The following is a 103,139-nucleotide window of genomic DNA, read 5'->3' as shown; positions in this document are numbered from 1 at the left end:
AATAAGGCAACAATGAAGTTTGCCTCACTGATTGACTCTTTTTTTGAGTTGAACATTTAAAAGGTAATTCAACTGGCCTAATTTCAATATAGTTGTGTCTCAGGAAATAGGGAGGCTCAAGCAGAGGGAGAGAGATGGAGAATATCCAATTGTGGGTGGAGCCATCAGGGCCTACACAATATTTATTGATGGTTTACCACCTTATATGGAGGTGGTTCATGGCACTCCAAAACAATCACAATAGTAATATCAAAAATTACTGATCACAGAATTCCATAACATACATAATAATGGAAAATTTTGAAATATTGTGAGAAGTACCAAAATGCGACACCAAGGTATAATGTGAGCACATGCTATTGGAAAAAATGGTGCCAAAAGACTTGCTTGATGCAAGATTGCCAAAAAACCTTTAATTTGTGAAAAATACAATATCTGGGAAATAGAATAAAGTAAAATACACTAAAATGAGGTATGCCTGTACCATGATTTCAGGGCAATGGAAGGACACATAGTGGATTTGAGAAGGCTTAAGTACATTATCCATGATGACCTGAAAATAAGAGTGGCTCTAAAGAAATTATCAAGGAAATGCATAATTGGAAAAAGAAGTTTGTCTGATAATTAAATGAGAACAAGGAATGACAAGAAGATGGAGCAACTTTTGCACTAGTATCGACAAAGTATTAGAAGATCTAGAGGAAGGCATCCATTTAACACATTGGCTATCTTCTCTACGTGGGTGAACATAGAAAAAAATTGTACCAAATAAAATTGGGCCCCCAAATGATGAGATCATGAACCCATAACTGAAGCAAGGAAGCAATCCCAATGGTAAGATGGTAGCAAAGTATCAATAGGTAATTATGACTTTAGGACAAACTTGACATATTTGAGTGCTGGAGAGATGATGCCTCAGAGAACCATTGTAGCAAATATGGAATCACAAATAAGTTCCAGATCAATGATGCCCAAAATGGGACAACAAATTGCCCTTGGATAATGACAGACCAAAACCCAACAGCATCTAATTAGCTTTTTCTTCATAGAGAAAGTGTTCCTCCTTAACCCAATCATCTCAATATCTAGTGATGGTCCTTTAGTGTGAATTAATTATCCATTTCTTTCCTAGGATAACAAGTCTTGATTGAATGAAAGCAGTTATTGATCAAAGTTGAGGCAAGAAGAGATAGGTCTATGGCAGGAAAAGTATCCAGTTATGGGTGCCATCTTTTAAGAACACACCAGAAAGGAGACAGCTAGGTGGCTCAGTGAATTGAGAACCAAGTCTATAGTTGGGAGGTCTTAAGTTCAAATCTAGCATCAGACACTTCCTAGCTGTGTGACCCTGGGCAAGTCACTTAGCCCCCATTGCCTAGCCCTTACCACTCTTCTGCTTTGGAACCAAGACACAGTGTTGATTCTAAGATGGAAGGTAATGGGTTAAAAAATGCATCAAAAAATTGGAGGACAACCAAATAAAGACAGCCCACTGGAGTAAAGAACTTGAAAGAGAAAACTTAAACAAAACAAAACAACTAAAAGGCTTCTCCATTGGAAATCAGTTGAAGGAATTAATCATTGTCTTCAGATAACTAAAATATTTATTTTTAGAATTGGGGGCCAATAGTACAAATTAAAGGAATAAATTATAGTCTAAGGATTAGATAAGGAAGAACTTGCTAATAATTCAAATTTTCTTATTTTGCAATTGGCTGTCATAAAGTAGTGACCACACCATCACTAGACATCACTATACTAAAGATCTCAAGCTGAAAGGGACCCTCAGAGGCAGCTAGTCCAACTCTCTAATTTCCTAGATGAAGAAACAGGTCCAGAGAGATCAAGAGACTTTCCCAAGGTCACTTTAGGATTAAAATCTTAAGGAAAAGTTAACTGACATAGCCAGAATGGGAACTTAGAAGCCATCAAAGCCAGCCACTTCATTTTATGGCTGAAGGAACTAGAGAAGTTAAATTACTTGCCTAGTGTCACAAGGTAAATGTCTAAATCTAAATTTAAACCCAAGTCTTTCTGATTCCATGTCCCGTACGCAATCCACTACACCACCATACCACTTCCTTTATAGTAGAGATTCATATTTCAAGTTGGGCTAAATGTCTGTTGGGATTCCTTCTAATATACTTAGCTCAGTCTGGATAGAGCCTGGTCACTTGGGGAAGGAATGAATGGAGGCCACTGGGCACTTGGGGAAGGAATGAATGGAGGTCATGGGGCATTTGGGGAAGGAATGAATGGAGGCCAGGGCACTTGGGGAAGGAATGAATGGAGGCCATGGGGCATTTGGGGAAGGAATGAATGGAGGCCAGGGCACTTGGGAAAGAAATGAATGGAGGCCATGGGGCATTTGGGGATGGAATGAATGGCGGCCATGGGGCCCTTGGGGAAGGAATGAATGGAGGCCAGGGCACTTGGGAAAGAAATGAATGGAGGCCATGGGGCATTTGGGGATGGAATGAATGGAGGCCATGGGGCCCTTGGGGAAGGAATAAATGGAGGCCATGGGGCCCTTGGGGAAGGAATAAATGGAGGCCAGGGGGCACCTGAGGGAAAGGTAGAGGGGAGAACAAAGGGAGCAGGAAAACACCCAAAGGAGAAGTGATGGTTAGACAAGAAGATTCACAGTTTAAATTTTAGCATGAGCCACTGGCCACATCTGCCATGGCCCACTGAGAGTCCCGTTGCCAATGTGACACATTATTACGTACTTTGCATTTGAAGAAAAGTGCCAGGACAGTCTGGGCGTAGTGTCCCCAGCAGTATGATTCATTGTGTTTTCTGAAACTTAATGTTGCACATTTGGCGGACTTATGGCTTCTAACAACAAATTAATCTGGCTTGGGTAAATTGAGTTCACGTTGAAATACCAGGTTTCTTGACCTCAGCCATGGTGCACAGAAAATGGGGAGATTCTTACTCATGATATAAGATGACCTTTGTTACTAAACTACCGTTGCAATCTGGTATTTTTTATGTAGTAAGTTATTAAACCAGAACATCAAATAGAAAAATTTATAAACTATTAGAGCTGAACATAGAATATAAAAATGTCAAAGCTAAAGGGTACTGTAGAATAAAATGCAAGCCCTGGAAGAGTACTTGGTTTATTGCAAATATCTTAGAAAAGAAGTTTGAGTTGGAAGGATCTTGAGAACATAAAACACAGTATGTTATTGGAAGAGACCTTAATGGTATTTTCATCATTTTACAAATGAGAAAATTGAGACTCCTAGTGGGAGAAAAGACTTGCTCAAAAACACACAGGTGCTGAAGTAATCAATCAATCAATGGATCAAATACTAAATGCTTGCCATTATATGCCAGGTATAGTGGCTGGTACCACATTCAAATAAAATGAAGTAATCCTTGCTTGCAAAAAGTTTGTTGAATATTTGAGGTAGCTCCTTTCTGTTTCTCTGAAAAGATTCTAGAGGAATACTTGATTTTAGTATATGTACAACTGAAGTAAGCACTTAGAGGAATACCTGAAAAGATTGTGTCATTGCTTTTCTATAGAATGAAAATGATTTTTCAAATTACCTGTCAAAAGCTTTAACATAAGTATATCAGTCTGAGATACCCTCTGTCTAAGATCCTAAAAGAAGGTAAAGTTTTAGGATATGAAAAGTTAGTAATCTTTTGTCACCAACCTTTCAAATACTCATGAACTTTACAGATATTTATATTTCTAGAAATAGTTTCTTATTTTGCATGGTTTTCAAGAACAGTATGGCTGCTTTAAAATTTTTTTTAATAAAGGGTTTGTTGTTTTCCCCCCTCGCTTATTTCTAACTGTTGGAGCCTTAAAGATGTTTGACAGTTTATGTAACTATCACTTTCAAAGGTAAAAGTTATCTGACTGTTCTCTGAGAGAGTAGGTGTACTTCTTTTCTAAATACCTCCAAGTTTCATCTGGAACCAGAAAATATGTTATTGTTCCAAGCCTTCCCTTCTGCTGCATTTTCTAGCTTGCATTAAATTGCTAATGAATGGAAGAAAGAATTGGAAAAATTCATCAGTAAGATAATTATATGGGGGCAGCTGGGTAGCTAAGTGGATTGAGAGCTAGTCCTAGAGATGGGAGGTCCTAGGTTCAAATCTAGCCTCAGACCCTTCCCAGTTGTGTGACCCTGGGCAAGTCACTTGACCCCCATTGCCTAGCCCTTACCACTCTTCTGCCAATACACAGTATTGACTCCAAGACAGAAGGTAAGGGTTTTAAAATTTTTTAAAAAGATAATTATATTATTTTCAAGCTTATAAAATATTTTCACATCCATGATCTCATTTGAATTTTGCAATAGTCCTAAGAAGCAAAGAAGAATGCATTATTATCCCCAGTATATAGATAAGCAAACTGTACCTGAGATGATAGGTCCAAGGTAACTAGGGCAACTTGAAGGTGACAGATCTAAAGAGGTATCAAGCTATCTAGTTGCAGGGTCAGGATTTGATTGCAGAACTTGTGACTCCTAGTACTTTAACTATATAATTTCAGAATTCCCTTTTGCCCCTAAATAATTCTCTCAAAGTGGGGGAAATTACTCCAGCAAATTCTGAAAGCTAAAATCTTTCAGGGAAAGTGATCTAGTGAAGCTGGCATTTGGGAGGGTGGTCAAAGGGTTGTATGCTAAATAAGTCCATTTATTTGGCAGAAAAACAAATAATCAACTAATGTATGGCACAGGACTCAAATGTGGCCTCTCCTCCAAATAATGATCATCCGGTGTCATCCTACAGTTGGTGCTTTTAAATTGAGAGCACATGTTTAATATTATTTGCATAAGGGACTGACTGGGTTTGGCTTGGAATTGAAACCCGAGGAACATCATAAAATGTAGTAATAAACTCCCCTGTATTTATCTGATTGTCTGCTTTTCATTTCCAGGATGGAACAGTTTCAGTCTTTGTGCACTCCGGACTCTGCTGTGGATCTTATAAGCTTCTCCAAGTCCCCATCTGCTGGTTTGTTTTCCAGTCTAAGGGGCAGATGTGGGATTGGAGGTGGGGAGCACCGTCATTCATCCCAGTGGGGTGAGGGTGCCTCCTTCCCTGCCATGGGCAGAGGAATTGGATATCACAGCAGACCTTTTGGCTCTCCCTGCAAATTTGGAGAGACTCTTCCAAAACAATAAAAGACGACAGACTTCAGATTCAAGGCAAAAACTCCTGAAGGGAATTAATCTACTCCACTGAGTCCCTGAAGTGTCAAAAGGCCAAGGAGAAGGCTGGGAGGAGAGAAGCAAACACTGAATTCCCAGGACCCATGCCTAGGAAGGGACTTAGACAAGCCAAGCTGGATGGTCCAATGGAAATCAACCAAGATGGTTGTCTGAGCAGAACAGGACGGACTGTCCAGGAAATGAAGAAACAACTCTTGTTCCAGGATTCTCATTCTTGCTTTCCTGTGGGCTCCTCCTAGGAAGAGCTTTTGCTTGCAATGTCTGATTCTAGTTAATTTAAAATACATTTATTAAGTGCATAGTGTGTGCAAGTCACTCATGTATTAGGATGATGCAAAGACCAACAAAAAACAAAAGAGAAATGTATAATTCTATGCTGAGTTATGGCAGGAAGGGGGACTCAATGTCTATACATCTAAGAACAGAAGGAAAACAGAGGTAGCAAAGAGTATTAGCAAGTAGGGATATGAGGGAAAGCCTCACTGAAGATCATAGATTTAGAGGTAGAAGGAAATGGAGACGACACCCTCTAAATTAACTCCCTCATTTTACAGCTGAGGAAAATGAGACCCAGGAAGGTTAGGTGACTTGTCCTAGGGGAAGAAAGTGGTTGAGAAAGGATTCAAACTCAAGTCTTCTGACACCAAATCTAGCCCTCCTTCTATGCATTTCTGGGCTAAAAGCCTGGTGGTACCTGAATTGAACCTGAAATCTTTCCAGAGGTAGAGAGAGAGAAGACAGAGAACATCTCCAACATGGGGGACTTGTGCAAATGCAGACAAGCCTAAAGACAATCAGGTTAGAGAAGCAGTTTTTAGTGCAGTTTGGCAGAACATAGAATGTAGGGAGGGGAGCATTATGAAACACAGTTGGAAAGATAGATGAGAAAGAGTGTGGAGAGAGAGAGAGTCTTAAATACCAAACTCTTAAGACTTTGAGTTGCCTCCTCCAGGCAAATGAGAGCCATTAAAGTTTGTAGCAAGAAAATTATAGCCTATTACATGTACGTTATTTTCTTATATAGCCAGCAAAAGATGAAATGACTGAGGAAACAAAGTTTAATCTTTTGAGCATATTGATTTATTAAGCAATGCATGCCAATTGCCTGGCAAATCAGGAACAAGCCTCTTCCTCAGTCTGGGGCTGGATGCTAAATGTCAATTACTCTTATCCTTTATATATATCAAAACCACAAATTTGCTATATATTTCATATTCATTCATTTGGGCATATGCTGTAGCTCCCCAGTCCCTTCCTAGTATCATATAAGCCCAAGGGGAAAAGACTGCTGCTTTTTCCTTTCTACAATACCTGAGTAGAATATCTTCAACTCAGATAACTGAGGGGTGAAGATATTTTTGTAATTTTCTATGTATTTGTATTTTAAATGGACTTGAATTATTCAGATTATTATTTCACTTGACCTCAGTTACTTATCTAAAAAATGAGGATAATAATCCCTGCCTACCCACTTCACAGAGTTATCCTTTAAAAAGCAGTTTGTAAAAGCTCAAAGAACTTTCCAATATGGTTTTACCTGGAGAAGACTTTAGAAAATGTATCTACCAGCCTCCTTTATAGAGGTATGAGTGGGGGGAGGGATTGGGAACATGGGGTGGAGAGGCATATGGATATGAAATATTTAAAGTACTGTGAGACTCAATGTGTTGCTTGGTATCGCTGAGCTGGTTTTTTTTCCTCTTTATTTTTATTCTTTGTTAGAAGGGATGGCTCTTTTGGGGAAGGGAGAGACATTCAGAAATGAAAGTGATATAAAAAGCTATTGATAAAAGTACAAAGCAAAATTAAATGAATTTTTAAAGAAATCTTTACCTTCTGTCTTAGAATATTAGTTTCAAGGCACAAGAACTATAAGGGCTAGGCAATAAGGATTACATGATTTGCCCAGGGTCACACAGCTAGGAAGTATATGAGATCAGATTTGAACCCAGGACCTCTCATCTCCAGGACTGGCTTTCTAACCACTGGGTCACCTAGCTGCCCACTAAGTGAATGTATTATGAATGCATTTTTGTATTATGCTAAGAACCTACAACCTTGTCCCACTCCATCTAAAAGATATTAATTTGCTTTTATGTTTTACTTTTTTTTCTTGTTTTGTCTTTTTTGGATGTCTACACAGTCATAATGGGCAGAATATGCAAAGAGCTTTTGCCTGGGTTATGATCCAACCTTTATCAGTGTTGGGAGCCATCAAACCCCCACTAGCTGACAAAGTCACAGCTGGAGAAATGGGGGCTGCTTTGCAGCCCCCAGAAAATGAGGCCCCCACTGATCCCTTTCTGTGACTTCTCTCTCTTTAACTTCCCTTACTAATAGATGATTACTGTTCTCTCTTCAATACAAAACTAACCTCAAGATCACCCTGTTTATGTCATTCATCTATAGCAACAATGTTTCATTGATTATTTCCTTAAGCTATGTATCTGTTGTTAAGTTCTATGGAAACATATATATAGAAAATTGATTGTGTGCCAAAGAAGTATGTACTCACTAAGCTGATATAATAAACAAACCTCCGTGCTATGGCAGAACACTGTGTGATGCTATACACATGGAATTGAGCATACAGTGTTTCATACTCCATTATTCAACTGGACTGTCACACTTAGGCAGAGGACCCTCATCCTCTGAGAGACCACTGGCTCGGCTCTCAAAGTACCACTAACTTGTGACCTTAGTCAAATTACCTTCTCTGAACTCTATTTTTTAATATGTAAATTGCAAGAAATTGGGGCAGCTGGGTCACTCAGTGGATTCAGAGCCAGACCTAGAGACTGGAGGTCCTGGGTTCAAATACAATCTCAGACACTTCCTAGCTGTGTGAACCTGGGCAAGTGATTTAATCCCCACTGCCTATCCCTTATTGCTCTTCTGCCTTGGAAAAAATACACAGTTTAGATGCTAGATGGAAGGTAAGGGTTTGTAAACAAAAAATTACAGGGAGTCAACAGAAGAGATAGATCTCTTCTAGCTCAAAATGTGCCCCTAAATCCAATCAAAAGACTTTTTTTTTAAACTTTCACAAACCCCAATATTTCCATACCTATAGAACCATCCTTGTCATAATGTGGGCAGGAAATGTAAATAGTATCACCTTCATACATAGAGAAATGGGCTCAGGAAGGAAATGTCAGAAAGAAGGAGAGGATATCAGAAACATGGAGATCATCTGATTCTGTCTGGAACTAAAGATGAAGCACTGGCACCACCAGTCCATCTGTTCTTTGTCTATGGGCACATTTCACACATTTCATGCTCCTAAGACAGTAGTTTCCAACTGGTTTTGCAATTCCCCAGAGAATTTCTTGTTATTGAAGGAGTCTTGTGAAATGCTCTCCACTTCCACCAAACACAATTAATGTTATCTTATTTCAATAGTATAAAAAAGGCATTTATGCAAGATAGTTAGAACCTGACCTTAATCCAAGTGTGAAGTTATCAGTGGGTTTTGTTCTTTGTTAAAGAAATTTTGGGTATCAGGAAAGAAATCCAGTTTCCCAGAATCTCAGAGACCTCAGCCCATATCTAAATAGGAATTTCTAATCAAGAGTTCTTAGCCACTGGATTGTAAGCTCTTTGACTTTTTTTTATATCCCCAATGTTTGGCAGAGTGATTGGCACATTTATATTTTGATTAATGTTTATTGATTGATTGGAATCCATATATCCCTTAGGGGTTTATGAACTTGGATGGGAACAAAAAATTACATCTTTATTTTCACTACCCTCTACCTGAAATTTAGCATTTCATTCAATTATTTAAAAACATTATTCCCAGAGTTCACCTAACTGTGAAAGAGGTCAATGACTCCCCAAAAAGTTAAGATCACCTGCTGAAACATGCCCAAACAGTTATTAAGCCTCTACTAATATACTTTATTTTTATTCATTTATTCGTTTTAAAAAACCCTAACCTTCCATCTTAGAATCAATATTGTGTATTGGTTCCAAGGCAGAAGAATGGGAAGGACTAGGTGATTGTGGTTAATGCCTTGCCCAGGGTCATACCGTTAGGAAGTTTCTGTATCCAAATTTGAACCCAGGACCTCCCATCTCTAGGTCTGGTTCTCTATCCATTGAGGCACCTACCTACTTTTTACTTCTAATTATAGGCAAACCACTATCTACCAAAGTAATTCATTCATTTTTTAAACTGCTGTGATTATTGCAAAGTTTTTCTTTACATTGAAATGAACTTTTTACCATTGTTTTCTAGACCAGGGCCAAAAAGAATACGTTTAATTGCTTTTTTCACACCAAAAGCCTTCAAATATTGGAATATAGTTACCAAGGTTGTTCCCTCTCCTTCCCTATGTCCCCACAAGCTTCTTTTCTCCCATTAAATATGCTTATTTTCTTCAACAAATAATCCTCCAAAAGCATAACCTTAAGGCTTTTGACCATCTTGGTTGCTGTCTTCTGGACTCCTCCACAGCTTATCGATATTCTTCAGGATCTCAGAAACCAACTATAATACTCCAGATGTTCCCTGATCCAGTAAGTGTTCGGAAGAAACAATTACTAGTTTCCTAGCCCTGGATACTACGGCTCTCTTGATGCACCCTAAGATTGAATGAATTTTCTTGGATGATGAATCACAGTATTCATGCATGGTAAACTTGCAGGCTACTTTATTTGAAGTAATTTTGGGCTGTTTAAAAAAATAATAATTCTTGCCTTAATCAAAAATTTCTCACCTCTACAGAAAGGAAAAACCTTTGGCACTGAAGATAGAAGATATTGGTTTGAATCTCTACTTTTAATATAGATTACTTTTTTAAAAATAGACAGACTATCATTATGAGCAAATTGTTTAGTCTTTCTGACTCTTAATTTCTCCATTTGTTAATTGAGTAAAAAAATACTAGAAATCTCCTTCAAATTGGGCTGTTATCCCCAAAATGTCATAGAAATGTATCAGAGGCTTATTTGATATTTACATTTTTATTATGCTTTAACATTTATAAAGGACTTTGGGAACAGAAGCCCTATGAAAAAGATCATACAAGGATTTTTTTACTTAACATAATAACATTTCTAGAGAGCATTAAGATTTCCACTGTACTTCTCTTTCAATAGGCCTATGAGGTAAGCACCAAAAGTAATATTATTCTCTTTTTACATGGAAGATTACATGTGTACACTCCGTGTCAGAGGCAAGATTTGAACTCATAAGACTCTTTAGGCCAGCCCTCTTTCCACTATTCCAGGCTGCTTCTCTATCACCATTTTATAGATGGCTTAATGGGAAGATTCACAGAGGATGTTATTTGCTTAAGGTCAAAAAGCTATTAAGAATCAGAACCAAGGTTCAAGCCCAGATCTCTGGATTCCAGGTCTTTTGTCTTTCCCAGTGCACTCCTCTAAGCTGGTTCAGACAAACTTAGAATCTTATGGAGGCAAAGAGATATTTTAGCGAAACCTGACTTTACCGAAATGGCCTATGGAAATCATTTCCTATGCCTGAGACCTTGGATTTGAGATCTCTCCAGAAAAGAAGGAACGTAAACAGTTAGTTTAACAACAGCTCATTTAACAACAGCTCATTTGCTTTTCCTTCCTGGCTAAATTTTGCCAAGAGTATGATAACCAGGATTCTTACTAAGACTGGACCACTGGTGACATTTTCTTTCCATCTATCCTTGTTCTTTGGTATCGGTGACTCCTTTGGGTAAGTGGGAGGGAGACAGACAGACAGACAGAATCAGAGACAGAGAGAGAACATGTCCACTCTTTCAATGACTCTCTAATCCCTTCTCCATTTGCCTGGCTTGGGAAAATGTCCAGCATACACCTTTGTTTAGAGCAGGAGATACTATGCTGGATTTGAAGTGAAGAAAACTTTAAATGGAATATAGTCTTTGACATTTACTCTGGCTATATGATGTTATAATTAAAATAGTGAAGCCATAAATTGTGGCATTTATAAGAGTGGATGCCATAAACTGTAAGAGTTAAAATAGTTGAAGGTCATAAACTGTGATAATTAAAATGGTTGAGGTTGTAAACTATAGTGAGTAAAGTAGTAGAAGATATAAATTATAGTAGATATAAGAGTGGGTGAGTAAATTTGACCGCAGAAAATATGTTTTCACTACAGTGTTTGTTTTAAGTCAAAATATAAGGTGGTCGCCAGGGAAATATTCCCAATTATGAATATACCCAAGTCAACTGGGTTTATAGAGATTTTAATTAATAATACAATGAGGAATCAAAGAAAGAGAGAAAGAGAGAAAAAGGAAATAATGAGAAAAGGATAGACTGGCCCCGGGTAGCCCTGGCCAACCCAGGCCTAAGTCCTAAAAGAAAAGATCAGTCAGTCAGTTATCACTCACCATAAGATCTGTTCAAGCGAGGATTCTGGGGGACAGAGTCTCCCCAGAGGGAGTTCCAGTCAGAGTCAGCCTCCCTTGAGAAACTTCCTTAGAGATTATCCTTCAAGAGATTCTTCTCAAGAGACCCTCCTTAGAGCCTGTCTCTCAAGAGCTCCTTCTCAAGAGATCATCTTCTCAAGAGATTCCTTTTTCTTATATAGGGGGTTTTCTCCTATGTCACCTCCCCTAAGTTCTTCCATCTACCAATCACAGTAGACGTTTTCCAAAGGACAGCCCATTCTGAATTCACAGCTGAGTCGACTAATCCTTTTAGTAAGTTTGAACCAGAAAAAACTTCTGAATAAGTTTTCACCTCTTTGCTCCTTGTAAATTCACAAGTTGCCTGACCTTTATAGGTACTTAGCACCCTATTGTATTAATTCTAAAAATAGGCATGGCTTAAGTATGGGTGTAAGCATTTCTCATTGTTCAGCAAGGAGTTTTCTCCCCTAAAGCAGTCCTAAGTAGGGTGGAGTAGAGGTCCTCCCATTTCTGACCCAAGTAGAGTTCTCACATTTTAGATCTAAGTAGCTTCACTGTTTAAAATGGGGAATGGTCTTAACCAAATGTTCTAAGGTAGAGTCTAAGAAATTTCAAGATTCACAATGACTATTGGCTTACTAGTCTGAGATAATTTCCTCAGAAGGGATAATAATCCCTATACTATATACCTGCTTATTAGAGTATAAAATATATAAATATATCTTATATTAATATATATTAGATAAATAACCTATTTGTAAACTTTAAAGCCAAATTGTTATAATTACCATTATTTCTGTTGAAGACAAGGAAAATACTCTCAGTAGGGTCTGAGCTTCAAGTCCAAGCACTTTTTTTTTCTTTTTAAAATTCTTACCTTCTATCTTAGAATATCTGATTCCCATGCAAAAGAGCAGAACTTATATACAGCAAGTTGGAAGACTAACTTGCGTATGTCTACCTTCAGAGAAGGAACTGATAAATAGAAACAAGCCAGACATGATTTTATATATATATATATATATATATATATATATATATATATATATATATCCATCCATATATCTTTTTTATTTTTAAATTCTTACCTTCCATCTTAGGTTCCAAGGTAAAGGAGCATTAAGGGCTAGGCAATGAGGGTTAATTGTCCAGGATCACACAGCTAGGAGATCTGAGGCCAGATCGAACCCAGGACTTCCCATCTCTAGGTCTGGTCCTCAATACACCAAGCCACATGGCTGTCCCTAGTCCAAGCACTTTGAACAGTTATCTTCTGCATACCACTGAGCCTCAAAATCCCATTTATAAGAGATATAAGAGAGAGCCTAACTGAAATCTTAGCTGAACACAAATCCCTTCTTCAACATAGGAGTTTTTTATTTTTGTAACATTCTTGTGAGCTAGGTACTATTATTATTCTAATTTTAAAGATGAGGAAACTATAGACTGAAAGAGTTAAATAACTTGCCCAGTGTCACACAGCTGATGAGCATCTAGTTAAGAATTTTAATTCGGGTCTTCTTGACACCAGCTTCAGTTCAGTGTCTATTATATGCCACCTAGAAACATTTGTTTGTTGTTATTCAGTTGTTACTACTCTACATAACCCTATTTTGGGGTTTTCTTTGCAAAGATATTGGAGTGGTTTGTCATTTCCTTCTCTAACACATTTTACAGATGATAAAACTGAGGCCAACTGGGTTAAGTGACTTGCCCAATGTCACACAGCTAAGAAGTATCTGCGGCTAGATTTGAACTCAGGAAGATGAGTCTTTCTAACTCTGAGCCCTAGACTCTACTGTACCACTGAGCTTCCCCAAGATGCTTTTATAATAGCCTATAAAAGAGGTCACCAAATACTTTACTGGATACTGTCCACGGGTACAGAGAAAAAAGGCGGGAAAGGGGGAGAGATTTATGATATTAGAAATTGGTCACTAAGGTAGCCAGTAAAATGAAATACAGTTTTAATTTGGTAAATCTGTTTACAAGTTCTATTCCTAACCCCATCACTACCCCAGTTACCAAGGCAAAATGATTCATGTTGTTTCTCCCACTTCCAAATTCATAGGCTCTCGGACCACTCATTTTAGTCGGAGGAAGCTTACAAAATAATCCCCTAATGGCTCTTGGCCCTGTTCTCTCCAGGAACACTCCTGCCTGTTTGAAATATTACCCCATAGCAAAGTTTCTTGCCTGATTCTTTTTATAAAAATAGATCAAATATTTATTTTCTTAAAGGCTTCCCAGAGAAATTACACAAATATAAGAGCATCTCAAAGTTGTACAGCATTGTCCCCAAGCATCTTTGCCTACTGGAAGCTGGGAAGAGCAAAAGGAGGAGGAGGGGGAGGAAGAGAAGGGGAAATGAACTTTTTAAAATTTACTTCAGAGCTCTTCAGGCAAATAAGTATAAAAGATGCCCCTGAAACAAATTGTAATGATCATCTGTCAACTGCACAATCTTAGAGCTGAAAAGGATCTAGTATAATGGTACCTGGCTGAGAATCCCCACTAAAACATACCCAACAGTGGTCATCTCTTGAAGATCATGAGTGAGGAAGACTATTACTTCCTAAGACAAATTAATTCACCCTAGGCCAGAGCTAACTGTTAGGAACTTTTCCACATCAGAGTAGAAATGTCTTTGCAAACTTCTACTCATTGCTTCTAGCAAACAAATCGAATCCATTTTTCATGACAGCCCTGTAAATATTAGAAGACAGCTAATGTTCCTTCCCTAAGTCTTCTCTCTACTAGGCTAAATTTCCCACAGTCTTTGAACCATCCTCAGATGGCATGGTTTCAATGGTATGCTCAATTTTATTGATGCCATTTCAATTTGATAAGTATTTGTTGATTTTAAACCTGCTCTCACTAAAACATATCATTTCTAAGGTGGTGGAATGGAAAGAGCACTGAACCTAAAGTCAAAAAGACCCGAGTTCAGATCTAGATCCATAGACTTACTAGCTGTGTAAGGCTAACCTCTCAGCCTCAATTTCCTCATCTGTAAAAAGAAGATAACAGACCCTACTTTCCCAGGGATGTGGTAAGGATAAAATATGTGTAAATGTCTTTGTAAACTTAAAACTATTTAAATGACAGTGATTCTTTTTATTTCTAGGGGTCAGTCCTACTCTAAATCCAAGAATCCTTACATTTCCTTATTCCTTGCCCCGGTAACATTTTATTTACAAAATTGTAATTTTTATGTGGACTACTTCTTATTCATATCTACTTTCAGTGCCCAGCACAACTTACACAGGGTCCATGTTGGCTGTCCTACTCCAATGCCAGAGGAGATGGGTGTGGAGCTTGGAGGATGAAGTAAAATAAGGGTAGAGAATGGGATTGGGGAAGACTAAGACAAAGAAGAGGGGGGGGGGGCGGAAAGAGGAAGAAAATGGAGGGGGAAAGGGAGAACCAAGACAGTTTTAGGAGGTCAGAAGGGGAAAGAAGGGGTAAGATGAATAGGAGAGCAAGAGATGGAGGGAGAAGAAGAGGATAGATGGAGAACAGAGGTACAGACTAAGTGGGGAGAAGATGAAGCAGAAAGCGGAAAGCTGAAGGCAAAGGAATGGGAGAAGAATAGTAGTTTGGAGAGAAAAGAGGAGGAGGGAGAAAAACTGGAGTGGGGGAAGAGGAGCTTGCCGAGGAGGTGGGGTCTGGCCCGGGGGCTGGGCGAGCAGCTGGCCCCAGACACCGCCTACTAGACAGCTGCAACTGGCCCAAAGGCACAGCCCACATACATACCTCTTTGCCCCAGAACTCAGGCTCCCGCAAGGCTGCCTCCTCCTGCCTCAAGACTACTGCTCCTCCTTGGTTAATCCCTGGCTGCCTCAGCCATACTTGTCTCTCCACCCCCTCCCACAAACTCCCCCTCGTCCCGCCCCTTCTCTTCTCCAGGGTGTGTATTAAGGGGTGGGGCATCGGATGCCTGGCTCAGCTTTAAAATCAGGCTCTGCTCCACTGCCAGCAGAGCCTGAGTAGAAGCCTGTGTTTGCTTATTCTGAAGCCTAAGGGGCTCTCTGCGCATCTTGCATGTTCCTGGATAACTCTCTTGCCTGGGTCTCATTTGAACTGAGCTTTTGATACCTGCAGCTCCAAACTTTAGGGGCTTACTTCCTCCCACCCACCCTTGTTTGGCTGCCTAGAGGCTAGGGCTCCATACATTCTGGGTCCCAGAACCCTCTGGGGGGAGAGAGAACTAAGCCCAGTTTCTCAGGGCAACTTTCCTTGGCTTTGGCTCAACAGGGTTTTCAGTAAGGCCCATTTGCCTTCTTCCCTCTGGCCTGTCTGCGCTTCTTCAGTACCCCTGGTGTGGGTGACTGGGGTCTGCTTTTGTTTCTCAGCTATCCCACCACCCGGTCTGTAAGGACCTTTTAAAACCTTAGTTCCAGCTGCAGCATTTGAGCCTGAGGCCAAGTGGAGAGGGGTGGACCATGCTCCCCAGTACCTTTCTGTTGTGCGCCCTGGGGTTGTTGGCACTATTGAACCCCTGCCAGGCAGAGCCTCTGGCATGTCCCCCGCGCTGTGATGTCTCCAAATGCCCCAGTCCCAGCTGCCCGGGAGGCTATGTGCCCGACCGCTGTAACTGCTGCCTGGTGTGCGCAGCGGCCGAGGGTGATGCTTGTGGACGAAAGGACGACCCCCCGTGTGGAGACAGCTTGGAGTGTGGCCACCCGGCCGGCAAGCGCTTCGCCAAGGGGGTCTGCCAGTGCAAACTGACCTACCAGGTGTGTGGCAGCGATGGGCGGACCTACGACAATGTGTGCCGGCTGAAGGCTGCCAGTCGCAAAGCCCTGCAACAAGGGCTGCCCGCTGTCATTCAGATCCAGAAGGGTGCCTGTGAATCGGGTAAGAGGAGCATGGGCCAGCTGTGCGCAGCTGTCGGGGAGGTGGGGGGGAAGTCAGGAATCAGAGAGGTCTAGCCTGAAAGAGCTGGTACATAGAATGGCAGAGCTTGAAAGGACCTTAGAAGAAAGCAGGAAATTGGCCCCAGCATTTTCTCTGACTGTCCCCATGCCTAGAAAGCTCTCCCTCCTCTTTACCTATGGACCTCTCTGGCTTTTTTTTTTTTTTTAATCCCAGCTAAAATCCCATCTTCTACAGAAAGCTTTCCCCAGCCACTTAATTCTACTGCCCGCCCTCCCCGTTTTCCCTTTTTACTCTGTATATTACTTCTTTGTATATTTTTTGTCTCCTCGTTTAAATTGTGAGTTCCTTGAGGATGTTTGTTGTTGCTCAGTACTTTTTTCAGTCATACTGGATGACTTTTAGTAACTGCATTTGGGGTTTTCTTGGCAAAGATACTGGTGCAGTTTGTGGTTTCCTCCTCCAGCTCATTTTACAGATGAGTATACTGAGGCAAACAGAATTAAGTGATTTGTCCAGGGTCACATAGCTCCTAAGTGTCTAAGTCCAGCTTTATCTTAGGATGATGAATCTTCCCGACTCTGCACTCTATCCACTGTGCCACCTAGTTGTCCATGGTGCCCTCTATGTGCCTGGCATTTAGTTTCTTGAATGACATAGATCACTAATTCTAGAAAGGAACTTAGAATTGAAAAGTATCATATCTGAGAAGAGCCCTGGAATGTCATCGTGAGAATGGAATTTAGAATTTAGAAGTCAAAATACCAGAGCTGAAAGAGATCTTAGAATTTAGAACCTAGAATGTCAGATCTGGGAGGAACTTTATGACTTAGAATGTCAGAGAGAGAATTTTTAAAAATCTCAGAAGTATCAGACTTAGAAAGACTTCAAAGGGTATCTAGTCCAATCCACTCATAAATCAGAATTCCCCTTACTAGATCCTCAAAAGTGGAATCTAATTTTTGCTTGAAGGTTTCTAAGAAGTAAGAAGAAATCTACTACTTGTCCTGTGCTGCCCATTCTGCTTTTAGATAGCTTTAAGTTGCTCAGTCATATCTGTCCATGTCTGATTCTATGACCCATTTGGGATTTGCTTGGCTATGACCCTGGAATGGTTTCCCATTTCCTTCTTCAGTGAGTTAGGCAAACAGAAGTTAAGCCCAGGGTCATACTGCTATTAAGTGTCTGATGTCATATTTGAACTCAGGTCTTCCTAACTCTAGACTCAGGGATTCATCCACTGAATCACCTAGTTGCCTCCAGATAGCTCTAAAGGGGATCTCAAAATATAAAATGTTAGAGTTAGAACATGGACCCAAATAAAAATAGGACTAGAAGGGACCTTTGAGATAACCATTTTAAAGATGAGGGAACTGAGGCTGAAAGTGGAGGGGTGACCCCATTACATAAATTTCCACCAGTAGAAATCCTACCCATATTTTAGGATCCAGAGAGCTAGTAGGGAAGCAGGGATTGGAACGCTATGACCTGGTTCCTTGTCCAGGGATGTTTTTGACACCACTTCTCAGTTTAGAAATGTGCTCTGGTTAGGAAGCTGACAACAAAGAGGAATGGACTAGAGTAGGCTGCTCCAGAACTGGGAAGAGAGCCAAGGACTCAGTGATGGCAAGCCAGGAACTCTCAACTGCAGTGTTCAATAGCCTAGGAAAAGCTTAACAAAAGGACCATTAAGATTACAGTTACAGAGTTATATGTGTATATATATATATATATATGTATATATATATATATATATATCTGGAAGGAACATTAGGGGTTCTCTAAGGATGACATCTCAGTTTACACATGAGGAAACTGACTTTCAGAGGAGTTAAATGACTTGCTCAAGGTCATGCCATCAGTGCAGTAGAAAGTACAATTGAATGAGATTTTAAAAACCAGATCTTATCTCTGCCCCTAATTTGTTGTGTGACCTAAGATGAGTTTAGATCCTACTTTCCAAATTCTAGTTTTTTTCTGTAAAATGGAAAATTATACTTAATATATTATTAAGCCTGCTCTTTCAAATCCACCATTCACTGATTCACCTCCCTTTCCCCTTTGCTCCTCTCAAATTTTTTCCTAAGCTTACCTTCTCTCACTTACATTCCCCCTTTGACAGTGTTAATAAAATAAGCTCTAATAACCTCTGAAGTGTTGGGGAGAAAATGTATTAACTTTCCTAAATAGCCCAGTTAACATCTTCTACCATTTACAGAATATGTTTGCATGACCAAATTTCTTTAGCTTTCTGAACCTCAGCTTCCCTATCTGTAAAATGAGAATAATGAGCCTTCATAATCTACTTTCCAGGTTCTTTGTGAGGAAAGTATTTTAAAAACTGCAAAGCACTATAGGAAAATGAAATTATTATCATAATTTTATCATGAAAGGCAAGAGTATTATAATGGATAGAGTGCTGAACTTGAATTTGATGAGACCTGAGCTTAAATCTCACCTCTGTTATTTGGGTGACCCTAAGTAAGTCACTTAACTTCTCAGTGTTCTAGGCTATTCTCTGACACTCTCAAATGATAGATTTTGATTTGCTCTAATGGAGGGAGCTCATCCCCAGGGAGTTCTCTGTAAGCTTGTATTTAATCACAACTTTCATTTTTATTTTTCTTTAAAAAATAAAACAAACCCAAACCCAAACTCTGATCTAATAGTTCAGTGCTCCAAACATTTAACTTTTTAAATCCTTGCTTTGTAACATCTTTCCCCATTCATATTTTTCTATATCAGTTTGATTTTGTCCTCCCCTCTGATTTGTATGGGGAGACATTTTATGGGCTGAAAGATTTCAGCATGATTCAGTCATATAGCATATATAAAGGGCTGCTCTTTCAGCTTTTAAATTATTTAATTGAATTGAACTGAATTATGAATGGAGCTGGTTCTAAGTGAAACCTACCCAGTAGGTTGTCTGGAATACTCATCATGACTCCCAGTGAGGAAATATATGAGTAGGGAGAAAAGCATCACCTGGGGAATCAGAGGAGACCTGAGTTCTAGACCTGGCTCAATTTCTTCTGTTTGACTTTGGGCAAGTAACTTTGGTTCTCAGTTTCCCAAATTGTACAATGAAGGGAGCATACTAGAAAATTTCTAAACTTTCTTTCAGCTATAACTTCTGTGACACTATGAAATGTTTGTTTTTCAATTGATCACTGATGCTATGTCGTGGGATCATAGATTTTTTTTTGAACCAGAAGGGAACTTAGAGATTATTAATCCAATTCCTTCACTTTACAGATCAGGAAACAGGCTTGGGGTGGTGAATTCACTTGCCTAATGTCACATGGGACCTGAGTAAAGGAGTTGGGACTTAAACCCAGGTCCTCTTATCTCAATCCAGGGCTCTTTTCATGGTGCCACATTGTTTCCCTTTCCATTCATCATAAATTATCCCATTTTTCTCTGATGCTGAATTAGATGTTCTCAGTGAGGACTAAAATGCATTGATGGTTCCAGTTTCATATTCAATAGGAAATTACTTTAAAGATCATCATAATTTCTTTATGAAGTCTTTAGTAGCTCACAGTGACATCATACTTTGCAATTCAATTTCATCCATAGACTCAGGGGATCCTCGTAAAAACCACAAGAGTTAGGTCTACAAGGAGGATTTCTCCTATGGTATTATAAAGAGGGCTTCTCCTAATTTTCAGAGGACAAAACAAATGATTGGATTGGTTAAAGTGACTTGTTCAAAAGTAACAAAACCTGGACTCCAGACCAGGTGTTCTGAGCTCAGGTCTAGCTAATGTTATTTCTGAGACACAAGAGATCAGTTATGGAATCTGGTACAAGGTGAGTCCATCCTGAATCCTATACAATGAAGTTTGATTATTGGAGTTATCAGAACGATATTAACATTGTTGGGAGCCATAGTGGCATAGTGGAAAGAATCGTGGCTTTGGAATCAGGGGAGACACTTGGACTTTAATCAGGGTTCTGCTAAATTGGCTATGTGACCTTGGATAATCTCTTGACCTCTCTGGGCTGGTATCCTTTTCTTTAAAATAAGAATAACAACTCCATTCTACAACAGTATTGTTATAAGAATCAAGTGAGGTCATGCACAAAAAGCTCTTGGAGAAGTGTTATATAAATATAAACTTTTCTCATTGCTTCCTGTTTTATTAATGAGTCAATAGATATTCATTAAGCACTTACTATGTGCCAGATATTGCACTAAGCACTAAGGATATAAAAAGAGTGAAAAGAAAGTCCCTGCCCTCAAGGAGCTTCCAATCTAACAGAGGAGAGGACAAACGAACAAAGCTAGCCAAAACAAACTACATACAGGATAAAACATTAACAGAGGGAAGGTACTGAAATAAGAGAAGCTGGGGAAGACTTCCTGGAGAAGGAAGGATTTTAGTTGAGACTTAAAGGAAGCCAGGGAGGTCAGTAGTCAGAGCAAAGGAGGGAGAATACTCTGGGCATGGAGACAGACATAAGGAATGCCCAGAGCCAAGAAATGGAGGGTCTTATTCACAGAATGGCCGGAGGACAATATCACTGGACTGAAGAACATGGATCCTCAGTTGGATTAGATGATCTCCATCCTAGATGTGATTTACAGTGGGAATGGAGTCCCTTGTTCTTACAACTCAGGATGTTGTGGAGAAATCTTCTGCAATTACTTTCCCTGGGTATTCTTGGCACAACTAGGTAGGTAGCTCTTTCAGACTGGGGAGCAGGGGGAGAGCTGACACCAGAAAACAAAACTGACTGTTCTGATCTCCCCAAACCACAGAGTAGAGATCACCTAGGTCTTTCAACAGGTATCTAATTGTATATCCCACATACTTATCAGGTATCATCTAAAATGAGATTGCATATAGCCCCCCTTCAATATATGCTTATCTTTCCATACTACTCTCTGTCACAATTCCTAACTACATCCTTCAACTTCTTCTCTCAAAGCCCTTCACACTAAATGAACAACACAAGCAACAACAATCATCTTCTCCCCTTCAAATACACATACACACACACACACACACACACACACACACACATGCCAAATCCGAACTATGAAGGTCAGTTTGGTCAAACCCAGATAACAGAGTGCTGGACTTGGAATTAGGGAGACCCAAATTCAAATCCTGCCTCAAGACATTTACTTAGCTGGGTAAAGCTGAGGAAGTCATTGGGTAAGTCAAAAAAGGATCAAATGAGACAATATAGGTCAAATGTTTTGCGAAACTTACAGCACTGTATTAATGCCAATTATTATTATTTTTATTATCAATTCTTACAGTTCTCCATGTTGGAATGAAATCCTACCTATACTTTAGGGACAAGCTCAAGTACCTTTTCTGCTACGAAGTCTTTGAAGATTACTAGATTACTTATTACCACCCCCAAACACCTACTACTCCCAAGCTTCTTTAGAATTTTGTTTATATCTTCCTTTTTATCTTCGTATCCTACGGGAAAGTCAGTTTGCTATGATGGAATGAACAAAGGACCTGGAGTCAGAAATCACCTGCCAACCATAGGCCTCAGTTTCCTCATCTGCAAAATGAGAGGATTGGTCCAGATGACCTCTGATATTCTCCTAGATCCTTTGATGCAAGTACCTGTCATGGTAAAATACCAGTCTAGCCCATTCATTGCCATCATTCCTTCTTATAGGTTAACCTGTGACCAATGATTACTTCCTTAGAGTTGTGTGGCTATTTTAGTCACCAGTCTCAAAGGATGTGACTGAATATGATAAAAGGCCTTTTCAGGGACGCAATTTACCTCTCAGGGCACTTGGTTTTGCTCCTAGCTTGGGCCTAATTAGAAAGGATTTCTAACCAAATCCTTTGCCACACTTTATAAAGTGTTCAGGGAGAAATAGCAACTATAACTGCATTCATGAAGACAGGCCAAAAGTTCCCAGGGTGCTTTCCAGCTCACAAAAGGCAACTGATTTGTGGGTGTTTTTAATGTCTTTTTCATATCGAATGGCATGAGCACCTAATCTTGCAATTATGATATATTCTGGACATCTCAATCAAATTGAGGCCAGAGTATGCCAATAATTCAGCATTACACACTTAAGGAATCTTAAAATGAAAAAATTCTCTATCCAGTATTAGCATGCCTATGACAAGCAGGATTTGACAGCTCTTTCAGCTTTATTTAAATGTTTGGAGTGTCTTTTTTAAAAATCCTTTTTGCAGCTTTCTGGGTTGTCTGAAGCCTGGAATTTAGCATCTTGAATAATCATACAGACTGTGCATGCATGAGTGTGAGTGTGAATATGTGTGTGTGTGCATGTGTTTCTTCTTTCTCCAGAAAACCATAGTTCAGATGTAACATCTGGTTTTCACAGAGGACTCATATTTGCTGCAGTCTCACAGCTGGGTTGACAAGCATAGGGAAGCCAAGAGTCTTGGCCAAAGTGGAATGAGCCAGGAACTCCACCATTTAGGATGTTTAAAGACCAGAATATTTGACATCTGTAGCTATTGCTTCCTAAACACAACCTTTTCAATACTCTCCTGGCCTCTGCTATTTCCGACCAAAGGCCATATGGTTGTTAGAAAGTTGACTCTCTGAGCTCCAACAAAGAATGCAAGTTGAAAGGAGTAAATAAGCATGTGTTCCAGTGAATCAGGTGGGAGTTTATAGCAGATGAACTTATGAGTGATCCTTAGAGGAACTTCTCTTCCTTTTGGCCAAAGATACAGCACTTAAAGGGAAGAAAATTTGGCTTTTGATTTGTCAGTAACATGAGTGTTAAGATTCATAGAATTTTGGAGCTGGAAAGAATCTCAGAAGCCATCTAATCCAACCTTTTAATTTACAGATGGGCTAACTCTGTCCCAGGGAGGATAGATAACTTGCTCAAGGTTACATAAGAAGTAAGCTTCAAGGGACCTCATAAACCACCCTCTTCTCCCCAACCCTTACATGTAGATCTTCCCTATATCCACAGACATCTCTAAAGGCTTGAGAAATACAGAATAAGTCTAACCCTTAATTACATGGCAGCCCTTCAGATATTTGAAGGTAGAGAACACATCACTGCTAAGTCTTCTCCTCTACAGGTTGAAACATCCTCAGTTCCTTTAAATGGTGTTCAAAAGGGTAAGGTTTTAGGTATATGATCTGCCCTGGTCACACACCTCTGAACATAATTGAGCTTGTCAGTGCCACTTCTGAAATGTGGGACCTGAAACTGGACACTGTACTCCAGATAGGGTGATGTGGTCTAGACAGATCAAAAGACCAAAGTATTTTCTGGCCATTCTTAGTCACGATGTTGTTCAAGCAATCTAGTTATATTTTCCTCATACAGAACTTTTCTCCTGACTTTGTGGTCCAACTGCAGTATCATACCTTCATTAAAATTAGTATGCTTATATTATATAATTATAACTAGTATGCTAATAGTAACTCACATTCTAAAATCGTCATGAGACTTGAAGGGTACTTTCCTCATAATCTATTTGTGAGGTAGATAGTATGGGGTATGATTATTCATTTTACATTTTACAAATTTTTTTCATTTTACAAAGAAGAAAACAGGTTAAATGACTTGCCTAGTGTCACACATCTAGGAGATAACAGAGAAAGGAAATAATTTATCTCAACTTGAAATTTATTCTCCTTTCCATTATATCATGCTATCGCTCTGTGTTCCATTGACAAATAGTTTCATCTTGCTAATATACTTTTAGATTTTGCCTGTTTCCAAGTACTGTTACTCATTGCCCTTCCTAACTTCATGTCAGCTGCAGAAGAGGCAAGGCATGTCATTTATGGTTTCCTCTGTGCCACCGATAAAAATACTGGAGGAAACAGGACCAAGGACAGAGCTTCACTGTACTTATAGACTTTCTGCCCCTTACCCCTTTTTCCATCTTCCTGGGTTAATTTATCTCTTCAAAATCAGACTATTATAGGAATAAAAGTGAGCAGATGGATAGTGGACAGCTAGAAGGGACTTTAAAATTTATCCAGGTCAATTCTTCCCCTTCTTTTTTCAGATGAGAAAACCAAGACCTAGGAGTTTGTCCAAGGGGCATGTATATTTTACTTAGCACAATCAATATTTGAACTGAGATCCTCAGACTCCAAAACCAGTCAGTTTTGTTTCCCACTCTATAACATTGTATAGCTTGATGATTACAAAATATGAGCTCATAAAAGGTAAGCTTTTGGTGTTAAATTTCCCATTTCAAAAATAAAAAATAAATGATGGCCAGCCTTCTTTTTTATTTAATTAAGCTCGAATGACCCTTAAGCACTACTTTAGAGATTTAGAGACAAGGGAGGGAGGAAGTGTTCCTATTGGGCTGCTGCGGGTGATGTGAGAAATGTCCTCGGCCACACTTGGAGAGGGGGAAGGGAACAGCCCCTCCCCCCCGGCATGTGTGTCATAGATTTGCCATCATGGTTCTAGAATGAGGTAATTAATGATGGTCTTCTGGCCCAAGGATCCCTTTAGCCAAACGCAGAGAAGCTCTTTCCCAAGTTTGCTACAAGGTAATTCTCTTTTAGCTTTTTTTGCTCACAGCAACATTCTAACAACAACTATGCACATATACACATGTAATATATGTGTGTTTTATATACATAAATATGTTATATATACTCACATTTGTATATATTTAGATGTTAGGTGCATAAATGGCCAAATTTACATATGAGGAAACTCAGGCACACAGAGAGTTTAAATGAATTGTAGAATCTTAAAGCTAAAGGATACATTGGAAATGAGTCAAGCCATAGAGTACAGTATCAATTCTTTCTGTGGTACCCCAGAAAAAAATTGTCTTATGAAACAAGAATCATTAATGATTCAAAGCAATTGGAGGATAAAGTTGTTGAGAAGTTTAGCAAACTAAAATGTTAAGTTGAAAAACGTATTCACTTTACAACAAAACTAATTGTAATAGAAATATGAAGTCTCTAATGACTCATGATACACTCTTAAATAGGATTCTCTTATAAACATCTGAATTTCTAGAACCGTCAGGAATGACTCCTCCAATTTTTATGAGGACTTTTACAGAGATCCCGAGAGGTTAAGGGAACTTGCCCAATGATGCACAGTGGCAGAACCAGGACTTCTGGGCAGGTCTCCTGTTTCTTGACCCAGTGCTCTTTGTACTAAATAGCATTCTCTCTTACTGTTCTCAATAAGGGAAATCCCTGAGCATGACTCCAACTCCCATAATTGCTCTAGATGCTGGAGCAATGCCATGTGGTAGGTTCGTGATTTCTTTGGGAGGGATGTTGACCTAGACCAGCTGGGGGACTTCGGTGGGGATGGGAGTGGGTGAAATGAGTATCATGAGGTTCTTTGGAACAATGGGATCTGAAGAGAGTTGGAGAGAAATGGTTTTTGTTTCTTTTCATTAGCTTGGAGTAAAGAACTTTTAAGGGAAATATGATCACTCCCTTCAAGTCTAGGAACAGTTAGGCCTGTTCTGCATGGCCCCAGGGGTAGAAGTTAGAGGGGAAACCGATTGGCCATCATTCTTTAAAGAAGTTTCTCACAACTCCAGGTGTCTGACAAATGGTATAATTACAACTGCTATGTATGTAGTGTTTGTTAACTTTTCAAAGTATTTTGCACATACTTTGATAGAATAATTCTATGTGGTAATAAAAATAATAATAGTAGTAGTTATAGTTATTAAGCATTTATATAAGGGGCAACTAGGTAGCACAAGGGATAGAATACCAGGTCTGGAGTTGGAAGGATCTGGGTTCAAATGTAATCCCAAACACTCCTAATAAGTCACTTAACTCCAATTGCCTAGCCCTTGACACTCTTCTGTCTTAGAACAGATGGAAGGCAAGGGTTTTAAAAAAATGTGTATGGTGCTTTAAGGTGTTCAAAGCACATTACAAATATTCTACTATTTGATCCTCACAATAATCATAGGAGGTATGTGTTATTATAACTCCATTTTATAGATGGAGAAACTGAGCCAGACAGAGGTGAAGTGACTTGCCCAGAGACTAAGTATCTGAAGTCAGATTTGACTTGGGACCTTCTGATTCCAGGTCCAGCACTCTATCCACTGTACTCCTAGCTGCCTGTAAGTACTCTGGGTGCTATAATCCTCATGGTAACACATCTAGTAGGTACCAGAAGTAGGATTCAAACCAATGACTTCCCTACCTGAAGTCAAATACTCCATCCCCTACTCTACACTGACTCTCCTGCAACAAAGAAATAGTTTTCAGTCATCCGAAGTCCTCAAATGGATGTTGAATGACTCATTGGGGGTACTTGTTCATTTTTCAGGTAAGGCATTGAACCAAATAGTCCCTAAGGTCCACATATAAGCTGTTCTAAATATCAGCAAGAAAGCAAACTGAGAGTTGAGTCATCAAATGAAATAGTTTTTGTAAAGTACAATGTATGGTGCTTAATAAATGCTTATCTACTCCCCTTCTTTTCCTGCTTCAAAGCTGATGACTTTTAAAAAAATTATGATATTAACTTTAGATTCCCCTAAATCTCAAGACTCAAGAGAAAATAGTCAGATATCTTCTCTCCCTTTTCCCTCTACACAAAGAAGAATGTTAGATGAATAATGTTGGAATGAAGGCCCACTGAGCCAAGATTTTTTTTAAATTAGGACTTAAGTCAGAAAACAATCTGCCTTGATGAGACAACTTCTGTCTGTCTGACCTAAGACCTGCTTAACACAATTCCACAGTAGGAATGCTCTGTTCCTATGCTGGTTCATAATATGGGACTTATTCAGCTGGTGCTTGAGTGGATGAGCCAAAAAGCTATTTGTTTTTCTGATCATGCTCTGAGAGTAACTTGGCATTCATCAAGAAAACTTGGTATTTAATTAAAGTGGGATGCAGAACTCATCAGAGAAGTTGCCAGGCCAATAGATTTAGGCAAAGATAAAAGGACTCAGTTTTCTTCCCACCCTTTCCTTCCTTTAAAAACAAAAGCAAACCCTTACCTTCCATTTTAGAATTAGCAGGAAGGATTAGGTGATGGGGGAAGAGGCTCATAAACCTAGGAAGTGTCTGAGGTCAGCTTTGAACCCAGGACCTCCTGACTCCAGGCTTAGTGATTTCTCCACTAAACCATCTAATTGTCCACCACCACTCCACTCCTTCCTTCCTTCCTTCCTTTAAAATGTGAAAGCACTGAAGGGAAGATCTACTCATGTTTACCCAGGTTCTAATCCCAGCTCTGCTATTGACCAGCTTGATTATCTTGAAAAGGTCCATTTCTCTTTCTGGGCCTCAGTTTCCTCATCTGTAATATGAGAAGGTAGAGTCCTGATGTCTCTTCTAGTTTTGAGCTTCTTTGAGTTTAGGAGGCTACAAGAAACTCAGTCTTGAAATGTCATGTAAGATACTGGAGACATCCCCATTGACTCTTGGTTAGCTGACTTTTTGATATAAAGTGACAGAACAATTTTACAAATTAAGTACTTTGATCTGTTCTCAGACACTTATTGACTGTGTGAACTTGGCCAAGTCATTTAACTCTGTTTGCCTCAGTTTCCTCCTCTGTAAAATAAGGTGGAGAAGGAAATGACATGTTATTCTAATATCTTTGCCAAGAAAACCCCATATGAACTAATGAAGATTCGGACACAACTGAAAATGGCTGAACAACAAATGCATATATATTTATATGTTTAGTATCATTATATTAATATTACATATTAATAATTAGTATTATTATACATATTGTTAAAAACAAAAACAATTTTAAAAAGCAAAATCCTACTTTATATATATATATGCATATATATATATATATAGTATTAAATACATAAAGTAGGGTTTTTCATTGGTAGAAAGCCCATAAGTCTAACAACACTATAGAGTCAAGGTGGAATATATACAATTAAGATTTCAATGTGGCGTAGCAGAAAAGGTATTAGATGTCAAATCTGAAAAGGTAGGTTCAAATTCTGGCTGTGTTTCTTACTAGCTCTACCAAAACAATTTTTAAATGAAAAATATTACTTTTGGACTATCTACTAGGATAACATAGTTATTTACCAAATCTCTCTTCCCTGGGTTTCCTCATATTTTTAACAAGGGTGGGGGATTAGACCAGAAGGTCTCTAAGCCTATTCCAATTTTGGAATCCAATAATCCTAGGTGGGGTCAGTCAGGGAAAGAGTCCCAGAAGACAAGAGGAAAACTAGACTGTCCAAGAGCTTCAATTTCTTGAGCTTAGGAGGTAAGACTTGACCATTGCCCTCTTCTCAGAAGAAAAAAATAAGTAGCCTTTCATCTATATTTTCAGCATTGGATCATTTCTACTGACTCAGGGTTTGGAATGCAAGTGAAGCAATGCCCCGCTGACCTGTGCTATGAGGAGAATTGAAATCACTCCTCCCTTCCCTTTAGGGTTCTAGGCTACTCTGACATTTTAGAGTATCACAGGATTGCAAGGTGACCTAGGAGTCTCCAACATTTTTGTTCCCCAAACCTTCCCATATTCCCTATTAAGAATGAAAGGGAATAAATTCTAGAGGTTTGAGAGAATATACTTAAACATAATAAATAAAAATAAAGATATTAATTTTTCACGAAGAAAATAATTTAGTATATAACATGTTAGTATCAAAGTTATCAACATATTTTCTTTCACTAACACAATTATACTTTTGGAATAATTCAATAGGATAATAGTAATTTACCTAATTTTTTTCATACTGGGGAGAGTTTCTGATTAAGGTCAAACCCTTCATTTTATAGGTGGAAAAACTGAGGTACAGCGAGAAGAGCTTTTTTCCAAGGGTACCACAGATAGTAAGTAATGGAGCCAGTATTTGAACCCAAATCTTTGGACTCCAGTCACAGTTCTTTCTGCAATACTACTGCAGCCTCCTGTTTAGTTGAGGACCAATTCTGGCTGTACAAAAATGACTCAAAAAGGAGGAGGAGCTTCCTGTCTTTTTTTTAGAAAGGGACGTAAGTCAAAATCTAGGACAATTTGCCCGAGTGTCTGAGTTCTCTGGAATTTTCAGTTAAATCCTTTCTCTCAATCACCATCCCCCACACCAGTGACATAGGGGCTGAATTTTAGCTGTTGCCACTCCAGCTCAGGCCTGCGGGACATTGGTCAAACCCCACAGAAACCATTACACAGAAGCTGCTGAGGTTATTCTTGGCCCTGTGATGCTATTCAGCAAGAGGCAGTAAGGATGCAGAAGAAAGGAAGGCATTAAGAGTCTCATTCCCTGATATAATTTAAAAACCACTGCAGGGTAATTGTCAGGGTTTCAAAGAACCCATTTTGGAAAATGAAATGGGAACTTTGAGACAGTGGAATGGTGGCTGATGTTGCGGTCCTTCTCAGAGGGGTTTCTTCAGGGGCATCGCTTAACCACTGGATGGCCCAGACTCTGTCTATTGGGAAGGCATTCATACAGACTAGAGATTTAAGTTGGAAAGAATTATAACAGCCTAGCATTTAGAGACCACTTTAACAAAGTTTTCAAAACACTTTCTAAGTTATCTCCTTTGATCCTCACGGCAATCCTGGGAGGTAGGTGCTTTTATTATTCCCATTTCATAGTTGAGGAAACTGAGGCAAATTTTTGCATTATACCTCACTGCCTCCTAAACCACTACTGATTTCAAGGATGTCAGTTATTGGTGTCTGCCAAAGAAAATATTTTCCTCCTTCTGGTCAGGAAATTCTGACTCCCTTTTTTACCATCTGAAGATATAGGAGTTGCCTTTCCTTACAAATGAATGCAAATTCAGTCTCTCCCCATCCCTCCTACCCAAAAGCAGTCACAGGAATGTTTTGAGCTAAGGGGTTAAGCCACAAATTCCTAACTCGTGTGACTTTTAGGCTCTCTCCAGCCAAAAGAGACCACCACCACCCCCAATAAGGTTTCCTTTATTGTTCTAGGGAACCAAAGTTTTTTGGGAGTTATAGATCATTTTTGTGAGAAGAGAAATGAGATAATTGGAGAATTCCATTGAAATTAAGAGCTGACTTCAGAATGCTGGCCTGAGGACAGGAGCTGCCCAGAGGGGGAGTTGTTTTCATTTTTTGTTTTTAGATGTATGCCTTTTGGGGCTAATGTAGTATATGTAGGAAGCCTGGCTTGAGGGAAGCTGAATTTCTTTTCTTCCATCTCATCTGGAGGATTCATCTGTACAGATGGGAAGCATATTAAAAGCTCTGACTTTTCCTTTCCCTACTACCCTACTGTCCCTTGATATCCTCCCAGGATTGCAGAATTTCAAAACTGAGAGGAACCCAAGAGAATGTAAATTGAGACTAGAGAATATTTCCTTCTTTGTATTTGTACTTCCAGCCCCTAATCCAGTGGCTGGCAAACAGGAGGTACTTAATAATGCTGATTGGTTGCCTGACTACCATGGTCTTCTAGTTCAAGCTGTACTGAATAGGAATTTCTTCTGTAGCATTCCCAATGGGTAGTCATATCCCATTTACCCTTTAAAGATTTTAAAGGACAGTGAGATAGTATTAGAATTAAAGGTGAGTGGGACAGTGGGTTTAAAGATTCCACACTTGGGCAATCACAAGAGCCATGGTAACCAGGTTGGGGGAAGAGATAGCCTTCTGTCCTGACCAGACCATATATTGGGAGCATCATGTTAATTCTGAACACCATATTTTTAGAAGACTATTGACAATCTGGAGTGTATCCAGCTGAAGGACACTAGAATGATAAGGGGCTCTGAAGTCATTGGCTGGGGAAAACTAGAGAGGGAGGTACAGTGGCTGGCATTACACACACTGTCAAGTCTCTTTGGTGAAGGGAGCATCACTTAACCTCAGGATGGGCCAGACTCTCTGTCTGTAGAGTGGTCATGGGTCCAGACCACAGAGTATCTTAGGGTTGAGAGTTGTCCAGGAGTTCAGAGAACATCTAGTCTGACCTTCTCCACTTCTGGAGGAGAAAACTAAGGCCAAGAGAGGTGTTAAGAGGCAAGTCCAAACTCACTAGATAGAACAGGTAGTCAGCAAGAGAGCCAGGTTTTGATTCCAGGGTTGCTCCCTAAACCAATGCCCCCCCCACCCCCATGAGTAGATCTGGTGCCTGCCTTCAGCTCAGATACTTGGACTTTAGTAAACTGAGCTCATTGTATAAATCTATTCAGGCACAGACAGATGGATCCCTCCCTGGGAGTTATTTGAGATATGCAAATGAAAAAAAATTTGCTCCCACATATTTTTTTCAGCTACACCCTGAGGGTCCCCTTGAGTATCATTAGTTGGACCTGCTGGGCGTTGCTTTAAACTAGAAGCTTATGTAAGCAAGAGGTTTTATTTCCTGTGTGTGTATGTGTGTGTATTTCAATAATCTTGGACTGACATAAAACTAAGTGGCAAACTCTAAATCTGCCAAGTTGTCCCACTCTGTTTATTCTGTAGTAATTCATCAAAGAGATTTACTCCTGCTGGCTGCTAAATGTGGAGACTAGAAAGAGTCTCCTGCTATTAAAGCATCACTACATCTCATGCCACTTTATTTATCCCCACCCACCCAGTGCAGACCTGTGCTCCAGGGCTGACCCAGTACAAGGGAACTTTGATTTGAGGCTTATAATCAGGAAGATTCTGATGTAAACTGCTCTCAGAGGTTAGGCTCCAGCTGTTTATCTGGGAAACAAGATACTACATCAGGGCTAAGAGGCAACATGGAGCCTCCTATTGGGCTGACCACAATGATGCCTCAGAGGCTCTTGGTGGAGAGGCAAGAATCCTAGCCTCCAGGCACATGGGGTGGGAAGGGAGACAGTGCAGAAATCTCTGGTCTGGGAGTCTGAGATGAACCACCTGAATAACCTAGAGGAAGTCACCCAACTTCCATAAGTCATCTATCCCTCCATTAACCCCAAGGGCTTGGCTTATATCAGTAGAGAACAGGAGCTCTTGCATGGGACCAAAAACAATTTCTTCTCCTGTGGAGTAATGGTAACAAATATACTATATTCACTATGAATGTTTCATATCTTCGGTACAATCATTCCAATGTGCACCATCTGAAGTTTGTCCTTATTAGAATTTCCCATATCTCCTGGACTGGAATTCTCTGTAGAATTTCAGGCTATTATCCTTTCTCTGAACTTTCTGACATCTGCTGGCATCCCCAGGAACAGTAAAATGGATGGAATGACCCTGGAGTCTGGAGGACTTAGTTTCAGATCCTACCTATGAGACTTATGGACTGTCTGACTGTAAGTAAGATACTCAACCTCTCAGAGACTCCTAGGGCATCTACCCTTTCATAAGCCCTAAATGAAGCGATGCATTTAAAATGCCTTCATAAATTCAAAGATCCATAAAATTGTTAATTATTACTGTCCTGCTTAGAAGGAAGGTTCTTCAGTGCAATGTTGGCATGTTAGAGAGATGGTTCTTTTCTCCTTGTGTCACAAAGGAAGAGGTAGATCTACTGTGCTTTGCCCTTATCAGCTTTTTTCTGGGGTAGTGTGTTCCATTCAGGGCACCATACTTTGGGGGGGCCATTGACAGACAGGATGGTGAGGGGATGGGAGAACAGTTTATAGACCGATGGATGCTTAAACTGGAGACCAGATGACTTGAGAAGGGAATGATCACTATCTGAAGGGAAAATGAGTACTAATTTTTTTCTTCTGGGCCCCAGAAGGTATAGTGAGGAGCAAGAAGTATAAGTTGCAAGAAGCAGACTATAGCTTAAGATAAAGAACTTCTCAACTATGAATTTCTTATGAGAGAGTGAGTTCCCCATCACTGGAGTTGGTCAAATGGGGCCAGTGTGACTTCTTGTTGTTGGGGGAGTTGATTCTTTTCTGAATCCTAGATTCAGAAAAGATTTAGAGTTAGACTCGAATTTAACAATTAGCTAGTCCAGTCTCTGAGTCCCTGAATGATTAAGTTTCTTTACCCAAACTAACACTGGTAATAAGAGGTAGAACCAGGAACAGAACTTAAATTTTTGTTGTTGTTTACTTCTTCAGTTGTGTCTGACTCTGATTGTGTGGACTATATTGTTTACAGAGTTTTCTTGGCACAGTGGTTTGTTATTTCCTTCTCCAGCTCATTTGACATATGAGGAAACTGAGGCAAACATGGTTAAACAGTCACACAGTGAATAGGACTCTGAGGCCAAATTTGAACTCAAGTCTTCTTGATTCCAGGCCTAACCTTCTATCTGCTAAGCAAACTAGGAACTTCAAAACCTAGGTTGAAACTCAATCATTTATCATGAAATGACTTCTGAGGTCTTGTCCAGCTCTGAGATTGCCTACACTGCAGCTAGCTTATCAAGGCTAATTTTGAGCACTGGGCTTCATCTTTCGTGCCAGGAGTTTGCTGGTAGAATGAATTCCAATAAAATTTTTTGTTTTATTTTTTTCCTTTTGGTGGGGCCAGTTTATGAATATTTTTTACAAAACTGAAGCCTTTCAAGGCAAATACCAAGCCTTGTTTGTTCCAAATTAAGTCGATACCCTCACATCTAAGTGGGAGATTCTGGCACATGCAAGTAATTGAAGAAAGAAGAAAAAAGCCAGTCATTTCTCAAATGCCTTTGGCTTGTTTGCTGACTGTGAGTGAAATTCAATCCATCCAAAAAGCTTCATCAGAGTTCATGAACTCTTGGCAAAAACTGGGCTGAGGCAAATTAAAAGCTTCTCATTAGTCATAACTTATGTTTAACATTGCACTTTTAAGATTTACAAAGTGCTTTTCATCAGGACCTGCAGGTGGCAGGTAGTATGGACAGCATTCCCATTTTGCAAATAAGGAAACTGAGGCTGAGTTGCACAGCTAGTACATATTAAAGTCAGAATTCAAACTTGGGTCTCTTGTCCCCAAGTCTAACATTCTTTCTACTGCCCTAACAGCAAGATAAACATTCCTTAGTTGAAACATGCTTTCCCAACAGAAACCATGCCAGAAATTTGATTGGAATTCTATACCACCTACTTAATTAACTTCTTCATTTATCCCTTTGGGCAACACTCAGCATATAGTAGGATCATGGAATTTTGGATTTAGAGCTGGAAGAGGTCTCAGAGACCATCTAGGCAAGGGTTTTTTGAAATCTTTTTTGGATGGTTGACCCCTTTGACAGTCTGATGAAGTCTATGCATGAACTCATCATCATCATAGTAACCTTGGACAACTGAAGGAATTGCTAAATTTCAGTTAGAGATTAGTGAAAATAAAGATGGCATTTTCTCCTTGTGGACTCCATCAAATCTCTCCACAGAGTCCTTGGTGATCTCATCAGCTCCCATGGATTAAATGACCATCTCTATGCTAATGATTCTCAAATCTACCTGTCTTGCTCCAGTTTCTCTGCTGACTTCCAACCTTGCATCTCCAACTCTCTTTTAGACATCCCAGACAATGTCCAGCATATATCTCAAACTCGATATGTTCAAAACAGAACTAATTATTTTTCTTCCTAAACCTTCCCCTTCTCCTACCATTCAACTCTATTGCTGCAAAGAGCAGCATCCTCCTCCCAGTCCCTCAGGCTCATAACCTAGGAATCATTCTAGATTGCTCACAATCTCTCAGTCCCATATCCATATGCCAAGGCTTGCAGCATTTCTGGAATGTACCCTTCCTTTTCTCCTCTGACAATGATATTGCTCCAGTATAGGCTCTTATCACCTCTTGCTGGGAAGATTGAAATAGCTGCTGGTGGGTCAGCATGCCTCAAGCCTCTTTCTCCACTCCAGTCCATTCACCATTCAACTACCACCATGATTTTCCCCAAGTGCTGGTTTAATATCAATAATAATCATTAATCAATAAACTCTAGTGGCTCCCCATTGCCTCCAGATATTTACAAAAATCCTCAATTTGGCATCCAAAGCCCTTTATAACCTAACTTCCTTCTACTTTTCCAGTCTTCCTCCACATTTCTCCCTGCCATGTACTCTTCAATCCAGTGACACTGGATGCTCCACAAACAAGACACTCCATCTCTCCATTCCAACATTCTCTCTGACTATCCTGACTGGAATTTTCTCTGACCACTCACACCCCTGGCTTCCTTTAAGTCCCAACTATAATCTTGCCTTCTCCAGGAAGCCTTCTCCACTTTTCTTAATCCCAGTGCCTTCCTTCTGTTAGTTATTTCCTATTTATTCTACATATAACTTATTTGTACATATGTTTTCACATGTTGTCTCCTCCATTAGATCATAAACTCTTTGAGTGCAGGGATTATCTTTTGTCTCTTTTTATAAACCCAGAGCTTAGCACAGTCCCTGGCACATAATAAATGTTTATGGTCCACCCCCCCCCCATTTTATAGATTAAGAAAATAAAGCTCATAATGGTTCAGTGAAGAACCCAAGGTAACAGGGAGAGACAACATCTGAATTGGGATTTGGACTCCAGAGTCAGTGTTCTATCCATAGTACTAAGCTGCCTCTTAGTAAAGGCTTGACAGATATTTGCTGATTATTTTTAGAGTGAGTTCCATAGGCTTAGAAATGAGGGCTTGCCCAAAAATTTCTTTTTCAAGTTCAAGGTGTTTGGGGTTATACTTGTTCTTATTCTGAGTCTTTGTTATACTTTATACTAGTCTTTGGTTTAATCATATATAAATCATAAATCTAGATTTTAAAGTGAAGGTTATAGGTCCAAAGGTCAGAAACATTATCATAACTCCTGAGTCTAAAATTTGTTCAGTTTATAAATCCTCACAACTCGTTTGAGCAGTAGATTATCATAGCTAGCATTTATTTAGAGCTTTATGATTTGTGAAGATTAACTCATATAATCCTCATCACATCCTTAGGAGGTAGGTGCTATTTTTACTCACATTTTACAGATGGGGAAACTGAAGGAGACAAAGGTTAAGTGACTTGCCCAAAATAACACGGGTGGGATGATTCTGAGGCTGGATTTGAACTCAGCTCTTCCTTTTCAGTGCTTTATCCATTGACCTCTACTGCCTATAGCCCCGTTTTACAGGTGAGGATACTAAGTCCCCAAATAATAAAGTAATATGTGCAAAGATTGGAACCCAGGTCATCCTGACCCCAAGCCTAGTACTCTGTCTACTACTCCATTTTGGTTCATAGTACACACATTGTTTCCAAGGTACTTGTAGGCGTATAACGCAAGTAAACCTCTTTTTAAGGCAGCTAAGTCATACCAATGAATAAAATGCTAACTTTAAAAATAAACCTGGATTCAAATCAGACACTGTGTGACCCTGGGCAAGTCACAGCCCCCAGCTGCCTCAATTTCCTTTCTCTGTAAAAATGAAAACAATAATAATGCATGCCTCCCAGGGATATCATGAGGATCAAATGTGATAAAATATGGAAGGCACTTTGTAAACCTTAAAAATCGCTGTGTAAATATCAGTTATTGTTACATAATAGATGCCATAGAATGATGCTGGATTTAGGGTTGAAAAGCGCCTCTGAGTATAAACTGAGGCTCAAAGAGGGTAACTTGCTCATAGTCACACAGATGGTAAGTGAACTGAGCTAGAATCAGAATGCTAGTCTACATGTTCCAGGAAATTCATTGTAAATTTTTTTAATTAACTCATTAATTTTAAGCCTACCAGTGGAGTCTAAATTAGTCAGGATTGCTCATGATTCCTCTTTTTTAGTAAAAAAAAAAGGTCATTTGAAAAGGCAATAGTCAATAGTCCCTCTCCTCTCTGAATGATCTGTCTAGCAATCCTGGATTTGCACATCTGTTTTGCTTACGGAGAAGTCACAGAAGAGAGGTCTTTGTCATGACAGTCATAAAATTGATGGAAGCAAAACCATGAAGAGTTCAGCTCTCTCAGCTCTCTTTATTTTTTTTCTCCAGGTAGATGAGGCAAGTTGTAACTTTTTGTTAACATGCCCAATTCTTTCTGCTAGTATAGGTCACCAACAGTTCACCAGCCCGAGGTACAAGTTTAACTTCATCGCGGACGTAGTGGAAAAGATCGCCCCTGCTGTGGTTCACATTGAACTTTTTCTGAGGTAAGTGATTCTTACTTGGGCTTTTGCCACTCAACTTCTCCTCCCCATCCCACCCCAATCTTCGTCCGCCTGTCAACTTTCTATGTTTCCTTTGGCAATGATTCCTTTGATGGAAATTAAACATAAACTCTCCATCCCTACCAGGACCATTCTTTCCATGTTCCTCCCCTCTCCTCTCCCTTTCACCTCCTATCCCTATATTCTCATCCTTCTTAGCCTCCAAACTTTTGCTCATTCTGACCTCTCATAATCAGATGCTCTTTCTGGTTCTCTCTCCATTAATCCAACTTCTAAGCACTCTTCCGGGTCAAGAGGTCCCTTCATTTCAATAAATGTTTATTAAGGGGCAGCTCCATAGATAGAGAACCAGGTCTGGCAATGGGAAGTCCTGGGTTCAAATTGGTCTCAGACACTTCCTAGGCGTAGGACCCTGGACAAGTCACTTAACCCCCATTGCCTAGCCCTTACCACTCTTCTGCTTTGGTACTCAGTATTGATTCTAAGACAGAAGATAAGGATTTAAAAAAATTTACTAAGCATTTATTATATGCCTGGCTCTCTGCCAAGCTTAAGAGATATAAAGACATTTTTCAATAAGCAAAATTATTCTGTGCCCTCCAAGAGTTTATTGGTGTGATGAGTTTAGAGTTTGTTGGTAGACGATAGCTAGTGCAGTAAGATAGAGTACCAGACTTAGAATCAGGAAGACTTATCTTCTTGAGTTCAAATCTGCCCTTAGACAGTTACCAGCTGTGTGACCCTGGACAAGTCCCTTAACCCTATTTATTTCAGTTTCCTCATTTGTAAAATTACCTGGATAAGGAAATGGTAAACCACTTTTGTATCTTCACAGGATAATACACGAGTTCCCTACTTGTGTAAAAGGGACCCAGGAGAGAGAACCCAACAAAGTGATCTAGGAAAGTAGAAAGAAAGATAAATCCCATTTAATTGAGGTAGGAATAGAGGGGCAGGATAAAATTTATAGAGCTTATTACCTGGGTCTTAAAGGAAGACAAATGATTTCAACAGGTAGAGATAAAAATCATAAATTTAGGATTGGAAGAGGAAGAGGAAGAGACCTCAGAGGTCTTCTAATCTAAGTCACTTATTTTCACATGAGGAACCTGAGGCACAGAAAAATCAAGTGACTTGCCCAAATTCACACATGTTGTAAATGTCAATGGCAGGATCTGATTCCAAGTTCTCTAATTCCAGAATTTCTGCCTCTGAGGAGTAAAAGCATTTCTGTGTGAATGTGAAAGGAGTAAAAGAAGACAGGACAAGTTTAGGGAACATCTAAGTCACTTGGTTGACTAGAATAGAACTCATGAAAATGAGTAATGTGAAATAAAACTAGAAAGGCAGGCTGGAGCCATATTATGAGGGTCCTTATATGTTGGTCTCAGGAGTTATATTCTATCCTTTGGATAACATGTAACCATGGAAAGATTTTGAGCAAGAGAGCAACACAAGGAGATCTGTGCTTTAGAAAAAAAACTATCATTTTTATGGTTCACAAACTCCTAAAGAGACTCAAGTTCCTTGAAGTGGTGAAAAATTAGCCTTTTTATCTGCCCCTACATTTCTTGAACCAGGAGCTTACATATAGAGATAATCAATTATTCAGCAAACATTTTATATATACCTACTATGTGCAAGAGAGAGGGGGGAAGATGGAGTTGATCACTACATAGATAAGCATATTCAAAATATTTTCAAGATAAACACAAGGTTGGGGTGGGAAGAGACACAAGCAGCTGGGGGGTTTCAGGACCAAAGGCGGCATGTAGGAAGTGGCATTTTAGCTGAGCTTTGAAGGAAATTAGATCTAAGAAGAAGAGATGAGAAAGGAATTCATTCCCAGCTTAAAGGGAAGTCTGTGCAAAGGCAGAGACTGAAAGATGGAAGACACAGGTGAAGAACAGCAAGATATCAAATTCGATTGAACAGTAGAGTATGATGAAAGAGATTCATGTAGAACAACTCTGGAAAGGTTGCTGAAGGCCAGATGGTAGAGGGCATTTATCAACAAATACCAACTGATAGACTGGTTTGAAGGAACAACCCATTGTTTCTCTGTTCAATGAGCTAGCAGAACATTTTTCTAATTCAAAAAAGTTAAATAACTTAGAGTGTACAAGATCCTGGGATCAGTGCTAGGAAAGATATAATGACAAAATAAGACACTATAAGACGCAGTGATTTATGACATCCTGTTGCTTAGCAGAACCTTTTACCCCCACCTAAGTGTTTCACTTGATAAATGGCTATTCCATTTGGACTAGGGGCATTTTCTTGGCACTAAAGAGTTAATTTACATCAAGAAGGTAAACAACTTATTCTTTAATCATCAAGGGACTGAGCCTCATTTAGTTTAATTACTGACTAAAGAATCTTGATTACAAAGACCCTTTTATTAAATGGTCACATCTCTAAAATTCAGGTACTTAAGTTTTATCTAGTCTAGAAGGGTGATAGGTCATGCAGCCAAAGAACCAAAAGATTTTAGAAGTCCTTGACAGGTTTCTTTCACAGACAAATAGGACAAATAGATCCCCTCAAAAAACTTGAATTCTAATGGAGGAAGACAGCACATAAAAGGGATTTGGAAAGCATTCAGGAACAAGGAGAAAAAGACTTTAGTCCAAAAAGTTGCCATTCTAGACTAATAGAGAGTTTCCTCTCAGGAACTTCACTATATCAGTGAAATCAACAATAAAGACAACAAAATGCGCTCAAAAGTTATACAAAAGACTTTCATACAACAACCCTGTGAGGTAGGTGGGGCAAATTTTAGAGAGAAAGAAATAGAGTTAACCAATTCACTAGAAATAATAATAATACCTGATGTTAATATGATTTACTTTTACATTTTTGAAATATTTTCATATGTATTATCTTATTTTAACCTTAAAATAATTCCATCAGGACAGTATTATTAACTAAATTTACAAATAAAGAAATGGAGGCACTGGGAGGTCCTTGCTCAAGGTAACTCAGAGACAGAGCGCAGATTGGACACTAAGTCTCCTTATTCTCTGATACTGCCCTTTTGACTGGGTCACTCTGACAAAATGACCTGATATTGCCCCTTTGCCTGAACCATGCTGATGAAAATAATCTAGTAAACAAAATAGAATGGTCAGTCAACAAACATTCATTGAATGTTCACAGAGTTCATGGAATTTACTATAGGTGCCTGAGGTATATACAGACAGATAAATACAGTCCTCCCCATTCTGGAGTCTGCAGTCTGAAAGGTGAGACAAAACAAATATAATCAGTAGAAATTTGCAGGTGCTTAAAATGACAGATAAGCTACTGAGCTGACAGGTTACAGACAGGGCAACAGATGTAAAAGGCTTGGTGCTGACTCATAGAGTACTGAGGGAAGAGCAGAACACAGAATATCAGAAGCAAAATCAGAATTTCTGCCAGCTGGCAGGGCTGTTAGTACAGCTCTCAAGCTATAAGAGACCTCAGAGGCCATCTAGTCAACATCTGAATTTTACAGATGAGGAAACTGAGACCCAGGGAGATTAAGTCATTTGCTCAAGGTCTTGTAGGTAATGAGTGTCTTTAGCAACTCTCTTTTTATTTTAAACCCTTCCCTTCCATCTTAGAATCAATATTGTGTATTTATTCCAAAGCAGAATGATGAGGACTAGGCAATGAGGATGAGGTGACTTGCTACATAACCAGGAAGTGTCTGAGGCCATATTTGAACCCAGGACCTCCCATCTCTAGGTCTGGCTCTCAATCCACTGAGGTACCTAGCTGCCCTCAGCAACCCCCCCCACCTCCTTTTTTAGGAGAGGGAGAAATTAAGAGATGATGAGATTTTCCTGAGTTCACATAATAGAGTAATTGTGAATCTGGACTTAACACCAAGACCTTTGTTACATCCCCATTGCATAGAAATAATCTTTCCAGATCTAAGCATCTAACTTGATATATGGTGGCTCCATTTGGTCTAAGTGGCATGTTTTGGGCACTAACGAATTAATTCATATCATGAAAGTAAACAACTTATTACTTAATCATCATAGGACTGAGTTCCATCTAGTTTAATTACCCTTTTATTAAACAGCCACATCAAACTCTGAAATTCAATTATTTGGTCTTGTAAATACGTGAGAGAGAAGAGGTTAAGGTGCTGGGATTGTAGAATCCTAGAGTTGCAAAGTACCCCAGGCATCCTCTCATCCAGCTCACTGCCTGATGGAAGAATATTCTCTCTAGAGGAGCAGCCCATATAGTTCTGCTTCTGGGACATCTCTGGGAACTCCCTGTCTCTCAAGGTAGCCTGTTCCTTTGCTAGAGCGCTCTCATGGTTAGGGAACAGCTTCTTTATCCTGAGCCAAAAATCAGCCTCCATGTAACTTCTACCCATTCCTCCCTCAGGGGGCAATCAGCATTCCTGCTGCATTTGGTAGTCTTTCAAATACCTAAAGTCGCTCATCATGCTCCCCAAGCCCTCTTTGGTCCTCTCCTCAACAACTTAAAGAAACCTGGTTCTTTCAATCATTCACTCTATTGAAATAGACTGCCTAAGTTAAAAAATTTCTCACGAGGACTTAAAGCTAGTGCCTTCCTTTTGAGATTAGCTCCGAATTATTCTCTATATGTCTTGTTTATCCATAGATGTTTGCATGTTGTCTCCCCCTTTATCTTGTAAGCTCCTTGAAGGCAGGTGCTTGGTTGGCTGTCTTATCTTTCCTTGTATTTTCAGCACTTAGCACAGAATCTGGCACATGTTAGCTGTTTAATAAATACTTTTGATTTTGTGGTCCACGGGAAAGAGCACTAGAATGGGCATCAAAAGAGCTGAATCTGATATTTGATATTCAACCTCAGACACTTCATAACTGTGTGTCCCTGGGCAAGTCACTTAATCCCCACTACCTAGTCCTTACCATTCTTCTGCTTGGAACAGATTCTTAGTATTAAGTCTTAAGACAGAAGGTCAAATGGTTATTTAAAAAAATGATATTCAATATCTGTGTGTCTTTGGGCAAGTTATTTATGCCCTTTTCTCATCTGAAGAATGGTACCATTAAACAAGAGAATCTCTGGGCCCTTTCTAGTTCTAACATTCTATACACTATGTTCTAGAGCCTCTTCTAGCTCTGAAATTCCACATTATATGTTCTAAGGTTCCATCCAACTCTGGTTTTCCATGTACTATGTTTTAAGGTCCCATCCAGCTCTGACCATCTATAAGCCTACATGCCATGTGTTGAAGAACTTTGGGTATAGAGTCCCAACTGCTGCTGGGCAACCCACAAAGGTCCCTGTTTGTGCTTGCTTTGCCACAGGCATCCTCTCTTTGGTCGAAATGTGCCCTTGTCCAGTGGATCCGGATTTATCATTTCAGAATCTGGCTTGATTGTGACCAATGCCCACGTAGTGTCAAGCACCAATGCCATTTCTGGACGACAGCAGCTGAAGGTTCAGCTGCAGAGTGGAGACACCTATGAGGCAATGATTAAAGACATTGACAAGAAGTCTGATATTGCCACAATCAAGATCAATCCCAAGGTAAGTAGGTAGTGAAGGCAGTTCCATCTATCCAGCAGAAAATGGCTTGATTCCTGAATTTCTCAGGGACACTGCAGGCTTATAGGATGTCAAGAGATAAAAGGCAACTTAGACTACAAATCTGGATCTAGAAGGGAACTTGGAGGCATTCTAGTCCAGCTCCCTCTGTTCAATATTCTATCAACCAATCAACATTTATTAAGCTACCAAAAAAGATACCAAAAGAGGCAAAAGGTAATCTTTGCCTTCAAAGAGCTTACAAGCTTTTAAGGAAAGACTAAGTGTGATGGAGAGATGGAGAGCAGGAAAGTGGGTAGAGAAAGAGACAAGGGAGATAGATGAGAATAAGTGCCACTGAGATTAAGATGAAGCATGACTAGGGTCCTCCAAAATGGTGGTCTTAGGAAGGGATTCACTAATCAGGGAAATGGGGTCTCAGGACAAATATTCCCTAGGGTGTCAGGCTAGGAAAAAGAGAAATCCAAAGGCTCAGACCAGGCAAGGGTGAAGGGAAGTATGTCTGAGGTCCTTTCTGGGTAGAGTCACCAATTAGGAAAGCAAAGCCTCATTTTTCTCTTATAAAATTAAGGGGTTGAATGGATAATTTCTAAGGTTCCTTTCAGCTCTAAAATTTTTTCCAGCTAAATTTCCTGTTTACCTATTAAAATTTGATCTCCAGAGAACCTGTGGGAGGGTGTGGATAAGTACATATTATTTTATAAATATCAATCTTAGGCTCAGAGACAGACTTATGTCATGAAATTAAAACTTTGGGAAATAGACTCCCTGTCTCCTAATTCACAGGCCAACCAAAGCATTTGCTCCCCAGTAATAATAGTTCTAATAAAATCTGGAATGATCAAATAAAAAAGTTGAAAGGGCCTCTCATCTCACCAAATCCACCTAGAAAGGACCCTGAGTATTACAGTTTCCATTTAATATTGGGGGTAGGGTGGTTAAAGAGTTAGGACCTGTAGGATCATAAGTCAAAGAGATCTTAGAAGTTATCTTGCCTTATTCTGTCATTGTACAAATTAGAAAATTGTGGGGCAATAACTTGTCCAAATATACAGAAGTTTTGTTTCTGAACCCATTTAATCTCAGAGGAATTGACTAGTTTTTCAGTTGTGTCTGGCTCTTCGTGACCCCTTGTGGGATTTTCTTAGCAAAGATACTGGAGTGCTTTGCCATTTCCTTCTCCAATTCCTTTTACAGAGGGGAAATAAGCAAACAGGATTAAGTGACTTGTCCAAGGTCACCCAACTAGTTAGTGCCTGAAGTCAGATTTGAACTCTGGAAGATGAGGTTTCCTTGACTCCAAGGCTGGTACTCAGACATTGTCATTCTACTTACTGCCCCACTTAGCCTAATTTTAGTCCTAATTTCATAAAACGTCTGGGAAACTTTGTGCTTTCTTTTTGATACTTCAATGACGAGTCTTATCCATAAAAGAAAATCTCTGTAAAATCTCTAATCTTCGCCACTTTACTTTTTGTGCAAATCTGGGTTTTTACAATTGCGGTCTCCACAAAGAGAAGTGTACCAACATAGGATGTCCCATTTCAGGGCTAGAAGGGACCTAAGGGATATTTAGTCCAATTCTCTCATTTTCCAAAAGGAGGAAATGGAAGCCCAAGATGGAATGAGACAAGTATATGAACACTGGTTTGGGTTTTTTTGAGTGTTGAAGTAAAAGATTGTTCTTAGAAAACACCTAACCTCTTCTAGTCCTAAAATTCTATTATTTGCCCAAGGTCATATAGTGAATTAATAAGAGAAGTGGAACTAAAGACCAAAGTTCTTTCCATTCCACTAGGCTGTCTTTCATCCAGAAACAGTTTATATTTGGCTCTGGAATGCATTGCGTGATTTTTATAGATTGGTGCTATAATTAGGTTTTGCTAAGGTTCAAACTTAAATTAGTTTGCATTCCCTCATCCTGGCTGGGTAGAGGCAAGAACTGGCATAGGAGGGAGTTGTCCTGTGAGTTAGATGGAGCCCTGGGATTTAGGATTCTTGAGGAGGAAGGCTTTAGACATACTTGGGACTGAGTGTGCCCTGCTTTGGGCAAGTTCTCTCTCTTGACCTCAGTTCCTAATTTGTATGACTCCAGACAAGTCATTGGACCTCAGTTTCCTCACCTACAAGGCTGTTGTGATGATCATAGGGTAGCTGATCAAGAGAAGGAAGGGATTTTATACATGGAAAAAACTACGGTCCAGAGCCCTGTCCAAAGTCATACTAGTAGAGTACATAGAAAAGGTGGGTTTTGTGCTCACATCTTCTGATTTCAAAGCCAGTTCTCCTTCCATTATACCACATTACTTCCCCCAAAACCACTTTACCAAATGCCATATAAATAATAATAACTCATATTTACATAGCACTTAAAATTTATAATACACTTTCTCCATAAGATATTGAGTGAAAGTATTGTAGCCATTTTATAGAAAAGGAAACTGAGATTCAGATGTGAAGGAATTACTCACCCATGGTTATGTAGCTATTTAATGTTAGAGGCAGGGTTTGACTCAGATTTCTCCTGACTCCAAAATAATACTAACTCCATGTAAGTATCTGATGCTATGGATAGAATGATGGACTTGGAATCAGGAAGACTTGGACTCAAATCCTTCCTGACACTTACTAGTTGTTTGACTGTAAACAAGTCACTTAACCTCTGTTTATCTTAGTTTCCTCATCTGCAAAGATGGGGTAATAATAGTACCTACCTCCTAGGATTGAGGATCAAATAAAAAATATATGTAAAGTACTTTGCAAATGCTATAATGCTGTATAAATGTTAGTTTTTATTCTTATCTGGATGCCAACAATATTGTGTTATTATTGTTTCTATTAATATTAATGGGCAAATGTGTATTACCTTTGCCTTTCTTTGAAAGTGCATGGCTTCCCAAGGAGATCAGGGGAAAGGGACAAGGACTTATATGTTCTAAAATATTTATTGTAGCTCTCTTTTTTGTGGCATGAAAAAACTGGAAACTGAGGGGATGCCCATCATTTGGGAAATGGCTGAATAAATTTTGGCATATGATTATGATAGACTACTATTGTGTCATAAGAAATGGCAAACGGGTTAATTTTAATTTTTATTAATTTACTTAGTTTTAAAATCTTTACCTTCTATATAATCTAAATATCTATATTTTCTATATAATATTAAGTATCGGTTTTAAGGCAGAAGAGTAGCAAGGGTTAGGCAATTGGGTTTAGGTGACTTGCCCAGGGTCACACAGCTACGAAATATCTGAAGCCAGATTTTTATGAACCACCCTTCTATAGACCTGCCTCTCTATCCAGTGAGCAACCTAACTGTCCTCAGCTGGTTAATTAAAAAAAAAGACATGAAAAGGGCTACATGGAATTATGAATATAGCTATAGAACTAATGTTTGAAGAGTGACTTGTGAATGTCTACCTCCAGAGAAAGAATTGATCAATAGAAACAAAAGAGTTTACACACACACACACACACACACACACACACACACACACATATATATTTGTCAAGTGATGCTGAGAGGAGAGGGAAGGAGCTATGTGGGAATTTTGATATAGTCAATAAAAATTTAAAAAAAGAAAGCAGAACCTCAGGTCAGGAAAAAACTGGGTTCAAATCCTGCTTTCCTTATATATGGCACCAATTAAGTGGCTTTTATCCATCCATATCCCGAGGCAATATTCTGAAGACTATAAGATGCAGAGCTTTGGTTGATGGACCTTTGGGAAAGGTCCATGGGAAAGATGGCCCTTTCATTGGGAGCCCCCTACATTGGTACAATTAAAAAGGAACATTATTCTCTTCCTAAGAAATCTGGCCCATGTACTGAATGAATAAATGAATTCTAGTGTTCATTTTCCTTTATTCAATTTTCTCTTTAGAAAAAACTACCTGTCTTACTGCTGGGGCATTCCACAGATCTGAGGCCAGGAGAATTTGTGGTGGCCATTGGGAGTCCTTTTGCCTTACAAAACACAGTCACAACAGGGATTGTCAGCACAGCCCAGCGAGATGGAAAGGAATTGGGTCTTAAGGATTCTGACATGGACTACATTCAAACTGACGCCATCATCAATGTAAGTCATGCCCTTAACCCTGATAACATGGCATCTTATGCTAATGGCTGTATTTGAGCTGTCCAAAATCATTATGGTGGCCAGAATAATTTGCAAATGGGCTAGTTTCTGCATATCTGAGATGAAGTGGGTGGGGTGGGAGGAAAACAAACATTTATTAATCACCTACTATGTGCCTGCACAGTACTCAGCACTTTAATAATAATAAATAACATTTTTATTTTATTTGCTATTCTAGGGACTTTGATAAGAGCTTTACAAGTATTATACCATATCCTAGAGGTAAAGTGCTGTTAGTATTCCCATTTAATAGATTAGGAAGCTAAAGGGCTGATAGCACTGTCAGTGCCCTCTAAATTCAGCACCCTGGGGGAAAGTACCAGTCACATCACCTGAAATTATGGCTCTGCCAAACTTATTTGGTCCAGTTGCTTCAAGTTTCAAATTTATTAAGGCTTTGAGTCTAAGAATGAATTAAATGACTATCTTTTCAAAAGGAGTAATGTTATGAAATGGTACACAATCCTTTGGGAACGTGGATAGGGACATATTCCAAATAAACTGGCTTCTTCATTTTATGACCTACACACGGTCACGTACATAGGTCAGCGATTATTATCCTCATTCTACAGATGATGAAACCAAGTGAGTAAGTAGATGAATAAGAGACTTCAGTTCACCTTCCCCATACAACAACATCTCTAACAAACAACCCTCCATCTCCTTGGACATTCCGGAGTCCTGTGAAACTCACCACATAGGGAAGGAGGAAGTCCATTTTATAGCTTTAATGCCTAAAAAGTTCTTTCTTATATTATCATCTACTTACTGGCCCCTTTGGAGGGTAACTATCCCTCCCTCTTCTGCAAGGCAATCTGTCAAATATATAAAGACACCTTTCATGTGTCCCCTAAGAAACCAGATTAAACTTCTTTACTTCCTTTAACTCGTCATCATATGCCATAATTTCCATTTCCCTCTGAATCCTGGTCACCCTCGCCTGTACTTAACCCAATATGTCAATGTCCTTCCCAGGATGTCATGCCCAGAATTGAACGTAATATTCCAGATGTGGGCTGATCTGAGCAGAAAGATGGTTTCATTGCAGTTTAGTATAGAAAATTAACATGAAAAGATCGTCATCATTATTTTTGGCATTGACTGCTAAATTAGACTTGTTAGTTCAGCTGGGAAGATGCCTCCTACCTTGGGATCCAGAAAGCGTCAACCTTTTTCCTCATGGGTATAGGGAGAGAATGATGGATGGATGTTTCTTACCAAAGTGTTCCTAAGGCTTAACCACCACCCAGATCAGGAGCATTTATGTACTTGTGAAAAAGTGAGTGCTTACTGATCCAGAGGAAAAAATGAATGCAGAGCTGTCAGGGTGTTTCTGAAGTTTAAAAGAACAAAACAAAAACTTCATGAGAGGTATGATAAATATACACACCTTTAAAAAACTAATTCTACATAGCAGAAATTCAGTTTATCTACAATCCTTCCTTTTGTTCTTATTTGAATGTTTAGTTTTGTAGATGACGTGTTCTTTGTAAAAAATGTGGTTCAGAGCTTTTGATCCAAGACAAATCAGTGTCTAAATTCTACCCTCCCAACCCACCTTAGGATAAATGAATGATTGGTAGCTGCAGTGTTTAAAGTTGGCTTAGGGAAGGGGATGAGAGAGATTTTTTAAAATATATTACTTAATTAAGAAAACAGAGACAAGATGCTTTCATTCACATACCTCCTGTGACAGGGAACTCAATATTGCATCTTTGAACCTTCACAGAGTTTCTACATGAATAAAAATCCACATTTATATAGTTCTTTATGATTGATTTTTAAGATTCATACTTTCTTTATAAAGGTTCATAAAATAGATTGTAATCACCTACGAAATAACTATTACCTAATGAGACTGGATTTTTAACAAACATATCAAAAGTTCATCCATCCTAATTTGACCACCTTGGGAGACTGTACACCTTTATCAGTGAATCTGTCATTTAATAAGAATGTTGTAGGAGCTCCCTTTTGGGAACTGGATACTGTGATATGGTGGTTAAGTTCTCAAACTAAGAAGTAGCAGACTGGACCTCTGCCACTTATCAGCTGTGTGACCTTGGGCAAGTCAATTTATATATATATTTTTTTATAACTAAGGATTCTCCCATCATGTTTTAGTATTCCTTCCATTTCTAATGGTCCATTTTTAAAGATTCTTTCAGGTCTTATCTACAGTGTCTTCTATGTCTTCCAACTATAATCAGTCCTTAAACAAACATTTATTAAATACTTCAGGAATTAAAACAAAAACAAAATAAATCCAGTCCCTGCCCCCAAGAAGCTTGCCTTCTAACTAGGGAGATAACATGATTAGAAGGCAAATAAAAGATGCAAGGTCATACGTAACTCTGCTCTGTAGTCCAAAGGTCTCTTCTAGCTCCAATATTTCATGATGGTACTTTGATTATATTTTTAATATAGGCAAGATGATTTTTTTTCTAAAATAGAAAATCTAATATTTATCTTTTGTTCCTTTTTATAGTATGGAAACTCAGGAGGACCACTAGTTAACCTGGTAGGTACATGATTAAAAGCTGATTCTAGTTCAAAAGTCTCTTTGAATTTCCATGAATTTCCTGATAATGAGCCTAGGCATGACTACTAAAAAGGAGCATGATGGGGAAGGGAGGGCAAAGGGCCCAGGCAGTCCACCAAGTGGATCATTAGTCTTCACATAAAACAGGATTAAGTCTTCAATGTCAGATAGCATTACTGCTCAGAGGAGAAACTTTTATGAGCTTTGGCTTTAGAGCTCTTTCTAAAGAGCCTGTCTGTGGGACCTTCAGAACCATGCTTGATTCCCCGAGACTTCCACTGAAGAAGGGTCCCTACCTCACTCACATCTCCTGTAACTTTAGGACCTACATCCTGAGGCTGGCACTGCCTCGTCCCAAAACTCCTCTAGCTGTCCTGTGTCTAGGAACTAGAGGTGACAAAGTTAGCCTGCATGGAAGAAATATTGAGAGTGGAAATGGAAGACAGCAAGGGACATTCATTGTTGGAAAATGTCTTTTTTAAATAGAGAAATGAATGAATGGGGGAAGCTAGGTGGCTCAGTGGATGGAGACAGGAGGTCCTGGGTTCAAATTTGGCCTCACATTTCCTAGCTATGTGATTCTGGGCAAGTCACTTAACCCTCATTGTTTAACCCTTAGTGCTCTTCTGCCTTGGAACCATTACATATTATTGATTCTGAGATGGAAGGTAAGGGTTAAAAAAAAAAGAAATGAATGAATAAAGCATTTAGCAAAGCTATGGGAACACAATAGAAAAGCAAGACAATCCTTGATCTCCAGGAGCTCACGTTCCCCAAAAAGGAGAGAAAACACATGGAAGGTTCAGCTTCAAGTCAGATGGAAAAATCCATTGTCTTTAGAGTACATCGGCAAAGCAGATGGGATTTCTTCTTCTTTAATATCATTTCCGCTGATAAAACCACATCAGTTTCTGATATTGAACCATTAGATGGAGTCAAGGCCTTTGGCACCATTAAGTTAAATTAAGTCATTAAGAAAGTCATTTCATCTCTCTAAGCCACAGTTTCTATATTTGTAAAATTAGCATCTGGACCAAGTGATCTCTGAGAAACAATCTACTCTAATATTTTATCATCTGTGTTCTAGCTCTGATGTTCTATATTCTGAGATCTATTCCAGAGCTCTGTGGTTCTGAGTAGGCTATAACATGGGTTATTCAGAATTTAGCATAAGTGAAAGAAGAAATAGTATGAATGCTTCTAGCAATGTGATAGTAGGAAATACTTAATACTGTGCCTCCATTTCCTTATCTGTAAAACACATTTCTAAGATGGACATTTTCTTCCCCCCCACCCCCGGCACCCCGTGGAAAGCCCACTCTTGTGCATTTAAAGGTCCTACTCAGGTTCAGGGTCACTCAGCTCTTCCTTGAGTTTGGAGAGAATAAAATGGAAAGTTAGCCATTATAAGTGAAGCAGTCAGCTTTAAAGGGGTACTTTGGGGAAGCATTTTGCAGTGACTGGGCAGCTGTTCCCTTTAGAAACCTGGACTAACTTTATCTTTCTTTTTAAAGTTTCAGGCAATGTGGCTTGCTTTATTGTCCTCTAGTGACCACTTAATCCACTCTTTTTGCACAGGATGGAGAAGTCATTGGAATAAACACATTAAAAGTTGCAGCTGGAATCTCCTTTGCTATTCCTTCAGATCGTATCACACGATTCCTCACTGAGTCCTATGACAAGCAAAATAAAGGTAATGTCCCTGCTTGGAGACCTTAGAAAAACCAACCCTCGGAAGATTGGAAAAAACAAAAACAACCCTCCCAGTAAAATGCCCACTTCCCCTGAAGAATGAGTCCTCAGCCTTGGCCAGTTAACTTGGGGGATGCAAAACTGAGGCTGGCACCCAGGGAAAAAAGCATGTGAGCCAGTCCTGGACAAGGGACAAGTCAGTGCCAAGTCCAACAACTCTTCTCCTGGGGAGCCAAAGCAGAAGAAAAATAGTCCCTTGGGCCAAAAGCATGTTACAATTCTTTTGATACCAGCTTCACTCCCTGTTCTCCAGCCTGAGGTTTTGCAAAGAGTTCTGAGACAATGGGAGTCATCTCCAGCTTCTCCCCCAGCTCCCTCACCCACTTCACCCCATACTTAAGTAGCAGCTCAGTCTACCTTCTTCCATCCTTGCCATCAAGAGTCTTATCTCACAGCATAGGATTTAGAGCAAGATAGGATCTCAGATCACCCAGGTCAGGGATTTTTAACTGGGGGTCCATGAATCTGTTTTTTAAAAATATTTTTATAAGTATTTAAAATTATTTCCTTTGTAATCCTAAGTATTTTCTATTATGCAATTAAAAACATGAAGGGTTAGGTTCCACCAGACTACCAAATGTATCCAAAGGGATGTTAAGATTCCTTGTTCTACACCGACACCCTCATTTTCTTTTCTTTAAACATTTTTCCTACTTTCTGTCTTAGTAACAATTCTAAGACAGAAGGGCAAGGGCTTGGCAAGCAGAGTTACATGACTTGCCCAGGTTCACACAGTTAGGAAGTGTCTAAGACCAAATTTAAATCCAGGCTTTCTTGACTTCAGACCTGGCACTCTATCTACTGTGCCACCTAACTGCCCCCCTCTCCCATGCTTTCATTTTACAAAAAAAGAAATGGAGGGCAGGAAAAGGGAAGCAGCTTGCCCAACATTACTAAGATTTTAAAGCAGAAAGCAAGAACTCATGTCTAAGCTCTTGGTACCAGAGCCCGAGTTCTTTCCATTAGAGCACACTGCTTAATCATTATTCCCTTATTCAAGTCCTTGTTATCTTATGCCTAGTTATTTAATAATCCCTCATTCATTGGTCTCCTCCATTTTACCGATTTCCTTAGCTATTAGCAACAAATCCTTCCCCTCCCCTCTTTCTAATGACAGGAAGAAGAATCATTGTGTTAGTCCTCCCTTTCCCCCTAAATAATCACTCCTACATCTCTTGGCCTCATCAACTTCCTGATCTGCAAAATCTGCATTCAGCATCCTTAAAAGGTCTATTGACAAAAACAATAAGATGGTGGAGTCAGAGAGCTTGGAGAACTGTAAAGCATTAGAAAAGTGAAATGTATTATTGCTGTGCCCCTTAATAAAATCAGTGGTGTCCAATAATGTTCCATCTTGAATTCAAGCAACTGGTCCTTTTTCTCCAAAGCCAGCTCTGCTCCCCCCACATTTCTTTTCTCCTTACTGATTTTTCTTCTGCTGAGCTAACCTCTTCTCTAGTCTCAGCTGTTTATTTCTTGGGTATAGGGACATCTGGGTTTGAGTCTTGCTTCTGACCCTAACTCTATGACTTTAAGCAAGGCATTTAATCTCTTTAAACTTCAGTTCCCCCAACTGTAAATTGGGGACAAAAACACCTACCTCATAGGGTTGTTGTGAGGATCAATGAGATAATGTCTGTAATGAGCTCTGCAAACCTTAAAGCACTTTCTGTATCAGTGGTCATTATTTTTGTTGTCATTTTCCCATCGCCGCCTCTCTGAAATTGAACGTCTAGCTTTCTAATACAACTGCTTACTTCAAATCAGATCCATCAGTTTAAAACTCCAGTTCAGATGCCATCACAAGTATTTGGGAAAGAGAAGTCATCAACTATAACCCCTTTCCCTTGGGACCCCTCCATCTAAGGACACTGAGCACCATGCAGTTGTGTAAAGTCACATGGTTGGCCACCATGGCCAAATTCCATTTTAGTTTTCATATTCTCATATTCTCTCTGGTAGAATCTGAGATGGAAGGAGCCTAATGGGTGACCAACTCTCCTTCTAATGCAAGAATCCCTTCTAAATTATCCCCAACAGGTGCCTATCCAACCCCTTCTTGAACTCTATAAGTTTCAAGGAGCTAACTACCTCACTTTACAAGTATCGTTATACTTTTAAGTAGCTCTTATTATGAGAAAATTCTTCCTTATATTGAGCTAAAATGTATTTATCTGTGTCTTCTACCTAATTGTCTTAGTACTTCCTCCCTGGAGCTTCTCAAAATATATAATTCCTCTTCTAAGTAGGAACTTGTCACATATTGAAGATAATTATAATCTCTTTCTTGTCCCTATCCCTCCCCAAATTATCTCTTCTCCAAGGTCAACATTCATAATTCCTTTCAATTAACCCTTATATGACATGGTTTCCAGTCCCCTCACTAACTGATTGTCTGCTGTTGGTGACTTTCTAGCTAGTCAAGTTCCTTCCAAAGACATGAACCCCAAAACTGGACACAGTTGGACAAAAATGATCTAACAAATGAGAAATTGGGATGCTGCCCCCTCTCTCTGTGTACACTAGACAGGCTCAAACAAAATGGCAGGGGGTCCATGGTTGTATTTAGGAACATGAGCTCTTATGGAGCAGATACTGTCCTTTTCAGTGTTTATTACATCACCTACCAGTAAAGGAAAATACTTTCTAATGCTGTAATTCCTCAGAATACAGCCAAATTTTGTTAAACCATTTTCCATTTGCTAAAAAGGATGCACAGTTTTGGTTACTGAACTGATTCAAAGATCTGCTATTTCCTTTAATAAAAGCATAAGATAATCTAAACCCTGTTAATCTAAAATCTTTTTATCTCTGCACTTTAAATTAAAGAGATTTTAAAGTCTCTACTTGTCACAGTCCTCACTGGGAAGTCTGATGCAGTATATACTGAATATGAAGCTTTCATTGGTTGTTTACAGTGTGAATAGTTAATACCACGTTTTCATATCCTTGAGGCCCCATGATACATGTGGAAATTGACCAACAATGACAGTGGTCATCTTTGAGTCCTGAGCACACAGAAATGAGAGTTATTCTGAAAAGGGATATAGATTCACTCCCTGCTGGTCTTCCGGAAAACCACTGAGTAACTCCTCAGGTGTAATTTTTGGCCCTTAAAATGGAAACCATTTGGTCATTTCAAAGCTCATGCCAGGGCTTCCAGTCTGTCGGGCTGTAGGTTAGGCCCAATAGAGAATTTAATGAGGCTAAAGAACGAATGTGGTAGCAGACTCATTGTTAGTGGAATGAAAAGAGCTAGGAAACCTGAGTCTTGGTGTCAGGTCTGCCTTTACTAGTTATGTGACACTTTGGATCAATTCATTTCATAGTTCCCCAGTTTCCTCATCTATAAAAGGAACGCATTGGTTTATCATCTCTCAGAACCATTTCTAGCTCTAAGATCCCCTATATACACTCATTTATTTTGAAGTTAGAAGAGAACTCCAAGGGCATCTACTCCATCAATATGATCCCAAGAACCAGTAGCTGGCCAAGAATCCCCTCGACCATCAGAAGGCCTCCAGGGATAAGAGAATAATTATTTCCAAAGTTAAGCAGACAATTCTACTTTTATACAAGTTTAAGAGTTGGGAAGTTTTTTTTCTGACCCTGAATTGAAGTCTTTCTTTCTGCAGCCATTGCTCCTGTGTCCAGGCAGTATATTTGGTCAATCAATAATCAATTAAGAGATTAAGTGGTACAGTAGATAGAATAGTGAGCTTGGAGTCAGGAAGATTCATCATCTAGAGTTCAAATCAGGCCCCAGATACTAGATGTGTGACCCTAAAATGAGCTAGAGAAGGAAATGGCAAACCACTCCAGTATTTTTGCCAAGAAAACCCCAAATAGGGTCACAAAGAGTCAGGCATGACTGGAAAATGACTGAACAACAATGAAAATATTTTAAGCACCTGCTATGTGCCAGGCACTGTACTAAGTCCTGAGTATACAAAAAAGAGACAAAAGATAGTCCCTGACCTTAAGAAGCTTACAATCAAACAGGGGAGCCAACATGCAAATATACATAAATATATACAAATTAGGCTATTATATTACATATTATATTCTGGGTACCTAGGTTCCTTTTCTGGGTATCAATTTTATCATCTATTAAATGGACTTAGGCATCCTTAAACTGCCTACCTTGCAGTACTGTTATGAAGATGAGATCATGTTTGTGAAAGAATAATTTGTAACCAGAGTTTGTAGGAGGACAAAGCCTGAGACTCTAGTGAGCAAACTTGTGCAAAATGCCCAGCTTGCTTTCTCCCCCTATAAAAACAGATGTAATTTTCAATACATTTGCCTTGATAGCTACCAGCTGTCTTGGTCCTCCTGACCCCCTCTTTGTTTTTTCTTATTTTCTCTCATTTCCCTTGCCCCTACTTGGGGACCTGCAAATAATTTGGCAAGGAGGACTTGTTAAGAGATCTATATAATGTCAACTTGTATTTTAATGAATAATAATAATAATAATAATTAAAAACTTCCAGAGAATACAGTGCCTTCTTGAGCTCCATGTTGCATATGTTTTCCCCAAAGTAACATCAGTCTACCTGGTGTGATGGCAGAAAATCCATCCTCACAGACATCTATGGACCATATAGAGGCCAAACCTGCTGGGGTCCTTTTTAGGTCCAAATCCATGTGAGAAACTCTGGAAAGGAAAATTCCTTCTACCAATGCAGAAGGTCAACTTGGCTTACTATGTCTTAAGAATTTCCTGGTTTGGGGAGAACTAGCTAGTATAGTAGACAGAGCAACAGGCCTGTAGTCAGGAGATCCTGGATTCGAATCAGGTCTCAAATATTTAGTTATATGAAGTCACTTAACCAGTCTAACTAATCAAGTCATGTAACCCTAATTGCCCAGCCCTTACCTCCCTTCTGCCTTGGTAACAATACTTAGTTTAATTTCTTTAAAAAACACACAAAAGGTAAGAGTTTAATTTTTTTTTAATAAAAAAAGAATTTCTTGGGACCCTGAGACCTTTTGAGAGGTCCTCAACAATCTCCTGAGAGGTGATTTGCCCAGAATTACCCAGCCAGTAGATGTCAGAAGCAGGGATTGAAGGCAGATCTTCCTGACTCACACTCCTTTTCACATTATGATTTAAATGCCTGAAAATATATATCCTAGGGGACCTGAAGATTAAAAGCTGGAAACACCTTTATACATAATCTAGCTCAAACTCTCTCCTTGGCCCCTCACTATATAGATGAGGAAACTGAGTCTAAGAGCAATGAAATTATTTGCACAATTTCATACACAGGAAGTAAACAGAACTGAGATTCAAATCTGATTCTTCTGATTGTGGATTTTGTGATCTTTTTATTTCTAATTCTTTCTCAAAGGGAGTTTTGTAGAGTACTTAAACTGGTCCACATTTCTATAGTCTTTTCAAATCTACCCTGCCCAGTACTTCATGTCCCTGATCTCATATATTATATCAGTTAGAATAATAGCAGCTTAGGTAATATCAATAATCAGTCCCATTTTACATATGGGAAAACTGGAGGGAGACGATTTGCTCAGGATCACAGATCTAGAAAGTGGCATTTAAGACTCAAGATCAGCTTCTCCTTCCTTTCAATTCCAGTGCCCCTGGGATCTTCTATACCAAGCTGCCTCTAATCCACAGTCACTAAGCATTAAGCATTCTCTATGTGCCAGGTACTGTTCTACTGTCTCAAAGTCTGTTAGCACTGCTATGATCCCAATTAGAAATCAGAAGAGCATCAATTAGGTATCATCTGACCCCAGAGAGGCTTTGTTGTAAGGTGGCCAATGCCAGTTAGTGAACTGAAGGTGCCTGATACTTTGGATATGAATCATCTGAACTACAACGGCAGGAGAAACGCTTGATAAATAGGACTCTCGCTCACTCTCCACTTTTGGGAAAAATTGCCACGATATTTACTTAGAATTCTCTTCTACACTCTAACAGTCTCCTGGAATTTCTGCAGCTGCTGCCCTGAACAATAGGACCTAATGTATATAGAGTGCAGATGACCTTCTATACCTACTTTCAAAAAAGTATAATACTCAAAGATTCACTGTGTTCAGCATATTAAATATACTAAGTAAATATATTAGATATATTTAAATAAATGTATTAAAATATACACTTATAAAATATATTTGATCATATATTAATATACTAAAGCAGGGAGTAGTGATTAAACATGAATTTTTAAAGCATTTTCACACCCATTGCATCATTTCATCTTTACCATAAATTTGTGATGCAATTGGGGCTGATAATATTCCCATTTTACAAATGCAAAGACTGAGGTTCAATGATTAGAAATGAGTTGTCTAGGATCACATTTCCAGAGCCTACATCCCACACAGACCTCACCTAGTGGTTTGCTTGCTTCTTTTTGTATCATTCAATTCCCTTATCAAGTAACAGTGTATACTGTAGCTATCAGTGTCTTCTGGCAACTAGATGGCACAGTAAATAGAGTAGAGTTCCTAACTGGAATCAGGAAGACTCATTTTCATGAGTTCAAATCTGGCCTCAGATATTTTCTAGCTGTGTGACCCTGGGCAAGTCATTTAACCCTGCTTGCCTCAGTTTCCTCATGTGTAAAAAGAGCTGGAAAAGGAAATGGCAAACTGCTCCAGTGTATTTGCAAGAAAATCCCCAAAAGGGTCAAGTCAGACATAACTAAAATAACTAAACATGTATGTCTTGTTCCCTTTCTAGAGTATAAGCTCCTTGAGGGCAGACTTGCTTTTTTTCCTAAACTTGATATTCTATACTAGTATCTCTCCTAGCACTCAGCAAACAGAGATATGGGATCATAGATTAAAAGCCAGAAAGGATCTTTTAGGGAATCTTTCTCAACCACCTCATTCAATAAATGAGGACCCTGACACCTGCTGAGGTTAATGGTTTTCTCAGCAGCAGAGCTGGCTGGCATTCAAAGTCCAGACCCTCTAACTCTAAAACCCAATGTCTGCTATTACCATTACCCACTGATGGCCAACCCTGTGAGGGGAGGGGGTGCTTAGATACTAACAATTTAAGGCAACATTCACCCTTAAGAGTTTAGGAATAAATACTAGTTCTAAAAAAAAAGGTTTTGCCCACAGAGAAGAACTAATTCATTGGCTAAAATATGTGTGCAGCTGACTTGGCATGTTTCTATCATTTCTTTAAGATGACACGACTATAATTAATGTGCAAAATGAATCACTGGGGGCAGCTTGATAAAGAATCAAGCCTAGAAATGGGAGGTCCTAGGTTCAAATGTGACTTCAGCTACTTCCTACCTGTTTGACCCTGGGCAAGTCATTTAACCCCAATTGCCTAGCTTTTTCCACTCTTCTACCTTGGAACTGAGACCAAGTATTGATTCTAAGGTGGAAGGTAAGGGTTTTTGAAAAATAAAATTGTTCATCAGATCATCAGGGGGCTGGAGTAGTACTAATGAGTGGAAGTTAAAAGGAAACATTTTTCTTCAGTATAAGATGGAATTTCTTAACAATTAGAGCATAGAAACTTATTTCTCTTCCCCAACTTCCTAGATTTGAATGGGCCCCCAGGAGTAGTGAATTTTTTTTTATCTTTGGACATGTTTGCACAATTGGGATTACCGTATGTGAGGGAAGTTGGGCTCTGCATGGAAGAGTGGACTGAATGACTTCTAGGACATTGTTTAACACTGCAATTCAGTTTATTGAGAATCTATGCCAGTGATCTGGGCACTGGCAGGAAGGATTCAGAGATTACAAGAACATGATTTCTTGCCTACACACAGTTTACAATAGAGCCAAAGTGTGACACGCCCACAAATAACCCAAAAGACAAGGCAGGGTGTAGACTTTGCCAGAGTCCTATCTCCAGGGAATAAAAGTTGGGTTAAATAAATGGGAAACATGCATTCTTAAATGCGTGATGATTTCTCAAAAGTATCTGCCTGCCTAAAGATGATATTATGTGTGACTTTATAATAATGAAGCTTGGGAAATCCTGATTAAGGCATCTTTTTTAAAAAATAGCCCAGTAAAGGCAAATAGTGGGTTCAGTGGATTGAGAACCAGATCTAGACACAGGAGGTCCTGGGTTCAAATTTGGCCTCAGACACTTCCATACTGTGTGACCCCAGGCAAGACATTTAATTCCCATTGCCTGGCCCTTACCACTCTTCTGTCTTGGAACCAATACACAGCACTGATTCTCAGATGGAAGGTAAGAGGTTTTTTTGTTTTTTTTAAATAGCCCATTCAACATAGTGCTTTTAGTTTACAAAATAAAAAGCTTGTTCATATTTATTGCCTCGTTTGAGCCTCATGACATCACTAGGAGGCAAGGAAAATAACATTTATCCCCACATATGGGAAAACTGAGGTCCAGGGTTTAATATAATTACTTAAGGCAAGTCAATAGACTAGAACAAAGTTTCCTGCCTAGCAATCCTTCTGCTGCATTAAGTTGCAGTAATACAGAATTCTCTCAGTCTTAGTGTGTTTTTAAAAAATTAAGCTATGAGGGCAACTAGGTGACTCAGTGGATTGAGAGCCAGGCCTAGAGATGAGAGATCCTAGGTTCAAATATGGCCTCAGACACTTCCCAGCTATGTGACCCTGGGCAAGTCACTTAACTCCCATTGCCTAGCCCTTACCACTCTTCTGCCTTGGATCCAATACACATGGAAGGTAAGGGTTTTAATTTTTAAAAAATAAACTATACTATACAACTTCTTATTAAAATTAATTTATTAATTAAAATTAAATTAAATTAATTATTATTAATTTTAAATTAAATTATTAAAATTAAATTATTAAGATTATTAAAATGTAATAGCTTCATAATTTAAAACCACAGTAAGACTTCTGGGTTACCCTCTATTTTTGGTGGCTAGGCTGCTATTTTTATGATAAAAAATAAAACTATATTGTCCAAATTGTGCATTTAATTTTTTTTCCATGGGAACTATAAGATTCAGTACATTATCATATGCATCTTTGGATTCTCCACATCTCCAGAAGCTACCTTGATGGCTCAGTTGATAAAGTTCTAGGCAGAGAGTCAGAAAGATCTGAGTTCAAATGCAACCTCAGACACTTACTAGCTATGCAACTCTGGGAAAGTCACTTAATCTCTGTTTGCTTTAATCTACTAAGGAATGGTAGATCACTCCAGTACCTTTACCAAGTAATATCCATACACCCTATTGCCCAGAGTCAGGCACAACTAAACAAGCCCCAATCACTTGGCTAGACACAAAGTTCAATAAATCCCTAAGATTCCCAAGAATGTTCGCTCTAGATGGGACACAACATTTCAGAGTTGGAAAAAGAATGGGTCAGCAATCTTCAATGAGACTTCAATAACTGGGAGCCCACTTCTTCCTGAGGCAGCCCATTCCATTAACTGTTTTTTTTTTTAATGACCCTTACCTTCTGTCTTGGACTCAATATTGGGTAGTGGTTTTAAGGCAGAAGAGTGCTAAGGGATTTACTGAGCCACCCACCTCCCCCCTCACCCCAACTTTTCCTTACATTAAACTGAAACTAGCTTCTCTGCATCTTTTCCTAGTTCTGCCCTCTTAGATCAAACAGAGCAAATCTTTGACTTGGCAGCCCTTTAAATTCAGTAAGTCAGTCATTAAGTCAAGATCATAGGCTTCTAGGTTTGAAATTTTAAAAGACCTTGGAGTCATCCTCCAAGGTCTGGTCTCCCCTCTATCTTATAGAAGGGGAAAAAGAAGTCCAGGATGGTTCATTTGACTTATCCAAAGTCTCACATCATTTGTAAGCCTCAGAGGCAGGATTTGAACCCAGATTCTCTGGCTCCAGAACCAAGGCTGTTCCCATTGTACCATGTACTACCACTATACCATGCACAACATGAATAATACACCAAGTTCCTGTTCAAATGACTGAAGGTGCAAAGGAGGGATGTGACCATTTGGGTAGCTCTGCTAGACTCATTACCAAAGCAGAAAATGATCACCTGAAACCAACAATATCCCACCTTTCTTTTCCAGATGTGAAAAAGCGCTTCATTGGCATACGGATGCGGACCATTACACCAGTGTAGGTGTCTGAGGGGTCTGGGAACCCCATGATGAGCTTTTATGTGTTAAGTACTATTACAGTTGTCCTTGTGTATTCATTCCCCTGCTCATAACTAATCTGGCTCATGATCAAATCATGGAATGGTAGACTTTCAGGGCTGGAAAGGAACTCCAAAGACAGCTCATCCAACCTATGACTAAGTATTCCCTCTATGATCTCTCCAATGAGACTAGGCTCCAGGGTGATTCTGGTTCTATAAAAGACTTTAATTGCTCTGAACTTCTGAAGGAGAGATCTTGTTCACAGTTCTCCATTATCATGTCATTTTTAATGAAACCACTAATTCTCTTCAATTTACCTCAAAGAGGCATTTCTGAAGACCACTAGGCTTTGTCCAAGTCATTTGCCAAAAAAAAATTTTTTTTAATCGATTTAATTTTATTTCTTCTTTCTCTTCAAAATCTTAATCATATCTTCTGTGCCATCTTCCCCCCAATTGTCCCTGAGTCTCAGATTTTTTGTGTGGACCTTAAAGAAAATAAAGACAATATTTTATAATTTTTTTAAAATCTCTTCTCAGTTTGGTAGAAGAACTAAAAGATAACAATCCCGATTTTCCTGATGTCAGTAGTGGGATTTATGTGCACGAGGTTGTCCCAAATTCACCATCTCAGAGGTAAGCAAGCAAACATAGTTTTTATGCCATCATTCAGGCACTTCAAACCAATTTAGGTTTTTGACTCTAATTTAATTTGTGTTTTGGAATTATTCAAGATAAGGAGTATGAGTGTGTGGTTTTATTTGGCTTTATTTTTTTTTACTTTTTATGATAAAACTAAGGGAATGCTCAGTTGGGATGTTTATTTTACTTTGGCATCTGTTACTTGGAATCATAGAACTGCTGATCATTTGGAAGATGCTGTGGAGAATAATGAAGAGCATATTGATTTGGGAATTAAGAGATTTGTGAGTCAGGGATCTGGAACCATGTTTGGATCTCAGCTCTACTATTTATTAGCCAAGTGACCCCATCAGTCTTAACTTCACTGGGATCCAGTTTCCTCATTTTGGTCTAGATTCTTTCTAAGGCCTTTCCAGCACTAACGTTTTATGACCTTCTGACCCAATTCAGGAGGGAGATATGTGGAAAGAGAGTAATTGTAAAATGAGGCTAGTTTGGACCCAGATTATGTAATGCCTTAAATTCCACATAATAGAGTTTGAATTTTGTTCTAGAGGCAATGGGTAACCATTGCAATCCTTTGAGCAAGAAGTGATATTTATTTCTATAAATGTTTTAATATCTAATATATATAATCTATTATATAATATGTATTTATATGTGTGTACAAATGTGCATATGTATATGTACATACATTTATGCCCATACATTAGGAAGGGCAACTAGGTGTCACAGTGGATAGAGTGCTGTGCCTAGAGTCAGGCATACTTATTTTCCCAGGTTCAAATCTGACCTCGGAAACTTCCCAAGCGATGTGATTCTGGGCAAGTCACTTAACTTTGCTTGCTGTAGTTTCCTCATCCATAAAGTTAGCTGGAGAAGGAAATGATAAATCTCTCCAGTATCTACTAAGAAAATCCCCAAACAGGGTCACAAAAATTGGATGTGATTGATACTACTGAATAACATATATCAGAGAGGTTATTTTTGTGGTTGTATGAAGAATGCATTAGAGAAAGGAGAGACTAGAAGCAGAGAAATTAATTAGGGAATTATTACGATATTACAAGATAAAAGTGATGAAATCTGAATGAGGACAGTTATATATAATATTCCCATCATACCATATCATGTTTTCCAGAAGCGAAAAACATCCCTAAGTCTACCAGAGTAAGAATAAGTAACCTTAGCCACAGGTGAGCCCCTGATCTTAAGCCATTTGTGAATTGTATTATTCCAATTGATCTCCTTTGCAGAGGTGGAATCAAAGATGGCGACATCATTGTTAAAGTAAACGGCCGGCCTTTGAAGAACTCCAGTGAGCTACAGGAAGCTGTGATGAAGGAGTCACCCCTATTACTTGAAGTTCGAAGAGGAAATGATGATTTGCTCTTTAATATTGAGCCTGAAGTTGTCATGTAGAGGAAGGAGAGGAGATTCCCTACATGCTATTGCCAACTCCTTGGATTTTGGAATGTTGGATACCTCTTCTTCAAACTAATCCCATTTCCTGTTGACTAACAGCAAAGTGGCCTAATATGTGTGAGCCTGAGCCATTTCTGTACAGGGACAACCCATTCTAATGTTACAGAATTAAAACGATGGACCAAATTTTGCCTTTAATGGAGACCCAAATACTGCCTGTTGGAGTTGCTCCAAACAATAACAACCAAAGGCAAAATTGGACCCAGTGGTTCTGAATTTTAGTGATAGAATATTTTAAAATTATCTATAGTGTTAGAAAAAAAGTAGAGAGTCACAATATTTTCCTTGTACAGAAGCTTCTGAGTGTCATTCAAGAAAGAAACAGTCTCCAGGAACCCCATTGTTGGTGGAGACCATATTCAAAAGGGGGTGTCCTATCAGATTGGTTAAGAGCCAAATCTCTGTGCTGTAGCATGAAGCATTTTGGATGGAAAGCTGTGCTTTTCATGGCCTCTTAAATGTGAAATCATATTTGGACACAGTTTCTCCACTTTGAGTTCAATAAAGGGCTGGAAGTGGAGAGATTTGTGGCAGAATCATAGCCTTGTAGAGCTGATAGGGACCTTGGATATGATCTAGTACAAAGGCCTCATTCCAAAGATGAGGAAGCCAAGGCCCACAGAGGGGATGACTTGGCCAAGGTCTCACTGCTAGTGGCAAAATGAAGACCAGAACCTAGGTCACCCAGTTCCTAATCCAATCCATTTGCCACCAATGCATCATTGCCCTTCTCATGACCCTCAGAAGGAACAAATGTGATAATTGGTTGCAGCAGCTGACACCTTGGCCATGCAGTGCTAGAAGAAAGTAAATGATTCTTATAGAATTAATGCCATATATATATGAAAAAAGATGCAGATGATGTGAAAAAAATAACGTCATTTTTTTTTACATTTTGGTTATAGATTAGTTTAACATTATACTGGCAGGCTTTACTGTAAAATGAATACTCAGTGTAGCTTGTACTGTATGTTTCTACTGTAAGAAAATATTAAAGTTTACAAGCAAATTGTTCTTACATCTGTGCCAGAAGCTTCATTTTTTTTGAGCCTTCTCACTGCCACTGCCTTTCTTGGGGATCTCTACCCAACAAAAAGCCATGTATAATAATGCAGGAACTCAAGAAAAGAATTATGGAGCTCTTCAACCATTTCCATTTTATATCAACCTGTTTCCTAATAGTAAATGAGTTGTTTTTAATAGACATATTGTTGCCAAACTGGATGAGACACAGAATGTAGGTCGTCAGAACTGAGATGGACAAAAGAATATAAAGCATTGGGTATCAGAGCTGGGGGTGGGGGGACCTTAGAACTTAGAATGGCAGAGCTAGAAGAGACCTTGGAACTTAAAATGGTAGAGCTGGGAGGGACCTTAGAACATAGACATCAAAACTGGAAGGACTTTAGAACTTACAATAGCAGAGCTGGGAAAGACCTTAGAACATCAGAACTGGAAGGATCTTAGAATTTAGAATGGCAGAGCTGGGAGAGACCTTAGAATGTAGAACATTAGAGCTGGGGGGGGTGGACCTTCGAATGGCAGATCTCAGAAAGATCATAGAACACCACAACTGGAAGGACCTTAGAACTTAGAATGACAGAGCTGGGAGAGACCTTAGAACATAGACATTAGAACTGGAAGGAGCTTAGAACTCAGAATGGCAGAGTTGGGAAAGACCTTAGAACATCAGAACCAAAAAGACCTTAGAACTTTAGAATGGTAGAGCTGGGAGAGACCTTAAAACATGGAACATACAACATCATATTTAGAAGGGACCTTAGAATTCTAAAAAAAGTCTTTTTCTTATGTTCCATATTATATTGGAATTTAAATTTATTTTTTAAATGTGAGTAGTTAGTAGGCACTACATTTATGCAGTTATTTTAATAAAAAGTCATAATTACATATAAAAAGGATAAGTGGCTAAACCACGTCATTTCAATAATTCATTCAATGGCAAACTACTAGTTAGGCCTTCCTAGCCAAACACCAGGTAATGCTGTTGATCTGGCAGAAGGTTTCTGAACTACAAATATTATTCCTGAAAGAAAATAAATGCCCTCTTTAAATTTGTTCAAGCAAATCCAAGACCTGTTAGGGACCAGCAAATATCAGTGAGTCTGATCTGATGTTACTCAACGAACATTTGAAAACTTACTAATGCCAAGTACTTTGCTAAGCACTGGAGACTCAAAGTAAAAAAATAAAATAAAATAAAACCCAAAACCAAAAACAGTTCCTTCCCTCAAAGAGCTGACATCTAGCATAGAAAACATATAAAAAACTAAGTAGCTATCCTTTATATGTTGGGCTTTTAAAAATTTTAATTAATTAATTTATTTAAAACCATTGCCTCCTATCTTAACATCAATACTAAGTATCAGTTCCACGGCAGAAGAAAGGTAAGGGCTAGATTTGCCCACAGTCACACAGCTAGGAAATATCTGAGTTGAGATTTGAACCCAGGACCTCCCATTTCTAAACCTGGAACTCTATCCACTGAACCACCTAGCAGCCCCTATATGTCATGCTGAAGAGTGGTAACCTCAGCAAAAAGGAAGGCACTAGCAGTGGAGAGGAACATAAAAGGTCTTTCTACAGAAGGTGGGATTTTAACCAAGTCAGCTGAGAACTGGAATATGGAAGAAGTCTCAAATGAAGCATAGAAAGGAATAAACTATTATTATTCAGACCCTCTTGTCCAAATCAGGCCAACCAATGGACAATAAGATACAATCCAGTTTGTCAATAAACATTCATTAAATGCCTGCTATGTGCCAGGCACTGTACTAGGCTAAATACAAACATATATTCAATGCCTTTATATAGTTGTTGTTGTTGTTTGGTCATTTCAGTTGTGTTCCATTCATGACCCTATTTGGGGTTTTCTTGGCAAAGATCCTATTTCCTTCTCCAGTTCATTGCACTGAAACAAACAGGGTTAAGTAATTTGTCCAGAGTCACAGAGGTTGGATTTGAACTTAGGTCTTCCTGACTCTAGTCCCATCCCTTTATCCAACTGTACCACCTAACTGCCCCATATGCTACTGTATAGCCAAAATAATGATAGTATTAATTAGCATTTATATAGCTCTTTAAAGTGTGTAAAGCATTTTACATAAGTAATTATCTCATTTGATCCTCACAATAATCCTGGGTGGCAGGTGCTATTATTATTCGTATTTTTACTTGTGAGGAAACTGAGGCAAACAAGTTAAATGATTTCTAGTGAATTTCTTTTTATTTTTAAAACCTTACTTTCTGTCTTAGTGTGCATACAGAAGAGCAGCAAGGCTAGGCAGTTGGGGGTAAGTGACTTTCCCAGGGTCACACAGCTAAGAAGTGTCTGAGGTCAAATTTGAACCCTGGGCCTCCCAACTCCTACTATCTTCCTGCCTGCCTCTCTACAATAAATTTCTAAGGCAGGATTCTAAATCAGATCTTCCTGACTCCAAGTCCATCCTTTATTCTATGCCTTAAGCATAGCAGCTTAGATGTTTTGCTGGGATGTAATGACAAAAAAAAAAAAATCTCCACTCTCTGGCTACATGAGCCTGGCCAGGCTTCTTACCCTTTTTATCTACCCCAGTTTCTTCAGCTATAATATGAAAGTTTTGGTTCTACTGCGGGATATAACAGGTACACAAAATAGAAAATAGGTGCAAAGCAACAAAGTTATTTCAGAAGCTAGAGAACACAGAGGGAAGGGTAAGAGTTAAGGTTTTGGAAATTCCTCGGAAAAGCTAATGGCCTTAACCACAACAAGTTGTTATAAGGGCAAAGCTCCCTACCCCCATATTATATGAGTTAATAAGTATGCACAATTTGATGGCAACTGTTAATCTGCCTCTTGTTTAGACAGGGGGGTTTTCAAGTTGATTACAGTTATAATCACAACACTGATAATTACAGTGCATTTAAAGCACAAATTTCAAGAAATGGTGGCTTATTCCATAATAATCATTTAGGTCACACACCCAGAATATTTAAGCAGTCAATGTGAGAAGTCAGAAATTCTAAAGAAGCCAACAGAGAGCATCAAAAGTAGTTCACTGATCAGAACAAAGAGCAAGTGCTACTCATATCAAGATTTAAAGATTGGAGAGTTATCAAAGGAATTAATACAAAAAAATGGGAAAGATGGTGACTTAGCAATAACAGATCTCAATCTGTACTCTAAAGCAGGAATCATCAAAACAGTCTGATACTGGCTAAGAAAGAGAATGATAGATCAGTGGAATGGATTAGATGCACAATATACAGGAATAAATAACCTTAGCAACCTAGTATTTGATAAACCCTAAGATCCCAGGTTTGGGTATAAGCATTCTCTATTTGATAAAAACTACTGGGAAAATAGTATGGTAGAAACTAGGTATAGACCAACATCTCACATCCTTTACCAAATAAGGTCAGAATACATATGTGATTTATACCTAAAGGGTATATATATATACCATAAACAAATTAGGGGAGTATAGAATAGTTTACCTGCATGAATTATGAAGAAGGGAAGAACATTGTGAGATGTAAAATAAATAATTTCAATTATATTAAAATTAAAAGGGTTTATATAAAACAAAATCAACATAATCAAGATTAGAAGGGAAATAACAAATTGGAGTGGGAGGGATATGACGGCATTATTCTCAGATAAAGGTCTTATTTCCCAAATATTTATAGAACTGAGTCAACTTCATAAGAACACATCATTCTCAAACTGACAAATGGTCAAACGATATTAATAAGCATTATTGAGATGATGAAATCAAAGCTATCAATACTCATGTGAAAAAATGGTCTAAATCAGAGAAATGCAAATTTAAAAAGCTCTGAGATACCACTTCATATGTATTAGATTGACCAATATGACGGTAAGGAAAAAGGATAAATGTTGGAGGGGATGTGGCAAAATTGGAACACAAATACATTGTTGGTGGGATTGTGGGCTGATCCAACCATTCTAGAGGGCTCAATGGCCAGAAGTGTCATACCTAGAAATGGGAAGTCTTGGGTTCAAATCTAGCCTCAGATACTTCCTAACTGTGTAACCCTGGGCAAGTCATTTAACAACTGCCTAACCCTTACCATTCTTCTGCCTTGGAACCAATATTTCTTATTGATTCTAAGACCAAAGGTAAGAGTTGGAGAAACAATTTGGAGAACACCGATTTGTTGTTCCAGGAGTGACTTGCCCATGATCGTAGACTACCATCTTGTCAGGAGCCACCTACTCCAAAACAAGTTACCTCTCAACAGCTACCTTATTGAAAGAAAAGCTGCCTCCTAACAAATACTCAGGATTTCTCATCTCCATTCTCATTCAAATAAACAATCAAAAAGTGTTTCCAAATCCAAATAGTCCATTTCTAATTTTCAATGTAAATGATGGAGATTTCTATCTAGGAATGTATGGCAGAAAGTCAAGACGACAAGTTTAGATTCTGCCTATGATTCTTATCAGCTATATGACTCTGGGCAAGTCACTTAACCTCTTACTGCCTGTTTCCTCACCTGCAAAATAGGGTTGATAATTACTCCTAAGATGGATGCCAAGGGTTGTTGTGAGGATTAAAAGAGATAATGCTTTGCAAACCTTAAAGTATTTTATTAATGCTAGCTGTTGTTACTTGATCTCTACTACATACTTGGTCCCATTCCATGGCATTTGAGGGTTGGAGAGAAAGAAGAAAAACATTGACAAGGTGCTGCTGCATGAACCTACCTCATTCTGCTGTTGGATAGAAGATGCACCATCCATGCCTTTGGCCCTTTTCTCCATCCTTGCAGAAGACCTGACCCAGAAGGCCACATCCATAGCATCTTGGGACAGGGGGTGACTATAGCCAAGGCAACTTCCAAAGGACCTCAAGGGCTATCAGGGCAGTCAGAAAAAAACACATGGAAGCATTGGTTGGTGACCTAGTCCCCACTAATGGCTCCTTGTCCAGGCGCTACACAATCCACAGAGCTGAGGGGGTGGGAGAGGAGGAAGGTAGAGATACTCCTGGTACCTTAGTTTCAGCTAACTTGGCCTGAGCTCTCTGGAGCAGAGGGAGACCCCTCAGCTTGATTCACGGAATTGGGGGACACTCCTGGGATCTTAGTCCGGTCCATCTTGGCCTGAACGCGCTGCAGCATCTGGAGGCTCCCAGACCTACGCATTCTGCCACCCTGAGATTGAGGCAGGTCAACTCTCTGGGACAAGCCGTGCACTACTCATCCTGACAAAGCTGGCACTGGAGACCTCGCGCTGATTTCATCTCACTCACAGACCAACAAAGCGCGCTGAGTCCTCATCTCTTCCTTGAGAGCTTTTCTCTCCCGACGTCTCATTCCATCGCGAGCCTGAGAGATTCGAACTCCAACCTATTTCCCACCACCTTTATTAAACAGTAATCCAGGCTTAATGCGAGTGTGGTCAGACCTTCCATTGCAAATAAGGAAATATTCACTTGGCATTAATAGTTACCGTATTTTATTTAGTCTGCTTACTTCATTTTTATCTTAATTATTTGTCGTGCCCGCGATAAGAGGGGACCTCGAAAACTGGGAGGTACCCCAAGGGCCGTCAGTACTGACCGCTCGGAGAACAGCGCAATCTTCCCTTGGGATTTATTTCTGAAGTGGTCTTAGATGAGATGGAGCCCTGGGAAAATGGAGACACCTGGCTACGGAGTCAGCAGGAAAGAAAGAGAAAACATGTTTCACCTGGGAACGCCAGCTTGCGAGGGGTCAGAGCTGCGGAGAACTGACTCAGGACTAGGTGAGTTCAGCTGTTGTTCCAAATGATGACGCTAAATGCAGCCTCCAAATCCCACCTCCATATGCTCACAAAGAATGATGCCCAGAAAGAAAATAAAATGTTCACTCGATTTCTACGAGTACGGAATAGTGCTGAATAGAAATAATACATAGAAGTTCCGATTGTAAAGCTGGGTCTGGAAGAAACTTCCGAGACCTCCTAGACTCTCCCCTGCATTTTACACAGGCGGAAAGGAGCTCAGGCAGATGGAGTAATTTGCCCAGAGTCACACAGGTGATAAGCATCAAAGACAGGCTATGAATCCAGGGCCTTAGACTCGAGAGTTAGCGATCCTTCCACTTTCTTGAAACCTGAAAGCCTTTATGATAAAGCTGGAGAAATTCTCCTCCTATTGATTTAATGGAAGGCAGCCAGGAGGTTTAAGGGATGGTATTCTGGTCTTTTTTCGTTCAGGAGTATCTGAGTTCACATTTGTTTTCAGCCTTTTCCTAGCCCTGTGACTCGTGGCAAGTCACTTGACCTTTGTCTGCCTCAATTCTTTTCATCTTTAAAATGGGGGTAATAAGAACAGCTGCCTTCCTGGTTTCTTGTAACGGTAAATGAAATAGGAGATCATATTTGTAAAGATCTTTGCAAACTTTGAAGTGCTACATAAATGTATGTATTTAAGCACTTACTGAACATTCCCTCTGCATAACACTGTACCAGTACCAGAAAGATAAAGCCCTATGAGATCAAACAAGGCATGCTCATGTAAAATGATAGGATTATCATTCCAAGTCACAGATAACAAGAACAGAATGAAGCAGGGATGAGGTCTAATACAAAGAGTATTGACCTAGGAGTCACAGGACCAGGTGGTGGGAGGAGATTTTCAGAAAGCTGTGAATTATGAGCTTAGAAACTCCAAGTATTTGGATTTCTGTAAAACCAAAGTCTCAATTCTGACACTTATTACCTGTCAGATGTCATTAAACCACCCTGGACTTCAGTTTCCTTAACTATAAAATAATGAGAACTGTGATCTCCAAAGACTAAGGTCCCTGCTTGCTCTAAACCTGGATTTGTGCTCTCACCAGTTGCCCAGAGAAATCAGTCCTTCTTTCTCTGATCCTGAGTGATATGTGTCTGTGTCTTTCTATAAATCTTCATTAAATCTGACCCAAAGACAGGAGGTCCTGGGTTCAAATCTGGCCTCAGACACTTCCTAGCTATGTGACCCTGGGCAAGTAGCTTCACCCCCCACTGCCTAACCTCTTACCACTCTTCTGCCTTGGAACCAATACACAGTATTGATTCTAAGATGAAAGGTAAGCGTTTTTTTTAATTAATTAAATAATAAATCTTCATTAAAGTGCCAGTTAAACCGATGCCTCAACTACTTTCTTTTAAAAAAGTTTTTTTTTTTTTTATGTATGCCCTTACAGCCCTGTTTTGTCTTCCTGTTATTCCTTACCCTGTAGGGGTTGCCCAGCTTTTCTGTTGTATGTGTTTACTTTTGACTTGTATTGGATTCCCCCATGTTGCCAAAGGTATATTCTATTTTAGAAATATTGCTCAGTGACTGGTGTTTGTGCTTAGATACTTTAATAAGGATATCTCTTTTTTATTTCAAAAGAAAAGCCAAATATAGTAGGGATGTATAATACTAGCTCATTTGAGTAACCCTACTTTGACAAAGCCATGATGGCTGTTTGGGTTTTGAATCCATAACCAGGGTGAAGCCTGGTGTTAAGCTGCCCAAATTGTAGACAATACAATGAGATAAACAGTTTCATAAGAGCTGATCTTGCAAGCCCCAAAAGAGGCTTCCATAAACAGTGTAGGAAGTACAAAGTAGGGGCTTATTGCCAAAGGTCAGACTTTAGAGAAATCTCATCTCTTAAGGGAATGGGGGTCTGGGAAGGCTTCAAGGAGGCAATAACATTTGAGTTGGACTTTGATAGATGAAGCAGGTTATTGAGGGGCAGAGATAATAAGGAAGGCATTCTAAGCACAAGGTATGGAAATAGAGACTAGATCTGAGATTGCATTGATATAGGGAACTCCCGGATGAGAAAACTTTCTCTTCTGACTTACATTGTCATCTTCTCTGCAACTTAAAATGCTTAAAACAATAATTATTACATATTAATATAAATATAGAATGAATATATGTAACAGGCTACATTACAGATTAATTGTATTAATATTATGTTGTTATATATCACATAATTATTATTATTATAGTTATAAAAATTAGCATTTCTATAGTGCTTTAAGGTTTGCAAAGTGCCATACACATACTAACCCCTTTGAGTATTACAACAATATCTGATAAATATTGTTATCCCCCTTTTTAGATCAAGAGACTAAAGCTCAGAAAGCATAGGTGATCTCTTCAGGCCACAAAGATAGTGAGTATTTGTGGCAGAATTTGAACTCAAGTCATCTCAACTCCAAGTTTGGAGCTCTATCTAAGAAATCTAGTCATTTTGGAGAGTTGCCAAGAACATTGAAAAGTTCATTGAATTTCCCAATAGTATGTGTCCAAAGCAAAACTTGAACCCAAGTCTTCCTGACCCTGAGGTCAATTAATTATCAATGAAAAGTAAAGGTAGCCACATTTTATTTATTAACATATCAGCTCTCTATCCAATACATTAAAACCACAAGAAGAAGGACAAAGATGAGAAAGCACAAACTAAACATGTTGATGTGGGAAATGCTATTTGACTAGAGAAGAGAGTGGTTATATAGAAATTGAGAAAGATAAGACCAGAAAAGGACCTGGAAGCCTATGTGTAGAATCCACATATCATCTGCAGAAAACTGGAAATTATATAATTTGCTTACATAGGCAGTGATAATCATGTTTGACCAGCCAAGAAAAACAGGGAAAGAAGCCAGTGACTTAAAATAAGCAATCAAGTAATCCTGCCATAATAATAAAGGCTCACATTTTAGCAGGAAAATGAGTTGCTATCATCTATAAAACATTTGGGGGCAGTAGATAACAGAATCACAAAATGTGAGGGTTGCAAGAGATTTCAAGGGTCATTAAAGGAAGCCCCTCTGTCACACCCTTAAATGTGGTCATCTAGACTCTGCTTGAAGCCATCCAAAGTGGAGAAGCCCTACTGGGAGTAGTCCATCCTACTTCTTTACAGCTCTAATTTTTAGGAAGAATTTTTGATTTCCACTCAGCAACCCTAGTTCTAATCTTTCTTACATTTAAAAAGCTTCTGAGTTTTAAACACAGCTATCATGTACCCCCTAAGTCTTCTCTTCTCCAAGCTAAATGTACCCCATTCCTTCAACTGATCTCCATGTGACATGAATTCAAAGTCCTTCACCATCTTGGCTGCCATTATCTGGACTTTCTTCTACCTTCTTGATGCTCTTGATGAGCCATGTTGCCCAAAATTAACCACCACTGTCCAGATGAGGTCTGATGAGGGTAGATTGTAGTGGGACTATTACTTCTTCAGTCTTGGAAGCTATGACTCTCTTAATGAAGTCCAAGATCACACTCAATTCTTTGGCTGCCACATCATGCTGCTTGGAGTTCACTAAAGTCCCCAGATGTTTTTCATCTGTCTAGCCACCTTGTATTTATGAAGCTATTTTTTTCTTAGTACCCAATCATAAGATTTCCATTTTATCCCTGTTGGATTTTGCTTTATTAATTCAGCTCAACACTCAAACAACTCACTAGCTTCTAGTTCTTGGAGGTGAGACTCCTGTGCAGAACAGGGAAGAGAGTGATAAATAGCTCAAGGCTTGAGCAATTGTTGTTGTTCTGTTGTTTCAGGGATTTTCTTGGCAGAGATACTGAAGTGGTTTGCCATTTCTTTCTCCAGCTCATTTTATAGATCAAGACCCTGAGGCAAGTGGGATAAGTGACTTGCCCAGGATCACACAGCTAGTGTCTGAGGCTGTATTTGAACTTAAGTCTTACTGACTCTGGGTTGGTACTCAATCCACTGTGCCACCTAGCTACCTGATAAGAAAATGAGAAGACAAAAGGGACATATAAAGGACAACAATAACAAAAACCTGATGATCATTTGTGATGACTTAACTGTTATCAGCAATGCAAAGATCCAGAACAACTCCAAGGGACTCAACCCAAAAAAAGCTGCCTATTGCCACAGAAGGAATATCCAAATGCAGATTAAAGCATACCATTCTTCACTTTACTTCTCCTATGGGGGGGGGGGGCAGCTAGGCAGCCCAGTGGATTGAGAGCCAGGCCCAGAGAGAAGGTCCGAGGTTCAAATCTGACCGCAGACACTTCCTAGGTGTGTGACCCTGGGCAAGTCACTTGACCCCCATTGCCTAGCCCTTTCCACTCTTCTGCCTTGGAACTAATACAGAGCATTGATTCTAAGATGAAAGATAAGGGTTTAAAAAGAATTAAAAAATTAAAAAAATAAATTTCCCCTCTGACTTTTTCTCTAATGTAAATAATATTTGTCTTGTTTCACATGATGAACATGGAAATATGTATTGTGTATGATAATATATGTACAACCTATATCATATTACCTGCCTTTTGGGGAGAGGGGATTAAGGGAAGAATAGAACATGGATTGCAAAATGTCATAAAACAAATATTTAAAACTGTATCAACATGTAATCTGGGAAAAATAATTTAAAAAGTAAAAAACAACAACAACAACAACAATCTTGGAATAAAGGATTCAGTAGTGAAAGGAACAATAAGTCTGGGAGCCAGGAGTCCTAGATTCTGAGCCAGCCTCCAATATCTCCTAACTGTGTGACCATGGGCGAATCGGAACCTCATTTTCTTTAGCTGTAAAATGGAACCACCCTTCCGGATTATTGGGAAGTAAATATTTTATAAAACTTAGAACACTATGGAACAGGTTGTAATGTGTCCCAAATCCTCTTTCTTTGAGCAATGGGTGGGGGCATGGAGTGTTCTGGAAGAAGCAAGGATGGCTACAGTCCACCTTCTGCTTGTCTAAGTGGACCAGAGGGAGGCTCAGTTTTCCTTTTCTTGTGTTCTGAGGAAAAACAAGTTCTTCAGAAAGCTGGAGGCTGCCAAAACCCGGCTTGTGCAACTCTTCACACTTCCTGATGCAATGTTGAATCTGATGCATTCACCACCCTGGCCATGGTTCTTCTAAAACCTTAAAGAGAAACAGGACTCCGTGAACCCTCCTTGTTGGAAACAATAACTTTAGAGCATCCCTCCCAGTTAGAGTCTGTTCAATTTGAAGCACATTTATTAAAGTGATGTGAAACTGGTGATTCCTCCCTCCCTTCCTCCTTGAGCTAGACTAGAGTCTTGTATCTGTTTCAAGTCTTTGCCTAGGAGACAGTTTATCTTGAATGTTGCTTATCTGTGTGTGTCCTGTTCTCCCCAAGACAATGTAAGCTCCATGAGGGGAGGGTGTTTATTTTCCATCTTCATATTCCCACTGTGCATCACATCCAATCTAATAGGATAAATAGAAGCAGAAAGTAAATCCAAGTCTTCCTTACCCTGAGGCCATTATCAAGGAAAGAGAAAAGGTAAACATAAAGGGAAAAGGGAAAATTAATATATGAGACTGTCCCAGCTCAAAGGCAATGTTTCTCTCTCACCACCTCAAGAGGCAGAAAATAAGGAGGTTGTGTGTATGTATCCTGTGGCAATTTTGATCAGACATGGACAGATTTCTTAACAAGAACAACAACAAAAAAAACCCCATGATTCATGGAAAGAATACTGGTTCTTGAATTAGAGGATCTGGATTCAAATCTTTCCATACTTACTACCTATATGACATTGGGCAAGTATCATTAATCATTATTGCTCTCTGTTTCCTTATTTCTGTGATGAGAAGTTCAGTAGTTAGTGCAGTGGCTAGAGCACTGGGCTTGGATTCAGAAAGACTCATCTTCATGAATTCAAATCCAGCCTCAGACTTATTTGCTATGTGACCCTGGGCAAGTCACTGTACTTTTTTGCCTCAATTTCCTCATTTCTCAAATGAGCTATCTAAAGAAGGAAATGACAAACCACTCTAGTATGTTTGACAAGAAAAACCCAAATGAGATCACAAAGAGTTGGACATTGCTTAAATAACTGAACGGCAACTAATGGTGAGGAAGGGCTGATTAGATGATTTCCAACTCTGATTCTATATACCTGTGTAGCCTTTGGCAAGTTACTTCCCTTTCCTGTGCCTCTGTTTTCTAATATTTATCTTGAGGAGGTTAGACTTGGGTGGCCACTGATATCCCTTCCAACTCTAATTCTATGATGTTGAATCAAAAATGACTTCTGTGCCTTGACAGAGAAACTGAATTACCATTTTAATTAGGAAGAATGACAAAAGGTCTCTTGGAGAATAATAAAACACTTCATTTCCCTGGTGTCTTTCAAGGCAAAGTATTGAGAAACTCTATACAATATATTTCCACATATACCTCCAGAAAATTTGCCACTGCCTTGTTCCAAGCCTTCATCCCTATGCTAGGCTAACCAACACTTTGCCTAATGGCATAAAAATTGTGATAGCGATCAACAGAGCACATATCAAAATGAACTTCAAAAGAGCAGGATCTTCATGTTCCCTTCTAGTTTAATGTTTCCTGATTCTTCTTTACAAAACTCTTACTCTTTAAATCTCTATGAATGAGAAAAAAAAGAAAACTGTATTCTGAGATTTGAATTTTCCTTACAACAATGCTACAAGATAGATAATGTAAATTGTTTTGTTCCCATTTCACAGATAAGGAAAATGAGTGAGATAGCTAATAAACAGTGAAGCAAGGATTGGAACCTGAATTCTATTAACTATAAGCCCAATGTTCTCTCTACTATGCCATGTTTCTTTGGTGCCACAACGAATATATTTTTTAAACCCTTACCTTCTGTCTTAGAATCAATACTAAATATTTGCTCCAAAGCAGAGGAGTAATAAGGGGCTAGGCAACTGGGGTTAGGTGACTTGCCCCAGGTCACACAGCTAGGAAGTGTCCAAGGTCAGATTTGAACCCAGGATCTCCCACCTCTAGGCCTGACTCTTTATCTTATGAGCTACCTACCTGTCCCCAATGAGTACATTTTAATTAATAAATTTATTTTTCTAGAAGTCTAAACCATAGCAGAAAGAGTATTGGATTTGGCATTTGAAGTCAGAGGCTCAAATCCCAGGTCTATCTTCCTCCATTAGACTGTGAACTCCTAGAGAGCAGGGACTGTCTTTTGCTTTTGTTTGTATTATCAACACTTGGGAGAGTGCCTGGAATATAGTTGCTGCTTAATAAATGTTTATTGATTTACTGACCTATATGACTTTAGGCAACTTCTTTTATATCTCTGGTCCTCAGTTTCTTCTTTATTTAAATGAAGAAATTAGACTAATTGATCTCTATATGATATTTCAGATCAGATGGCTACTTCTTTCAGTTTCTGGACACCTGAATGTAGCAAGAACAACAAAGTGTTCTCTTACCATCTCCCTACCTATTTTGCATAGCACCTCCCCAATAGCCACCATTTTTAGTTTGCCTTTTCCAATCTAGAAATCATTCTTAGTGACTTCAGACACTTCCTAGCTATGTGACCCTGGGCAAGTCATTTTACCCCAGTTGCCTAGCTCTTACCAGTCTTCTGCTTTGGAGCTAATGCTTAAGTTGTCTCTTCAACAAAGAAATTAGAAATAGGGATAGAGCTAAGGATAGGGATGGGATAAGTATTGAACTAAGGGCAGGGTTAGGCATGTGGAAAGGGATAGCAATAGCAATAGGGAAGGAGATAGGGCTAGAGATTGAAATGGGGATAGGGTTAAAGTTAAGGGTCTGATAAGAGCTGGACATGGGATTAGGATATGAGATAAGGATTAGGTTTCAATTAGGGGTGTTGTTAAAGTTAGAGGGCCACCCAGTGGAATTGTGTGTCAGCTATGGAAGGGTTGGAGGGAGGGAAGAGAGGGAAAGAATATGATTCTTGTAACCAAGCAATAATGTTCCAAATTGACTAAATAAATTAATTTAAAAAATAAAGTTAGAGGGCCAGATTTGTGTTTGCATTGGAATAGAAAACACCTCTGTAAGGAGACTCCACCAATTCAGATGAGTCCTTTTCTGTCCTTAGAAAGGTACTTGGAGCACGAAGAGGCTACATGATTTGCCTAGGATCAAAGCAAACAAGTCTACGGACAGATCCTGTATGCTTGGGAAACCTGCATAATCTACCAGTGTCATGCCAAGAAACTGACTCACTTCCATTTGAATTATTTCAGGATGAGTTAAAGATCACCTGAAAAGATAAGGTAATGGCCACTGAGGTCCTTCCACAAGTTGACTGCCAAGCATTCAAACTCTGCTGCCCAGAGTGTGGCTCCAATGGGCTGGCCATGTGGAGTGCCAAACAAATGTTTGCCTAAAAGATTATTCTATAAAGAACTCCCACAGAGGTCTGACACCAGGACACTCTGATGGTCTCTGTGAAGCACTTTGGTATCAGTTGGGAGACATAGGAGACACCGGCATAGCATTGTTCAGCACAATATGCCCACATCAAAGAGGGCGCTGTGTTTTATGAGCAAAGAAAACTGCAGTAGCTGAGAAGAAACATGGGATGCAGATTTAGAAGCATCTCAGTCTCGGATGTTTATGTGGACTGTTTGTGCCCGACCTGTGGTAGAGCCTTCCAAGCTCATATTGGTCTGATCAGCCACAGTTGGACACACTGTTTGTACACTGACTCCAGCAGAGTGACGTCATTTTGGTCCTCTTTGAGTATGAAGGACAACCACCAACCAAGTGTGTGAGGCAAGATTCAGGTCAAGTAATTTGGTCAGTCACCCAGATAGTAAGCCAAAGATGTGGGCCTGGGACCCAGGTTAAATTCTAGGCAATGATGACTCAGGACCAAACATTGCCATCAGAGCTCTATGAGTCCTCCTGACTGCCTGTTCTCCCCTGCAACTAGGACTACTCTCTACTCTCTCCATTCTTTACCATTTAGAGGATAATCTGATTCCAGACACGCCAACTCCCTTTCCATGGTCTAGTTCTCTGAAATACCCTGGTGGAAAGGCTAATGTGATCAACAGATCCCAGCAATTCCTGTGCTAAAGGAGCAATTGAGGAAAGATGTCCCAAACCCTGAACGGACATCCCTCTAACCTCATCTATCTCCATAGCCCCAGAGGTCCTCACTCTCCCCACAACAGTGCCTCAACTAATAAATAAACACTGAAATTCTGTTATCTTGCAAACTAATCAGGTTAGATGTTACCTCTAATTGCTGTAGTCATTTATCAGCAACAGCCGCAAGCCCTGGGATTACCTTTCTCCCTCTGGAGTGAACAGCTGTGGCAGCAGCTGTAAGGAGAACAAATAATTCCCATCAAGCAAAGGAACTGGCAAGAGTGTGTTGCAAAATAAAGCCTTCCCAAAGCCAAGACGAAGCTGTTGTTCTCCATGTTCATATCTGGGAGAGTGACTAAAACAGTTCCTGCAAAAGTCTCAGCATTCCCACTAAAAGATAAGTGAAAACATAACCATGATAACAAACATTGGAAGACTTGGTCACCATTGGAAAGGCAAGCAAGTTTCACCATTTGCAAAAGGTCTCTAGCTAGTAAAATTGCTTTGGAAAAACCAGCAGTGGACTCTCATCTTAGCCAGGGAATATTTTCTAAAGGCTGTGTATAAGAAGAAAATCACAGAGAGTCAAAATTACCCTGAAAAATCCTTTATGCTACCCACAATAAAGTACAGCATCTCTCAATAGTTGTACATAGAAAGAGACAAAGAAAAGTTTCCAACAGACAACAGATGCAGCTGATGTGGTTGCTATGGAAATAATTGAAAGAAAATTTTATTTCTTCCTACACCCACCTAAGCTGCTGATCAGGAGAGAGGTAGAAACCAGGATGTTGACTCAACTACAAGAAAGCAAAAACCGGTAAAGAGTTAGGTGCTAGGGAAACTTATTAGGAAGACTACTCATGAAGTAATTAGCATTCATATAGAGGTCAGCAAAGCATTTTAGGTACACTATTCAAAGGCTTCATGGTATAGTGGTAGAGAGTTGGACTTGGAGTAGTTGAGAATGACAGAGTTCAAAAATCTTGACTCTGACATTTACTAGTTGTGTGATCCTGGCTAAGTCACCTAACCTTTCTGAGTCTTAATTTGCTCTTCTGTAAAATAAGGGGGTTGGATTTAAGACCTTTAAGTGTCCTTTCCAACTCTAAATTTATGATCAAATGATGAAAGTTCTTTTGAGTACCAAGATCAGCACATTTTATCCATCTCTTAGTATCAAATGAAGAATATCCATCCTTCCTCAAGCTATCCCTTCCACCCCATGTCCTAGATTCTATTCCTTCTTGACTCCTGCTGAACCTCAGCCAGTCCAATGTCCAGTCTTAGACCCATCTGTTTCTCTTTCTTTTTTGTCCTACAAAAACCTCATCCACTTGTGTGATTTGGGTTATGAACTCTCTGCTGATGGATCTAAATCTTTATCTCTAGTCTTTACTTCAGGTCCATATTTCCAACTGTGCCCTAGTCATCTGCACTTGTGTGGTCTTACTATTCCAAACTCAATGTGTCTAGAATCTGAACTCCCTCTTTTCCCTCCATAAGACTACTTGCCTTACCAACTCTCCAATTTCTGATAGAGGAACCACCTTTCTCCTAGGAACCTGACAAATAGTAAGAATTTAATAAATATTTATTGACGGACTGCCTTAGACCTGAAGACTTGGAGTCATCTTGGACCATCCTTCCTTTATCCCCACACATGCAGCTAATCCCCAAGTCTTATTTATTTTTTCTTTGCAAATCCCCTTTTATCTGCTTTGTCCTTCATGCTATCTTGTTCTTGTTTCTGTCACCTCACACTCACATTCCCACCAGTCCATCTTCCATAAAATTGTCACCCTGATCTTTTGTAGTGTAGGAGAAATAGAACTGGACTTAGGAGTCAGAAGGCATGGGTTCAAGGTCCAGTTCCTCAACTCATCAATGCTGAACACACAGTAGGTACTTAATATGTGTTCAATGAATCAAAGTTAATGTTAATGTACATGAGGTTGGACAAGCTTCCTCTCCAAGCTTCAGCCTCTTCATCTGTTAAAAAAGAAATAATCACACCTGTACCACCTACCTCACAGGTTGGTTGTGAGGGCAATGCTTTGCTGACTTCAAAATAACAGAGAAATAATGATGGCTATTATTAATAGTAATTGTAGTGACAATGAGAATTCATAGTTAAACAAATAAACTCTATACATAAATTAATTTATTCCTTCCAAGAACTCTGCAAGCATGAGTTGGGGTTATTTATCTTCTTTTACAAATGAGGAAAACGAGATTCAGAGAAGTTGATAATAATAATACTAATGAATTCTCTGAGGAATTGTGGCTCATAAGGAACATACAAGGTCAGTAAACCAAAATCTGGCATCGTTTACATGTTAAAAGAGTGGCCAAGAGTTTTTTTTCATTTAAAATTTTATATTTTTAGCTTTTCATCATTTAACAGAGTATTTGAGTGGATGAAATCCAAACTGGCCATTGTCTTGATAATATTTTTGTTTTTAAAACTTAATCAAGTCTAAAAATGGATTTGGATCGAAGTCATGGGTTATGTGGTCATTTTTTAAAATTCAAGCAGTGGAAGGCTTAAAAATTGTGACTTTGCACCTGATCTTTAACTCTGATGGAAAGACACTGAGGAAGATCCTCAGCAACCCCAAGTTTTTTTAAGATGGTGGATAAAAAGTATGGCACAATAGTAAAAGCATCAGATGGAAGCCAGGTTTCCTTCCAACTTTGATATTCTGTATTTGATGGTTTAAAGTCCCTTGCAGCTCCTGGTACAATCTATCAGTCATTTTAGTTCTGATTAAATTCTATGGTCCATGTTCTAAGGTCCCTTCCAGTTCTAATGGCAGCCTATGGTAGAAGATCCTTTCCAGCTACCATAGCATTCTATGTCATAAGGCATTTATGGTGAACCTTTTAGAGGCATAGTGCCAGGCCTCACTTCTACCCTACCCCCTGAGACCAAGTGCTATGACAACCCCCCCCCCAGAGACCAGGTGTTATGCCCCTCTCCCCACTGAGTGCCAGGATGCCCTGTCCCCCCAAACCCCATACAGAGAAGGGAGAAAGTGCTCCCATTGGGCTGCTGGAAAGAGGGGTGGGTAAAGTGAAAAAATATCATCAGGCACAGTGAAGAGGGGAGAAGGGAGCAGCTTCGCCCAAGTCCCTCTGCCTTTATAGTAATGAAATGGGGGGGGTGGCCACCTGCCCACAGAGAGAGTTCTGAGCACCATCTTTGACACCTGTGCCATAGGTTTGTCATCACTGTCTTAAGATCTCTCCAAGCTCCAAAGGCATTCTATGTTCTAAGGTTAAAAATAAAATAGTAAAATAGTTAAAACTTAAATAGGCTACAAGGCAAGACTAAAGTGGTGGCAGAATCAGTGTGGGACTTTTTGTTCACAAATGATTATGCACTCAACGCAGCCTTTCCGGCTGGGATGCAACAGAGTATATAGATTGATTTTTCTGCTGCTTGTGCTAATTTTGACCTGACAATTAATGCCAAGAAAACAGTGGCTCTCCACCAGCCAGCACCATACCATCCATATGTAGGACAATTGGCTTTAGCAAATGGAGGAATTTTTTGTTGTGGCTAAGCTCACTTATGTTGGCAGGATATTTTTCAGGGATGTACACAAAGATGTTAAAGTTTGTCTGCACATTGATAGTTACAAGAACACTCCAAAGAGCTTGCTGAAGTACTTTGGCATCCATTGTGAGACATAGGAGACCCTGGCACAGGACTGTACAGCATGTTATACCTATCTCAAAGAAAGTGCTATACTCTATAAGCAAAACAGAGTTATAGAAGCTACAAAGAAATGTGAGATGCACAAATTTAGAGACATCTCGATCCCAAATGTTCATATGGACTATCTGTACCTGGCCTGTGGTAGAGCCCTTTGAGCTTGTATTGGTCTAATCAGTTATGGTCAGACACACTGTACACTGTCCCCAACATTATGATTTCATTTTGGTCCTTTTCAAGAATGAAGGACAGCCATATTCATGTTCTAAGGTTCCTTCCAGTTCCAATGGCATTTCACGTTCTAAGGTTCCTCCTAACTCTGACACTCTTATGTTATGTATTCTAAAGCCTGTTCCAATTCTGACATTCTGGGAGACTATGAAATACATTATTCCTAAGACTTGGCTGGTTTCCTTCTTGCTGGAAACTTTCCAACTGACTGCCACTAAATAATTCATACCAAATAAAGTCTGTGACTAGTTTATTTTAACTCAACCTGCCCTCCTCCAAGTCCTGATAAACAGCCAGCCAGTCATCTTATTTATTTGGTCAAGATTAGAGCAAGAGCATCAATCATGGACCAAGATGGCAGAAGGTCCCAACTGATGTGGGTCTTTACTAGGATAACCCACCCAGCTTAGTTCACTCCCCTCAGCACTCTAATTTTCACACCATAAATAGCTGCTTTTCTCATTAGATCTGTGAAGCTTATAGGTTCTGAGAGAAATTATTATATCCAAGTCACTTTGTTAAACTTATGTTTGTACTTCAAAGGCATAACCATAGCATCAGTCAATGCTAGCACACATTGACTTCACAATGGTAGGAAAGGGAAAATAGGGGGAAAGAGAAAAGGGGAATATGCCCATTGCTTGGGGGCTATAGCCCTTGAGAGTATATAATAACTGATATATTCACATATATATTCATTTGCTAAGTTCTTCATATGCATTATCTCATTTGACCATCATGATAATCCTAAGAAGGTATTATTTTTTAATTCTTACCTTCTATCTTAGCATCAATACTGTGTATTGGTTCCAAGCCAGAAGAATGGTAAGGGCTAGGCAATGGGGGTTAAGTGACTTGTTCAGGGTCACACAGCTAGGAAGTATATGAGATTAGATTTGAACCCAGGACCTCCTGTCTCTAAGCCTGGCTTTTAATCCACTGAGCTACCTAGTTGCCCCTTCTACAGGTATTATTGTCTTGGTTTTACAAATAAAGAACCCAAGGCTCAGAGAGAGTAACTAATAGGCTTATTGCTATACAAGAAGTCTCAGAAGTATAATCCATACCTAGGTCTCTCCCAACTCCTAACCTAGTATACCACAAGGCCCCACCCCTTATAGTGACTTAATACAATAAAAAAAATTGGTGTCAAGATATTTCCTCCATCTTCCTGTGGCCTGTTCTTTATTCTTTCTCCCTAGTATTTCTGTTTCATACTGGTTTCCTTCTTATTTTGTCCCTAAGTCATCCCCCTATTCTTCTGTGTCCCGATACAAGAACTATCCTCTAAATTCTCTTTGCCAGCACAAGCTTTTGCCTTTCAATTAAACATCCCTCTACCAATCTCCTACTCCAAGATTCCAAACACACCCTAATTTGTGCCCCCGAGTCCTTTGTTTTTTGCCTACCCACAGAAGAGTCAGTGACTCTTTCTAACTGAACATTGTGTGATAAAATCACAGGATTGAAATTCACATTTCTATCATATTTTCAGGGTTAGAGAGAGTTGTTTTCCTCACAACTGCCTTGAGAGGCAAATAGTGGAATGTCTATTATCCCTCTTTTACTGTTAAAGAAAATGAGCCACACAGAGGAAAAATGACTTGTCAAAGGTCTTCCAATTCAACTCAATTCAATAAACATTTATAATGTACAATTGGTAAGTCACGTAGTCATCCATGTGATTAGAACTGGAAGTGACTTTTAAGATCACAAAGTATAGCCTGGTCATTTAACAGATGAAAAAAAAAACTGAAACCCAGAAAGTATTGGAGTTGATAATGAAAGCCATATCCCTTGGCCCCAAGATCAGTCCTGGTTTCAATAGCCAAATTACCTAGAGGAGAGAAATCCTGAAATCCTAGACAGGGAAGGAAGAGGCCTAAGTACTCACATATCCTCCATTTCTCTCAAAAAATTATGAACTTACTGGACCATGTTTTATTGATAATGATAACTCCCCTAGTACCTAACTCTATAGGCAACTTCCAATAAAAATTGTTAATTTTTACTGCGTGGTTGAACTCTGAATATATTAATTGGTGGTTTTGTTAGGTGGTCACCAGGGATTTAATTTCTAAATCCCAAAATGAATATCTAAAGTAAAATGTAATTTATGGTAGTTTTATTTACAATAGAGGGACGATATTAAGCAATGAGAGAAAGAGAGAGAGAGAGAGAGAGAGAGAGAGAGAGAGAGAGAGACAGAGACAGAGACAGAGACAGAGACAGAGACAGAGACAGAGACAGAGAGAGACAACTCCGGCTTCCTCTAAGCCAGGTAGAAATTCTAAGGCTCCTAATCAGGGAAAAAAAGTCTCAAGATGGGCCTTTCTTGGAGGTTTCAAGAAAGGTAGGGTTACTAAGTCAGCCTTTCACTAGCCACCAGTGACCATCTAAAAGGAAAGCAGTCTGAGGTCTCCTGAAAGAGCTCCTCCAGGGGTTCAGTTCCACAGCCAAGTCCCAGTGTCCATCTTCTAGTCTCTCCTCCAAGTGAGAGTTCTTCAATCTAACTCAAATCAAATATATCCTCTTCTGGCCTCTGGTCCTCTTTTTAAAGATCTTCTTGTTGTGTCACCTCCCCTAAATTTCAGGTCTACCAATCACAGCAGATGCTCCTCTCCAGGACTGCTTACTCTTTAGTGCATACTTTCTTTGGTTAGATTATACCTTTTCTGGTTACTTAACACCTTTTTTGGTGAGTTCACCTTTTGTAGTTAGTTAACACCTTTTTGTAGTTAAAATGGGTAGATATACTTCAAATACTGAGTGACCACCTTTTGGGTATTAAAATCTAAAAATAGACTGGAATACAATTTAATCTTCCCAATAAAGGAAGAGCTAGGTACCTTCATTGTTACAATCAGGGGAGAGCTCAATCCAATCTTCACAAAATAAATGTTGATTTAACTGAATATGAATCCAATCTACAACATGCCCAGGCAGTTTTCCAATTTTGGCTTGATCACTCTTGGTAATGGGGAGCTCCCTAACAACAACTCCAAATAGGCCCTTCTATTATAGGACAGCCTTGGTTCTTAGAAAAATAGTCCTTATAGTAAAATTAGATTTGCCTCCTTATAGTTTCCATTTATTGATTCATAGTCTGCTCTCTGGGGCCAAGGAAAATCAATGTGATTTCTCTTCCATGTGGCAGAATTGATTTCTCTTCCTTTAAACATTTGAACATAGAGGTTTCACTATTCCTGTCTGAGCCACAATCATTTGTCAACCTTACTTTGCCAAGTTTAATAACTTAATAACCATTAACTCATTCCTCTCTTCATCTCTCAGATCTAATTCATTCTCAGGTCCAATCAATTCCACCTTGATAATATCTCTCAAATTCATCTTCTCCTCTTAATTATTATAATCATTACCCTGAAATAGGTCTGATTACCAATGACCTAAACTATTGAAATGATCTTCCTTCCTTTTCTTCTTCTTCTTCTTCTTCTTCTTCTTCTTCTTCTTCTTCTTCTTCTTCTTCTCCTCCTCCTCCTCCTCCTCCTCCTCCTCCTCCTCCTCCTCCTCCTCCTCCTCCTCCTCCTCCTCCTCCTCCTTCTTCTTCTTCTTCTTCTTCTTCTTCTTCTTCTTCTTCTTCTTCTTCTTCTTCTTCTTCTTCTTCTTCTTCTTCTTCTCCTCCTCCTCCTCCTCCTCCTCCTCCTCCTCCTCCTCCTCTCCTCCCCCCCACCTGAATCCTACTAAATATTACTTCTAAAGCAGGAGTGGTAAAGGCTAGCAACTGAGGTTAAGTGACTTGCCTGGAGTGATACAACTAGGAAGTGTCTCAAACCAGCTTTGAACCCAGGATGTCCTATCTCCAGATTCGGCTCTCTACCCACTGAGCAATCTAGCTGCTCTTGGCAATGGTTTATTTATTTTTTAAACTTTTACCTTATGCCTTAGAATTAATGTTGTATACAAGTTCAGAGACCAAAGAATGGTAAGGGCTAGGCAAATGGGTTCAAGTGACTTGCCCAGGGTTACATAGCTAAGAAATATTCTACAATGAATTATTAACAAATCTTCCAACATCTACTTTCTCCCTGATCTATTTCATACTTCATAACCATTGTCACTCTATTATATGAAGCCAACCTCATGGAGAATTAAGAAGACCAAAGTTCACATCCTATCTCAGACTCTGTCTAGTTGTATAGGCCAAGAAAAGTCATTTGACATCTCTCAGTCTCAGTTTCCTCATTTGTAAAATGGAGATAATAATATCATCTATCTGAAGAGTTGTTGTGAGGATCAAACAAGATAAGATATATAAAGCACTTTGCAAACCTTAATGTTCTATAGAAATTTTAGGGATAGGGACTAGACTTAAGATTTCACTGACAGAGGGAAGTCCTAAGTGAAGAAAACTCCTCTTCCAATACAGATAATCACCCCCTCTGCCATTTATAATCTTAGGAGTGGCCCAGAGCTTGAGCACTGAAAAATTAAGTGACTTTCCCAGGGTCAGTATTCACCTGACTCTGAAACCTGGTTTCTACCCACTATGCTATTCTGTTTCTCAAATGTTAACTGTAAGCTATCATTATCATCATCATCATCATCATTATTTAAATTGTTTTAAAAATCCCTATTGTCTACTAAATAAAGTGCAATGTCATTAGCATGGTGTTTGAAGCTCTCTACAACCTGGTATGACCCTACTTTTCCAGCCTTATTGTATATTGTTCTTTTCCACCTTCTTTTTACTCCAGCCTGTGAAAACACACTTTGTGCTTTTGTTCATACTTCCCTTAAGCCAAGACTTATACCTTCTACCTCTTCCCATTCTCTGTCTCTTGAATTCCTATCCATCTTCTAAAGACCCAGTCCAACAGTGGCCCTTCATGAAGTCCTTCCTAATTCTTCCCTTTCCTCTCAAATTTCATGCAACCTTTTGTTTTCCTTCTCCCTGATGTCCAGATTATGTATTATTATGAATTCTACTTATCTGTGTTGCTATCATATTCCTCAATTTATTGAGCTATCAATTATTCAATAATTACTCAAATTAAAGTTCTTGGAGTTAGGAAACATGCTTTATCTAAACTTGGATTCTTGGAAAGATATGCTTTGTAATGAACTGAAATTTGCAACCCTTTTTAAGTTAAAAAAAAAAAAAGCATTGCTAAGGCTCCTGTGTGCTCTGCCCTGAAGCGGAATGAATCAGGAGACAAGAGCACAAGATTTGGAGTTAGAAGCTTTGAGTTCAAATTTTGGCTTTAGCTTTTATTATGTGACTTTGGGAAAGTCATTTGACCCTGGTTGGCCTCAGTTTCTTTACCTTTAAAATCAGATAGTTAGACTAAGTGACCTGTAGTCTAAGTTAAGAGTAGGCTCCTCTGAAGGCAGTTTAGAATATAACCCAATGCTCAAAACTTTTCTGTGAACACCCATAAGAGGAACACAAATATATACATATAAGGAGGTTCACCTCAAGTAACCATATTCCCCAGAGCCTCATTGCTTGACCACAGAGAAGTCTCACCTGACTCCGTCTACTGGCCAATGCATTCCATTCTGTAGCCACAATACAAGGGCCAGTGTAGTGAATACCAGCCCAAAAGCTTAAGGTTCCCCAGCTTTTATATTCTACCCATTTGCCATCTCAGAGTGGGAGAGAGGCAAGTGAATTCCTTAGGAATATAAGCAGCAGCTACTCCAGTCTTGTCTTTTGCAATTAAACTCCCATCTCTGTGATTATAGCAACAACAGTCAGAAAAGTATATATATATATATATATATATATATATATACATGTAAAATCTAGATCAGATTACTTCCTGTCTCAGGGATGGGGAAAATCAGAGAGGGAGGGAGGGACAGGGAGAGGGTCAGAAGAAGGAAGAGAATTTGGAAGTCAAATCTTCTTTTTAAATGACTATTAAAATTGTTTTTACATGCAATAGCGGGAAAAGAAAATATTATTTTAAAGTGTATATAAATAGAGATCTTCCATTGATCCAAAAGGCTGTCATAGATCACAGAAGAGTTAAAATATTTTAAGATAGATCTGAATTTCTACCCAGAAGTTGGGATTGAATAACTTCAGTTTGATTCTTAGAGAGTATTAAATTGTCGCTGGAACACTGAGGTGGAATGTCTTTTGGATGATTGAAGATGTGGGCCAGGAGCTCAGAAGAGAGATTATTACAATTGGAAATAGAAATCCAAGTCATCTTCACAGAGGCAGTAACTCAAACCAGGAGAAAAAGAATAAAGAGGATGAAAAGAAGAGACATCTATATCTATCTATAGAATCTTGATCATGATATGTCATAATATCAGCAAAAGTTGCTAAATCCTTAAGGAGCACCCTCATCAAGATGTTACATCTTGATGTATCTTGATGAGTATCTTGAATGAATTAGTAAATAAATCTTTGGCTATTTTTGAACCCACAAATCAAAGTTCTATGTGTGATGACTCCATGTGTCTATATCATGGGTTTTATCTTCTGGTGCCATATTTGTTTTCTCCACTGGAAGTGAGGAGAAGCAGATTTCTTAAGGTGAACTCCAATGGGGAGAACCTGAGAAGATTTCATCTTTGGTGGTAGATAATACAGGCATTTAGTAACATCAGAACACAGAATCCCAGAGTTGAAAAAACAAGAGAAACCATCTGGACCAACCTCAAATTATCCAAGAATCTTCTTTGCAACACTGCAAGCAATTTCCAAACTTTGCTTGAAGGACAGGGACAGGGAGCCATACTGTGTGGGACATCTATATCTGTCTATAGAATCTTGATCTTGGTATGTCCCCTAAAGATTTTGACATTATAATTCCTGCTAAATGTTATTTTCAAACTGGGATTTGAGACATGTCTGAGTATCTATGGTGCACCAGCAGAATAAGAAGCTAGAGTTTCAGGAGAGTTAGAAGACTCCCTTTACATCAGGGGCGGTAGTCTAAAGTCTGGCTAAAACCTAGAATTTGAGAGCTATGTGGCTGTCTCCAAAATCATGGTCATGGTCATGGAGCCATAAGTAAGCCCTGTGTCCAGAGAAGGGAGTTGCCCAGAGGTATGTCTGGGGCACCAAGATAAAATGGAGCCATTAACCAGAGGTTTGGCTGTTCTTCTAATTCTGTTCTCCCCTCAAAAGTTCTCTGTCACCCACATTAAAGAAATATACATGTACATATACAGGGTAGGGGCTGCCATTAGGTCAAAACCACAGACATTTTACAAATTACTTGGCCTGGATCATGATGAAATGTCAGTGAAGTCAAAGGGAGTTTTCCTACCCCAACCTTTTTTTAGTGTCATGAAGATAAATGAACAAAAATGCTTTTAAAAAATAGAGAAAAATGTATTCATAAGCTAAAGAAGCAACATGAGATTGGCATATTTGGAATTAGGCACTTGGGTTCAAATTCTGACTTTGGTACCTACTATGCCCATGAGCTTGGGCAACTTACTTCTACTCTCTTGGTTTCAATTTGCTCATCTCTAAAACATGGGAGTCAGACTAAATGGTCTCCATGGTTCCTGATAGCACTAACTCCTATTATACTAGGGCAGAGGCCTTCGTGACCATTTAGGTCAACTCCCTCATTTTATATATGAAGAAATAAGCCCAGAGAGAAGTGACTTGCCCAATCTTATAAGGCAATAAATGGTAGGGCCAAGATTTACACCCATGTCTTCTGTTTCTAAGTCTAGTGGCCGTTCCACCATTGAACATTTGCTTTCCTTATCATCAGTTGTGAAATAAACAACCCACTAAAAGAGAAGGGTTTTCTCTCAGTTCACGCTGAAATACAGGCGTTCATTAGTGAATACTTGCATAAGAGTTTCAGGAACTCTGGGCTGGAAGGGCGGAAGGAAACTAAGGTTCATATCCTAGTTAAAAGAGTAATTGTTTAATCAGAAATTCATCTCCACTTCTTTGAGATTCAGTTTTCTTATCGGTAAAATGTTGATAAAAACCCCTACTCTACAAGGGTATCATGAGACCAGAAGGCAATAATACAGGGACTCCCAAAAACCTGAGTGCAGTTTAAAGCTTTTTTAAAATTTTTTTTGAGTATCATAAATTTATTAAAGCAAAAATCTCTCTTTGACAAAATATGCAATACAGTGATTTAAATACATAGCAATCTTATGTTATCCACATTTCCAAAGACTTAACAAGTGGTTTTTAGAACTTTCCTTCTTGAATAAGCTTTTCTTTTTCAGTTTAAAGCTTTTATAGCTATTAAGCTCTCAGGTTTAAGGTTTGCAAACCACTTTTCAAAACCTTAGAGCTCTATATGAATGCGACCCAGAATTACAAAGTAATTAGTCAGGAGCAGTTCAGCAGAGCTAGATTCAAAGCTGATGTTCACCTACTGTACAGAGGAAATCAAGGCAACAGGAAATGCATAGAATAGGATGGACCTGGGAGAGGTGTGGTTATAGTGGAAGGAAGGCTGCCCTTAGAGCTGGAAGAGCTGCCTCAGAATTCTAACTTTATCCTTTGGAACCTCTGTGATCTAGGGGCAGATTCCTCAGCCTAGATAGTTTTCAGCCAATTGGAGAATATTACTTATCTGTTATGCTTCAAGTCCTCTCTGACTGATGTTAATCTTTTAGCCAAATTTTCTTATATTCAATAAACTTTGTGTGTGTGTGTGTGTGTGTGTGTGTGTGTGTGTGTGTGTGTGTGTAGGTATATATATCCCTTACTATCTATCTTAGAATCAATATTAAGTATCAATTCTAAGGCAGAAGAGAGGTAAGGGCTAGACAAGTGGGGTTAAATGACATGCTCAAGGTCACACAGCTAAGATTCAATAAAGTTCTGATGGAAGCCATGGCTATCCAACAGGCAGAGCTGACAAATGACCTAGCTCTACCTTTTAGGAACCTATTGAAGCATCATCAAGACCAAGTTCAAATTCCAAATCCTCCATGAAGCTGTTTGCCAAAGAGTCTGTACAAATGGAAGTAATCCTTCTCTTGTAACATTTATCACATCTTAAATGCTAGCATGGTTATTTGAGTTCCTGTTTCTTCTATTCCTCACACACACACAAACACATACACACACACACACACAGTAGGTTTTAAAATCCATGAGGGCAAGGATCATGTCTTATCTTTGGATCTCTCATGAGGAACACAGGATGGTGCACATAGTAGGGGATCATCATTAGAAGAACAACCCATATTCCTGTAGCATTTTATAAGAGCATAGTATTTTATGTTCCACATCCCCATAAATCCTCAGGACATTGGCTGAATTAATGAAACAATAACTCCTATTACTATAACTCTTTAAGATGTCAAAGTGTTTCTGTCACTATAATCCTATGAGGTAGTTAGTGTGAACAAATTGCACCCCCATTTTATAGATGAGAAGGCTGAGGCTGAGGCCATTGAAAGAATAAATAAGATGGCTCTAGGCTCTAGCATGCTGATAGCTCATTAGATAGGACTCATCAATTTTCCCTGGCTTTGGAATTGAATGCAAGCCCTGGTTTAAAGATCAGGGAAAGGACTGACAGGATCAGAAGGCAAGATGAGTTTAGCAGCAGACTCTTTCCAGGACTGGATGGGACCCAGAAACACTCTCACTAATGCTGGTTGTCACAAATCTCCTTCCCAGGGATGGCCTGGCCTCTCCAGTCATAGTACAGAGATTCCAATGTTATTCAACAGTATCACTTAAGTGAAATGGGGCCCAGTCTTCATTTTCACCGAATTTTATGTCTGCGGAACCAGGGACCCGGGAGAAGTGTAAAGTTTTCCATGGGCAGCTGTAGAAGGAAGAAGGATTATTTCTCCAGCTGTGATCCCTGCTTCTCTTCATTCTTTTCAGATAAATTACAGAGTAAGCATTATGAAGAAAACCTAGTTGGAAATTAGCAGATTCAAAAAGAGGCTTTTAAATAGTCTATATATTGATAAGAGACTGGGAGAATACTTCTGTGATCCAGTGGACTGATGGTATCAAACTCTGGTACAAAATGCAAAACTGTCCATATCATCTCAGCTCAGATGATGCCAATGTCAGAGTCAATGTCTATAGAAAATACACCCTTCATACTTAGAACCTTTCTCTGGATCTTTCAATACTGTGGTTACCAGTGTACTCTCTAAGCTGTCCAGTTTAAGATATAATTGGGAAATATTTAGTAAAATAAATAAAAAGAATTGGACATAGATGATGTTGAAATGCGGTTTTCTAAATAACTTTGTGGCCCCTTGTGGCCCCCATCTACTTCTATTTGAGTTTGACACCATTGGTCTGAACTGTAAGCATTCTTCATCCACTTGGTTTTTATTGTGTAGATCGTTAAAGCAATCTCTTCTGCTTGGTCATGGATCTCCTTGAAAGTGTAGTATACAGTATTTTAGGGTTTGATGAAATCAGCACAATTTTATCAGCTAACAGGGATATCTGGAGGCTCTCATTATCTGCAGGGACTCTTTCTTCCATTCAGCCTCTGTGTATGACATCCATCGACAATAAAATAATACCATAAGGTGAGATCAAATACAATGTTACAATGGAAAATGAAATGGTATGATGATATGATACAAGGCGATAACATAATGTGGCACAATATGACAGGATATAGAAAAATACATTTAATATAACAAGATAATATAATGTGATACAATATAATATAATATAAAATAATATAAATCCTTTCATTTGACCTCACCTTTGGATCTCAATGTTGTTATCTCTAAAAACAAAATGACTTCTTTCATTCTTTTCTGCTCTAACTACTAATGAACCTTATATGGTATGAATTTACATTTACATAGGACTTTAAGATGTACAAAATTATTACAGTACAACAAATTGTAAACTTTATATTACTCCACCCTACTTAGTCTAACAAAATCAGGAATGTCTACACCCAGAATTAAGGATTAAATATCTAGGAGGATGGCCTATGATAGACATGTGCTAGCAAATGACAAATCAGAAACAGCTGACAAACCCCTGGGCTGTCCTAAGTCAAGCTTAAGCTACCATTGGTACAGGTGAGATGCAGGAAAGTAATGTAAAAACCATCTATATATTTCACATCACTTCCTCTCTCAGGCCTCTTTGATGGCGGAGAGGTGGCTGGTGGCAGCTGGCTGAGCGTGTCAGCATCTTGGTGTGGCGGCTATTATTGTCTGGTTTTAGCGGTGAATTTTCCTTGATACCATACTGGAGGAAGCCAAGTAACCTAGTTCAGTGAGGTTCTTCTATGAGATCTCTCAGAATTAGGCTGATTTTTCTCTCCTTTACCTTCCAAACACTACCCTCTTAGAGAAAGCCTCTAATCTTCAAGGACCACATAACTCGCCTGGCACAGGCCAGGAGGGCGAAATCCTATACCTTTTCCTCTCTCTTCTCCTTGATTTCTTCCCTATTTTTGATTAAACCACCATATATTTCCAAACTGATTTGGGTATTTTATATGGTATATCCCCTGGTGACCAAAAATCAAATTTAGATTAGGTCACAACTCTAAATTATCCTTACCAAATTTTGTTTTAGGTGGGATAAGTATTATTATCCCATTTTACAAATAAAGAAACTCAAGAACTCAAAAAAACTCAAGGTCTTCCTCCATTATCAGCCTCCTATTCTTTAGCACCTTGAAGTATTAAAGAAGAAATACCAATCTCATACGTCACCACCACTCAACTACTTCCTAAAGGGGTAGAAAGGCAAAGAGTTCTCTCTCATAATCTTCTTTGGAAAAACTAGCACTTGCTCCCTTCCTCCCAGTCCCATAGCAGTCCTTGGATCCTGACAAGTGAGCTCAGGAATACGGGACAATCCTTAGAGTCTTTCCTGAGATCAGGTTTAGTGTTAGGAAAAAAGAAAGTGGGAGGACATTAAGGATGTACATGGGGCAAAGAGGAAGACAGAAGTACCAATGGGGGAAGAAAGGGTCATAAGACAAGATCTCTACCTGCTCTGTTTTGCACCCCTAGTTTAGACAATCCAATAATTCCAGAACCACATGCTCTGACAGATTGTTAGAAGTTTCATCCTTCTGGAGCCAACACATTTTGGCAAGTTCTCTCATTATTAGATTTTCAGAAGAAAGATTTAGAGCTTAGAGGAGGGGACTGTGTATAATCTTACATATACTTATGCATATAATCTTTGAACCAGAAACGACCTCAGATCATAAAATAGGCTTGTTTGTTAGAGCTGGAAAAGAACTTCAAGATCTTCCAGGTTCACCCCTTCATTTTATAGGGGAAGCCATTGGGGCTTAGAAGTGTACAGTAACCTATCCATAGTCACACATCCAGTAAGTGGCAGAGGCCAAAATAAAACCTAAGCTGCCTCCTAACTCCCGGTGCAGTACATTTTCCATTACACTGCACTAGTCATTTTCTTTTTGAATCCCCATGTCTCTAGAATAAATGATATCCTCTTTTTTTCTTAGATATGCAGCAGAGCTATAACTAGAATTTTTCACACCTAGAGAAAGCATGAAAATTATCTTCAAATCAACTTTTTATGACAAATTCAGTTGTTGAGGAAGGAGCAAAGCCAGGCATCTTTTTTTATAATGGAGGTGAGAAAAAGAGAGAGCTCACCTCAGATTCATAGCCAGGAGAGAGGAAGCAGTAGTCCCCTGGTGCTGTTTTGTTTTAACTAGTTCTTCTTGCTTACTTGGTGCTAAAAGCATAAGTTTATATACTGCAGAAGGCAGACCTATCAGCACCCTCTAGATTTTAGATTTTAGCATCCTGAGACAAAACTTCATTATACCATCCTAAGGATATCTCTGCTGGTCAGTTCCTTCATGAGCAAGCCAAGTGAATACAACAAAGACAGGACCTTTAGGGCAAGAATTAAAATTCTGATGATAGTAAATAGAAAGATTTATCACCCTTTCAGTTATCCAAAAGCAACCAAAGTTCTTTGTGGCTTATCTATCAGAGCATGGAGCCACCTTCCCCTACATGGTGCCCAAGGATTTAAGAACCAACATAAGGAGAATTGAATGTCTGGGTTCCCAAGAATATGTCTGACCCATTAATCAAAAGAGCACTAGAGTCAAAGCTCTGAGTTTAAGTCTTGACGTCCATACTTACCAGTAATCTGACCTTGGGAAAATCATTTATAAAATGGGGGTGATCATATTTGCATTATCTACCTCTCAAAACTATTATAAGTAAACCTTAAAGTTCCAGAGTAATGTGAGTTATTGCTTAAACTGTATGATGTTAAATTGCTTACCACCTCTGGAAGGGAGAAGAGAAGGGAAGGAGAGAGACAATGTGGATTTCATAATTTCAGAGAATGTATGCTGAAAATTGTTATTACATGTAATTGGGAAGGTAAAATGTCTTAATAAAGAGTATTTCTATATTCAATTAAAAATTAAAGGAATAGAAAGTTAAAAAAATAAAATTTTGTGCTCCTTTCTGGGAAAAACTGTATATTATGTCATTATTAAATTATTACTATTTCTAATCTCCTATTTGTATTTTTTCTGATTATTTTCTAAGACTTTTTAGCCAATGTACAATGACTAATCTATTATGATTCTTCACACACTGTTAGATTAATCACTCTAAAACACAATTCTGATCATACCAGCAAGGAGCTGGGAGTTAATCTTTTACCATAGGCACTCTTTAAATTCATACCCATTTTCCCCTGGATTCAGTGTGTACTTGTGGGAGAATTTGTCCCAGACTTTTTAGAGGGATGTTTTTGTGCCAATTTTTCTTATTGTACTACATTAGAAAATATCCATTTCTAGCTATTTGACTCTGTTTAGTTGATTCGAGGAAGCATACAGGATAGGGGCTCGTGAATAACAATATCAGAAAACTCTTCAAATTTATACTGAGAACCCTAAAGGTTCCTCATGGGACCCAAACCACTGTTCTTAGTGGGAAAGTGGCCCCATAGAGAGTATTGTTGGTGCATCATTTTCAGAAGTTGTAACTTGCACAGAATCACATGACTATTAAGTCTGAGGCCAGATTTAAACTCAGGAGGATTTCTTTTTGACTCCAGGTCCAGCACCCTATCTACTGGGCCACCTAGATGCCTCCAAAAGAGAGCATTACATTTGTTATTTATTCAACAAATGAATTTTTAAAATATTTATTAGCCATTTACTATATGTGAGATCCTCCTTTCCCTGGAAGTTCTTCTATTCTACTAGAGATGATAAAAAAATGCACATAATGAATTAAAGGTAAAGTATATATAAGTTTAAATGATATGATTTCCAGAAGTAGAGAGAATGAGCAATGAGGAAAATCAAAAGTCTTATGAGTATTAAAGGAGGTAGAAATTCTCAGAGGTAGAAGTAACTTCCTTAAGGACAAGGAATATGTTTTGACCACATGGAATGTTAGAGTTGGAAGAAACTTTAAGATGATTAAGTCAAATCTCTTAATTTTAAAGCCAGAGAAACTGAAGCCTCAAAAAAGGAAGTGACTTTCCCAAAGTCATACATTTTAGTATGGACTAGAACCCAGGTTTCCTCACTAATTGTTTCCAGTCTGGAATTTTTCCTCTCCATAATAGGTGCTAAATATAGACTTATTAAACTCATGTAAACCATGTATTTCACTCATTTTTGGAATTCCCATAAGCGACTGCATACAATGTATGAATAACACATGGCTTGAGCCCCCATCAAGTGCCAATTCTACTAAGAGATCAGGCAAGAATCATAAATCAAGTAACAAAATCTTTTCATTTGAAGAGAATAACAAAGTAAAAAACAGGAAATAGTCAAGCAATAGAATCATTCTCACAGCCCCTCCCCATCACAACCATTTTGCGAATGAATACAGATACTTATGCCCCAATGGGGAAATTTTATGAACTCCTCCCTGAGCAAATTCCTGTTCTGAGCTAGCAAGGATTGTGTCTTTAGTGTTGTCTGGTGGATGGAAGATTCCTTATACCATAACCCTCTGTCTTCTGGTATCCGACTCAGCCTTGCTGATAGTCACTTCTATCTCTTGCCTCTGTCATGATCTAGGAACTTTTCCCCATCAACTCTGAAACCTCCTACCTTATTCCCACTCTCTTCCTTTGAAAAGCTTCCCAGAGCCCCCTCCCTAATCTATGTCCTCATGTACTACCACCACTGCCATCACTAACACTCATCCACCCATCCTCACTATGCCCTACCTCCTCCTTTCTTTTCCATGGCTGAAACCTAAACAAGCCTTTACCACTTTATACTTTGTGAGAATTTAATAGAAATCTGTACCACACTTTCCTTTTTAAAGGGAAAGTTTTGGAAATCCACTTTGGTCCCACTACCCACACTTTGATTGGGTTAAGACCAAGGTCTGAGGTTTATCTGAATAGGAGGACACCTTGTGCCTCCCTGGCATCTAAGAAGATGCTTGCCTCTTGTCCCACATAACCCCCAGCATCTGGAAGACTAGCCTCTAACCTGAACTGAAGTCAAGTTTTCCTAACTAGTGGGACCCAGAAAAAGTAACATCACCGGTGTATGAGTTAGGATAGGGGAAGCAGCAGAGTCTCTTAGCTAGGAAGCAGCACTTGCACTTTTGACCAAGCAGCTTTCTGTCTTCTGGAGAAAGGAAACATTCAATGAATGGAGAGCTCAGGTTAGCTAGGTGATAACCATGTGATCATGAGGCTTTTCTCGACCTATATGCTTTCACTATTTAATAAATAATTATAAATTAATCTACAGTCCCCAGAAAATTGTAATCCTATCAGGTACTTGGGTGGTATAGCAATTAGAGAACTGAATTTAGAGGTTAAGAAATGCTGAGTTCAAATCCTATCTCAGACATGTACTACTTGTGTAGTAAATGACCTAGACAGGTCATTTCACCTCTCTCAGACTCAGTTTCTTCATCTGTAAATGGGAATAATAATAATAGCACCAAGCCTGGAGTTAGGAGGTCCTGGATTCCAGTCTGACCTCAGATAGTTCTAACTGTGTGACCCTGTCACTTAACAAGTCACTTAACCCTATTGCCTAGCCCTTACCATACTTATGCCTTGGAACCAATACTTTGTATAGATTCTAAAATAGAAGGTGAGGGTTTAAAAAAAAACAAAAAAGAAATAGAAAGCCTTTCCCATTCATTTCAGTTGCTGATACCCTCTTCTCTGAGATTATCTTGCATCTTCTCCATATACATCTTATATGTATATACTTATTTATATGTTATTTACTCCATTATATGATTTATTCCTTGAGGGCAGGAACTGTATTTTTGCCTTCCTTTGAATGTCCAGCTCTTGGAACCCTGTCTGGCACACAGTAGGCATTTAATAAATGTTGTTGGCTGATTATTGAACTGTTCTGACCCAGCTCTAGCCACTAATCTGAAGGCATAGATGTCAGACTTATAAAACTTTTGAATGAAGTAAAGCTGAGTAAGTTAGCTAATGCTTTGGATGATAAAATAGAGATGAACTGCCATCTTGACTCTCTTCTGAGATTTTGGTTAATTTCAGCTAATCAGCTGGTTTTTATTATTGTTTAAAAGAGAGAGAAAGAAGACTGTGGTGATAGTGAAAACCAGCCCACTTTTCTCCCCTTATCGAATTCGAGATCCATCATACTGTCCATCTTCAGTGCCTTTCAAAGATAGACATATCAATGGACTTTCCATGAACTGCCCATACAGCTGCAAGTAATCATCTGGGCAATCCTCATTTTTCACAAAAGATGAAATGTAAGAGGGATAAATATAAAGTCCTTCAATGAGATTTAAAAAAGAAAAATCATTACACAAGTACAGAATGGGAAAGATTGCTAGAAAATATTATATGTGGAAAAATGACCTGTGGATTTGACCTAGTCACAAATTCAGTATTAATCAATAGTGTTACATGGCTGCTTCAATTAATATACCACTTGAATAGGATCCATTATTCTGTAGACATAACCTTGGGTTCTTGAAGGCTTTACCAGTGGAATGTAGATTCTGGCAGGTTCAAACAAGCTGGAAAATATTCAAATACAATCTTATAAATAGACTTAAACTGTTGTCCAAGGATCAGTCTAAATAAGCATGGAGTGGCTCTTTACCAGTAAAGTCAGTGATAAATTATTTGCTCATAGCAATCCATAAACCAAACAAAAGGTTAAATGGCCCTTGGGGCTACAAGGTTCACTCTTCACTTCAGCACAGACAGAATAGCACTACTCTCTGGGTTTCCAAGAAGAAAAGAGAGCAAAGGATGCTACAAATCATATAATTTTTTTAATGACCATCCTTAAGGAGGTGTGCTACAGTGTCTAGAGACATAGCCTCCAAGCCAAAAAGACCTGAGTTCAAGCTTAGCCTCTAACAAATATTGGCTAGGTAGCCCTGGTCAAACCAATTGTCCCTAGGTAATTCTCCAAGAATATTTATATTTCTGTTGCTTATTAGTGGGGTGTATTTTTGAAAAAAAAAATGTATATACAAGAATATAAGGACTCCAGTTCATTTCTAACTTGGTGTTTTTCAAAAAGTATTTGACTTGGTTAGGCAAAATGTAGCCTTCAAATTTCCCCTCCAAGAAAATATTTCTCATGGATTTGTTTAGATCATGTTAAATTATTAGACAGATGCTACCACAGAGATAACTTCATTCAATGAGTCTCTAATTTTTATATCAAAGTTAATCACCATCATCACGAAGGATGTTCTTGGCAGAGTCCAAGTGGAACAGGAATTCCCCATAGATGGTGCAATATCATGGTTATCAGCATTTTGCTCATTGTCTATAGAACATTCTCAATGAGATCCTTAACCATTCAATAATCGATGGCTTAACAACCCACATAGGAAAGAACAATAGATGAAGATTTATTCTATACACAATTGGATGGACAACCCATTAATTTATTCTACCTTTATATATATATTTCAAGTGAGTAATGAAGGTGTGTAATGAGCTGGGTTCATTACTAAAAACAAAGAAGAGATCAGATTGCAATATATTTGTAAGATTGCATAAATTTTTAAGGATATCATACTTCGTTCTGATATTAACCTTCCCTTTTTTAAAAAAAAAACTCCAGTATGATTTTTTTCTATGTGGTTTTGAATTATTGTAAACCTTAAAATTTCTTAGACTTATGAATGTTGGAAATTTCCCCATTGGGAAATTTCATACTTTAAAAAATCTCCTACTGATAGTAAGAACTCTATTGGAATATGAAACTCCTTGGCATGGGAGGTCCTTCTCCTCCCTACTTAAGACTACTTTAGGACAGAAACCTTTTGCTAAACAATGGAAAGGGCTTTGACCTATGCTTAAGCATAGAACAGGAAGTTTTTAGTCATGATTGATTTTAGAATTGATACAATAGAGATACTTGGAATGACAGAACCAGGTCTTGGAAACTACAATCTCCACCCTACTCAGAGTAACAGGATTTAGGAAGGGCTGCAGCAAAGATCAAGATTTAATTATTTGAGAATATGACCTTCAACAGACATGTGCAAAGGGGTCAGACCTCTGGGCGGTCCTGGGTTAAGCTAGAGCCACCATTGGCACAGGGGAGAGATTGACAGTGATTGGTAGATGTGAGAACTGAGGGGAGGGAACTTAGATGGTTTCCTTAAAGATAGCGGGGTTGATGCTCTGAAAGTGTGGATGCTCTGAAGGAGGTCTGAGAGGAGAGAGGTCCTGGAGGGAGAGCTCCTGGAGAGGTCTTGAAGGAGGCTGTGGAAGGTGAACTCAGGAGGAGTCAGGAGGAGAATTCTCGTGAAACATTTCTTGAAAGGAGGCTCTCTTGAAGGTGGAGCCTGAGGTTGGCATGAGAAGCCTTACCTAGAGAGATCTTGGGTGAGTGATAAAACCAACTGACTGATTTATCTCTTAGGACTGAGGTCTAGGCCTTATTGGCTTGAGGCCCTTCATTCTTATTCCTTTCTTACTTTCTCTCTTTTTCTATTGAGTAATCAGTGTATTATAAATTAAATTTCTCTATAAAACCCAGTTGGCTTGGGCATATTCATAAATTGGAAATATTTTCCCTGGCGACCATCTTATATTTATATAAAACCAAGACACAGTAGAAAACATATTTCAGCGGTCATAATTGTTATATATTTCCCTTGCTCCCAAACATTTTAATTATCACATTTTATGGCTCCCACTCTCTTATCTACAACTATTTAATGCTCAAAAACTAATTTAAATATAACATTATGGAACACCACAATCACTAAGAATCAAAATTAATTCTGACTTGATGGTCAGTAAAGAAACCCATGATGGGCATAAATAGTCTATAACATGTTTCTCATTGTGATTTTTACATAAAAAGTGATGTCACAGACATAACTAAAGACAAAAATGGTAGTAGAAAAGGAGGTAGGCTGATTGTGGAGTGAGGGAAGGGGCCAAAAGAATGCACCATGGTACTATTTCATTCATTTCCAAGGAATGTTAAACCTTGAAAAACAAATAAACATTAAAAGGTCTTCAGGGCATTGGGTAGATCCTCTAAGAAGAGTTTTGGAAGTATAGGGACTAGAGCAGAATGAGAAAATGTGGGTTGGTTGTAATCTATACCAATAGAGGAAGTGCTCACATAAGTGAGATTGTGGATCCATTGAAGTATGTCACTCCAAAAATCTAAGGCGATCTAGGATTACATGAATAAAATCTAGTGTCCAGACATAGGAAGATATATATTGCTCTTTTCTGTCTTGGTCAGGAAACATCTGGAGAGATTTTGGGGGTTTTTGTAGTGTGTGTGTGTGTGTGTGTGTGTGTGTGTGTGTGTGTGTGTGTGTG

General features: G+C 39.0%; 1 protein-coding gene across 1 annotated transcript; it reads left to right on the top strand.

Moving 5' to 3' along the window:
- Positions 1 to 15,323: 15,323 nt before the first annotated feature.
- On the top strand, positions 15,324 to 64,617 carry HTRA3 (HtrA serine peptidase 3). The gene is made up of 9 exons (XM_001372576.5): positions 15,324 to 16,444; positions 37,306 to 37,405; positions 42,727 to 42,949; positions 46,852 to 47,046; positions 49,595 to 49,627; positions 51,227 to 51,341; positions 61,402 to 61,450; positions 62,013 to 62,108; positions 63,371 to 64,617. The coding sequence occupies exons 1-9, from the start codon at positions 16,030 to 16,032 to the stop codon at positions 63,534 to 63,536; spliced, it is 1,392 nt and encodes a 463-aa protein (XP_001372613.1). The 5' UTR covers positions 15,324 to 16,029; the 3' UTR covers positions 63,537 to 64,617.
- The last annotated feature ends 38,522 nt before the right edge of the window (positions 64,618 to 103,139 follow it).

Source organism: Monodelphis domestica, chromosome 6 (genome assembly GCF_027887165.1).
Source record: "Monodelphis domestica isolate mMonDom1 chromosome 6, mMonDom1.pri, whole genome shotgun sequence".
Lineage (NCBI taxonomy): Eukaryota > Metazoa > Chordata > Mammalia > Didelphimorphia > Didelphidae > Monodelphis > Monodelphis domestica.
This window is presented reverse-complemented; position numbering and strand designations above follow the sequence as displayed.

Excerpts from the sequence above, each read along its gene's own strand:
- HTRA3 (XM_001372576.5), top strand. The coding sequence starts at position 16,030 with ATGCTCCCCAGTACCTTTCTGTTGTGCGCCCTGGGGTTGTTGGCACTA. Across the intron at positions 51,342-61,401 it reads CTATGACAAGCAAAATAAAG|ATGTGAAAAAGCGCTTCATT; the intron begins GTAATGTCCCTG and ends TTTCTTTTCCAG. Across the intron at positions 61,451-62,012 it reads ATGCGGACCATTACACCAGT|TTTGGTAGAAGAACTAAAAG; the intron begins GTAGGTGTCTGA and ends ATCTCTTCTCAG.